We start from the raw sequence: 117,542 nt of genomic DNA, 5'->3' as shown, positions 1-117,542 counted from the left end.
CCTGCACGGGACACGGAACCTCATACTCTGATACCGACGCATTTCGCACCCATCTTATGGTTGCTGCAAGTAGGATAGGGGATTTATGGATGTGAAGCACATTCGAAAGCAGCATGATAGGCAGCTCATTGGCTTTACTGCTCATGTAAAACAAAGGCCTATTGTTTTTTTGTGGGGGGAGGGGTAAAAAGAGAGAGATTGATTTTTGGTTTAAAGACTATGTGTTATGCAGGTATGTAAAATATGGGCTTATTCTCCAATTTGGCTGCCCACACAGATGATTATGTCACTGGCTGCCCATTGAAAAGGATCGTGGGTAATACAAAGCTCCCAGCAACAGACGCAGATTGTGCACTGGGACTTTCTACCTGACATGACACTTTTGAGGTTGTATATTGGCGGACAGTCAGAGGAAATTTTGTTGTGTAACTGTATCCCTGAATCATGGTATCAGTGATTCAAAGATGTGGTGTGTTACACATCCTACATGTGAAGTGCAAACTGCCAACTATTAGGGAGGTCTGGTCTTTAAAAAACCATGTAAAAATGGTTCTTTCTTTGTCTCAGAGATGGATTGTGAGAAACATTTAATTTTCTATATTTTATTGTTCATATTTAATAGCTTTTTGTGTATTTAAAGTGTTGAAATTACACAATTGTTGCAGTGAATTTGTTCCAGAAAATACACAAATCACATCAATTTTTTTTTTTCATTTGGCATATAAAACACACACACAGAACGCTTTCTTGGGGCTCTCTTCTCCATCCCGTGCCGCCTCCTGTGTGTGTGAGTGCTCAGAAAAAAGCCAGGCCTTTCAGGGTGAACCCTTGAATTGCAGAAGAGGGGACGGCGAGATGGAATGCCCAGACAGGAGGAGGCAGGGGGCGTAATTGTAGTTTAAATGTATATTTTGTCAGAGATGGAGGTAATAGGTTATGATATGCCCCTGGGGACCCCGGCGTGAGTGCCTGCAGATGTGGCAAAGAGGTAGACCCCTCCTCTCTGCCCCCAGCCTCCCAGGATCAGGGAAATAGGATCACAATGGGAGGTTTCAGTAAATGCCAGCCTGCAGTGCTGCGATTCATGTTTAAAGAGTAGCTCTCCTGTTAGCCAGTAACGAGCACACGCCGCCCGTTCGGCACATGCCCGACTCACGCACTGTGCCTCTATCCTTCACATTTGACTTTTTAAGGTGCCAGTTGTGGCTTCTTGCCATTTTCTCAGGCAGGCTTGAGATGTTGAAATGGCACACCTTCCCCCCTGTCCTGAGAATGGAAATCTTCTATCTCTGACTGTAAATAAATCTGTTATATTTACATGTAGCACATACACATCTGAATTGTTCAGTATGGGTTCTGTCCTCATATATTTGTGTATTTCCTGCGTCTGTATATCAAGGTCTGTCATTGTCCTTTGTGTGTGTGTGTGTGTCTGTCTGTTTTTGTGTGTGTGGTCATGTATATATATCACATTAATTATATTACCAAATATTCCCAGAATGTGATAAAAACCTTTAACTTTTTACCTTGTGGGGAAAATCAATAACCTTGACTTTGCAAAAATCTATGAATGCAATCAAAAAGTAAAAAATGGCAAAAGGCTTGTATTTTGTTTGGTTACTTATGGTTAAGGTTATGACTGAATAGGGGTTAAGATTGTCATTGTTCGGATTAGGGTTTTTCCCATAAAAATGAATGGACAGTCCCTACAGTACATAGCTATGAATGTGTGTGTGTGTGTTGTGTGTGTATGTGTGGGGGGGAGGAGGAGGGCAGCATGTGGCAAATACATCACTCTGAAGTCGGATATGTGTTTTTTAAAATGGAGGTTGAAGAGAAGGTTTGTTTCTCAATATGATTTTGTTGAGGAGCTCATTACCGCTCAGTCCGGGATTCTGATGGTGTTGCTCATCCACCTGCACAGACGAGCTCCCCTTAACGGGGCCGGCCAGCCACGTTGTTTGCCCTTCCCGCCGCCAAGGGCAAACGGGGGTGCACCATCCTCTAGGTTGTGTTACTTGTTCCACTTGTCTGACTGATGGATTCCAGTTTGCAAAATGGGTCTTTATTTAGCACGTCTAATTACCCATAGTGCACGTCTTTTGCCCACTATGATTGGCTCACAACGGGATCAGCTTTTCCCCATAATATTTTTTCTGGTCTTCCTCTCAGCCGGTGTCCACGGATGGCCGACGCCCAGCTGGGAGGTCTGCGCTCTAACAGCAGAATCAGATTAGCTGACTCCCCCGTGTGTCCGGCCCGCCCACCAGCGCGTGAAAACGCCGCCTGTCATCAATACAGAAGTGGTGGCATAGGCAGATCCATCAGTGAATCCAGTTGTGCTCCGAGAATTTCAGCGTTCTAGAGGAATGGGGCTGGCTTCTCTCGCTCACTCCTGTCTCTCTCTCTCCATACATTATTCCATTTCCTGGGAGAGGCGTTTCCGGCCTGTCGGCGTAATGTACCACACCGAGTTGATCACGTATGCTCTGGGACTCCGGTCCTCAACCATCGGACACTGCTGTGTGAGTTTAGCGCGTAATCATTTCTGCCATGCCATTGCAGAATGCAGGATGCCGCCTTACTGCTCGGCACACAAAGGCATGCAGACAGATTAATTTACCTGTAATGTCATTTCTGTTTAAGGCCTTTGGTCTTTGCCAACTCAATAGCGATGTGCTCTGCCCCCGATCTTTGTGCAGATTGCTCAAACATGCAGAACACCTTCACATCATGAAATTTCAAGTAATCCGATTAAACTTCTGTGCAGACCTAAGTAAAAAGATAGCAGGATAGGATAATAAAGACAAAATGACCACTGTCCAATCAGGCTCTCGGTGTGTGGTCACATGCGGCAGGTCTGGGCACAGCAGTGTGTGCTGGTAGGAACCTGCAGCAGCTCCAAAATGAGAGAGGAAGCAGCTCGGGGCTCGCTGGGAACAGGTCCAGCAGGAGCCAGCTGGGTTGTGACGGGATTGGGAGATTGCAGATGCCGAGTTAGCTTAGCTGACCGAGTCAGGGGACAACAGGCTTGTCTGGGCTTGAAGGGCTATGAAGCCTGAGTGTCGCACCTCTGAAAGGGCTGCCAGGAGCCCCAGAGAGAGCAGCTGCATGTGACTGAATCATACGCTGGTCACGTGCTTCAGGACAAGCTGAAGTTGTCCAGAATGAGCTGGACCAAGCTAAGCTTTTCAGCCAGACTAGAGGCAGCCAGAGCAGCGTGGCAAAGATGAAGATCATTTACTTGAAGTATAAGTCTACAACCTGATGCCTCTTTTATTTTTTTCAGCAATTCTCCTTTAGCTAAAAAGGCTGTCTTTTGGTTTTCTCTAAATCCGTCTCCTCTCTTGTCCCCAGAAAAAGTCCCTCTTCCTTCTTGCTCTGCTGATAGGACCGAGTTTTATATACTATAAAAAGTTTAATCAATTTTTCTTTCAGATAGATCTTGTGTAAAGCTGTGTGACATAGAATAATTGTTTGAGCCATTCTGTGTCTCCAAAGGTTGCCATGGTTCTGCCATAAAGGATCACAGAGAGGGTAATGGTGGCGTCCTGTCAGCAGCCTGGGAGGTCTTATGGCGGAGGCCCATATGGCTCAGGGCTCCCAGAAAGACTTAAGCACGCGCTGGGAGCCTGATCGAGCAGCAGAGACGCCTCTCTCAAGGTGAAAAGTGTGACTTTACCTAGAGCGTGTCCCCTAGGGAAGGGAAGGGAAGAGAAGAGAAGAGAAGAGAAGAGAAGAGAAGAGGCAGGCAAGGGTGTACATCTAACATGGAAGTGACAGCGAGAGTTAGAATACGAACCCAGTGACTTTCACCCATCTCCAATTACACTGTAGGAAGGGAAGAAACAATGGATTCCACCTTTTTCAGGCAAGAGGTCTGTCAGCCATTGCTGAAATACTGAAACCAACAAATCCACCAATCAGGAACTAAAATGCAGACCAGCCTTCATCCATTAATTTTTTTAAATACAATGACTTCCTTCCACAAGTGTACATAACATTGTATCCTATTTTTGTGTTCATTTTTAGTTATAACACAGCTGCGTTGCATTTATTCTTTTCTTTATACGGCATATACACATTAGAGATCATTTTTTCCATTGTTTAATAGTTAGAATGAAACAGTTCTCATAATAAAGTGCATTGTAATTGCATGAAAAGATCTGTCGGCTATTTATTTATACGTGCAGGATATTTCACAGAGAAGGACAACAATTCATTTCTTCCAGCAATCAATGTTTAAGTGCTGAAAAATATGCGATTCCAATTTACGTTCAGCTCAGAGCAGATAGCAGAGCTGCCGGGGGTGTTGGTTATATTTTTAGCTTTCATAGCAGCTGCGGAGGCGCGCCCGTCCAGTCTGGTGCATCTGGCGTGTGTGAGCATTAGGGGGTGGGGGGGGGCAGCACATGTTCTCGTCATTGGGTTAATGTGAGGTATATCGCCAAGGCAGGTGACCACCATAAATTACGCCGCCATATTATCCCGGTCATTTAAAACAGCGGGACATTTGACCAAACATTTCTGTGAGAGTCCTTTGCCAAGCTCAACAAGTGAAGCTTTCATTCACAGCCCCAAGGCCCGATAGGCACGTCTCTCCGCCCCTGCTCGCTCCCTGACCATTTCGTATTTCTTTATGCTCTTAGAAGCAATAGTAGCTTTGACTGTGTGGTGCCTGCTTTGTCCATATTTAAACGAATTACTCGGAAAGGGGATTCCGAGAGGAATACTCAAGTGAAAAATCCTTGCATGCAGACCCAACGATTTTTGTAAAAGTTTGTTTTCGAGGGCTCATAATTATGGTTATTCAACGAACCACTCTAATCTTGCTAATTTCTGTTTCAAAATACACGCGTATAAAATGATCGATCGATTTATGGGTTGATCTGGATATTACTGTTCATTTTGAAAGACATCAAACTCAGAGATTTCAGATTTAAAATGACTGAGAGATCCCACGGAGGCTGAGCTTACGAGGTAATTAATCTAGTTGCCCGGTGCCAGTCTTCACTCCAGGGTGATACCAGTGAGGGTCTCCACTCATGCATGGTGCGCCAGCGAAGCGCTGCGGGGACTCGGCCTGCGTCCCAGCGGCGTGCCAAGCCTCCCTCGGTGTGTCCTAACCTGCGACTAACGCAGCAGCTGGCGGCAACCATTTGTAACCCGGTGATAAATAAATCTTATTTACGATCCCCAATTTGCTCTTGAGAAATAAACAGTCTGGTGGAATCGACGTCCCAAGTGACTCACTTTAGATGTTTGATGATGAGACATTAAAGCATAAAATAGAGGCAACATTTTCAAAGTAGCACTTTAAATGCTTTTTATATTGATGGTTATGTGCTTGAATTATGTTCAATTGCACTATTGCAAGTGTTATTGTTGTGGAAACAATAACAAAATAAAGTTGGGGAGATAGTTTGAAACAAATTTGCAGTTTTTTGGGTTTTTTTTTACCTCAGCAGACGTGCCTTTAGTGTTAAAAGCCTTTAAATAATTATGTGATGCACTTTCCACATAATAAAAAATACACACAGATATTCCAACATTACTGTATCGGGAAACTCAGAATCTGTAATGAAACCAATCAAATATTTTTTTTCTCACAGTAATCATATTATCATCATCCATTTTCATCCATGACACACTGACAACACAGAAAGAGAGATTATTCACTTCAGCTGAAAAGCTTTGGACATGATTTTTATATGGTGTAAGACGCTGATTTTCTAAGTGTATTCACTGTTCTGCCAAAGTGCAACACTGCCACCTATCGCTTTCTACAAGAACGGCTGGTTTCATCTTGCTCTGCTTTGCTGCACTCAATGATTATTACAGCCGGAAAATTTCGCCACAGCTGAAAGAACCATTTAGTTTATATGGAATTATCACCTCCAAAGTAAATGCTTAAAATGCTTAAGTACTGAGTGATCTATTGGGATGTAAGAAATGTCCAGTTACTCAACCACTCACAAGGATCTTTCCCGCATAAGCACTAAAGAACAGAAGAAACTGACTTAATCCAAAATATGAGCATGCCCCTCTTTCTGATGGCGCTGTCTTTTATTCAGGTATGATCGTTTTTACGATCGTTTATCGCTCCTGCCCCAGCGATGGAAAATGTTGGCGGATTGGCCTGGAAGCGGCATTGCAATCGGAAGGTTCGCTTTGCTTTGCCGTGCATGCTTGTGCAATCCTGCAGGCGGGTAACGTGTTTGACAGTGGCTCTTAGGGAGAGGAGGAGATTTGAAAGTAAATCGCCAGCTTTCATCGCTTGGTCTTCAGTGATCGGGAAGGCATCCAGCGGTGATTGCGGTTTTGCCGTGGAGAAGGAATGTCGTTGTGTAAATATCTTATAAGGACCGTGTACATGCACGCATGAGTCCCAGGTATCGCTGATAACTTTTCATCACCTGTATTAGCCAGCAAAATACTGACGTCGGATTGTTATGTCAATTTGTTAATATCATCTTTGCCATTAGCGATACCTGGATAATTTTAAGCCCAGACATTCCTCTTTTAAATCAGGTCTTATTTTTGAATATAGTTTACTTCCAAATTTATAAATGTCAGGTTAAAAGAAAATCTCAAAATGAGAAAATCATAGTCACTGTGAATTGACCATAATATTGCAGTTGATTAAATTGTTTGTATATAATAATATTTATTATTTATAATATAATATTTATAACTTATTTTGGGGGCAGAAATAGACATATTTTCTGATGCATAAATTTTAAATTGTGTGTGTGTGGTTTATGTTTATATTACATTGTGGGGACCAAATACCACCCAGGATGTGATTAAAAACCTGTCATTTTGATATAGTGGGGACCATTTTTCAAAGATCTGTCAATGCAATCAAAAAGTAAAAGTGCCAAAAGTCTTGAATTTATTTTGGTTACTTATGGTTAAGGTTAGGGCTGGGCAGGGGTTAAGGTCGTGTTGGGATGAGAGTTTTTCCTACAGAAACGGATGGAGTGTGTGTGTGTGTGTGTGTGTGTGTTTTGGGGGCTGGGTTGTTACTGTGAAAACCTGTTCTAATATGGGCTGGCACGGGAGGGATATGGGATTTTAATAAATGAAAATTCCCAGGGAATCTCCTCAAAGTAAATTGGCTTTTCGTTAATTAGTGGACAAGCTAGGCACTCACCCCACTGCCTCACTGAAACCGTTCTAGCTTCTGTTTAAGAAATAGGAAAACATTCAAATTAAAACACTCATAATAAATGAAAAGAGACCCCCCACCCCACCCTACCCCTACTTGAAGTGCGATTCACTGTCACAAGGCTGTTCCTCTAACACACCGTGACAGCCAGAGATGAAATATAAATTTCTTTATCAAATACCTACAGGTGGAAGAGATGACCTTCGATCAAAGAGACTTCTAATGTTTTGACAGGACATTTGCATGGAAAGACCACAGTGACCATTGTTCTCCGAGAGCCTATTAAGATCTCCTATAAAGACCCATACCAGGAGGTGAAGATGCTTTTAGGAAACCTAATTGTTATGGAGGGGCATGACAAAGGAAGCGAGGATCCACATAGCGGGTCCAACAAACCAGGGCTTTATTAACAATACACAAAAGGGAGAAACAGAAAACAAAGGGACCGTGAGGGGTGAAAACTAAACCAAGGGAGGAACAACACCAGGAACAATAATACCAAGAGTAAGAAGGAACATAAGGAACTACCCAGGAACAGAAGAAGGACACGTGAGAACCATAATTAAATCAGCCAGTCGTTACAGGAATGAGGCAACGAGGAACAGGTGGGATACTTTACAATTACCAGACACTGGAGACTAGAAATGAACAAATAGTGATGGCTATCAAGACCAGGAGAAATCAAGGAGCACAAGTAAATCAGATCATAGGCAAGGCATGGGCAGGATAACCAGGAACAAGACATACATTAACCATACAGACACCAGGGGATAAAATAGAACCAAAATATAACGAAGGTGAGGCAGGCTTCAGACCAGCCTCAAACTCACAACAGAAGGGTTGTCAGCCTTGGAGGCCACACACTCAAGCCATCAAGCTACATGGCGTCCCAGGGAGCAGGGAAACATCAGGGGAACACCAAACAGGATGTCCAGCGGACTCTGCTGGCCAAACGGGGAAAAGACATACGAGACAGAGCCAGGCAGGTGTCGACCCTGACACTAATAGCCACTCTCTGTCCCCCCCCTCCCCAATTTGTTTGAGCCCCCGCTATGGGTCTAAAAAAGAAATATCCTTGGTCCTCCTTCGGTTATGAATAAACCCTGCACTGTCCCAGCAGTTATTACGGGAATATAAAATGAACAAAGGATACTGTAATTTCCTTGCATTTTTGTAATATTTCTACTTCATGGAATTCTTCATAAGAGTGTAGAGATTAAGTCTCAATTTTAAATAAATATTTATATGCCACTGGTTGATTGACTGATATTTGTGATGGACAAAATGACGCTTCATTCTGTATTTTTTTTATCCCACTAGATGGGTGCTTTAGGACATACTTTGTGTCCTTTTTTTTGAACAGAGAGCTCCATCTAGTGGTTTCAATAAATGCAGCAGATGGTTCATGAGGCGTCATTTTGCTCATCACTAGCTCATGTATTTATTATAGAGCAGAGACAGATCAGTTGAAAAGTAAGCGATGTGTCTAACTAACCGAACCATTCTGCTTATTCTCAATTTCTTGCCTCACAGAATAATTAGCCGTTTATATCAGCATGCCATCATACACATTTATATGCTGTTTACTGAGGCGAGGGGAGTATAGCTGGAAAATAAGTGCATGTATGATCTCAGATATGTAATCCAGGTTTAGAATCTGTTGCTTATTTTTATTTACCCACTAAGTGTCACATGTGAAGAAGTCATATTCAGTCAATGGAAGCTGAGAGACAAATCGGGCATTTTGAAAAAAAATTACTGTCATTATGTAGTCCCACAAGTGACACAGATCAGTGTCCCCCCCTCTCAAAATTCTGCATTCTGACTGCGATGTTACAAGATTACATTGTGAATGTTCTTTTGTGCCACTGTTAGGCAGTATGTTGAGGGGAGTGTGCATAATGTTTTCAGTTGCGAAACACTGTGATTTCTGTACAGTATGTACAGTATCCCTTTTACTCTCCAGTTCATAGGAATCTCCTTCATCCAAAGATTTATAGACAAGAACCTGATCGTTCAGAAAAAAGCTTGTGATTGATTTAAATCGATGACTTTCGGTTATCAGGCATCTTTTTTACGAAAGATGTTTTTGTTTGCATTTCTCGTTCTACATGAGAACTTTAGAAAAACAGAAGCTGTCACCAGTATGAATGAAATCATGCAGCCTCTACATGTAATGACATTGTTTTTCACCCCTTGTTATTTCTCACTGAAGCACTCCCAGACACACCTCACCCGTGACCATTCTTGTGTCGTTGGTTCTGCTTTGTTATCATTGGGACCTAAAGGTGGACGGTGGTGGGAGTCTCTCCTCTCTTCCAAGCGTCATGCAGGTCTCAGGGCAGAAAGGAAGACGTCCACCTCCCCTGCTCACCACAGACGCTCCAACAGCCATTGGGTGTGGCACTGGGATAACCGCGGCGACCAGCTCAGCTGGATGTGACCAGGAGCTGAGTCAAAGTCTCACCACCCATGATTAATACCTTGGTTATGGTAGTTTTGAAGGTACACACCCCAACGCCATAGCTCAGTAAGGCGCGGGAGACAGCAAAGCACCTTCCCACGCTGCCCTGCCAAGACACAGGCCCATTTTGTGGTTGCAGAGAATTTTCTAGAACTGCGCAGTGTCACCCCTGCATCAGTCATACTTTGACTAATAGCTGTGCTATTTGTGCTCTGTATAAAAAACACAATTGCACAGTAAAAATCCTTGGCCATTCTTGGAATTTAACAATAATCTGTTGGATACTAAATAATATTAATTTCAGCCAACTATTTTTATTTTTATTTTTTTTACATCTGCCCTGTTCTATTTATGTCCAACAAAACAAAATGTGAACTCCGGACAACAGGTAGGGGGCGCCAAACAGTGCTGTATGTCATCATTCCTAAAACAAATCCATATATTACTCCAGAAAGAATTTTCATTCATTAATAATAGTTATAGTTTCAGAGGCAGTAAAGACACACAGGACCCTCTGCATGAGCCTATGTGTGTAATTATCCTAATTAAATATAAGCTCAACTTCTCCTTCTGCTTATGTAAGAAATGCAACACTGACGTATTGCAAAGATCCATCGGTAGTTACTGTGATTATTATTATAATTCTTTATTACTTTTTATTACTTTAATATTACTTTAGTTATTACTTTATGAGGGCTATTTTAATGCCCGATTTTCAGGGAAATTAACAGCAATGAATAGTATCTTACAGAAGATTAGCCAGTAATTGGGCCGATTTACCAGAAGACTGGCTTCGAATGAGAACTAGCAAACGTACAGCTTCGAGAAATTGAGTTTGACAGGCCTGTGCTAAAAGGACAGCGCATGTATCTGTGCGAGTGTCCGTGCTGTGCCTGTACGCGACACGCCAGTCAGGATACTCCACTTTCCCATTTTCTCACTGGACATATTATTGTCATCACAAGTCAGCTCCGCTTTGTCATAACTTTTGAACAAAACTTAAAAAAAAGCGAAGAATATATATTTATGAATCCATCTTTCATCCACAGTGGGGGGTGGGGGGGGGGAGTGCTGTATCCTCTTCCCAGAAACCCGGAGCGCACACACAAACTGGAGAGGCCAGAGGAAAATCATGCAAAGACAGAGAGCAGACAGGGGACCTCCTGGGCTGTGGGATTCCTGTCCTCCTGTGTGTCTGTGGCCTTTTCATGTGCCCCAGGATCTCCCCTGCAAGTCCAAAAGCATTATGGTTTAAGTCTATGGGGCTCTAGCCTCCCACCCTGTCCAGGCTGCCACCTACCTTGTGTCTTAGGCTCCAAAGTAACACTTGTACTAGATGATTAAGTATGGGAAACGGATGCAGTGAAAGTCGTCTTAGGATGACCGGACAGTATGAACACTCCAAATCTCCATTTGTATAGTTTGCTATCAAAGACAAGGCCCTTAAAACCATTTTTAAAGGTTGTTGAAGTGTCCAGTAAACTAACTGCTTGATGTGGTTTCCCTAATATCAGCCACAATTTGTGTCGCTAATCACCTTTTTGAAGAAAGCTTGAGTAACATGCAATTAAAATTCCTAAACTCACCTTGTAGCTCCTCAGATTCGAGCAGAGAACCTGACATGGCAGAACTGAATATGTCCCGCAACATATTATACGCTAAGTGAATAAGTGTCCATTAAAGCACAGTCCCACATACAGTAAACAGTCAATGAAGTATAATGTCAATCTGACAGGCTAATGTGAAGCGTTCTTGTTAAAGTGCAGCAGATCCATAGAAAGCCATATAGCACTGTGCTGTCTGAGAGCTTTGTATTTATTGGCAAGGGACCGAATGACATTTCATTAAACCCATTAGTGGTTTGGGGTGAAATGTCAGCTGGAAAACATATGAAGTCTTCTTCTGTAATGCTACGGTGCTATTATTATGCAAAACCTGCAACACAGAGGGGAGCCATTGAGTGTCTGTCACCAGACCACATGCATATTTCCAGGACAGCACCAAGACCCGGCAGTCTGCATGCGAATGGTACCAAGACCCGACAGTATGCATGCGGACGACGCCAAGACCCGGCAGTCTGCATGCGAACGGTACCAAGACCCGACAGTCTGCATGCGGACGACGCCAAGACCCGGCAGTCTGCATGCAAACGGTACCAAGACCCGACAGTCTGCATGCGGACGACGCCAAGACCCGGCAGTCTGCATGCGAACGGTACCAAGACCCGACAGTCTGCATGCGAACGGTACCAAGACCCGACAGTCTGCATGCGAACGGTACCAAGACCCGACAGTCTGCATGTGGACGACGCCAAGACCCGACAGTCTGCATGCGGACGGTACCAAGACCCGACAGTCTGCATGCGGACGACGCCAAGACCCGGAAGTCTGCATGCGGACGGCGCCAAGACCCGGCAGTCTGCATGCGGACGACGCCAAGACCCGGCAGTCTGCATGCAAACGGTACCAAGACCCGACAGTCTGCATGCGAACGGTACCAAGACCCGACAGTCTGCATGCGAACGGTACCAAGACCCGACAGTCTGCATGCGGACGGTACCAAGACCCGACAGTCTGCATGCGGACGACGCCAAGACCCGGAAGTCTGCATGCGGACGGCGCCAAGACCCGGCAGTCTGCATGCGGACGACGCCAAGACCCGGCAGTCTGCATGCGGACGACGCCAAGACCCGGCAGTCTGCATGCGGACGACGCCAAGACCCAGCAGTCTGCATGCGGACGACGCCAAGATCCGGCAGTCTGCATGCCGACGACGCCAAGACCCGGCAGTCTGCATGCGGACGACGCCAAGACCCGGCAGTCTGCATGCGGACGACGCCAAGATCCGGCAGTCTGCTTGTAGATGGCACTTGCTTTTCATAATCAAGCTCATTCCACTGAGTGGTTTGCTGTTCTTGACCAAAGGTCTCAGCATTGATCAATATCTTTACTCGCAGTAATAATCTCTTCATTAGAGTAATTAATTACACGTCCCAGGCTAGTTTGCAGAGCCACTGTCCAGGTGAAGGCAGGCAGGGTGACCCTGATTAATCACCTTGCTTATCCACTGATTGCAGATACCGCCCCGTTAGCAATAATCCACACCCCAGACAAATGGCTCCTTCATGGTTTAAGGGAAAATGACATGCCAGTGTTCCCATACTGCTGACACATGTATCCATCTTCCATGTCCGCTTGTCCAAGAACAGGGTCACGGCGAGTTTGGATGAACGGAATCCTAGCAAGGAACATGCAGAGAAACTCCTTCGACAGGACACTAGTCCATTGGGGGCCACAAACACACTATGGGAAATGTAGAGAGAGCAATTCACATAACTGCATGTTTGGACTGCAGGAGGGAACTGGAGAACCCAGAGGCAACTGGAACAACACTTAGGGAAAAAGTGTCAATTGCACATAGACACACAGAGCCAGGCAAGGGAATCGATCACACTTAGTCTTTACCACTAAGACAGTCCCTGGAGCTACTGGGGTTAAGGGCCTTGTGCAAGAACCTCAACCACGGGACTTGAACTGGTGACTTTCCAAAAAGGAACCCTCAGCCCCCAGATTAAAAGTCTGATGCCCTACAAACTGAGCTATCCCAGCTCTCAAAACAAGACTGAGAATCTGACATTCACATTTTATATAACCCTGAATGACTGGCAACAGAGATACCATGGTTTCAAGGAAGATGTCCGCTAAAATCTGACAACGCGTCTAGCAACTAAGGAACTCCTTTGTGTAAATGCAGCAGACCTGTGACGGGAAACATCTGCTTAGTTTTACACACACAGCCACACCTTCTGACCTAGATACACCATCTCCTGCACGAGGGCACATGGGCAGTTAGCACAGTGGGTTTGACTTTTCATTATCCCACAATCCTTAGCTGCATTTCCAGCCAGAGAATCCGCAATCGCCAGGTTGGCGTAAGGACCCGAATCAGCCCAAGCAGCAGTCACCAGTACAGTAAACGTTCCCTCACTGACCCCACCTGGCCCGTGTTCAAGACTGACTTCACCAGCAAGAAATGGGTTGCTGACATCAGAGCGTGGGCCCGACGGAACACTTGCATGATGGCTGCCACTCTGGGGGGGAGGGGGTTACGCACATCTGGAAGTATGCGGACTATGTGTGACGTGTTCTGGGGGGGGCACAATATAGAGGTGGCAGGATGCCACTGGGCTCCTGCTCCAGGGTGTCAGGCCTCTGAGAGAGCAGAGTAAACCCGCATCCTCACCACATTCCTACAAATGACAGATAGCAGCAGGTGACAGTGCGGCCAGGCAGCAGATTACCATGGTTACCAGGAACTGATAAACAAAAAAATATAGATGTAGATATACAGTAAGGTTTAAGAATACAGGTAGCAAATACTGATTTAGGAGAAGCTGATTAAATAGCTGGACGGCACAAAAGGTATACATGTGTCTAGTTCACGTGTGGAAACGTATCTATCTATTGTGCATGATTGCAAACAGAAAGCAGGCAGCAGAGGGAACACCAGACGGGATGCCAGGCCATCGCAGGACATGTATTCATACCCTGTGGAGAATTTAGAGAGAGCAGTTCAGCGAACCACATGTTTCTGGACTGTGGGAAGGAACCACAGACCGCAGAGGAGCCACGTAAATTTGGAGAGAACACACGCAGGCCTGCACACACAGGGGCTGGAGTTAAACTCGTAACGCCAAAGGCACAAGCATGCTGCTCCATTTAATAGGTTTTCATTTTAATGTTCTAAGGCTGTAATTTAAAAAAAAATAAATATGAATTGCTACTTTATGGGACGAATGTAACCAGCAAAAGAAGCAAACCTACGTGAATGTCAGGTTTAACAAACAAAGCGATGTCAATCTTATCTGTATCTTCTCTTTTTCTAAAAACATAAAAGGCAAAGTGCTACATGAAAAGGCTTAAATGACACGATTTCTGGTCAAGCAGGTCGGGTTTTTTTGTTAAGCCTCAATATTGTTCAGGCTGCAATGCTCTCATTACAGCGCGTGTTGATAACTTGTTTAAAGATTACAAAGCTCGCGCTGAGTGAAATCAAAGTAAAATTATCGTCACCAAATATGGGTTTTCAGCACTTCCCATCGCCGACAAGTGATGAGGAATTAAAGAGTAATTTTGTGTAATCTAAAGAGTAACGGCGTTATCTCGTCGAATGGTACGATCTCTTTCGAAACGAAGCGGCGTGAACACGTTAAGCACATCCCACACTTTCCGGTCGTGGCCCGCCCAGCAGGTCGCTGTTTCACGCCTGGGTTGCCGACAACTCAGCTGAGAAACAAGAAGTAATAAAGAAGGGAGCAGGAGCGGGAGAGGGCGCGGGGGGGTTCTTTCTCCATGCAGTTGCAAAGCAATCCCGCCTTCAGGCTGTTTATCATGGACCGTGCAGGCAGACGCTTGTTAACGCGTGCAGGAAATTAAATGTATTTAAACAGAATATTAGCTATTCTGTAAATTGTAAAGCCGCAAAAATTGAAATTAGATTTGAATTTTCTTTTATTATTCAATTTATTTAACATTTGGCATTTATATAACCGCATTACAACCTACATACCGGGATAATTGTTGGAATAGTCTAATGAAAATGCTGTTTCACCCAAGAATAGTAAGTTTCGATACAGATAAGTGTTCCGTTTCACATTTCATGGAAAAAGTACAATAAGAAGAAGAATGAGAATAATTAATCTCCGCGAATTTGTAGTGAATAAACTGCTGGGAGCTGGGCGGCACTAGGGGGCGTGCTCCCTCCGTTCACGTTTGCCAGTTCATTTTTAAATGACTAATTTCACATTTTACTGATAATTGCAGATGTTGACCTATTTAAAAACCGAACCAGCCCACAGACATAATAATAATAATAATAAAAAATAAACAAGCAACTACATTATAAAAAATATATATCTAGTACTGTGTGTTTCGATATCTTAAATATGGTGATGTACTTCATTTTCTTTTACTATTTCATTTTTTTGAGAAAAGAAATAAAGATATATTTAAACGGAAGAGCACAGGCTGCCCCTTTAAAATGGCACAACTGTCACTTATGACCTTTTAAACACAAACGGCTGTACTATCTTCCATTGCAATTTTCGTCGCTTAGTGCCTTGTTGAAATGCAAGCAGCATATTTCAGACGTTAAGCCTTCATAACTCAGGAATATCAATAACATTTCAGCATGAAGAGCCTCTTCATAAACCCGCATCACACACATGCAGGGGTGGCTCCTTTCAAAAAATTACCGTAATCACTCTACATTTTCAAGCTCCGTACATCATTTCAATTTTCACTTCTAAATTACACCATACTTGGCGATTGACCTCAAAACAAAGAATACGGCACAAGCACCGCACTGGCCATAACCCTTAAATCCTCCTGCCGGGATTATGTGAACTCGGAGACGACTGGGAAACCAGTGCTGAGTCCCCATGTGGGAGCCGCTAGTGTCTTACTGCATCTGTCAGCGCTGCCTCGTATCACCCTCGCCTGTTTCCCTTATAAAAAAGAGATTCACTCTGCAGATTATCGGTTTTTCAATAAAGTACTTACTGTTAACCAGTAATTGGAAAAAGTGGTTGATTTGTCTCACTATGGATTGCAGCCAGTAAGACAGAGTGGTGGTTTGGATGGATACAGCAACGATTCTCTTTTTTAGACACTATCTGTACTTGTTCAACACGGACCGGATTTGTACTGCCGGCCTGCTTGGTCGTTCTGGGTGTTCAGCCTCTTGCCATTAATATGTTGGCTTTTAGGGGATTCCCGGAGATTCCCAAATAAGTCTTCCTGTTCTCATGTTTACGCTATGTATGCCCACTAATCCAACCAATTTGTATCTGCCTTCTACACCACATTTGAATTTTATGCAGTAGGCCTAATGCGAAAGGAAATAGCTTCAGGGATTTACTTTTAAATGCCACCATGGAGATTTCTGTGCGTAATTACGATGAATTCCCCAAAAGGCTAGCCTGGCAAAATTCATAACAGCACGTTATGAATTATGGCTGACAACTGTAGTAAAACCCGCTATTTGTCATCGATATGTCAATGGATAAATAACCTGCAGACATTCACGTAATTCATACTATGTTTCGTAATAAGAATTACTACTCACGATCAGCGACAACTAAAAAAAACTGCCCGCTTCTAACCTCTGCAGTTATACTCTACTCCCATATCATAGTATACAAGTTAAATATGTTGTCTTTATAATTTTACAAATATTTTATTTGTAGTTGTTTCTACATTTAAGAAAGCACATTGTTTATATAAACTGCCATAAGATGCGTTTTTATTTGTTACACTTCACTGTTTCCTGACAAATTTGTATTTAATTCGCCAATTTCATGTTTTTAAGTAAAACATCTGGAAATGAGACCTCAAAGTAATGGTTTCAGCACACAGGCTCGTCTCTGCTCCGCTTTATGGTCTGAAAAGCTGAAAAATAGTACTAGGATTGCAGGATCCTCACTAGAGGTTTATGAAAGGAGGAGCAACGCCTTTCCTGCATGGGGAGTCCACGCAGTTTCAAATAATTAGGGTCCGGGCAACAGGGGGTAAAAGTCCCCCTAAAATGAATTTGTGTAAAATGTTTGTATAAAAATGAAACACAATTGTGATTAAAAAAATCCTTGCTGCTAAACAGTGATGCCTTAAATATAGCATAGAAATAATAATGCAAATCACAATCCTGGGGTTCATTCTCTATGGTTGTGAAAAATGCGTTCATGGTGTCGATAATGTGAGCAGACGACAGGCCGTTTGCTATAAAGCCACGTAAACAGATGGCAGCCAAATGCAGTGTATTGCCGCTGCCACTTGTGGGCCCCCATCACTCTCCGTATGCTTTACATCAGGCGATTTTCTTTCCAGCTGAAGCTGAACTGTTTTCCTTCTTCTCGCTGAGTAGAGGTTCGATCTCAAAGCTGAATTCAGGTAAAGGCATGTAAATAAACTACGATTCATTACAGAGATTCATTTAATTATTTCTTGGAGAAAATGCCGTCTTGCGGAAGAGTGGACATTGCTTGTCATTCATTTTTTGAAATATGCATGGCTGCTTGTACTTAAAAAGGAGCTACTCCGTGTGTGTGCATGCACATATGCGCATATGTGTTTGGTTAAACGGTGTCATGTTGCCGGGGCTATGTGCTGACGCAGCGCGCAAGGCTGCGGCTCCCACCTGCTGCGCAGTCACACTTTACCAGCTGCACGTCAGTGACGATTGCGGGGGCGCCTGGCCTCGCGCACACGGCTGTCCAAGCACGCGCCATAGTATGTGCCATTTCTCTCCATTGCCGAGTATTTTAACAGCTGAAGACAAACGGTGGATGTCTGGGAGCACGTGATGTGCAAGCAAACTCCCGTGCACGTTTTAAATGGTGAACGTGTTGGTTGTTTAAAGTTGTTCTGCGGCGTATATGATCTGGCTGTGCAGATACAAGATGCGATCACTCGCATGCACGCAGTCATTCAAATGCCAAAACAAAATTTACCCTTTCTGACTTTTTCCGCATTTATTGTATCTTAAATGCAAAAAAAAAAAAACAGGATTATATGTGAAGGGTTACAAGTAAAGTGAAGAAAGCTCAGATTTTTAATTCTTAGATTCAGTATTTAGTAAAGAACACTCAACGCCCAAAGTGAAAAAGCCATGTCACTCCCTTACAATAACTTTGATGCCTCCACTAGTATTTGATCAGTTTCTCACAGTACTAGGGTGGAACATCAGGCCAGCCGTACTAACTCACTCCTCCTGTCCCAGACATTTGCAGGATTACAAGCATGAGATGCTCATTTGGGTGCTTCCCTCAGCACCTGGCAGGGACTAAGCCTGGATCCCGACAAGCTTCCCATTCCTCCCTGTGAGGATGTTGACTCACTGGTATGTATCGCTGTCTACCTGCAGGACCCCGGGTGCTTTATCTTTGACCTAAAGCACGGATGGCCCGACTTTCACCTTTATAATCCTCCCATGTAGAGCAGAATCCACGGTTCCTTCCCTAATGGCAGGAAGCCCAGATTCTGATCGAGAGAATTACCATGGCACTGCCACTGTGCCTGACTGCCACTTCGAGGTCTTCACGGTAAAACAAAGAGCTTCTCGCCAGAAAATCCAGACTCAACTGCACACAGAAATTTGTCCTATGCCTCTTGAGGATCACCGAGGTAACAAAGCTGGAGAGGAGCACTTATCTTCTGACTTGTTCCTACTCCTGCTCTGCCTAGTGTTTTTTCTGACATCTCTGGTCGTGGAGTCCACTCAGAGCGAGAGCGACCTGCAGATCCCCGCATGTTGGTTTGGGGGCTCTCTCCGACTTCCTGGACAATTTTGTGTATTGCTCTTCCAGAGATGCTGCCAAAGATTTAGCTCCTGGGAAGAGAATCCGCTGTTACAAAATTTCTCCACTTGGACAATATGGCTCCAACTGTGATTTGATGGAGCCCTAGAGCTCAAGAAATGGCTTTGTATCCCTTCCCAGAGGGCTTCGGGAATTCTGTTTGATCGTGGTCTGATGTGTCTGTAGATCTTAGCTGCTGAGAATGTGCCAAAGGTGAACAGCAAACCTTTTCCCATTTACACAGAGCAAAGCTAAATCAGACCTGATTATTTACTGAAGCATTCACACAGCTGAGCTCAATTATCTTCTTATTTGGCTTGAGGGCAGTAAACTTTACCTCAGGATCCCACGCTGGAAAACCCTGAACCTCAAATGCATCAACAAAGATCCATGCTATTTTCTGCTATTTTTTCATGTTACAAAATAAATAAACAAAACAATGTTACAAATCCGATTTAAGTGAATATGATTCCAGAAGAAAAGAGGAAAAGAAAATTGGAAAAGAGATCCCAAAACTGTATCATTTATTTTTCCTAGACACCTATGCGATTAACGTGAAACTAAAACAAGATTATGTCTTATTTCTCCAGTCTCTTATTGTTTTTTCAGAGCAAAAATACATGAAATCTCAGAGTATTCTCATCCCAGGCAGGTTTGGTATCTGTGAATGATCAGAAAGTAATATGACTTCTGCTCATAAATGTTTGTACTATATCATTTTAAATATTTCAATTACTGATTCAGACACAAGTCAAGTACAAATGAAGCATTGATTCAGGTACGGTGTCAGCTATGATATGAACTGCTGCAGCTAGATTTAGCAATAAAATTTATCCTTTTGTAGTTTGTCAGTTTTCTCTTGGTCCTCGAATTCAAGGCCACGAGGTGCTTGGACCGCGTGTCTCATGCCGTGTCACGTACGGACATGCGGGGTGGCACAGCGGTGCCGTGCTTTGCGTGATCGCCTGCAGTTGTAGGGTTTTCACTGGTTTTCCTCCTTAGTAGAATTGAAAATGAACATTTCGTTATTTGTAAAAGTGTCATTTTTGAAGCTCACATTTGCTCCATATTAGTTCCAGTATGAACTTGACTAAGAGTCAAGTTTGGCAAAATATCTCAGATATGACTCCTGCCCTCTGACTCACCTAAGCCTACATTATTTTTCCTAGCGAAGTTTAAGAGAACCATATAAGACAAAATAGAAACTAAAACAAGGATGAAATGAGATTCACAATTTTGTCTCCCCAAGCTTTCAGCAGTACATTTTTTTCTCTGGGCACTTTCATGGAGATTGCGTGTTCGTCTTCTGCTTCAGCAGATTCAGCCTATGTTCCAAAAATATATTGCTGCCTCAGTTGTTTTGTCTAAATTTTCCTTAGCATATGAGTGTGTCCTGCAATGATTTAGTGTCCCATCATGCCCCGTGCTTCCTGTGTCCTAGAATGGTTTAGTGTCCCATCATGCCCTGTGCTTCCTGTGTCCTGCAATGGTTTAGTGTCCCATCATTCCCTGTGTTTCCTGTGTCCTGCGAAGAATTAGCATCCCATCATTCCCTGTGCTTCCTGTGTCCTGCAAGGATTAGCGTCCCATCATGCCCTGTGCTTCCTGTGTCCTGCAAGGATTAGCGTCCCATCATTCCCTGTGTTTCCTGTGTCCTGCGAAGAATTAGCATCCCATCATTCCCTGTGTTTCCTGTGTCCTGCGAAGGATTAGCGTCCCATCATTCCCTGTGTTTCCTGTGTCCTGCGAAGGATTAGCGTCCCATCATTCCCTGTGTTTCCTGTGTCCTGCGAAGGATTAGCGTCCCATCATTCCCTGTGTTTCCTGTGTCCTGCGAAGGATTAGCGTCCCATCATTCCCTGTGCTTCCTGTGTCCTGCGAAGGATTAGCGTCACATCATTCCCTGTGTTTCCTGTGTCCTGCGAAGAATTAGCGTCCCATCATTCCCTGTGTTTCCTGTGTCCTGCGAAGGATTAGCGTCCCATCATTCCCTGTGTTTCCTGTGTCCTGCGAAGGATTAGCGTCCCATCATTCCCTGTGTTTCCTGTGTCCTGCGAAGGATTAGCATCCCATCATTCCCTGTGTTTCCTGTGTCCTGCGAAGGATTAGCGTCCCATCATTCCCTGTGTTTCCTGTGTCCTGCGAAGGATTAGCGTCACATCATTCCCTGTGTTTCCTGTGTCCTGCGAAGGATTAGCATCCCATCATTCCCTGTCTTTCCTGTGTCCTGCGAAGGATTAGCATCTCATCATTCCCTGTGTTTCCTGTGTCCTGCGAAGGATTAGCATCCCATCATTCCCTGTCTTTCCTGTGTCCTGCGAAGGATTAGCATCTCATCATTCCCTGTGTTTCCTGTGTCCTGCGAAGGATTAGCATCCCATCATTCCCTGTATTTCCTGTGTCCTGCGAAGGATTAGCATCTCATCATTCCCTGTGTTTCTTGTGTCCTGCGAAGGATTAGCATCCCATCATTCCCTGTGCTTCCTGTGTCTTGCGAAGGATTAGCATCCCATCATTTCCTGTGTTTCCTTGGTTATGCTCTTGGTTCTCCATGACCCAAAACTGCACAAGCCATTTATATGGAGGCTCTTTTGTCTAACATTTACACTAACAGAACAAAATCACAATAAATAGTTAAAGTGATAGTTGATCTAAATTTTACTAGCATTTTACCACATTAGATTTTGTATTTTAAATCTACTGTTCTACAACTTTATTTCTCTGAACACTCAGATTATAACAACATTTTTAATATTTATTTTTTAAATGTGGATATTCACCTACAGTGTCTATAATTTTTAAATTTGAAGATTATAAGATTTCTTGAACTGAAAGGGCACATATTCAGAAAAAAATAGTTAAAAAAATAATGTAGGAAATCCAACTATACTATTTTTGTCTCCATTAGTTTCCAAAAAATTCTCAGGATTTGCTACTTTTTTTTTTTTTTAGAAAATCACATTTTCAACAGATATATGTTTTTATGTTTTTGGGGTGGAAAAATGGGGAAGAGGCAAGAAAGCCATCTTGCTGGTGTCTGAGATGGACAAGCGTCCATTATCTTTGTACAAGTTCCTTCTTCCTCTCAGTTTGTAGGCCCATAATCGGACCTTTGTGTCGTTTGTTAGCTCTTCGCCATCTGCAGTTTCCCAGACTGAGTCTGGCAATAAACAGATGGACCCGCGTGGTCCCACACAAACAGAGTCCGCGGGATGTGTCACGATTCAACACCGGCCCACTCAAGCCCCATTCACAGCTGCTCACAATGGCAAGGAGATCAGTGGGTCACTCTCCAGGGCGTCCCTGCAGAACGCCTGATTCCCAATGAAAAAACTGTAATGCGAAATATACAATAATGTTTTTGTAGCCAGCCTATTTGAAGTCACTCGGCAAGAACGCATCATTTTTTATGGAGAGAGAGCAGCAATGGCCTTTTGTTGAGTGCGGCTCCTTTGTTCGAATCGCTCAAGTGTGTTTGGGAGAGACATTGCTCTGTAGGCAACAATATTGCTACGGCAACCAAAATCCTTAATTGTCCATTTGTGCCTGGGTAGTACAGCTGCACCGTGCCCCGTGAAAGCGAGGCGTTGTGGTAGCTAAACAATGACGGTCAAAGAGGTGGGATCTTTTCTTTTTTTTCCTTCAGCTTTTCTTTGAAATTCCAAGAGGCCAGCAGTTTCATTGCCTTCCAAATATCCTCTTTTTAGGGAAGTTTTGGTAAGGACTTAAGTCTCCAGAAAAGCAATTTTCTTAATTAAAAGACACATTTATAAATGGTTCAAAATGACATCAGACTGAATGGACCTTCAAGGCTTTAAGTTTAAATGGACCAATAGATGAGTAACATGGGTTCAGGCGCTCTCTCTGATTGGTCCAATACATATCTCCTCAGTAATCCAATCAGAAGCAAGGCTGCAGCTTCAATTCAACTCAAATCACTTTTGTTTTATCCCCAAAGGGCAATTAAAAAGGCACATGGAGTAGCATAGCAACAATTCACGCATAACAATAAATATAGAATAAAAGGACAAACACACATAAAAGACTTGTCTTTCAGTATCAATTAGTGTGCAAATCTAAGAGTACAACATTTAAATTTTAGGGCGTACTCACACTTGGCCCGGTTGCCTTGTACCGTGCTCGAGCACTATTACCAACAACCCCCCCCCACTGGTCTGTGCTCCTATTGCACTTAACGATCCAGGCCTGAGCACACTGTTGTCACCACAACGTGACTTTTTGTGTTAAAGAAAACAGAAAGAAAAGATTTATCAATTATCCCAGTGATGTTTTAGTTAATCGTGCTGCACGTACAAGAATACAGTTCAGCATTTTACCAGATATGTCAGAGCTCTCTGTGCCTACCTACCAGTTGTGCCTCTCTATACTCTCGTTAGCCCAACTTTCCAGCAAATACTGCAACTCTGCGTTTAAATGAGGGCTTTAGATAACAACTGTAAAAAATCTGTCTGGATGCTGGCGTTTCTAAACTATAAGCCTAAAATATGAATGAGAGGTGTATTGTGAAACAGGAAACAAATATATATATTTGTCATATACTTATGGTTATTAAATTCTGCCACACCACCTTATGTACAATTAAAAGATTTAAAAGATGTTCTGGCTGCTGATCTGTTCCTTTCTTCACCGCCATTTCAGTGCTTATTGTTTCCCTGATTTCCCAAAACATCCTTTTGTGGCATGCTCACTAACCAAATTTACCAAACATAACGATATGCCGAATTTGTACTGATTGCTAAACTTTGGGCATCACAGTAGACCTCATTAATATTTCAGTCATATAGTACCAAAAAGCTGGTGTCTGGACACATTTTTTTATGTATGCAAGGAGCGATCACACAGATCAGATAAACTGACTTTGGGGGTAAAATGTGCTTAGGGATGGTACAGCCCGCCTAGGGTGAGAACACTCTTAGTTAAGGATAAAACAGAGGTCTGGTCATGGCCTCACATCTTCTGGTGGTTTTCTTAGATGGTGAAGAAGAGTGGGTGACAGCAGGAATACGGTGGCAGAAGTACAGTGGCAGGAAGACAGGCAGGAGTATGGTGGCAGGAGAATGGTAGTAGGATTAGTCGCAGGAGTATGGTAGCAGGAGTACGGTGGCAGGAGTATGGTAGCAGGAATACGGTGGCAGGAGTATGGCAGCAGGAATATGGTAGCAGGAGTATGGTGGCAGGAGAATGGTAGCAGGAGTATGGTGGCAGGAGTATGGTAGCAGGAATACGGTGGCTTGGAGTATAGCAGCAGGAATATGGGGCGGCAGGAGTATGGCAGCAGGAATATGGTGGCAGAAGTATGGTGACAGGAGAATGGTAGCAGGAGTTTGGTGGCAGGAAAATGGTAGTAGGAGTATGGTGGCAAGAGTATGGCAGCAGGAATACGGTGGCAGGGGTATGGCAGCAGGAATACAGTGGCAGGAGTATGGCAGCAGGAATATGATGGCAGGAGTATGGCAGCAGCAGTATGGTGGCAGGGATTTAGCAGCAGAGGAACAGCAGCAGGACTACCATGAGATCTGGATTCCCATGGAGTCACTCTCTAATCGATAGTCATGTGTCAGTGCGGTTTGGAAACAGCATCAGCCACGGATATGGTCCCAGCAGGTGTTCTGGAGTAGAACCTGGTGCCAGCACCACCAACTGCCAGGATGGGCCAAACCAGGCCTAATGAATGGCGCCTTGCAGCTACAGACGACTAAACTGCAAAGAAAGTTACACAGTGCTAAACTACACAGAAGCAAAGAACCAAGGAGCAAAGCAGGACCAGTGCATCCCGGGGCCTGTCAGAATTGTGCATCTGTCAGGGTCTCTTCCACAGGCTTTTCCAAGTTTAGTCATATTGATATAACTGCTACTATTCTCTGGTCTGTCCTGTCCTTTTACAAACAAACCCAGTGGCATGCTGGCAACACAACTCTCACCATGTATTGGCAGGCCCTCACTCCTACAGTGCTTTTAAACCCACTACTCACCTAGGCAGGAAGGCTCGCCATTCCAAGGCACAGGATTCCTGCGGGATCTTCCGGATAACCAGCGGGCTGCAGCTTCCAGGATTTCCAGCTGTGCTGTGGATTTTCACGGCCGGCAAACTGAATCAGTTGCTTCCCAAACTGAGAGGTCGAATCACTGAGTGAATCCCGTTGATCAGTTAGGAGTTTCAGTACCGGTATTCAGTGTGAAATTTCACTTCGAGCTGCAAGCTGTGAAGCGCAGTTGTTGGCGAGTTTCAGCTGGATGTTTACTGTCTGTTGCTGTTTCTGCTTGCTCAGCAGCCCGGAGACGTTTATCTAGCTCTGTATTCTGTTCTGCTATGTGTGAAAGTATAAAAGTATTGCTAGCAAAACATTCTAACATGAAGCTGTAGTTAGATAATTTAATGGTTAACATACCTAATTTAAATTTAAAGCATTATTTTATTAAACACAGACAAATAAGTTTGTTTTGTGAATGATGGTCATTCCTGTTTGGGTTGGTAATTGGGTTTTGAATAATATGGGGATTGCTGATGTTAAAGAAAAAGTTACTAGTTACTTACTATTTGATTTACAATGTTTGGGTGTAATGCATAAAGATTATATTGGGACTAAACCAGGCCAATAAGCAAGGCCTAACAGTACTTTACCTGCACCGGACAGCACACGCGGTCACATGAGCAAAAAGCACTGTCCTTCTTTCTGGCATCTTCTCTTGAAGATGTCACATCCTGGTACTTTCGCTGACAGCCAATCACAACAGAGGGCGGGGTTTCCAAAGGCAGGCTGGCAGGTGAGGCGGAACGGAAGTGTTTCTCCCAGGATACAAGGTTATAACACATGTAAAAGTAAGTGCATAGTGACTTTACCTTTTTACACCATGCAGGAGAGCACTGTACAGCGCAGCTGCAAGAATACATTAGTGCCGTGCATTTTCTCTATTTTCCCAATGAGGTGCACCTTTAGCCGCTGACTGACGGGGGCACCAGCTGATGGGGGTGCCGGCTGATGGGGGCCTTTGTCACACCTGAAGTGAAGGCCCCAGGTCCGCGGCTTCTGGCGCCCCCTGCTGGGTGACACGCTCCCCGCGCTTCTTCATAGACTGAAAGGGGACACAGGGTCTCAGGCGGTCCGCCTTATCAGATAGGGCATCCACTTCAATTTGCAATTTTAATGAAAATTAGACACCTGCGCTGTAAATGATCAGCACTCTGTGGATTTGGGGTCACGGGAAGGGATGGTGGGAGGCTGGGGGGGGCAAATGGGAAATTGAGAGAGGAGCTAGGAAAAAAGTGTAAGGCCTTATCTGAGGAATCTGAGGTGGGGGTGTGTCCTGTTACTCAGCCCACAGATTGCATTTTCAGACAGGCTACAAGGGGGCCTGAAAGAAACGCTTTCATTGCCCATGTGGAGGCTGCTCCCCCCCCTCCCCCCACGTGGTGAAAGGATCAGGGAGTGATATCTGCTGTTTGGCCAGGTCTGATCACTCCTGGGAGGGGGGGCTCCACCAGCACCAGGTGACCCTGGGATGCACCCCAGCCTCCCTGCATTGCGTGAAAGGGGGGCAGGGCCCCGTCAGATCTGCTCCGCTGCCCAGCCTCCTGCCACTTCGAGGCTCCTGTGGAGTGATGCAGGCTGGGCTGTGGGGGTGCAGGCTTATCCGTCACGGCTCAGTGTTCTCGTTGTATCAGAGGGCACCATCGGAGCACGTCCGCATCCCCCGGGCTGAACGTGAGGGGGTGCAGAGCGCTGGGAACATGAGGAGTATCAGCGCTACACCGACACGAGAGAGCCGAGATACCATCACCGGGATACACAGCGTGGGACAGAGATGGCCACTCTCGTTACACTCTCAAGCCCAAATGTGGCCGCCTCTTTGTGATTGGCCGGACAATACCTCCCCAAGCCCAATCGGGTCCCTGCTCTCTGCAGACGGCCATTGGAACAAAGGTGTCTGGGCACAGGTGTCAGAAGATGCCTCTCAAGATTGGACGGTTGAGGCCATTGAAAGCATTCTATAAGTAGCGTAGCTTTCAGCCTGCGTCCCATTCACTGTGGGGGGGCAGTAGGCTCTCAGTAGGCCGTCCCTTCCCCGGATCACAGACTTTGCATCTGGCTTTCAGAAGAGTGTACCAGTGTTTTCATTTACTCACCGTTTACGTGTTAGCTTTTAGCATATTAGCATCATACACCAAGCAGGGCTGTTTCGGTTTGCAGGTCTTCGTTCGGTGTTTTGTAAGCTGTGCTGTGTTGATCGCTTCCTCCCTTCAGCAGCCCCTCTCCCCTTCATCTGACTGGGCCTTCACAGTACCTCTCATTGTGGTCCCTCTGGGACACAGAGGAATGTGTTTCACATATGGTGCTATTAAAACTCTGCACCTGTTTGCCTCCCACGCTCCGAGCTGGGGTGTCAGAAGATGGGGGGGGGGCAACAGCCACAACCTGGCTGGAGGTGCTGTCACCCGTCCAGTGACCCATGGTGTGTGACACCGAGCTGCACGCCCCCCAGAGGCATGCCATTCATTTCTTGCCGGCTCACAGCTGTTCTACTCACATTATAAACCTTTATGACAAAATCCATGATGTTTCCTCCAGGGTGGACCGAAACAGGCTGGAGCCCAAACTCTTGGAAGCTGAATATGGACTGCCGGACACGGAGCAGGCAGTACGCCGGCGAAACCGCGAGGTCCCGGCCACTTCCATGCCAGTGCAATGACAGGTGTTCGCGTGGCGGTGGCCTGGTGGGTCCAGGAGAACGTGGCCGACATCTGTGAAAGCCTTTGCGGCTGCCGTGGAGACCGCAAACGAAGAACTCTGCGGTTATGATTAGGTGAGCTTGAGTTCCGGTGAGACCACCCTGGCACGGGGTCCGGCCCCGATGGTCACAGATGTATCAAATGTGGAATTCTGAGCCGAGCAGAGCGGTGGGGAATGCGCCGGGTCAGGGGGAGCGCAATGAGAATCGCAGGTGTCTCTGTGACTTCCCGTCCCCTGGAGTCACCCCTCCCCCCCTTGTGAGTTAGAATGTCCCCCCCCCCCAAAATGGGCTCCCCCTTCCAGCACATCTAAATCCCACTGCAAATGGTCACAGCTGGTACAGACACTGAAGGGGAAATGGAGCAGGGGGCGGGAAGGAGGCAGACAGGAGAGGCCGTCCGCGGCATGCCTGTGTTACGGTGGGCCCGGCCACCAGGCCGTCCGCGGCGTGCCTGTGTTACGGTGGGCCCGGCCACCAGGCCGTCCGCGGCGTGCCTGTGTTACGGTGGGCCCGGCCACCAGGCCGTCCGCGGCGTGCCTGTGTTACGAAGGGCCCGGCCACCAGGCCGTCCGCGGCGTGCCTGTGTTACGGTGGGCCCGGCCACCAGGCCGTCCGCGGCGTGCCTGTGTTACGGTGGGCCCGGCCACCAGGCCGTCCGCGGCGTGCCTGTGTTACTTCTGGGCTGTTGACCTTGCACTGGATGATCAGGCCTTGACTGTCCAACTTGATTATTTAAACCAATTTAGTTTTTCCTGACTGAAAAATATGACATTTAAATGACATTACATTAAATTTGATTATGGTAAATATTGAAACATATCAGTGTTATTTAACTTCAGACCAACACACAGCTTTTCAGAACAGCACCGCCAAGAGAAAGGAAGTGTTACAGGGAGGATTCTGGCCAGCTGGTGCTGAGCAGGTCCTCCTGGGGTCCTGCACCATCCCAGATCTCCGTTCAAATGGCAATGTGTCACCACCTTACACAGAGTGATTAAAGTGGGGACGGGGGGGGGGGGGGGGGTAATTGGGCCACTCTTAATTGTGAAATAAGTGTTTCTCCTTCAGCTGGTAGGAACTTGAGACCCGGGGGTTAGCTGGCTCCACGAGCCGCTCTATATCAGGCCGGAATGCTGATCCAGGGTGACGAAGCTTGGCTGGCTTCGGGGGGGGACACCTTTGCCCCATCCTCCCCACCCCCCGGAAAAGTGTAAGACATTGAGAGCAACAGGGATGGAGATGGGGTGTGACAGTGTTTTTAATCATAGCAATTTTGATTTGCTAGTTTCATCGCACCCACTTGTCACCGGATGACTGCCCAGCCTAAGGTACTGGTGAGCCTGGGGTCTCTCCTAGGGAGCACTGGGCATAAGGGAGGGGCCATGCTGGACAGGATTCATCCTCTCTGCATTTTGAAATTCCTTGTAAGGGCCCTGACCCAGTCCTCACTCCTCGTCTGAGAGTTTCCTTCGCAGATGACAGATGCAGACCTGTGCTGCGGAGTGGAGGACTGTGTGTTTCTCTACTCAGCTCTTTTCAGCCAATCAGAGGTAGCGTGCTTACTCCCTTTTGAGAGTACATTTGCACCTGGAAAAGCCATTGGCAAATGCTGAAACGCTGGAGGAGTCTCGTCAACATACTGGGTGGGGGGGGGGGCACAATGCAGGGGCCTGGGGATCTCCTCCCAGGTTCGACATCCCTGCCCGGTTGCTCCTGCAAACGTGCAGAAGAAAACAAGAGAGTCCCAGGCGCCTCTTACCTGCACACTAAGAATAGGGCTTTCCCCAAAGTGCCAGTGTGTCTGCACGGGGGGGGGGAATGAGAGACATTCCATTACCTACCAACGTCACACACCATAAATGAAGTTACCTAAGGAGGTAAGGGAAAACCTGACTGCATTGCAATCCAAATCATCAGCGAAGAAGGTTTCGTCTTTCATTCATTCATTCATGACAACACTCTAAGTTTTGCTTCTTCCAAAACACATGTATCCTCTGAACTATTTTCATAAATCTGATCTGCCAGCAACTACTGTGGGAAAAAAACTCCTGTCTCTGGTCTTCAAAAGCATCTGTTTCACTCATGGAAATTAAAGCGAGTGGAAACACAAACAAACAGGAAGGCATTGTTTTTTTTGTACCCGTCTGCCGTGCCCGTCGGCATGGAGGAGAGTCAAAATCAACAGGAAGAAAGGTGTAGACGGTACAAAAATCCACTGGAGGGGTGGGGGTGGCGTCTGTCTTGGGCTTTAGGAAGTATCAAATGCGACACCTTCATGTGAGAAGGTTACTGAGGCCCAGCTGCAGCCTGCTGTCAGGGATCAGCAAGTGGTAGCAGTTCTGTGACAATCCCAGGCCCAAGTGACGTCCTGAACATACTGATCAGTGGGTCCCGACCCCACGAGCATCTAAGCACCAAGAGACGCACCCGAACAAAACTGTCCTCGTCTCTTTGAAGTGAACATTTCTTAAAGGAACAGTAACGTGAATTATGGGCTTAATTTTAATCCTTGGTTCATGTTCGTGTTCCAAAGAACTCAATCAAATTTGCTGGCTAAATTCTGTAAAAATCATACTTGTTCCATTTACATTACTGAATATGGGTGCTACTGGAAATGGCAGTAGGGGTGCTGGCTTGACGAGGCTTCCAGAGGGCCCCTTTCACATCCCCTGGGACCCTTACGGCCTGATTGATGCTCCAGTGAGATCTGATCGCAGATAAACTGCTTATTCCACCTGGAGCAAACAGGATGATTGATGACTTGTTTTTAATTATTCATTGGGTTCTGGGTGTCTGAAGGTCAGGGCCTGATCTGCTTACACAAGCCACGGCGGTGGGGAAAGGTGGCATTGGCCTGAAATATTTATTTTCTCTGTGTACTTCAAATACGTTCTGAAAACACACCGGCTAAACAGTTAAAAAGGTTCTTTTCTGGATGAATGTGAGAATGCTGGCTGGATCATCAGCTGAGGATCTTGATGTCCATCAGTGCCAGCAAACATTCAGCCACCCTTGAAAATGAAATACTAAAAGCTTGTACAAGTCTGTGGACGCGTAGTGCTCAAGATCCAGCACGTGCATCAGGAAATCTATTTAGCCCACTTTAGAAAGCAGAACAAGTATTAAATTTAAAATTCTGTCATCAAAGGTCTGTTTAAAAGCATCATGTCTTGATTCTCTTGGTAAGTATTCTGTAATAATCTTGTCTGTAGGTGTTGATTGCTTTTTGTTGGCTTTCTTAGGTATGCAAATAAATATAATCAGATACATGAGCTAAAGGAATCTGGCACCATCATGAATTTCTTGGCTTCGTATTCACATGCTCTTCAGATCCATCCAGGTGTTGTTTGTGTCTGTTTCGTCTTTGGCAAAGGGTTTTGTAGGCCTGGGGCAGCTGCCTGTTCCTTAATCCCTTCAACTCATTTTTTAGCATTTAGTTTCAGTACATCTGTGCAATTTATCTAAATTTGACCATGTTCTTAAATTCTAATGATCCATGGCACCCAATTGTTTTGATACTTGGCAGGACATTACGGGAAGGAGGAGAGGAAATCGGGCAGTACACTCTCTGCCCATACCTCTTATCTGATTGCATTAACCACCGGCGCTTTGCTGGCTGCCCGTTAGCCTTTAGCTATCGAGAAATAAAGACGTCTGTTATCTCTGGGGTTCACGCTGGGCTCACCAACATTGGTCCAAAAATGAAAGTGCAATCCGGCACGGGCGGCTCGACTCTGCACCCCTTGGGGTCAACGAGGGAGGAATCGCCCGTGGGGAGTTTTTTCCAGTTCATGCTGGTTTAACAGAACGGAAACAGCTGTCCTGCATGTGTACAGCAGGGCCGCAGTCGGGTGAAGGAACGTGCTATGAAAGAACCAGAAGCAGCTTTCACTGCTCAGCTCGTCCACGGACAACATGTGGCTCTCGGACTAACGCACTGCCATTGTAGATGAGCCCTTTGACGGCGCAGCGGCGGTCTGTGTACAGAGATGCATTTGCATTTATATCGATCCTTTCGGCAGCCGCGATCCGCCAAACCACATGGCAGATCAGTGCGCGGTATAATATGCCCTATGTGCTCGATTGAATCATCGTCAACACAAACGCAAGGCTTTACTAAAGCTCTTGTATACATGACTCTTTGTAGGCATTTTGGGGTATAAAAACCTGTAAAAAAAAATAAACAGAATGCTTCTGTTTAACTAGGAGAATGTGAGTTTGAAGAGGTGTGTTTTCAGGCGGGAGTGTTGGGGAAAGATTGTCTCATTAATGGGAGACTAAGGCTCTGAGAACCGAACACTCCTGATGGCAGTAGAGGGGAACCAGAGTAGGTGAAACAGGAGGATCTAGGGAATTATTAAGTGCAGCAGGTAGACAGCAGTATGGGGTGAAGGTGGATTCTCTGGAACTTCAGAATTAGGTCTTGGACAATAGGTACTAATAAAGGTGGATGTTGTCATCGGGGGTGATCCCATTTTCCATTGTGTTTCTTGTTAATATCTGCATGACGGGGAGTGGAGTGTGACGGTGAGTCTTTGATGGGGTGACATGTAAGCCAGGGTGAGTCACTGAGGGTGGGGATGCTGCCAAGAGAGCAACCGATGCCCACATTCACTAAGCTGCTGGATTCTCCGGAATGTTCCGTGTGCTTTTTTCACAGCACCGTGACTGGTCATTAATAACTCTTCCTGTAACTACTTTTCTGAGTGTTTTTATGGGTTCACAGTACTGGGTTTGTGTTTGCCCACCCTTGCTGGACATTCCAGTAGCTGTAAGTGGCAGTTTTGGGCTCTGACTCCTCCACAAACCTCTTTTAATCTGTCACATTCGGGACAGAAAGTCTCAGGTGTGTCAGCTTGTTCTATTGTGCCCCAGATGTAGAAGCCCAGAGGTCACATGTTTCACATGTGAGTCCCATCACTCACTTGGTAAATAGGTGCAAGAATATGTGCAGTGACCTTCTGTTAATCCACTGGAGGTAGACTTGTTAGCATTACTAAAACTCGCCGAGAGCGAAAACCAAACACAGCTCATGGTTATTTGGTTTTCCGTAAGTTCTGCTACGTGGCCCGGGTGAGTGCAGACACCGTGTACAATCCCACCCTGGGGTAGGATGTGCTCATAATCGTTCGGCTCTGGAAGGCAACCATGTGAACAAAATTCTGACATGAGCTCGGCTTTGCTTTTCTGGAAGCTGCAGTGTATGATCCGGGGCCGTTTTGATTTATCGTCGTGTTTTTAATTCAGAGAGTATACAGAGTTCATTCACTTGCTGAAGCTTTTATGATTAATATTACTTTATTACAGCCAAGGCAACGTGTACATTAACCAGGGGAAGGACAGGAAAACACTCGGTTTCAATCGACTTGAGCATTAATACCGTGACATTTGAGGACAGCCTCAACTTGACTCCTGCTTCACGGTCTTCCATCGCTATAATTCAATGATTCCCATGCAGAATCTGTTTCAGATCAACCCACAGCACATAATAGACAAATTAGCTGTCCTGCTGAAGAAAATCACTGCTCATCCCAAATGAATTTGCTGGGCCATGTGGGCCATGTGACCTTGTCAGCTGTTTCTCTTCCGTATCCTGCTTGGCTGTATAAGAAAGAAGTTATTTTAAATATGGCAGCGATTGTCCTGCAAACTCTCGGCAGTGCTCCACGCCGGGATTCCGCCTTGCCCCCCGCCTTGCCCCCCGCCCCTGTCTGATGGCTGCTTGTCCCTAACCCCCTTGCATTGACGGGGCCCCTCCAGTGGTCCCACAGAGCTATCAGCTCTCGGAGGAGCAGCTGTTGAGGTGTTCTGAGCCGCAGTGAAACGCCCAGCCCCAGTATCTTCCCGGTAATGGTATCAGGGAACCCGATCCGCCCTCTGGCCTAACCTTCAGCAGTCGGGAGATCGTCCGACCATCCGAGGTGTGACTCTGACCCAAATCCGGTTCCAGCATGGGATCCTGCTTCACCACCTCTGTCCTTCACTACGTAGCCCCATCACCATCTTCAGTGACCTTCTACAAGGCCTTGTAGGCAAGCGGTTGAGAACTTGCCCCCTGCGGCCTGGTTCAGGAATTTAACGTGGGGGGGGGGGGCTTCACCTGCCAGGGAGATTTTATGATCCGCCGGCTGCTTCTGTCTACTCCATCCTGCTCACTGATACATGCCAGCCATGCTGTCCTTCATGCCCTGAGCTCCCTCTCGGATGGGCTCACGTTTTCCTTAATCTTGGGCCTGACATAAGATTGCAACCAAGGCGTCACATATGTGAGCCAGTTCTGCCCTCCCCCTGTATCCTTAGTCCACACCAGGGTTACTATCGTCAAGGAAAAATAAAACTAAATATTTCCTAAACTGACATAAAAGAAGATACAAAAATAAAACTAAACTCTACGACTAAACAAAATGATAAATATTGCTTCCAAGATTCACTGAAATGAACATCCGCTACTGTGTTTTGGTGATATTCAGCTATAGTAATGATTTGCTCGTGGTTTATCACTGTTGATAAGATCTGGAAGTTGTTTTGCCCATTTTGATGACATCAGTATATAACAGGCACAGTGATTCACGTGATTCTCTAAAGATCAGATGCAAAATCAGGCACAGACTGGCCATTGGGAAGTTCGGGAAATGTAATGAGGGCCATTCAGCGGCAAAATATACCGAGGGTGACTCCTCCTCCCCCCAAGTTAGAGCTCGGCCACTCGGCAGCAAGTTCCCAGCCTAAAATAGGTCTAAAACTTTCAGTCCATCGCTAGAAATTTGTAAATCTAAAATATATAAAACCTAAATTTAGATATACCTTAAAAATAAAAACTAATAAAACCACACTGAAAACTAACTAAAACTAAACTGGATTAAAAATTACAATAAAAACTGGCCCATATGTCGACACTAGACTCTTCTGCACAGGAAAAGCATGCATATTGTTCATTTAGCCTGAAGCTGCACAGTGGATCCTGATCATGTTTGCCTGGTCACCTGCTGCCACGCTAACGAGGTAGATCCTGCATGAAGATGATGGGCCGTAATGCGTCCTGTCTGACCTTGCATGCAGGTCAATGTGGGCGAAGATCAGCACAGCTCTGGTTAAGCGTGATTCAAAATGCAATATTCGGGGTAAATCTGGAAAGAAAAAAATCTGTGGAAAAATAAACGTGTTTTTCGGTTGCATTCAACATCCAGTGGTTCTCGTATTCGGAGCATTTAATTGAAACATGTTGGATTCTTTAGGGAATGCGAGAACATTCCTCCATCTGTCAGCACTCAGCTGTCCAAATAGTAAATAGGAGGAGTTTGCTCTACATTTCAAAACAACATTTCATTACAGAAAATGTCATTTATGAGAATTGCAGCATTAAAAAGTTAAGCACACATAATTTTGGTTAATTTGCAAAATTAGGAACTCCCTCAGCCAGCAGTCGTGAAAATTGTTGGGGGGGGAGGGGGGGGGGGGCTTTGGATGGACATAAAGAAAGGGGTGGTGCAGATTTTTGAAAAATGCACTTGATGATGGAGCAATGAAAGAGGGAAGGGCGGTCTGTCATTCTAGAGCTGGGGGACTGAGTCACAGGTGTTAAACTGCTCAGTCTTTTCTGCCTGGAGGGACAAGCTTTTGAATGAAGAAAACACACTAAAAGATATAGGCACTCTTTTGCAATTTGGCTGAAAGGGAAGGTCAGAGGTCACCCACAACCCTGATGGTAGCGATTTGTTTTTTATGGAGGGGGAGCTTCTCAAAACAGATCAGATGGGGGGGAGGGGGGAGGTGAGAATGTGTGACCAGAAGCACACGTGTTGTGACATAACTGTGCTTCCTTTTTAAGCATCCTGTTTATTTTTGTTGAACCTCAAAGTTTTTTTCTTTTATTGCAGACAGCGTTTACCAAAGTCACACCTGCACCGGAGAAAGCCCAGGGCTGGGGGGGTCAAAGCTGCTGGGGGGTGGGGGGTGGTTTAAAGCCACATTAGTCAACAGCCAAAGTCATAAACACCTACGCTCCATTACCTGTGCGGCACACAGAACAGTGACATTCCAGCTGTGGTGGAAAAAGTGCGGCAGGCCGAAGGGGGAAGCGCTGCCCCTCCCCGCCTGGCCACACCCCTTTGTGACCCCACCCCCCATCCCTGCCCCACCCACATGCCATCACTTTCTTCGGTTTCCCTTGGTTACTGTAGCAACAATCTTCACCAAATGTGCCTTATGCCATTTTCATGAAAAATATCACGCGCTTTTATGATTTAGCGACACAAGGAGAGCAGCCAGCAGTCGCGCCATTTGCCGCAAGTCTGACTCCAGTCAGCTAGCACAAACACGATCCAAAATGCATCCCAAAAAACATCAGAGGTTAGATGCATCTCGAAATCAAATGGCCACCTATGTCTTCAGAGAATGTGTGGTTTGAAGACCATTCGAAATTAAGGAAACTGTCCAGCGATTAATTACATTTTTTTTCTCTGGATTTTCTCATTAAGGTCATACGAGTGCTCTTTACACATTCTGTGTGCAGGCTCACCTTGTACTTACTGCCTCCTTCCAACGACGTGGAGGCGTGTAGTACAGGAAGGGCCAACCTTTCTCGCAGCCTCGTGTGTCCCATGCATTTCATGCATGTGAAAAGAAAACATTTAAGCAACACACAGACAAAGTGTTGGCACTGTGGCTTAATTAATGTGCCTGTCTAGTAAACAGGAGATCTTGGGTTTGAATCCCGGCTTTGCTGTTGGTCAGCTGTAAGAGTTTTGAAGGAATGCTAGCCTTCTCATTTAGGAGATCGTGTATGTCAGTGTTTGAATTCAGGGGCTCCATTCAAAAACCAAATATATCACATTAGCGCGACAAGGCTGTCCCATTTCGAAGGCACCATCAAACGTAGCCCAGAAAAATGTCTTTCTTTCACAGAGATCCGAAGATTCACTGCGTAAACCTTCAAAGGACGCGGCTTGCAAAGCCTACAAAGACCACTTCCTTTGAAGGATGCAGCCCCCAAATTCGGACTGTGAGTGTACAGCTTTGCGGGTTTGGACTCCCGTCTCCAATCCCAGGCTCAGCAGAGTGACTTCAGCTTTGCACCACTGAGCAAAGGCCCTTAACCCCAATTGCTGTCAATTGCATATTACTTTGGATAAAAGCATTCACTAAGTAAATGTAAATAATATGTATAATGAGTAAATGAAAAAGGGGCTTATAATTAACCCCAAAATCGGTAAACCAGCATTTTTATGGTGGGATAGAAAGATTCACCAATCAGACAGCGGTGCTTATTTCTTGTCTCTGTCTAATAAGACATCAATGTGTAATAGTGAGAGGCAATGGATGGTCTCCCTTCTTCATACATTTCCTACCCCATCCAGACACACATTGCATACTGGGAATCTCCTGAATGTTCTCTTCTGCCCACCCTCCTTAGTGACCCGATTTGATCCCAGGCGTTTGTGCCCATAAAAGCAGAGCTGCTCCTGTGTTCTGGCCCTTTCGAGACCTGCGTCCAGGCCCATTAGGGACCTGCGTCCTGGTCATTTCGGGACATGTGTCCTGGCCATTTCGGGACATGTGTCCTGGCCATTTCGGGACATGTGTCCTGGCCATTTCGGGACCTGTGTCCTGGCCATTTCGGGACATGTGTCCTGGCCATTTCTGGACATGTGTCCAGGCCATTTCGGGACATGTGTCCAGGCCATTTCGGGACCTGTGTCCTGGCCCTTTCGGGACATGTGTCCTGGCCCTTTCGGGACCTGTGTCCTGGCCATTTCGGGACCTGTGTCCTGGCCATTTCGGGACATGTGTCCAGGCCATTTCGGGACATGTGTCCAGGCCATTTCGGGACCTGTGTCCTGGCCATTTCGGGACCTGTGTCCAGGCCATTTCGGGACCTGTGTCCAGGCCATTTCGGGACCTGTGTCCAGGCCATTTCGGGACCTGTGTCCTGGCCATTTCGGGACATGTGTCCTGGCCATTTCGGGACCTGTGTCCTGGCCATTTTGGGACCTGTGCCTTGGCCATTTCGGGACATGTGTCCTGGCCATTTCGGGACCGGTGTCCTGGCCCTTTGGGGATCCTGTGTCCTGGCCATTTCGGGACCTGTGTCCTGACCATTTCGGGACATGTGTCCTGGCCATTTCGGGACATGTGTCCTGGCCATTTCGGGACCTGTGTCCTGACCATTTCGGGACATGTGTCCTGGCCATTTCGGGACCTGTGTCCTGGCCCTTTCGGGACATGTGTCCTGGCCATTTCGGGACATGTGTCCTGGCCCTTTGGGGATCCTGTGTCCTGGCCATTTCGGGACCTGTGTCCTGACCATTTCGGGACATGTGTCCTGGCCATTTCGGGACCTGTGTCCTGGCCCTTTCGGGACATGTGTCCTGGCCATTTCGGGACCTGTGTCCTGGCCATTTTGGGACCTGTGCCTTGGCCATTTCGGGACATGTGTCCTGGCCATTTCGGGACCTGTGTCCTGGCCCTTTGGGGATCCTGTGTCCTGGCCATTTCGGGACCTGTGTCCTGGCCATTTCGGGACATGTGTCCTGGCCCTTTGGGGATCCTGTGTCCTGGCCATTTCGGGACCCGTGTCCTGGCCCTTTCGGGACATGTGTCCTGGCCATTTCGGGACCTGTGTCCTGGCCATTTTGGGACCTGTGCCTTGGCCATTTCGGGACCTGTGTCCTGGCCCTTTGGGGATCCTGTGTCCTGGCCATTTCGGGACATGTGTCCTGGCCCTTTCGGGACCTGTGTCCTGGCCATTTCGGGACATGTGTCCTGGCCCTTTGGGGATCCTGTGTCCTGGCCATTTCGGGACCTGTGTCCTGGCCATTTCGGGACATGTGTCCTGGCCCTTTCGGGACCTGTGTCCTGGCCATTTCGGGACATGTGTCCTGGCCCTTTGGGGATCCTGTGTCCTGGCCATTTCGGGACATGTGTCCTGGCCCTTTCGGGACCTGTGTCCTGGCCCTTTGGGGACATGTGTCCTGGCCCTTTCGGGACATGTGCCTTGGCCATTTCGGGACATGTGTCCTGGCCCTTTGGGGATCCTGTGTCCTGGCCATTTCGGGACCTGTGTCCTGGCCATTTCGGGACCTGTGTCCTGGCCCTTTCGGGACCTGTGTCCTGGCCATTTCGGGACATGTGTCCTGGCCCTTTGGGGATCCTGTGTCCTGGCCATTTCGGGACCTGTGTCCTGGCCATTTCGGGACATGTGTCCAGGCCATTTCGGGACATGTGTCCTGGCCCTTTCGGGACATGTGTCCTGGCCCTTTCGGGACCTGTGTCCTGACCATTTCGGGACCTGTGTCCTGGCCATTTCGGGACCTGTGTCCTGGCCATTTCGGGACCTGTGTCCAGGCCATTTCGGGACCTGTGTCCTGGCCCTTTCGGGACCTGTGTCCTGGCCATTTCGGGACATGTGTCCTGGCCATTTCGGGACCTGTGTCCTGGCCATTTTGGGACCTGTGCCTTGGCCATTTCGGGACATGTGTCCTGGCCATTTCGGGACCTGTGTCCTGGCCCTTTGGGGATCCTGTGTCCTGGCCATTTCGGGACCTGTGTCCTGGCCATTTCGGGACATGTGTCCTGGCCATTTCGGGACCTGTGTCCTGACCATTTCGGGACATGTGTCCTGGCCATTTCGGGACCTGTGTCCTGGCCCTTTCGGGACATGTGTCCTGGCCATTTCGGGACATGTGTCCTGGCCCTTTGGGGATCCTGTGTCCTGGCCATTTCGGGACCTGTGTCCTGACCATTTCGGGACATGTGTCCTGGCCATTTCGGGACCTGTGTCCTGGCCCTTTCGGGACATGTGTCCTGGCCATTTCGGGACCTGTGTCCTGGCCATTTTGGGACCTGTGCCTTGGCCATTTCGGGACATGTGTCCTGGCCATTTCGGGACCTGTGTCCTGGCCCTTTGGGGATCCTGTGTCCTGGCCATTTCGGGACCTGTGTCCTGGCCATTTCGGGACATGTGTCCTGGCCCTTTGGGGATCCTGTGTCCTGGCCATTTCGGGACCCGTGTCCTGGCCCTTTCGGGACATGTGTCCTGGCCATTTCGGGACCTGTGTCCTGACCATTTCGGGACATGTGTCCTGGCCATTTCGGGACCTGTGTCCTGGCCCTTTCGGGACATGTGTCCTGGCCATTTCGGGACATGTGTCCTGGCCCTTTGGGGATCCTGTGTCCTGGCCATTTCGGGACCTGTGTCCTGACCATTTCGGGACATGTGTCCTGGCCATTTCGGGACCTGTGTCCTGGCCCTTTCGGGACATGTGTCCTGGCCATTTTGGGACCTGTGCCTTGGCCATTTCGGGACCTGTGTCCTGGCCCTTTGGGGATCCTGTGTCCTGGCCATTTCGGGACATGTGTCCTGGCCCTTTCGGGACCTGTGTCCTGGCCATTTCGGGACATGTGTCCTGGCCCTTTGGGGATCCTGTGTCCTGGCCATTTCGGGACCTGTGTCCTGGCCATTTCGGGACATGTGTCCTGGCCCTTTCGGGACCTGTGTCCTGGCCATTTCGGGACATGTGTCCTGGCCCTTTGGGGATCCTGTGTCCTGGCCATTTCGGGACATGTGTCCTGGCCCTTTCGGGACCTGTGTCCTGGCCCTTTGGGGACATGTGTCCTGGCCCTTTCGGGACATGTGCCTTGGCCATTTCGGGACATGTGTCCTGGCCCTTTGGGGATCCTGTGTCCTGGCCATTTCGGGACCTGTGTCCTGGCCATTTCGGGACCTGTGTCCTGGCCCTTTCGGGACCTGTGTCCTGGCCATTTCGGGACATGTGTCCTGGCCCTTTGGGGATCCTGTGTCCTGGCCATTTCGGGACCTGTGTCCTGGCCATTTCGGGACATGTGTCCAGGCCATTTCGGGACATGTGTCCTGGCCCTTTCGGGACATGTGTCCTGGCCCTTTCGGGACCTGTGTCCTGACCATTTCGGGACCTGTGTCCTGGCCATTTCGGGACCTGTGTCCTGGCCATTTCGGGACCTGTGTCCAGGCCATTTCGGGACCTGTGTCCTGGCCCTTTCGGGACCTGTGTCCTGGCCATTTCGGGACATGTGTCCTGGCCATTTCGGGACCTGTGTCCTGGCCATTTTGGGACCTGTGCCTTGGCCATTTCGGGACATGTGTCCTGGCCATTTCGGGACCTGTGTCCTGGCCCTTTGGGGATCCTGTGTCCTGGCCATTTCGGGACCTGTGTCCTGACCATTTCGGGACATGTGTCCTGGCCATTTCGGGACATGTGTCCTGGCCATTTCGGGACCTGTGTCCTGACCATTTCGGGACATGTGTCCTGGCCATTTCGGGACCTGTGTCCTGGCCCTTTCGGGACATGTGTCCTGGCCATTTCGGGACATGTGTCCTGGCCCTTTGGGGATCCTGTGTCCTGGCCATTTCGGGACCTGTGTCCTGACCATTTCGGGACATGTGTCCTGGCCATTTCGGGACCTGTGTCCTGGCCCTTTCGGGACATGTGTCCTGGCCATTTCGGGACCTGTGTCCTGGCCATTTCGGGACCTGTGTCCTGGCCATTTTGGGACCTGTGCCTTGGCCATTTCGGGACATGTGTCCTGGCCATTTCGGGACCTGTGTCCTGGCCCTTTGGGGATCCTGTGTCCTGGCCATTTCGGGACCTGTGTCCTGGCCATTTCGGGACATGTGTCCTGGCCCTTTGGGGATCCTGTGTCCTGGCCATTTCGGGACCCGTGTCCTGGCCCTTTCGGGACATGTGTCCTGGCCATTTCGGGACCTGTGTCCTGACCATTTCGGGACATGTGTCCTGGCCATTTCGGGACCTGTGTCCTGGCCCTTTCGGGACATGTGTCCTGGCCATTTCGGGACATGTGTCCTGGCCCTTTGGGGATCCTGTGTCCTGGCCATTTCGGGACCTGTGTCCTGACCATTTCGGGACATGTGTCCTGGCCATTTCGGGACCTGTGTCCTGGCCCTTTCGGGACATGTGTCCTGGCCATTTTGGGACCTGTGCCTTGGCCATTTCGGGACCTGTGTCCTGGCCCTTTGGGGATCCTGTGTCCTGGCCATTTCGGGACATGTGTCCTGGCCCTTTCGGGACCTGTGTCCTGGCCATTTCGGGACATGTGTCCTGGCCCTTTGGGGATCCTGTGTCCTGGCCATTTCGGGACCTGTGTCCTGGCCATTTCGGGACATGTGTCCTGGCCCTTTCGGGACCTGTGTCCTGGCCATTTCGGGACATGTGTCCTGGCCCTTTGGGGATCCTGTGTCCTGGCCATTTCGGGACATGTGTCCTGGCCCTTTCGGGACCTGTGTCCTGGCCCTTTGGGGACATGTGTCCTGGCCCTTTCGGGACATGTGCCTTGGCCATTTCGGGACATGTGTCCTGGCCCTTTGGGGATCCTGTGTCCTGGCCATTTCGGGACCTGTGTCCTGGCCATTTCGGGACCTGTGTCCTGGCCCTTTCGGGACCTGTGTCCTGGCCATTTCGGGACATGTGTCCTGGCCCTTTGGGGATCCTGTGTCCTGGCCATTTCGGGACCTGTGTCCTGGCCCTTTCGGGACATGTGCCTTGGCCATTTCGGGACATGTGTCCTGGCCCTTTCGGGATCCTGTGTCCTGGCCCTTTGGGGATCCTGTGTCCTGGCCATTTCGGGACATGTGTCCTTCCCAGATGCAAAGTCCTTATTGTTTTGTTTTCTTCCAACTGTGAAGAATAATATAGTAACAACCGTAATTATAGGGGCAACCTGGCTTCACAAAACCAACGATTCATCTGTCTAGTTTTTGACCTGAGTCATGGCTGTAGTACAGCCTTTCCGAGTCCATCCCATAACCCAGCCAGCGGGATGCAACGGGGATGCAGCAAAACGCCCGACCAGTAACCAACACTCGCTCTTATCCACTGTCTGCCTCTGCAAAGCCCAGTGACTTCATGCCTTCTTCTTGCCTTCTGGCAGATGAATAAAAGGTTCCCTTGAACTCCAGAACGTATACAAGTTTCAAGTTTCTCCGCATCAAGGTGGCAGGGAGTCAGAAAGTGTCCCACATTGCTGGGGAATTTGTGAGTCGGTGGTTCTGGGAAGCCTGGACTGTGCCTAACATTTAGCCCCCATCTTCGAGTTTCAGCCTGTGAAGGACTTTGTGGTGCGGGGGCTACAGAACAAGGCAAGCATCTGTTTTTTTGCACCAGTGGATGTTAACTCTATCTGCAGGCAGCCCTGGGGGGGGGGCAGGTGGCCCCCTGAGGAAGCAAAGACATATTCAGAGGAAAGAGTTAAGAGCTAAAAGGCGGAGAGATGAGTGGCCCCCGATTCCCTCTCTAACAGCTGGCAGAATCGTCACTAATCCACACAATTAGCCTGGCATTTCCTGTCGGTTCTGCTCTGACGGGAGACATCTGCCGGCCAAACGGGCATCGTCCAGCCGGTCGAAGCAGAGTGTGGGTCCCTCGATGCTGCCCACGCTGGGGCAGATGTCTCCCGCATCTCTGCGGACACGTGCAGGCTGCAGCCGTTCCGACCTCGTCTGAAATGCTCTGAGCGCGGCGGCGAGATCAAAGATACAAGCTGGGGAACTGGCGAGCAGACCTGACACCAGATGCGCGCATCCTTCTGGAGAACGCACAGCCTTTCCTAGAATCGCCATAGAACAGTGGTTCCCATGTGTGCCTGCGCGCCCCATGACCATCTCTGCAGTTTATGGCACAGCTTCCCGCCATGCGGAAACGAGGCTGCATGCGAGGCGCATGTGAAATGCATTTGAGCTGCAAGTGAGCGGCATGGCTTCCTGTCTCTGTCCGGACCAAGCAGACCTTTATTCGTTTACCTTTCCCACTCTCCCTCTAAATACAAGGAGAAGTCTGGCTTATATCAAACTCTGACATCTCATCTGACCAACCAGCTACAGCCCGAGCAGGATGGTGGACATAAACAGTTTAGGTGCACAGACAGGCTCACACTCCACCTCCAACGCTTCAGTGGTATGAAGGAGCTGTACAAGACGCACTGTGACTGAGTAAATATCATTATATCAGTATTTTTCAACGCATTCTGCAGGGATCCCCAAGCATTCCACATTTTGGCTCCAGTCAATCAAGAATACCAAATACCTGGAAGAGCTTAGACTGGGAGCTGTGAGGATGCAGAATTGTGGACTGGTCAGGAAACCCAAGGGCCGGTGTTGAGAAACACTGCAGTAAATCGATGAAACTCAATCGAATTTATTCATTGAAACAATGAAAATAAATCTAGAGGAGTGAAACTCAGGCACTGATCAAAAGCGTGCATGTGAGAAAGTTGCAGGCATGACAGGTATATTCCAGTTCTGGTCTGAGGTGGGCACTCCGGAGAGGGTGTGGCTGGCAGATGTCCTCCCGCCCTCTGGCATCCTGGAGCTTGCAGGAGTGCGGCACATCTGTTGAATGAAGTGCAGGGGGGGGGGGGGGGGTAGTTGGGCAACCTGCATTACTACCCCAGGGACTGCCTGAAAATCACTGCGAGGTCTGAAATATTCATTAACGTGCACGAGTGAACCTCTGCATATGATTTAAGCTGCTCTTTGTTTGCTGAGCAAATACTCCTCTTGCAGAGATTAGGCGTATACTGATCGGCTTACGGTTTCATCATTTATGAAATGATTTCAGCTTGAAGGCAGGACACCCTGGCTCTCCCAGCATCTCCTGCGGCTGCACCCCCTTCCTTACCAGTACAAGCATTCAGACATGCCCGTGCTTTCATGAGAAGAACGCTGCGAGTGTTTCAAAGTTCTGCAAACTTATTTATTTATTTCAAATTTGTGCAGATCCATGACCAAATGGAATATTTGGTACTGCGGTGAAGCGTGTAAAGATTTCCAAAACTGTGGGAGCTTTTTTGATCCTAGCAGTGTACCTGACGAGTTTCCAAGAACCGGTCATACAGAGCATACTAAAGTCTACATGCCATGCACCCATGTCTGTGGGCAGATGGTCGGCAGGGCAGGCCAGCAGGAAGTGCGGCCGTTTATCTCTACTCTCAGCACATCAAATAATGTGGGGATTATCGCCATTCCTTCAGGTTCAACAGCAAATAAGGCTGTGCCTTATCTAAAATATTCTGATGGTCAACACAACGTTAACAATTCCCAGAACACAACACAAAGCAGATCTGCTTTTACTCCAGTCATGACTGCAACTTTTGTTTAAAAACCTTCACATTGTCAGAGCAGAATTATGACGGGAGACCTGGCCAGAGGTACCCCATGTCCCCAAAGTACGTTAGAAGATTCCAGTAACTGAGACCAAACAGGACAGTGGCCTCTGATTGATATCACCTTGTCTACAGAGCCTCTGAAACGCAACAAAGCGTGAAGAGTAAAACTAAAAAAGGCAGAACAATCAGGAAAATCAGCTGGGCCCTCCCATAAACAAATGCTTGGTCTATCCCACTCGGGGTCCTGTCCCACTCGGGTTCTATCCCACTTGTATTCTATCCCACTTGGGTTCTGTCCCACCCGGGTTCTAGCCCACTTGAGTTCTATCCTGGTTGGATCCTGTCCCGCTTGAGTTCTATCTCATGTGGGTTCTATCGCACTCATGTCCTATCCCAGTTGGATTCTGTCCCGCTCGGGTTCTGTCCCGTTTGGGTTCCATCACACTCAGGTCCTATCCCAGTTGGATTCTGTCCCGCTCGGGTTCTGTCCCGTTTGGGTTCTATCACACTCAGGTCCTACCCCAGATGGATTCTATCCCACTCGGGTTCTGTCCCGCTCGGGTTCTATCACACTCAGGTTCTATCCCAGTTGGATTCTGTCCCGCTCGGGTTCTATCACACTCAGGTTCTATCCCAGTTGGATTCTGTCCCGCTCGGGTTCTATCTCACTCAGGTTCTATCCCAGTTTGATTCTGTCCCGCTCGGTTTCTGTCCCGTTTGGGTTCTATCACACTCAGGTCCTACCCCAGATGGATTCTATCCCACTCGGGTTCTGTCCCGTTCGGGTTCTATCCAACTTGGGTTCTATCTTGCTCCTTTCTTGCTCGTGATGGCAGTAGGGTGGTGGAAATATCTGCCTGTTGTCCTTAAGCAGGCCGCAGATTATAGTGACAGAATCTTTTAATAGTTTTTTATGCATGAAATAACACCAAATTAGTAAGTATTTTCATTGGATTCTCAATGTCCTGGAGACTGAGTACCTTTACATCTTCATGTGGTTGTGGGTTAGAGCCTTTAGTCACTGTGCACAGGCTGGCAGGTTCGTGCTGCACTGTAGCCTTGGATGATTTCAATATTCGTCACACATTTGTTTGCTAACACAGCAATGGCTGAATTAGGCCACGTTTTACCCATGGGGGACAGCGATTCATCTAGGATAACAAGGTTATCATTATATATATAAATCTTTAAAGCTTGCATCGATCCTGTTATGACAGAGTACTAAGGGTGACACTGAGAATTTCAAGAATAAAGTCATAATATTACAATAAAAAAGTCACAACAAGAATAAAATTGCAATTTTCTGAGAAAAAAATTGTTTTTTTAAGAATAAGGTTGTAATTTTATGTGTTATTTTAGAGGAGAGCTTCTCCTAGCACAGAAGTTACCAGAGTAGGGGGGTCGTGAGGTGATTTGCAGAATATGTCGATTAACATAATGTGAGAAATATCCCATTTCTACTATTACTGCAACTAGATTATCTGCCCCCCTACTGGTTGGTCAAAGATGCCACATACTCAAAGGCTAGCAGTCTTTGACATGGGGAGCCCTGAACATTTATTTGATGTGGAATGAGCTCAGAAAGCAGCAGAATACTGATAGGTTTCTACCGTTTAACTTTTGAATTTTTCTCGAAAGTTTCATTTAAATTTAGTCTCAAAATGCTTTATAATTTATTTTCCTTTTAGGTCTCCCTAATGCTCTTCCGTAAGTTGTCCCGCTTTGTGCATTTACATTGATATCTACAGCAGGTCCTCTGTCGTGACGTTGGTGTCACATTACAAACGATAACATCTTACCTTTTCATACATGCCGGTGTGCTGTGAAACAGAAACTACTTGTGGCGATTTGCCACCAGGATGCCCAAATGCTCAGCCTTACATACTGGTTGGTAAACACCAGCCTACTAGCCAAGAGAAACCCTGCACAACTAAATGAAAAAGCAAAGGAAACCTCGGTCAATAAATTCCATGCAGGTGCTGGGAATATTGGGTGGTGAACCTGTGAGTCACAGATTCTGCTGCTGACTGACAGTGTACAGATGCTCTCTCTGTATTTGCATCCTATGTTTACCATATTGTTATTATTACGATGGAGTTTTCATGTTCTCAGGCAGATTTCCTCTGCATCCGCTCATCTCCAGCACCCGTCCGAGGGCACAAAGGCCCGCCCGCCTGTTTTTTTACGCCCCTCCTCTCGCGGTATGTGGTCTGACCTGTAACCTTCACCACTGAAACTCTGACGTGGCAGGGAACTGTTTCTGCCTGGAAGAGCACGCCGTATCGCTCCGGCATGAGCCCTAGCACTTCGAGCGCTTTTTGTGCGTTCACACATCTCCCAGAATCCATCCAACCCTTTGCCATAACTGCTTCTCCAGCCCAGTAAACCTAGAGCCTATTCTGAGAGGCGCAGGGTACGAGACAGTCCACATCCTGGGTGGAACCTCCCCAAATTCAGAATGGAAATACAGTATGATGCCATTAACAAGGATGCGCACGAAAATCTGGATGGAAATGAATAAAAGGCCGTGATCTTGCTCTCTGTAACCTCCTACCAGCTCTGGGTGTTTCTCCTCCACAGATCATACTGCAACATTTAATGGAAAAAAAAACAAACAGTACACTTCTTAATAGGAAGAATTTGAGGCTTTTTCCCCCCAACATAAAAAATGAATTTTGGCACCAGGATTTCCATAAGAAGGTTCATTAGCAAACACATTCTTATGTACATTAGCACTCATTTGCTGTAATAGAACGTTTGCAGAATTAACAGGTGTAATTTGATTGAGATTACCCTATTGTGACTTGCTTCAGCCACTAGCTACTATTTGCTTCCATGTCTTTGTTACTTATCTTTAATATTTATTAATCCCGTTTTATTATGTATTTTTATATTTGTATAGTTTAAAATTTTATCATTATTTATTTGTATTGTTCCGAATCTTTCTTTTCTTCCAAATCCGTGCATTTTTTAGTCATTATTACTTAGCAAACATCCAATCAGCAGACAGGTATATAAATGACATGGGATAATATGCGAAAGATTCCAATGTGGAGTGAGTGAATCATTAAAGGACACAGCAGTGGATGTGAGCATTCGGCGTAAATCTGGCCTCACCGATTCCCCGGCCCACTGCCACTAGGACCCAGGCTCACAAAGCTCCGAAAGGTGGCAATCATTATGCTATTACCTGGGGAAAGGTCCTAAGTGCAGGTGGTAATAGGCTTCACAGCTGCATCAATGGCCTGCTGAAATCACGGCAATTTCAGGGCGGACCAGAGGACCAACCAATGTGGGGGGGGGGGGGTTGTTAATTATGGCCGACCATGTGTGGACTTGGGGGTCATTTGGTGCCCGGAGAAGAAATTTCAGGAGAGTAAAAATCAATCCATTATAGAAATGACTAACATCCTCCTTTTCGGCATTTTAATGCCAAGGATTACATTATTAGGGAGGATAATAGCTGAATTATGCAGAGCGGCCTGACTTATATTAAATTATGAAGGATAACTGCTCCCAAAAGGCCTTTGAGCTGCACTCTGTGGCGCTGTGTGATTAGCGTGTAGCCGCGCCGCAGGGCAGGCAGAGCCAACGGCCTTTGCATGGAGGTGGTCGTCCAAGTCTGCGCCCTCTCTTGGCCGAGCTGGGACTGGCTCCCGAATACGGGCTCATTTCAGAATGCTAATTTCTATTATCAATGATCAAATAAAGCTCTACTCGAGGGGAGGGGCTCCCCCAAACCCCCAACTCGCCTTTCAGTCTATTCAGGAGTACTCTCCTTTGATCAGGGCGGGGGGCATTCAGCTGAGGAAAAGGAACCCACAGCCGTTGCGCCCAGCTAAAACTGCTTGTGGCCGGGCGGACTGGGGGGGGGGGGGGGAGGTAACTCTCGAAGTGTGAGACCCAGAGTCCTCGCTGGGATTCTCCCTGCTCTCCTTCCACGATGCCTTCCTCAGACCCATCGCATATGCAGGGTCTGTAAAGAGTCGCCCCCTTCCTGTACCCCATCGTCAAAGGTGACTTTCGCAGGTAATATGACATATTATTTAGCGCTATAGTAACTTCCCCCTAATTTTTAAAGATGTTCCCAGCTGTAGGATGTGCCCATGTGCTGCCATGTTTGCCGTCTTGCACACTGTAGAAACTTTTTTCAGGAACCAAGAACTTTTGTTGCGTTCACACCGCAGGAACTTGGCCTGATTATAGTTCCTCGGAAGCAGTTCTGGAACTCTTTTTTTAGTACCTACTCCAGACTGACTTTGTTCAAACACAAAATACGGGAGACGTGATCAATCAATCAGGAAGCCATCGTTGTAAGCAGAAGTACCACCACTAACCAGGAAGTAAGGCGGAAGGGCATGAAAAAGATATAATTAGCAGAACAAAAATTAATCAGATGGAATTAATTTTGTATTTAAGTTACATTTTCATGAATACTTTTTTTTTTGCTTGCGACTCCATATTTCTGCACTGGAATTTTGACTGATAACCAATATACTTTTGTCTGATATCGCTGGTGCTGGCAGTGAAACTTGCAGCATTTATTAGCAGGATGACGTTACATTGTTACGGATCACATAAATAAAACATAAATAAAAGATTGTGTCTGGTTTTGATTACGATTAATCCAGTAACTAACAATATGATTATCCATCGTTAATACTTTCGTATTAAATTATGTGTGAAGTCTGACTCCCATGATTGTTTAGCATAAAGCTCTCGGTTCCTGTTGTGTGGTGTGAAAGCGGCACGTAAAAGTGGGCAGGAGCTACCAAAGTCCTCAAATCAACAGGAGTCGATAATACCCCATAATAATGGTCAAGGGAAGAATGTGCATGGTAAAACACTGCAGATATAAAAGCAAAACATCTCAGCAACTTACTGCAGCTGGTATCATGTCAACAGATTAAGAAAAGGGTGACACAGACCAGCATGGTGCTTCACTGGATTCAGTTAGTGTGGGGAACTTCCTGTAGTTTCACTGGTGACCTGTTCAGGGGGTGCATAGCACACGCTCACACTTCTCTCTGCACTTTTAATCGCACACAGAGTCACAGAGTGAAGGCAGAGTATTTGTCTTTTTGTTCGTAACGACAAAGCCCGAGTGTTCGGAGATAAACTGAGTTATGCACCTGGGGCAGCAGGCAGTCGGCCTCTTTTGAATGCCTGTTCAGACTGACGGAGCTGCCTTGCTCTGAATCAGTTTGTGGGAAGCTGACTCATTAACACCTTACAGGGTTTTCAAAACACCCTCTGTTTATTTAGTCCCAACTTGTTAGCTTGTGGCTGTGCACCTATCAGTTCTTTATAAGAGACTTGAATTCCCCTGAAAAGGTTAGATTAAATGCCAAAACTGTACAAAATATGTATGCTAAACCCCATTATGATTATCTTCCGCTTAAATGTGCTATATTACTTCAGCTCAGACTATAATCTAAGTAAGTCAACTTGATCTTTCGATAAACTTCGGAAACGATCATTGAAATTTGTCATCAAGTGTTTTTCTCAAACGCCACAGAGCAGTGATACGTTTCATTTATCAAGCTCTGCTAAAAGGCTGGTCTGTGATAAGGGCTCTGATATGCCGTCACGGGACACGACAAAGTGGTCCGGCCAGCGCTGACCCACAGAGGAAGGTGAATAGCTTGGCAGGGTGGCATTCGCGCTAAAATAAATAAAACAGACAAAAGCTGCCGTACAAAGGAGCCACCTTTAAAAGGACACGGCTTCCAGAATTCCCGACTGTTTCAGAAGGTTCTGGACTGCTGCTTTTGCTACAACATGGCTGAGGGCCGAGTTCTAATAAAACACCCATAACCAAGCAAATAAAGTGTCACACATCTCCATCAAATGCACACAACTGCACTGCCCTCCCTGACGCACCATAAACCCCCCACCCCCTGATGTACGGAGTGAGTGAAAAGGTACAAATGAGCAAAACGCTTTCTGAAAGAAAATGGAAACTGGCTGCTGACAGAGGGCTCTGCTAACAATGCATACCTTCAGCGGCAGTGACGCTGCTGTGAGTATGGATAATAGGCCCTGGACGAGGGGCGGCCCTCGTGCTCGACTGACAGCTCACAGGTGTCTTTCAGCACGTTCAGGCCGCTGCCACAGTTAGGCCCCGAAGAAATGAAAGGAACTTGGCAGGGAGGGTGTTCGCACTGCTAAACAAACAGCGGTGGAAAATGTAAATGTCGGTGTGCACACTGAAGGAAGTTCAGCGCCATTGTGTGTGGACACCTGGGAAAGTTGAGAACCCTGAAACGCTTTCTTAGTAATCCCACAGTCAACTATCCTTCCATGTACCATATAACACATTGGGAAAATATGTGCAGGTTTTCTTTAGAGTGAAATTAGAATGCGATTAATTGTGTCTGGGACAATGTACAATCTATCTTTTATCTATCCAACCACCAAAATCCTACATTCCAGCAATTTCCTTTGGGATTAATAAAGTATCTCCCTCCATCTCATTTTACCTCCCTCTCTCTCTCTCTTTCTTTCTCTCTCTCTCAGTCTGTCTCTATCTCTATCTGTCCATCCATCCATCCATCCATCCAAGAAGTAAAAGTTGCTTCCAATGCAGGCCTCCTGCCTCTGAAGAGGCCTACGTTTTTCACAAAGCGTACGGACGCGCTGTGTTGGCAGGCTCAGGGCAGCCTTTCTGAGCGACCCTGCTTCCTATTAGGAAGGTATTTCCATGCTCCTCACTGGCACACCCGTTAGCCATCGAGCGGCATCGTGACGCGGCTGGCCCTATTTCACGCCTCTCAGCTTTATTGTTGATGAATTGCTCTACCAGATGGCTTGTTATCTTTGAAGATCCTTGAGGACAAGCATGATAAATTGCCTGAGCCTCACCCTGCATAATCCACAAAAGTATGAGTCTTCCACCCCCCCGACCAAGTCAACATCTCAATACCTTGTACCTTCTTCCCAAGGCCCTGTTGACCTTTCATCTCCATCCAGACAAGCTCAGGAGGTTTGGTGAGTGCAGAGAATCGGCTTGGGGATGGCTGACTTGCCGATCTGCTATGCCTGTTACCCCGGCTCCATGAAACACTTAAAAGCAAAAGCTTGATCACTCAAAGGCCTGAACACCACAGCTGGTATAGAATAGAGCACAGGCTGAAGCTGAAGGGTGATGTATGTCCCAAAGGTATTCTGGCCCCTTGACCTGAATATTTGGTGGACACGCCTATGGCAGCAATTATCGCAGTTTCTACATAGGTCTGCAGCCACTTTGTACAACAGCTTGATGCAATTTCTGCTCATTCTTCCTGGAAGATTAACTGCCTCAAACTTTTCAACCACACATGGTCACAGAGAATAGTGCTATTTGTCCTGACCATAAACTACCACACCACTGTAGAAAGTTTATAAACGAAATATCTCAAGATCTGTCTACAGTTCATGCCAGCAGCAGTGGGAGCCTAGAACATACAAGTTACATTTAATTAATAATTAGTTACATTTAAAAGACATGTTTTATATAAGTGTATCCTGACTGTTGTAATACTTTATATATTTCAAACATTCACGTTTTATATTTTGCAGATTGTTTTGTAGTGTTGCGTCCTTTGATTCATTTTACTATGCATAAATTTATAAAAGGTTAACTGATTATATTCGGAATTAAGTTTGTTTCGATTTGTTTCTACCAGGCCTTAACAAAACTACACAGACAGCAACTGCATTTTGAAATTAGGAGAATATTTTACATGGCGGTGGCTTAGACAGCCATTCGAAGCAATTTTCCGTAAAAAGGTCACGCGACCAACACGCCTACAGAAATGTGTCTGGAATAACCGCCGTGCATCTGCTGTCCTCCAGTCATGATGTGATGCCGTAGCTATTGCCGTTGAATGCTAAAGGGACAAAGAGAGATGACGCTTCAACACCCTCCGGATATACAGGTGCGACCCTGACGGCAAGGAAAGCCTTTTGCCAACTTTCCACGTTCGCAAGGCTTTGCGCAACTCCGCATCAATAACTGTAGCCTGCGTGGCAGGAGCCCCGCCAGAAGGATTCCTTATTATCATCCAAAATATACGAGGAATACGTTATTCATTTACTATTTTATTACACTCTTACTAACATCCTAATTCATTAACCCAATATAACCAAATACAATTATATCATCTAGGAATGCGTATCACATCGGGGAGTCATTAAAAATGAATCGCGTACTAATTAACCCATTTTAATAATGGCAGTTTCCACGTCACATAATGCTCTGTTGTTGACATTAATGGGCTGCAGTTTAAGACACAGAGAGTAAAAAAAAAACTCTGAAGTGCGTGCATATTAAAGTATTGTATTGCATCTCTATTGTTTTTGTTACTATATTAAATCCTGCAGTTTTAGCGTCGTGCAGAAGGCATATTAATACTCTTTATTATGTTGACTGGTGGCCCTTTAAGAATCCTTGAGAGTGAAAGGAGGCGACGAGGTTTCACACCAGGAGTGGGAAACGTGGGCGGTGCCAGTGCGACATGACTGACAGCTTCTCCTCGGCAATCGGACCACACGGCGCCAGAAGAATGTCCATCGACCAATGATATCGGAGGACGCAAGTCACTCAAAGTGGAGAGCCAATTGCAATCCACGGTGGGCGATGCTCAGCTCCGCAATGTTTCCAGCGTGGGGATCCGGAGCAATCGCTCTGGGGGAAAAAACTAAAGGGGAAAAGAAGGAAAAGTGCCGTGGTGACTGAGCTACGGCAGATTCAGCTATAATAACCGGATCGCTGAGATATGCTAGTCACAGCCTGCATCTGATAAGTAGCCCAAGACCTTTCAGAAGTGTTTGCGATAAAGTTGTGCTTGTATCGCTTAGTAGGCGTTTCATTTGAATGTTTTGCAGCATTAAAGTGCAGGAATAATCAGCGCTTTTACCTTGAAGATCCAGCCTCCGCAGAAACTTGAAATTAAAAATACATTTAAAAAGTGGAGGAGTGGATATTTCTACGCCCTTTGCGTCCTGGTGACAGCGGTCAGGTCGCCTGCATGGACAGTTGTAGATCGTGTCTATACTTACGGTTAGGGCGAGGGCTATTTATCTAGTTACTTTGTAGCACGTCGTTGGAAAGAAGTGTTAAAAAGTTACACTCGATAGCGTTTTAATGGGAATATCTTAGAATCCGATTGCGGGGGGTAATTCCTCCCCAAGACTGGGAGCCCAGGCTCGCAGACAGATCCCCTTTTCAGCCTTTTAAGGGCAACTGCCTGCAACTGAGTTCTGGCGTCCGGACAGCTACTTGTGTTGCTTCGTTAATCGTGATTCACCTTTGATTCAGTCCGGCGGGGTGGGGGTCGCAAACTCTGCCAGGGGGGGAGGAAGTTTAAAAAGTAACTTTTACCGGCATGGGAGCCGCCTGCAACGCTTGATCGCAACCGGCCGCCTCACCATGCAGATGTCCCGGGGCCAGCTTGAAGCGCACCGACCATAAGTGGTACTGTGGTTAGCCGGACACCCCCGCTACCCATCCATCAGTGGATACAAGGAGCAATCAGTGGCCGCGCTAATAAAACTGGATACAAAATGGCGGCGTGGCCGGGACACATGGGATCGGCGTCTTGGTGTGTTTTGTACCTGCTCTCGTCGCTGGGGCTGCTGGCCGGATCCGGCTCCGCTTTGCTCTGTCCCACGAACTGCACATGCGAAGCGGACTCGGTGGACTGCGGCGGCCTGGGGCTGACGGACACGCCGCCGGAGCTGCCGGCCCAGACGGTCTCCCTGTGAGTGCGGACCGTCTGCGCTCTCCGTGTTTCCCAGCGGGGCAAGGGCTCTGGGTACCATGGTGCCGAAGTTTTTATATGTTTTATGGGTTTTTAATGGATGAATCCACCTTGTCTTGGTCCCAGGTTAATTTAAAACTGTGCGCTAAAATCGAGACATGATATACCTTTACAGACGTTTCACTATAAACCATGGTGGAGTTTAACTAAATCAATTTGTCTAACAGTACATCATAGGTTTCTATCCGTCACGGTTTCCGCCCGACATTATAAGGACGCGTATAATTGAATGTTGTTGGCAAATTAAATGTTTAATGCCGGTTTCTGCGGATGATGAAGGATTAATAATTTAAGATCAATCATTATGGTACCATATATTTTAGTTGTTTTATAAATCGATTTCGTTGTAGCTGCACACTGTACACTTGTGGCTTTTGTAACTTTTTGATTTATCCCGAAACTGTCAATTTTGCTAGATTCCGTGTGTCAGAAATATTACAAAACATATTACTGTTTCTAACCTGTGGGTTTGTCAATGTATTAATCTGTTGGACTAGTTTACGGATTATCTGCTGACTTGTCATCCTGCTGAAGGTAAACCCGTTTAAAGGAGGGGAATCAGGAAATTTCCAAATGTCAGTGTAACTGCGTTTAAAATATTATCAAATTACAGCCTGCTTTTGAATTTATATCTCTTTCCTCCAGGGAAGTTGACAGTGGAAGCCGCTTTTTGACATAAACTGATTTTTAAATTAAAATCTAAATGCTTATGTTAAATACGTATTCCTGGCCTGACAACCCCTGACATGACATGATTTTCCTGGAATAAGTTCCTCTTTCACTTTTCTGTCCCTTTAAAACCAAGACACTGGAATGTTTCGATGTTTGATGTTACTCCTTAGCGGCAGACATTCATCTAAAATGCCCCCCAAATCAGGAATAAGGCCTCTGTCCCGTTAGTTATAAGGCAAAAATGAGTAACCAGGTACCGATACGGATCCGTCTCCGTATCTTTGTCCTTGGCAATATTAATTTGTGACTTTGCTGCTCGAAGCCTAAATTGAATTTAATAGGCCTGAAACTTACAGTAAGCTGCTGGCAATGAAACTTCTGACCTTTTTTGTCTTTTTAACGGCCACGTCTGTATCTGCGGTCCTTTCGACGTTCGTTTTTTTTCTGGGCTAATTGCATAAGATAATATTAAGTAAATATGAAGTTTTAAGTGTTTTGCTAATTAGCATCGCTCCGTATGACCCGCAGACGCGCCCTTTCACCACTTTCCTGCCTGCATGGACGTTCTGGTGTTCCCGGGATTTAACGGGGAAAGGAGCGTGTGTGTGGGGGGGTTCCTTATTATAAATGATAGCGTTTTTCAGCAGTCGCCAGTTGGCTTTGGGGGAATGGACTCTGCTGGTTCGTATTGGTTCGGCGAACGGAGCGCCGGACCGGCTGCTTATTTTAGGGTCGCTGGAACAGCAGCCGTGGCCCCGCCGGTCTCCCTTCACCGCCGGCGGCCTTTGACATTTTGCCAGGCGAGTTATTGAAGGGCATAAAGTGTCCCTGTTATGTTTAGCACTGGTGGCTTCAGCACTGAGTCAAACCGTGTGACTGAGGGGATATTTATGCTCCGTGTCAAAGAAAACACGCTGACATTTTCCCTCGCATCCTGCCAATGCGAGCATAGGACCGAATGGTATTTATTAAGCACCGATAATGTAAACCAGTTATTGGGGTTTGCGGTCCTGCCCTTAATCATCGCCGATGAATGTCGAGAGGAACCGTAACTGTTGGTTTCGTTGTAAATTTGCACGAATATTTGGTTTAGGGTTGATATGCCCCCGGTGGTGGTTGTGGGGGGGGTGATGATGTTGGGAGCGCATCTGCGCTGAATCAGCCAGCGGAGGAATGACGCTTTTGCGTCGTTGCGAAGGCGGCTCAAACGCCATGCACTTGTCAAAATACTTTCCAGGCTTTGTCCCCCCACCCTGGTTATTAACGGCTCCCCTGTGACAGTACAGCTTCTGGGGTATTGTAGGAAATGAGGGGGTGGCATATTTCACGCAATCAGTGTGTTTAGAACCTGGAATAGGAAATGCCAGTGTAACGGATTGGAGAACAATAATGGCATTTTTTTTACCAGTTTTTTAATCAGCTGTAAATGCATTAAAGTTTTTTGTTTTTATTTGTAATCAACCGACTTGTCCTGAAGAGATTGCTCATTTTAAATGTGGTGAACAGAGCAGAACTGTAATATGCAATCCTTATTACTGGATTTGTTTTGTTTTTTATAGTCTATATGGCATTTGTTCACACGCAGGGTCATAAATCTGCTGGCTAGTGAGTCATCCATCTACTCTGTTTTCACTCTTACACTGTCTTGGTGCAGAAAGGCGCCCCATGTACTGTAAAGGACAGGAAGCCATTACAATGCAGGTAGCTGTTAGTTTTTTATTTATTAAAACCAAAATGCCCCACTTTGGTTGACCTCATTTTATGGAGAGGCCCTTGAGTATTTTTAACAAGTAGGTTAACAGTCCCCATGAATTTGTAATCATGCTGCTTGGGGTGTCTCCTGATAGATGTGTTACTATTAAAGTACTTTCTGGAATGCAGTAGGTGAGATGTGCCCCCCCTGCCCCCAGTATGTGATGTACTGCAAAAGCTTATTTGCATAGCTGTTTGTCTGCTTTTTTCGTCAGAAATAAACCACGCGCAGGCAGGTTTGCAATGACAGCCTATGACTTGGAATAAGGAAGTGAGCTGAATCCCGTCTGGATCGGACATTTCCTGAACGTTTTCCTGAATGAGCTGACTCATTTTTATGTCAGTTCTCTTCTTGTTCGGACTGGGACTGAGTGTTTTGGGTCTCTGTCTGCATGGGGAGGCACTGCCATTGAGTGGCTGTGGCTGAGCCGACTAGAAGGATTAATTAAGGTAACCCTTTACGAAGCTGACTGAAGTGATTCAAATCAGGATTTCTGGTCAGTCCCAGCAGAGAGTCACCAAGCAGAGCTGCTTCCACTTTCATGCATGTAGGTGTAAAGGTGTCAGACAGGCATTTCAGTGATGGTTCGTGTTTTCCACTCTTACCGGTTAATATTAATCATTGCTGATCAGGACGCGATGAAGGTGGTTTTCAGTTGCATATCAGGAGGTCCTCAAGCAAAGTTTTAAGACTTAAGTCTTGAATATAGCCGATTGATGTAAAAAATGGTGGATGACAAATTATGGTTTAGGGCTGCAGAACAGATGAGTATTGGGATATGTTACAGGTCGTGAGTCCTGCAGTCAGCCCAGACAATACTGATTTATAGGCTGATGCATAGCTGACGGCTTGGGAGCCAGAAATCGACATTCCTGAGAAATCTAGTAATTGAAAACAAAAGTGTGTGTGTCTCTCTCTCTCTCTCGAGCTCAAAGCCCCTGCCTTTGTTTCATCGGGTGTCTCTGAGGTAGCCCAAATAGATGAATCATTCGTGATTTCTGTACATCTGGTAAGAGTTGAAATCTGGAAAAGCCATTTAAAGCTCATGGGGGTGGGAGCACGGTGTGCCCGGAGCGGGGAGGCCCAGCCATAGCTGGCTGGCGGACACACGGCCAGGAGCGGGTGCAGTAGGGGACCCGTCGGGAGCGGGTGCAGTAGGGGACCCGTCGGGAGCGGGTGCAGTAGGGGACCCGTCGGGAGCGGGTGCAGTAGGGGACTGTCACTGTAGAAGATGCAGCTCTCAGTGGTCAAACCCATACTTTTGTGTTTCAGCTAATTAGACTCATAGTTTCCTTTGATAAATCCATCCATTGTCCAAACCACTTACCCTACTGGGTCGCGGGGGGTCCGGAGCCTATCCCGGAAGCAACGTGCACGAGGTCCAGGGAACAACCCAGTAGGGGGGGCAATTCTACTCCTACGGGCAATTTAGCAAGTCCAATTAGCATCAGCATGTCTTTGGACTGTGGGGGGAAACCGGAGTAACAGGAGGAAACCCCACGACGACATGGGGAGAACATGCAAACACATGTAACCCAAGTGGAGACTCGAACCTGGGACCCAGAGGTGTGAGGCAACAGTGCTAACCACTGCACCACCATGCCGGCCCCCAGTGCTAACCACTGCACCATCATGCCGCCCCTTCCTTTGATACACTTAATTATTATTTAGTGTGTTTATCTGCAGTTGAAAAGTGTATTTACTAGAAGCCAGAACTAGTTAACTGCCTTTTGAAGGTACATTCATCACAAAGAATATTGTGTTCTTGGTGTTTTAAATGAGGCTTTTTTTGGTAAAGCCAGTTTGTGGGTTTGTCACTGATTAAACAAAGTCTTTTATTTTATTAACTGCGTGAGAGGACCTAGCAGCCATCTGGATGGGAGCGGAGCGTCTGCTGTTTTTTGGTGTTCTTCTCCGGTGGGGGGGCTCCCGGCCAGTATAGTGGCCCCTGTGTTTTGCACCTTGCCCCAGGCGAGCCCAGACCCTTTGCCCCCCACCTCCCATGTACTCGGACTGCACATTTCTGTAATAAACCGGCTCTGAGGGTCAAAGGCACATATGCTTTCAACATGTTACTCTGCAGTTTCTGGATTTGGTCAAATGTATCTTTTAATTATGTATGTGTGCATGCATAATGCAAACGCATGATTTCATATGCATGCTCAACTTCCCGCCTGAATGAGCCGCATATATTAATGCTTGTTGCATGTCTGCGCACAGCTGAATCGCGAGTCCGCCATGACGCGAGCTGCATTTTACTGGTTTTCTCATATCGACTTTACACGTGACTGTTAAGCGCCCTTTGTTATTACTATGAAAGGTAATGTTTAGTACTGCAGAAATTGAATATAAACACACAGAACTATTTGCAAATGAAGTGATAGGGTGTCCAGTTAGGTGATTTGGTGTTATAATGTGTTTTAAAGTGTTAGGGATCTTCTAATAAGATTAAATGGATCAAAGACTAATTATGATTTTCCCCATAAGAAATAATCAGTTGCTTCCTGATATCTGAGCCTGTGGTATTTGAACGGTTTCTAGGAACTAGTTACAGTCGGGTAAGCTGGTAGTGTATTGAGTTTTTAATTCTTGTGTAGCCTGGTTACATTTGACGCGTTTGGATCGTTTCGCCTGTGAGAAGCGTGTTCCTGTGGTCACGTGTCCTGTCCCGTCACGTCGCCATTCGGTAAATGTCACTTTATGATGGGAAGAACCGAAGACCGGGGGAGGGGCCTCCCAGGCTGGGATGGCGTGCTGCTTTACTGCCTTGCCTGCTCCCCGCAGAGGGTTATTCTTTGACTAGCTGATTACTGTTTAAACTGGGGGTGTGTACGGGTATAAAAGAAGCCGCAGTGTTCCACGGCTGTCGTAAGGACGTGCCGCTGACATCATTTCACACTCTCAAAGACTGAAGTTCACGCATCGCTTATCAGCGATATCAGATAACCTTTACCTCTGGAGGCCTCAACCCGCACCCTACGTGTGAGTTTGTAGCGTTGTGATGTAAGACAACATCTCCTTAATGAAAGGTGAAAGGGAATGGATGGAACCTCCCCCTCCCTGTCTGAGTGACATGGTGTTGATGGCAGCCTTTGTGGCCATTTATTTGTATGAACTTGAAAGTGAAAACATTTTTCTGGAAATTCCTGATGGTAGCCTGAACATGGACGGTGCTTTTTTTCTTTCTTTAACATATTGACCTGAAAAGGAATCAAGTTGTAACCTGTCTTGGGTCGTGTGACAATGGCAAATTTATAAGCCTGGGTGTCCTGTAAAAGTAAGGGCCAAACACAATGCAGTGACTGGGCTGTTACTCCGAGTCTGTTCTGCCTGCTCACATCGCGTGTCCTGCCCCGGGGGATGTACGCAGATGCTTCCATGCAGAGCCTCTCTCTCTCTCTCGAGATATAACTTTCTCTAGAAAAACAGGACTAGCTTGCTTTAAGAGCACAGATCCGTCACTCGCTTGTTGTTCGTTTTCGTTCGGCCAGAATTACAGCAGCTGTCGGGTCCTGTGTTGAACCATGTCCAGTGTTTTGAGTGCGGATTAAGGAAGAATTTTCTTGTTTTATTTGTCATTTTATAAGGAATGTGTGCCGCACTGCGCCCTGGAGGTGCAGGTGGATGCTGAGGGCGGCTGTCTCTGGCATGTATTCGGCACAATGGGTTCACCCATCCAGAGAGGGCCAGAGTAATTGCTCTGGGCAGGTTTACAGTAGGGAGGTGTGAACAGCTCATTTGTCTGTCTGAGAAGTGGGGGTAGGGGGCAGGCATAGTGGCAGATTGGGGTCATGCTGGGCGTGGGGGATGGGGCATCCGAGAGATCCCGTTCTCGGGGACCCCAAAGCTGAAGGACAAGGGCTGAGGGCTGGACCTGGCGCAATAAGCGGTATTCAGCGGGATCCTATCCCCAACAGAAAACACATGAGCCCTTTTTTTCATTTGTGGCGCGTTGTGGTAATTTGTTACAGTCACCCCTCGGCTTCTATGGAATACGGTGGGATTAGTTTCGGCCCAAAACGGCCCAGCCTTCAGAAATGGAGTCTTTAAGGCTTCTTAAGCCTTGAAAATAAAATAACACTGAAGTAATGAAACAAATTTCAGGTAGCTTTTGACTTTCACAGAGCCGTACTTCAGAGGCAAATCTGCAAGGCCTGGTGGCTGCAGACAGACATTTGAACCATGAAAGAGTTGTCAGTTATGAAGATGTGTGCAAGTACAAGACTGAGAACCCGACTCTCATTGTAGGGGCTGGATACTTTGCAATCATACTTTGTTTTGACAGTATATTTCTTACGCTTTTTGCCTGCCTTTCCTCTGAGAGGCTCTTTTCTATCCCAGCTGGTTTCCAGGCTTGTGGTGCAATGAGAAAAGCTGCTATTTAAGGGTTTCTGTTACCGTTTCCTTGTTTCGGAGTAAAGGGCCGTGCGCTGACCCAGCCTCCGCTCGCTTGACCCGGTCCCAACTGGGCATTTTCACTGGGTTGTCTTAAAGTATTATGACAGCCTCCTTCAGCACATGTTCTGCCTGCCAGTCAGTGGCCAGAAAGCCAATATTAATGTGAAACTGGGACTTCTGTTCAAATAGGAAGGCGAGAATCAGAGAGGAGGAGGCAAAAATGCTTACTTTCCCAGTGAATCATGGGCTTTTTTGAAGGGCTACAATTTTAATCGAAGTCTTTGTAGTGGTCTGGTAGTGTCGCGACCTGATTAGCAAACTGCTTGACCTCATGCTAAGGCAGTTAACTCGCTGATTATATGTTTGTGATTACACGTTTGTGATTTACATGCTGTTATCTTGCATCATGCCTCCCTGATTCAGATAAGCAGTTAAAAGACGGATGCATATCTTGCATGTATTGTGCTCAGATTAGGAAAATGTCTTTTCCTTCAACTGTAGCTCAGATGAGTGAACGAGTTAGACGACTGACTCTTTGTTGGGTTGAGTCGGGTCCTGGTAGTTTGTTTCTGCTCTTAGCATTGAACTGGTTTGAGAATTTGCACATGCCCCTCCAGGAATTCGGAAGGACCACTTTTGGACGATATTTCTATGCTGTTTTTTCACCTCTTAAAATACTTATCATGTCCGGGAACCTATTCTATTAAAGCTGCATACTGAGTGATGATTGGAAGACCCCATTTGAGGAGCTCCCGTTGTTTATCGTGCTGCATTTTTAAACACGGGTGTTTAGATTCTGTGACATAGTCCAGGGTTTGCCGGGTTGTGATTGTGGCTACGGCAAATGGCAGCCTCTGCCTTCTACGGTCCCTCGGCTGTTACGCAAAGCAGCATTTTTGGACTAATTGTCAGCCGAGTGACCCAAGATGCCTTCAGTTTTTGTTTGGCTTGTGTGTTTTGTTGTGATTGGGCTGCCGGGACACTTGATTTTAATCCAGAGTTCACTGCCCCACGTCACTCTCCTTCCTTCCTCCTCTCCCTCGCTCCTTCGGCTTTGCCAGATCCTGTGAGTTTCTGGGCATGACGTCCTTCGTTATAGTCAGCGGCGGACTTCGGCAGCACGCTAGAGGGAGGTGAGCTGCGTTATCAGCTTGCGTTCGTGATGTAGGTGTCAATTGCAGCAAAGTTCCCGATAAGGCTTTGAAAACCAAGCCGAATGGAAGGGAAAGGAAGGGAAAAAAGAGAGTTGTGTAAACAACACTGGCGCTGGGCCGTCACGGCCGGCGACGGCTCCAGGTGTGGCGAGGGGAGGGGCTTTCCTTCATGCCCCGATAAAGGCCAGAGGTTTGTGTGTTCTGACAGCCCGTGGTTCGCGCTTCTGGCACGATGGCGGCATTGGCTGGCACACTGGGCATGGCCTTTTCCGCCATCCCTGCTGCGTGTCTGCCAACTCCTGCTGAGGCCAGCGAGAGCAAGGCCTGCAGTTCCTCAGAGGTGCTCGCCATCACTACAAATGTTTTTTTAAGCAGAACGTAGTGCAGATATGTCCCTTGACAAGTAGACTGTTTGGCTGGCAGACCGTAACTGTGCTGTAGGGGAGCTGCTGTGTCACCTCCTCTCCGATGTCCCTGGCTGGTCCTTGTCTCAATCATAGGAAGGAAACTTCTTCAGATTAGATTCTTATTTAAAAGAAAGTGCAAGTTGGGGGTTGGGCTCAGTGAATCTGTGCTGGAGGTGTCATGACCAAAGAAACTTGTCAGATGAAAGGCCACCCTGCACTTTGTGTTTACCCAGTAACCCTGGATAGCAGGTCATGGGTTACTTGTGGGATTGTCTAATTCTGTAGGTCTTGAAAAATGCACAAAGCGAAGCTAGCAGCCTCACTTACGCGTTTCATATGGAACTGGTCTTTTGGGGGCCCTTGGTGGCTCTCATTGGTTACAGAAATCACAGCAGAGCAGTGTGGTTATTTTATGTTCTGTTGTGGTCTCTGTGAAACCGCCCCCCTCCCCAACCTCCGGGCCACTTCCTTCTGTGCAGTGAGGTAGTGATGGTTGAAGAGGATAGAAGCTGTAAGGGGGAGTTTAGAGATCAGGTGTGCCTACAGTAGATCGGTGACGCTCAGCTGGACGTGAGGATGCCGTCTCAAGCCACTTGATGTGCCCAAAACAGCCCTGAATGCACCTGTGTGTTCAGGTTTTGGCTCGTTTTCAGGTGAACTCTCTGGAATCGAAGGTGCCACATGTAGAATGAAACTGCAGGTCATTCTGTGGCGTGTCTTTAAGTGGAACTGTCCCTGTTCAGGTTATGTGATGGGCTTTCTCCATAGCAGGGTCCCAGGGGATGCCTGGTGAACAGGTGCATGAACCAGCCAGTGCTCACTAAGGGGAAAGAGGCAGGACCACACTACCGTTGCCCATAAAAGGGTGAATATGACCTGAGGTAGCAGATAAACATGGGTATCTGGAGTCTAGCTGGGTGGCAGCAGTGATGTGTTTCAGCAGTTAGAAGCCAATATTTTCTTTGTTCTTGGCTAAGCTGGTATTTTGGTTAAAATGATTGTTGTACCTCATTCTGAGTGGCAGAAGCTGTGAGTTCAGGTTGTTGCAGGGTGATGAAATGGACTGGCTCCTGTCTTAACATGAGGAATGCATCGTTCTGACTCAAAGTAGCATGATACAATGTGTCAAATAATGCATATCATGGAAAATTGTCCATTTTCATTCTGCCCTGGATCCAATCTGGACGTGCAATGCAAATGTCATTACGAGAGGGCTGAGTGTGAAATTGGGGAACTTTTTGTGAGATGAGGCCCCTCTGGGTTCACCTGAAGCGAGCTGATGGTCCCTGTATCACAGCCCCTGACTTGCGGCTCCATATCATAGGCCCTGTAGCCCTGCCCAGGCCTCCGTTCCCACTGTAACACAATCTCCAGACAAATTGCACTTTTAATTCCAGTTACAGTATGGATACAGACTCGGCTATTAAATGCACCACTGGGCTGAATTGCTGATGGCTTTTCATAAAGACAAACGCCTCTTGGCTCCGTTGGAAATTGATACGTGCTGCTGCAGTGCCGCTATTGATCGAAGTCCCCCCCCACCACCAGGCCAGATGGGGATATTGGGCGGTTGTGGTCCCATGTGTGAGCCGGCCTGCCTACTTCACTGTGAGCATTTGTGCTGAAGTGTACAGCCCCCTCGCACCAGGGACGGGGGTGGGGGGGTTAGCTTGCCTTAGACGGGGGCTCCGGAACCCTAGGCTGGCAGATTCATGGAGGAAAAGGAAAGCCGTCAGCTCTCCAATTATTCCCTCTCCTCATCCAACAGAAACCTGAGCCACAACAAGCTGAGGACAATCGATGCCGCAGCCCTCTCCCTGCTCTCTGGCCTGCGTGAGCTGTAAGTATCCAGAACATCTCTCCCTCACTCTCCCCCCCCAGCTGGTGGTTTGGTTGCCCCGCCTACCTGCCCATCTTCATTACCGAATCGATCAACAATAGGCAACTAATCCATTGACGCTCCTCTTCATGGACTTCCTTATTGGTTTTTTTAAAAGTGATCCTAAATGACTGGGGTTTGGGGGCAAACATCTGCTCAAATGGTGTCCCTCGGAGGAGTGTTCTGCCCTTTTTAAAAAGAGCAGCAGGGTCCAAGTGAAGTCGTCCTAACAGCTTTCCTTGCAGGATGACTGGTTTTTGAAAGCATATTTGCACTCATACTGGCGGCTGTTTGAATTTGCCCTCTCGCTCTCCCTCCCTCCTGCTTCATTATATTGTCTCTTAAATGGGGCGAGCGGGTGGCTCACTGTTCGTTCATGCATTTGTCACTTTGAAATGAAACCAATTGGGAGGTAAAGAAGCACTTTTCTATTTTAAGCTCCCCTCATCGCCATTTGACACCAGTCAGAAACCAGTGTTGTAAATATTTTATACCGAGATCAGGTCCATCTGGGGCTGGGAGCGCTGGCTCTCACACCGAACCCAGCGCGCTTCTCATGCCTGCACTGCCGCGTCCTGCCTCGCCTTGCATGCGTGTCCCTTGGCCCTCATTTTTCCTCATTGTCTTCCACAGGCACCTGGACCACAATGAATTGACTTCGATCCCATCGCTAGGAGCTGTGTCCAAAAATATTGTGTCCCTTTTCCTGTAAGTACAGCTGAGCCTGGGTCAGCGTTGGTGCTGATGGATTGCTGTGCGTGTGGCTTTTTCTTTGGGGAATATCAAACGTGACCCTCCCCCCTCCCCCTACTTTTACATGTAATCACAGCAGGTGTTGAACCTTTATCCTGATGTTTTGTGAATTCTCTTATTGGTTATTTCTTGAGTATACAAGGTATGCTCAGGTATACAAATAGTGGTGAGTGGGCTGGTTTTAGTAAATGTAGATGCTACTGTTGTGTGAACAGGACTTATGGTACAGCCAAGCGTTAGTAGAATTGGGTTCTGTATGAAGATGAGCCCATATGCAAAAGGTATCACAGTTATGTGTGCCGGGAATAACCGGAAAGGATTACCATGGTGATGGGCTGGCCCCCCCATCCTGGGTTGTTCCCTGCCTCGTGCCCATAACTTCCGGGATAGGCTCCGGACCCCCCGCGACCCAGAAGGATAAGCAGTTTGGAAGATGGATGGATGGATGGATGGATTACCCTGGTAGGAAAACTGTGAAAAGAGCCGCTCTTCCTATAATTCCAGGTGTCATTTTTAAATCCTGCTCTGCTGCTTCCGGTTTTTTATTATATACCTACGGTTGGTTTGTTGGCCAGGACCCTGTTGGAACACCTGTGGTCTCATGTCTCCTGAAGGCCTGACTCACCCACAGCCTTGCTAAGTGTTTCCCAGGCCCCCCAGGGGGAATGTGCATACCTCATCTATGCCTCAGTCTTTCCCAGCCAGAGGCTTCCAGGGGAATTCTGGCATCTTAGTCAACGGGAGCTGAGCCACAGGGTTAGGGTCCTGTCACGGTGACGGCCTGTGGGCCTGGTCACATGTCATGGTCACATGTCAGGGGTTGGAGCAGCGCTTTGAACCTGGGGTTTGACATGTATAGCAATGATGAATCTGAAAGACTGATGGACTGTGTGTGCCATAAATAAGCATGAAGTATGTGTCTGTGTGTATACCATGAATGTGAAGGATGGTTTATGCTGTGTATGCGTATAGCGTAAATAAGGTAAAGGTGAATATGAAGAATGGTATAGGTTGAAAGTGTATCCCATGAACAAGGTGAATATGAAGGATGGTATAGGCTGTGTGTGTATACCGTAAATAAGGCGAAAGTGAACATGAAGCATGGTATGGGCTATGTGTTTATACCGTAAATAAGGTGAATATGAAGGATGGTATAGGCTGTGTGTGTGTGTGTGTGTGTGTGTGTGTGTGTGTGTATACCGTAAATAAGGCAAAAGTGAACATGAAGCATGGTATGGGCTGTGTGTATATACTAAAAATAAGGTGAATATGAAGGATGGTATAAGCTGTCTATACTCTAAATAAGGCAAAAGTGAATATGAAACATGGTACAGGCTGTGTGTGTATACCGAAAATAAGGCAGTTTGACATTATATACTGAATATACTAAATAACAGATAGTATCCATAATAATTTGCAGTATTATATATTCCTGTATGTGTTTGGGTGTACTTGCTACATCGGTGCTCAGTACAGGATGGAATTGCTTTCAAACATGGGCTCACGCGTGAGAAAACTGGTATAAATAAGCTGGCCCAAATATCACTTCCCGACACTGGTCCGGGTGTCCTGACACGGGCTGCTTTTTTCGGACTGGTTGGATGCCTGTTGCTACGGAGCGTGGAGGTCCCGCCTCGTGGCAGGAAGGTGCAGCTTCCCTGAAAAGACCACAGCTGGCCCTGTCAGTCAGGGTGCTGGTGGAGGGTTTGCTGGGTCAGGGTGACATCAGGAGCAGACACGGGGCAGGCTCGTGGAATCTGTCCTGCTGGTGTTGCCTCACTGGCTGGTATGCAGCAGGACGGCAGGCCCCTGTGATTAGGGCAGCTGGAACTCTGCAGCTGGACAGTGGCCCTGCCTTGGTCTGGCCTGGCCTCACCTGCCTGGTCCCACTGGCAGCAGAAGCTGCTCTCCGACTGAGCCATTAGCATCGTGCACGGTGCAGGGGCAGCCGGTCAGGTGGGCCCGCCTGTGAACCAGCCCCCCATTTGGGCCTGCTTGTTACTCGGGGACACTCCTGTGGAAGTAACATGAGCAGGAGTGCCCCCCCCCCCATTCCCCAGTTCATCTGCAGGTCTTCTGATTTAGTCGTTGTGTAGTTTTCCAGGAAGATAATCACACTGTCAATCAACTTGTCTGTTCAACTGGTCACTGCATGGGAGGTGGGGGTTCAGAAGATGAATAAATTCCAGGGTGGGGGGAGGCTTTCTGCTTCTCTACAACACAGGGTTCCTCTGCATTTTGTCACCTGCAGCTTTCATACATCTTCATCCATTAGCAGAGTGAGGGTTTGGCTAATGCAGATTCACCTCCCCTTAACGGGTTGTGCTGTGGTTTAACCGAGATCTTTAAAGTTAATTGCAGTAGCGGGTGAACTTGAACTGGTTAAAGGAATCTGCTTTGGATCCGTGTATCAGATCCATTCGGGTAGTTGTGAGCGGACCCTGTTGCCCACACTGACGGGATGAAGCACTGTGACATGGTGTAGTTTCCCAGGCTTGGCCGCAGCTGTTGTCCCCCAGCCTGGCTCTGCAGTTCAGTGTGACGTCAGGACCCTGACTGTGTGCGGGAACAAACATTCTGTAAGGCTCAAGTTCCCGCAACCCCTGACGTCTCTGGTCGGGTTCGTCTCCTTTTAAAATAAATCCACAAATAAACTGTTGACTCAGGTGGGCCTGGGCTGACACCCCGGAATGCGCATCCAAAAACGGCGAGAGAGATTAGCTCCGGGGGTCATGGGAGGCTGAGTCTAATGCTAGGCTATAGGCTAATGCTAATCAATCCCTCACCATCCCCGCAACGTGATCAATACCCTTTTTTTTTTTTTTTTTTTTACCTTATGTGGACCAATATAAAGGAGAACATTTCTAAAAAATCTGTGACTGCAATCAAAAAAACTATAAAAATGCAAAAACATTTGTATTTTATTTGGTTACTTATGGTTAGGGTTAGGGCTGGGTAGGGGTTAAGGTTGTCAGACTTAGCATTAGCATTTTTTCCCATAGAAATGAATGAGCGGTCCCCACAAAGATATGGTTATAGGTCTGTCTGTGTGTGTGTGCGTGTTCAGTTGTGTATTGTAGAAGCATTTATTTGGGCCTGGCCTGGCAGAGAAGTGACCCAGGAGTTACAGGTCATTTGCATGGGTGGGGGGGGGGGATTATGGAGGCTGGGTCATGCTGCGCTGATGGTATCATCAGAAAGGGTACTAGCTTTTCATCTCGGTCTATGTGACATTGACCTTTGGAACCTTTTGGGATGGAGCTACTCACGCCAGCATGCGCCTTGCACAGAGGGGAATTCCACGGAGGGGAAGAGATCAGCTCCTTCCCATCGCGTCCTCAGTGGTGCATCATCAGTAACACCAAAATAACCGGCAGATGTGGGGATCACGGCCCTGTGTGAGCAGGAAGCGTAAATACCGGCGCGATATTTTTACTTTCCTCGCTTCCCATGGTCATGAGGACAGTTGGGCCTGGAATTAGAATCGAGTTCCGGGTTCGAGAACAAAGCCATCGACACAACTCTGGAAAATGGGATGTGTCTGGAAAACTGGACTCGATCTGGAGGTCTCCCATCCAGTCCTGAGGACCCCATCTGTTACACTCTGACTCCGGCATGGTTTCCGCCATGGAAAACTGCAGCAAAGACATTCTTTACACCATGTGCCAGGAGGGCAGTGGCAGGAGATTGAGAGCCACGTCTGACAGCGTGAAGTAGGTTAGCGTCCATGTTGACATGCCATGCTTGGTGTTTGCTTTCGGTGATGCTAGCCTGACTGATACGCAACTGAACAGAATGGATTCGTAATGCAAGTATATGCTAATTATGCAATCATTTGATGGTAACATAAGATGGGTATTCCAGCGATGATAATGGCGATGAGGCAGGCAGACCAAATGGCGTTGCTTGTCGCGAGTTATTGGCTGTTTCTCTACTTGCACCACTCTCGATCTACGATAATACTAATCTTGGTGGGTTTGTCTGTTTGTACAACTTCAGACCAGGAATCGCAATTTGGCCATATCTGACACTACCCAGGACTGAGGGTTCTGCGCTCCCATAATCGGCACAGGGCCGTGACAGACCACCTGTCTGCCTTTACTCAGTACTGGCTCTTGTTCCATCCTCTCCAAGGAATCACAACAAAATCCAGAGCATCGACGGTCCCAGCCTGCAGAACCTCACTGCCTTGGAGACACTGGACCTGAACAACAACAAGGTTTCCGAGGTCCGCGCCCGCTGCTTCCCGGCCGGCCTGCGGATCAGAGACCTGTAAGTGGCCTCTCCTCGACCCTCTGGCTCCCCACATGGACACCAAAGCCTCCAGCTTGCTGTCTGTAGCTGCCATGAATATCTGAACCCTGCAAACATGGCTGTACACATCTTTCGATTTCGACGATGAGGAAGGTTGACTCTCTAGGCTTTCTACCTCTTTCTGGTCCCCCCCGCCAAGACTGACACTGTCTTCTGCTTAGGTACCTGGGCAGCAACAGGATCAGCTATGTGGAGCCTGGTGCCTTCAGCAGCCTGTCGGGCAGTTTGCAGGTGCTGAGACTGAACAGGAACAGGATCACGCAGCTTCCTGTCAAGGCCTTCCAGCTGCCCCAACTCATGCATCTGTAAGTGTCACATTCCCCCCCCCCCCCCCCCCCCCACCTCGGGTGACTGTGGTCAGGCGGGGCTCCGTGGGGGGAGCCCAGACCCAACAGGGGCCTCACCTTTGTAAACATCGGGGATACGGGGCGGCAGGGATGTTTCCCAGGAGGCTGTTTTTGGAGCCCCCCCACACCCCCAAGGCCCCCTGGCACGTGTGGCCCTCAGCCTGTGCAGAAACACACATGGTTCCTGTCAGCCATCCTGAGTGCGAATGGTCTGATCCGCTCAGCCCTGATGTCTGTTTATAACTTTGCTTATAAGGTCGTCCTTAACCAGCGGACCCGTATACAGACCTGCTTATATGTACTCGGGCCATTCAGGCCCCTGGTATCACGTGTCGTCCCGTCACCCGGAACACAAGCTCCTGATCCCCAGCCTGACAGGCCACCGAGAGAAGGGGGGGTGCGTGTGACGTGTGTGTGATGGCGTGTGTGATGGGTGGGGCGCCCACTGCTCTGTGTCCCTGTCTTGCTTAACACGCGTCTCTCTGATCAGGGACCTGAACCGGAACCGGCTGCGCCTGATCGAGGGCCTCACCTTCCAGGGGCTGGATGGCTTGGAGGTGCTCAGGTTGCAGAGGAACGTCATCGGCAAGCTGACGGATGGTGCCTTCTGGGGTCTGGCCCGAATCAGAGTGCTGTGAGTGATTGCCCGATTCCCGATTGCCCCATTCCACTGCTGCCTGAATCAGCGGCACTCCTGGGCTGTGAACGGACTGTGATGGTGTAAGGCATGGCGATTCCAGGTCCTAACTGTGAGCATGTGACCCCCAGTGACTTGCAAAACAACAGCCTGACGGAGGTGAACAGTGGCTCTCTGTACGGACTCACCGCCCTCCTCCACCTCTTCCTCGACCACAATTTCATCTCGCATATCAACCCTGATGGCTGGAAGTTCTGCTCTGGCCTCCGTGAGCTGTAAGTCAGGTGTCTTTTTGTTAACCACCACTCCAACCGCACCCCCCCACGTCAGCAGCATAGAACTGTGATTGGTTGTGGCTAGATGCTGGGGGCCAGACAGCCAGACAGTGGTTTTTGGCTGTCAGCGGTGGGGGCTCTCACATCTGCTGCTGGGTGGGGGGTGCACTCCTCTTAAACGGGTGGGAGGCGGGACTGTCAGGAGTGTGCAGTGCCCTGGGGACAGTGCGGGGGCGGCTTCTCTGCAAAGCGCATGTGGTGCTGCACATCTGGGCTGTATTTAACATGGCAGTGAGTGTGTGGGGGTTGGGGGGGGGGGGGGGAGCACCTGTGACATGCTAGCCCCTTCCCCCACACCGACAGGACCCCTCCCTTAGCGAAGCCCTCATTATTACATTCTCGGTAAGATGATCTAGTAGCTGATTGGCAGAAGCGTGTTGCCTTTGGCTGCCCAAGCACACTGAGCTGGGGGGGACCATCGCTGAGAAGGGGGGGCATGGCCAAGGGCCATCGCTGTGGAGGGGGGGCATGGCCGGGGGCCACTCTTTGAATAGCCCCCCAGAATATGACCCTGGGCTTTATTAGGCTGAGCTTCAGAGGTGACTTACGGCGCACGCAGGCTGGGCCAGTGGTATGTGGGGAGGGACCCCGGACTGCCCCAAAGTGCCCCCCTGGGTCCTAATGCCTGCCCCTGTCTTGCAGGAGTCTGTCCCACAACAACCTGACACGGCTGGACGAGGGCAGCCTGGCCGTGCTGGGAGAGCTGCAAACCCTGCGACTGGGGCACAACTCCATCAGCCACATCACCGAGGGCGCCTTTCGCGGGCTCCGTGCCCTGCGACTGTTGTGAGTCCCCGGCTCGCTCACCCGCCCACACCAGCAAGGAGTCGCTGTGAAATGCACGCTGCAAATGATCAATGCGGGAACTGGGAAGATGTCCTGGAAAGAGTGTCCTTCCTTTTTAGTCATTATCACCCAATTCCCGAGCTCCTAGACCCCCCCCCCCCCCGCCCCCCATTGTGTCGAGGCGAGGAGTCAGTCCTCACGCCTTTTTGGCTGCAGATCCAGCAAGAGAAAAGAATGAGGCCTTTGCTTGTGCTGTGAAGGTTTTCTTACAGCAGGGCGACACGCTGAGCCTTATATGGACTCAGAGGGGGCGGGACATATGGGGTGGGAGGGGCCAGCATCTGAGAGGCCTCTCTGTTTAACCTTCTCCCCGACCTTTTTCCCAGTGCTCCTGGCTTTGTCCCTTGCCCTCTTGTCCTGGCCATCTCTCCCTCCGAGGGGCTCTGGCAAGGGTGGGCGGGGGGGGGCACTGGCTGGCTGGCTCCAGAACCTGCTGAAAAGGGAGCCCGGCAAGTTTTAATCGGGCCCCGCCGTTGGCTGGACCCGCGGGATCCTGTGGTTGGGCGCTAAACTGCCGAAATGGCAAGGCATTCAGCTAGGGGAGGGGACTGATTAACGGGCCAGCAGCTATTCACGCCCAGCCGGCCGGCAGGAATAGGAAATTGGCAGGATCAGGCCTTCTGCCCAGAAATGGGGCAGGGATACAGAGACCACGCCCCCTAGGGCTGCCCCGTAGAAGGTTCCAAAAAGACAGTGAGCCGCTGCATGCTTTGAGCCATGATGCTCGGATGGATGTCCGGTACCAAGCGAAGCCTCTCTGAGCTTAAGCGCACTGCTAACATGCTAAGCTGACAGACCCCAAGCTCATTCAAACCCTCCTTCCTCTGTGCAGAAAACTCTTGCTTTGTCCTGGTCCCAGGCTGTTCAAACGCTCCCTTAATTCAGCAGGGCTGGTGCCTTTGATTGTTTAAGGTTCAGAGTCTCTGTCACTCTGCTGTGGCCACATTGGCTTCCAGCATGCGAATGAAAAGGCGAAAGCCTGGCTCGCCCTGTTTGGACCACGGTGAGTGCCCGGGTGTTGGTGTGCGGTGTGAGTTCCTGCCTTCTCTTGTGTCTGATAAATCAGCGTACTTAATGCACTGTGCTGGGAGGCCTCCTGTCAGAAGCTCGGGTTCGGGGACGAGGGAGGGGCCATCTCTGCCCCGACCGATCTCCGTCTCGAAGTTTCCAGGAATGGATCCAAAGCCAGCAGGCGGCTGCTGAATTGTTCCTCTCTTCTCTGCCGACAGGGAGCTGGATCACAATGACATCTCAGGCACAATAGAGGACACCAATGGGGCCTTCTCCGGCCTGGATAGCCTGACCAAGCTGTGAGTGTCCCGCCGTTCCCCGCTCTTCACGCCATTCTGCCCGCTGCCGGCCTGCCATTGTTCCTGCCCTCTGTCTCCCGGGGAGACTTTGGGACGCTATTCAAAAACATCTCGCTGAGTGCAGAGGGGGCTCTCACTTGTGGGATGCCCTTGCTTGGACAGGCTGAAAAGGCTTTCAGAGCTCCACCTTTGTTTCCATTGAGCTGTTCTCCATCCTAGGCAGGCGGTGTGCAGGCGGGCTGGCCATGAGGCACGGCCATGAGGCACAGCCATGAAGGAAGTCTTGCTGTTATGAAAGGGCATATTTAAAATACAGGCAATTCAATAGTCTGCAGTCCTCATGTTGGTGCATGGTATGGTTGGTATGGTGATTGTAACCTTGATAACAATGCATACGCCCTTGTTTTTACCATGTGTGGCCTGCCTTTGCTGTACTAGTGGGGGGTACTGGAGGTTAAAGGGAGGTGGAGGTGGGCCTGCTGGGGCTTTGGGTGAGGAGATCGATGGCCCACTGATAACAGCCTGGCTCTCCCAGTTTCTTGGTTGTGCCTACAGGTGACGAGTGACTGATCCGCTTATTACCTTGTCATATATCGCTCCCCCCCCCCCCCGTGTAGCATGTGAGCTCACATACCTTCAGCTTCACCAAAGATATCTGAGCAGATCTGATGGGGAGGCACATGCAATTGGGGGCTGAGATCGAGAAGGGGACGCTCTTTCAGAGTGCTAACTCTGCCCCAGTGGTTGGGTTAGTGGTCGGCTGCTCTTTCCTGTGGCACAAGCGTCCTCACTGACTGCTGGTGCTTACGGCTGGTACCAGCCCTTCTCGGCTGGTCGTTCACCTCAATGAGAAGCATATACATCTGTGGGGGCATTGATGACGTTACAGATTAGTCCCTTGACCCCAGTGCACAGTGGGGAGATGTTATGCTGGAGGTGGGGTCAACCCAGTCAGGATGAATGGAGGCGTTTGTGGAGGGGGGGGGTGGGCTTGGCCCCTGATCCTCCCGGAGAGACATGGGTGGTTTTTGGGAGCCCGACCCGACCCCCCCCGAACACAGCCCTGAATCAGGGGCCTGTTTCCTAGCCTAGTGAGGGTCCCCATTGAATGGTAGGGATTAGACCCCAAGAAGGCTTGTTCCCTGCTTGAAGCCAGACTTGACAAGGCCACTTTCCTTAAGTTAGAAGCTGTGCCGGCCCATGTGACCCGCCGGACATGGCTCCTCCCTGTCGTCGCTGTTAAATTCTAATAAAGATAAAAGTGGGCTTTGCAGCTGGCACGGGCCCTCGGCTGCCTAATCTCCACACAGTTCGCATTTCCAATACCTCAGACCCCTCTTATCAGATTCAGACCAACTAATTGTGCTTTTTTCTCTGCTCATGCCCCCGCCCCCCCCATCTTCCTGCGCTCTCCCAATTTTGCCGGGACCCCAAATGTTTGGAAACCACAGGACTCTGTTTGGAAACAAGATCAAGTCGGTGGCTAAGAAGGCTCTGGCGGGCCTGGAGGCCCTGGAGCACCTGTGAGTATCCCAGAATGTATCCCAGAATGCCGCACTGCTCGCGGCTGCTCCAGGGGGCTGCTAGTCATTTAATAGTGTCTTTGTAAGATGAGAAGGCGGCCAGTTTCTTGGACCAGCTGCTTTCCTCGCTCTTGACACCCCCCCCCCCCCCCCCCCCAGGTGCAGGTTATTGACCACATGGTCACTTTTTTCATAGAGGAACTGGACAGCATATTAGGTGTTTTGCAGACCCTGCCTGCGTTTTTTGACACATCTGAATACGTTACGTAGAGATTAATGGTGAAGTTTTTGTAAGTCTAATGGCTCAAAGTGAGAGGACTGTGTGTTTTGGTGTCTCCACAGCAACCTGGGCAGGAATGCCATCCGCTCCATCCAACCGGAAGCGTTCGGCAAGATGAAAAGCCTCCGGGATTTGTGAGTCTTCTGCATAGTTTCCCTGGGCTGTGTGCGTGACCGCGGAGGTGATATAGACCGTTGTAGAGCATGCCCACAGATGACTGGTCAGAAAGGGCCAGACTGGGGGCAGTCAGTGCTCTGGTAGGTGGGGGGGGGGGGGGTTATCCTGCCAGCGGATGGTACTGGCTTCCTCGACAGTGCAAGCCGCTGCATCTTGAACAGTTTAATATATCGCTTCATAATAACTTAAGCTGTTTGTGGGGGGAGATAATTCCGTGTCAAGTTATTCATACCGTCTGACTTCCTGTGGCGGGGGTGATAACCTCATAGGTTTACAGTTACTGGGGGGGCAGGGCTGGGGGGGAGGCGTAGTCATTCTGCTGGGGGTGGGGCTGAGGGGGGCACCCCAGCTTGCGGGCCCCAGCCAGTTTTCCCAGCTCAGTTCCCAGCTGTCTGTGTTGGGCACGTCTGATTCCTTCTTTGGCTCACGTTGGTTCCTCCTTAAGAGGTTCCTCATGACTTTACTCTGCTTGCCACCCCCACCCGCAGGCAGATCCAGAGCGACAGCTTCCTGTGCGACTGTCAGCTGCGCTGGTTCCCTGAGTACCTGGCAGCAAGGGGCCTGCAGGCCGGGGTGGAGGCTGACTGTGCCCATCCGGAGTCCCTGAAGGGCAAGAGCATCTTCGAAGCACAGGCAGACAGCTTTGTGTGTGGTGAGTGCAGGGTCGGTGCCCTCTGTCTTGGCGGGCGGTCTCCAACGAGTCCGGGTTGTACGGCTAACGAAAACTAACCCCCCACCCCCACCCCCCAGTGGACCTACCCAAGCCGCAGATCACGGTGCAGCCAGAGACCACGGTGGCAGTGCTGGGCAAAGACGTGCGGCTGACCTGCACGGCGGCCAGCAGCAGCAGCTCACCCATGACCTTCGCTTGGCGCAAGGACCAGGAGTTCCTGCGCGAGGCCGACGTGGAGAACTTCGCGCATGTGCGGGCCCGCGACGGAGCCGTGATGGAGTACACCACCATCCTGCACCTGCGGACCGTCTCACTGGCACACGAGGGCCGGTACCAGTGCATCATCACCAACCACTTCGGCTCCTCCTACTCCAACAAGGCCCGGCTCACTGTCAACGGTGTGTACTCTTCGAGAATGGGAAACATGTCCGGGACCGGGACATGTCCACACTGGCTGTGTGGACTTATAAAAGGGTCCCAGACCCGCAGTAAGAGTCTGTCTGCCTGCCTGCCTGCCTGCCTGCCTGCCTGCCTGCCTGTCTGTCTGCCTGCCTGCCTGCCTGCCTGCCTGCCTGCCTGCCTGCCTGCCTGCCTGCCTGTCTGTCTGTCTGTCTGTCTGTCTGTCTGTCTGTCTGTCTGTCTGTCTGTCTGTCTGTCTGTCTGTCTGTCTGCCTGTCTGTCTGCCTGTCTGCCTGTCTGCCTGTGTGTGTGTGTCTGTGTGTGTGTCTGTGTGTATGTCAGTCAGTGTGGTTTACACTTAACTTCCACATAACTTGCATTTTTCCCAAAGAAGTATCTTTTAAGCTTGTGATTTATTGAGCTGTGTGAGGAGCGTGGTTAAGCCTTTCCGGACCGCGGACTGGCCCCGGCTGGCAGCTCTGCCTGCCCTGCGGCCGGCTTTGGCCAGATTGCTCCCGTTTTGAAAAAGCTCTTTATTTGGTTGGAATTTGGAACAAATTGATTTGCCGGTGGAGCCTTTGCTGACATTCCCGGCAAATGTCTGCCCGGCACGTGGGGGTGTGGGTGGATGGGTGGGGGCATTGTGATTCCGGGTCCGGAGTGGCGTATTCCAGAATTGGGTGGAGTGTGCGAGTTTGACGGTGTGTTGCTGGGTGCAGTGCTGCCGTCCTTCGTGAAGATGCCGCGGGACATCACCATCCGAATGGGAGCCACGGCGCGGCTGGAGTGCGCGGCGCGGGGCCACCCGGCCCCTGTCATCGCCTGGCAAAAGGACGGCGGCACTGACTTCCCGGCGGCGCGCGAGCGGCGCATGCACGTCATGCCCGACGACGACGTCTTCTTCATCACCGGCGTGAAGGCGGAGGACATGGGCGTGTACAGCTGCACGGCACAGAACACAGCAGGCACGGCCTCCGCCAACGCCACGCTCACCGTGCTGGGTAAGCGCCCCCCCCGCCGCGCTGCTGAGGGGATGGTCAAAACTCCCTGGGATGGGGGCTTCGCAGGGGGGTGACTGCTGTGGGTCTCGGGTCCCTGCATACGGTCCATGCTTCGCACTGAGCTCAGTCCTGGTTCAGCCCCCCTATAAACCCCCCATCACGCCTTTTGACCTTTGCCCTGGAGGGCGTTAATTTGATGTCTTATAGGGATTTTATTATTTATTTCAATTGTTTGTTTGGTCCCAGGCTTGCAGAATTCATTCTGGGTGTAGATCCTACATCCAGTTTTTGCTTGTTCTTTTCGCACTACAGTGGTCTGGCGCTAAACCTTATCGCAGGGTTTTGACACAATCTGTACTCAACCTGTTGCTAGGTCCCTCTCCCCATTAACATCTGTCTAGAGTTAACTGAGGGGGGGTGCTGTTGAGTGGCCAGAGGGGGGTATGTTCTGAGCCCCTCCTGCGTGTTTGTGTGCAGAGACCCCTCACCTAGCTCAGGAGCTGGAGGACCGCAGTGCTGCGGTTGGGGAGACAGTGGCACTGCAGTGCAAGGCGCTTGGCAGCCCTCCTCCGAAAGTCACCTGGCTGAAGGGGGAGGAGCTTCTGCGTGTCACCGACCGGCACCATTTCACGCCCGGCAACCAACTGCTGGTGATCCGCGGTGTGGTGCCAGAGGACGCCGGCCGCTACACCTGCGTCATGTCCAACGCGCTGGGCACCGAGCGTGCCCACAGCCAGCTCACAGTGCGCCACTCAGCCGCCTGTGGTACCCACGCCAGCCGTCCCGACAGCGCTGTCGCCGTGGGCATCATCGTGATCGCCGTGGTGACCAGCATCGTCGTTACCTCGCTCGTGTGGGTCTGCATCATCTACCAGACGCGGAAGAAGAGCGAGGAGTGCAGCGTGACCAACACAGGTGAGGGCCGGGGCTGGGCCAGCGTGCTGTCATGCACGATGCAATCATCATGCAATCACAATACTCAGAGTCCACCATACTCATAGCAGGGCATGTGGTCTAAATAGCTTATAATATTCATGAAGTCGCAATACTTATAGACCACTATACTCATAGCAGGGATATTGATCAACATAGCACATAATGCTTAGTCACAATACTCAGAATCCACTCATAGCTAAGTTATATATAATGTAATCACGTTTAAGCAGAATGAAGGACTGACTAGACTTTGACTCACCTACTGGTAAGTGTGTGTGTGTGTGTGGGGGGGGGGGGTGCGTGCATGTACACGGTTTTACACTCAGGTGTCCTGCTTGGTAACATAACCAGTCCTGCTGTAGAATAGCACTGTCGTCAGACAGTAACGTGAGGTGTAAGAGTCGTATTTGACTTGACAGTATTTCTGATGCGGCTGTAGCCACCCGCTTGCATACCTGCTCCTGATTGGGGGCATATTGAGTGCAGACTGCCTGCGATTGGTACAGACGGAGGCTCTTAGTATTGAGCTGGGACACGATACTGTCCTACTGAAGCACAAACCAATGCTGGAATGGTGAGGCAGCTCTGGATGTCGGTCATCTGACGGTCTCTGGTCCTCCTCCTCACACAGATGAGACCATCGTGCCCCCTGACGTCCCCAGCTACTTGTCCTCGCAGGGCACCCTGTCCGACCGACAGGATGTCTGCATCCGTGTGGAGCCTGGAAGCGGGCCCCAGCCCAACGGGCACCTTGATGGCCCTGGTGAGGAACCCTAACCGCACCCCCGATTCCTCAAAGCCTGCTTTAGAACTACGGAAACTGGTTATTTGAATCTTTTACTCAACTGCCAGAGTGTTACTTTGTCATCAAGCCTCTTGAATGGAACTCTTCCTGTCTGTAGCTCGCGATCTGCTTCGTTTGGGGGGGGGGGGGGCGGGCGGCGGCAGTGTTTCTTCCCGCTGACAACGGCCGTTTCATTTCCCTTCAACTTCCTCAGCTTTCACTAGCCCCATCGTCTGCCCAGAGTTCCTAGAAAATGTCAACAGTTACTCCCAAGACCCGACCTACGTGCCTCAAGGCCAGCGAGCCGTGGATATGGGATATCTGCAGGACCACCACGGCACAGGGTACAGGCAGTCCAGGCGGGGGGAGGCCGGGGCCCCCAGTTAGGCCAGCACTGTAACGGCGAACCGGGAGTCAACAGGGAAGTTCACGCTTCGGTGTTTCCTAGCAACCACGACAGAGTGACATCAATCGGCCAAAACTGTGACAGAAAAGGTTTGTGTTACGAGAACCATTTCCTGGCTGCTAAGGTGTCTAGTTTACCCCTGACAGCCTTGAACCCTACTGCTGTAGTCCTTCAGCTTGACATCTTATTTCCTGTCTTCCAGGCCATCCTGTGAATGGGGGTAACAACATCACTGCCCCTCACCACGGTCTGCACCACACCTATTGACGAGTCCTTTCATAAACCGGTCAAGCTAGGGCCAGATGCCCCAAGTTCGCCAGATCCCGGGGGGCGAGTCTGACCTGAGACAGGCCCTGATATCCAACGGACACCCGGTGCAGTCGTGCGATTCCCCCAACGGCGAGAGCGCCCCTCTGAGACGTGCCATGGACTGAGCGCGTGGAAACGGGGGCACCTTGTTTTTCCCCTCCTTTTGCACTGAGAACTGCTACCTCGACTTCGAAGTGCCCCCTAGTGGCCTGGCGAGGGCGCGGCTGAAGCTTGAGGCCCGAGCTTGTGTGGGTGGTGTCCCGCCTGAGCGTTCCTGCTGTACATACTTACCGAGATCTTCCCATGGGAGGCGCCGTTTCTAGATGGAGATGACCTGCATTTGAAGCATGTGAATGTGGCCGGTGGTGTACAGTGGGAGGCGGAGCGGACTAGTTGTGCCTGTACATAAGATTTTTCATATATGTAACTTTTACAGAGAGTATTTGAGTCTATTCAGTGCATGTGAAAGAACGGAGTGGTGATAGTTTTTTTTTTTTTAAACTGCTCTTTTTTTGGTTTATCGAGTGTCTCAACTGTGGTGCCTTATTGCATGAACAAAAACCGTGAAGCCCCCCCCCCCCCCCCCCCCCCCCCACCGCGTGGCTGTTGACACCCCAGCGCCCTCATCCGGCTCTTATTTGCACTTGATAGCACTCAGCTTGGCCTCATGTCCCAGCTGCCATTCTCAGCTTTGTGTATGAAGGAAGGACTCAGCTGATACTTATTTCCAGAAAGCGTGGTGAGGTGGGATCGTCCACTAGTGACGCTGCGTGTCTCAAGCACTTTTGTACTAAGGATAAAGAACTAAAGACATAAAAAAAAAGCAAAGGTTTAAATAATGCAAGCGTACTGTACTGGGAGTGTCTATTTCAGACCGTGCTGGTGTGGGGAATAACCTGCTTCTTTGATGCCATGACGTAATATGGAGGATCTTTTACCTCTGGGTGGGCGGACTTTGCCGGAAGCTGCTTGGGTGGGCGTCGGCTACCTGTGGCCGGGCTCCCGGACGGTCCATATGGGACATGCTAGGCGTGTGTGGAGCCCCCTGCAGGGCAAGAGAAACACTTCTCCAGAACCCTAAAGGAAACAGACTGATGAAGTGCCATTCCGGAACTTGCCGGAAGCAGGTGCTAGTGCCACTTTTTGTGTTGGAGGGGGGAGGGGGGCTATTCGTGAGGCGCATTCCCTTCAATGGTAGGGGAGTGCAGACGTGCCCGCCTGAGCCGCTAAAAGCCCCCCGCCCCACCTACCCAGCCTGGATACCAGCATGAACTTGGGAAGGTCCTCTTCAAGTGAAGGGATCAGGTGACCATCTGGTTCTCTATCGGTACAAATCTATTTATTTATGTGAACTTTGAAAGCTGTTGTACCGTGAAAATGCTCAAAAGATACTGTGTCCATTAAAGTCACATTTATTACTCTAGATTCCAGCTGCTCATTTGGACAGAGAACATCTCAATGGGGAGAATCTGATATCACCAACTTTTTATTTTGACAAACTCTAAATGTTACAGAAATAATCAAAAAGCTGTTACTTCATTCACATATTGTCTATGCGAAACACGTCAGTGCTGACCCCAAGTATTTGTTACCAGACTGCTAATGATCTGTGTACTAACCAGCCAACATCTGCATACTAACTAGTCGCTTCAGTCACATTCCTGGTTTATCATACTTGAACAGTCTGCGATTTCCTATGACCGGGGGGTAGACGGAGACCCCCCCTCCCTTCAGGTGAGATGTTGACCCTCATACCACTAGAGCTGCTGATTGGACAGATGATCCATACTGTGGAAGAACAAAAGTGCTGATGAAGCTGATGGGCATTCAGTCTGCTTTAGCCGTGGATTTACACGAGCCAGGCCAGCAAAGGCAGCATGTCTGTATTAGACGTGGGCCTGAATGATTCAGACAGCAGTTCTGTACTCGAATAATACTGCAGTTATGGCTTCAGTCTGGAAAGCAGACTAAACTCCAGTGATTTTACAACCAGGACAGTTAAACTCAATCTGCAGCCAGCTGTGAACCAAGAATGCAGGTCTTTGGGTAACGTGATCTCCGTCGCTCCTTGGCGATCACCACGCGTCTTGCGTCAGCACTTTGGGGTTCGTCGCTGTTTCATGGGGGGGGTTCCTGCTTAAAGCAGCATGCTGCGAACCTTATCGTATGCCCCCAGGAATATGAACCCCCCCCATGCTGATGAAGGCCATTCGGGGGAGGCTGCCGGCGAACAGGCTGGGGGAGAGGCGGGGAAGGTGCAGAAGATAGGGTTACTCTTATCTGCAGGCGCTAATGGTGGAGAGCTGAGGCGGCAGCCGTGTGGTGGGGGCCCTTCGGAGACGGGAAGGCTGGCGGGAAGCAGCGCTGGACAGAGCCACCGATCCCGAGTGGCTTCCAGCTGGGCGCAAAGGCAAAGCAAGCGAACACGAAGGTATGCATAAACCATCGTGTCAGAAAAACGAGCGGGGAAAAGCGCCGTCTGCCTTCGTACGTGGAAAACAATGTACTTGGAAAGCTGTCACAACACTTTCCCGTAAGCGTTTGGGTTTCTATTCTGAGCGTTTCAGTGAGGGGGTCAGCTCGTGGGTCCAGCGGAACATGGCCCGGGGGCTGTTGATGGGGGGGGGGGGCTGGTGCAGCCGGCTGACCGTGTGCTCCGCTGCCCGAGCCAAATTCCACGCAGATGTTTTCCATATTAATCCCGGTGCGCAGGACCGGCAGGCATGACGGAGAGCCAGATGACAGGCGCACACCCCCGCAAGTGAACCTGGCCCCCTTTGCAGGAGTGCTGTGAGCTTGCCAGCCCCCATGGTTCATGTCACCACACTTCACAGGCCCCGCCTCCCTGGGTCAGGTGGCTTTTTTTATCTTTTTTTTTTAAACCACTCTCCATATAGAACAGGGTCATGAAGGGCCTGACCACTAATGCATCAATTTTGTCAACTGTGGCTCTTTACAAGGTGCCAAGCACGCCGGGGATGGCTGCGGCATGAGGCTGCACCACAGACACTGCCTGCATGGTGCTGTGTGGTCCCAGCAAGGCCACGCCCCCCTCACACAACCAAAAGCCCAAGGTGCACCTGTCTGCAGACAGCCACCCTCCCCCCACCCACCCTTCTGACTCATGGTAACATCACTACCACTGTGGGGGCCGGGCCTTATGGAAGGGGTGGAGCTTACGGAGTGGCCTGCTGCAAGTACATCTAAGCGAGGGGCTAGTGCCATGTGACTGTTGGTGGGGCTTTGACAGGAGCCCATTGCAGTTTGGGGGCACATGGGGAGGGGGGGTGGACAGATGGAAGTACTTGATGAATTCAGTGGGCCGTAATTGGGCCTAATACCACAATTACAGCTTTGAAGCAGAGGGAAATTTCCACAAGTGGCTGGGCTGGGGCATGAGCCATAGCCCTGCCTTCTGTGACTCCCCCCTCACCATCAGCTGAGAAAGGAGGATAAACAGAGGCTTTCCAAGCAAATGCTGACACTGGAAGAACCCAGAGGCTCTATGGCTGCCTGGTCTGAATCTCATTATCAAGCAGCAGCCAGACTCACAGGCATTAAAGCTGCGAGAAGAGCAGTGCTCAAGTAATCATCAAGTACCCCCCCCCCCCACCAAAACAACATTCCTGCCCAACAGTGTGTCAGCAAACAATGTGATACATCATACAGTGATGTCAGCAAACCATGTGACACATCAAGTGCGACATCAGACGGACTGGACGTCTGAGTCTCGCCAGTTCACGTGGGAGTTTCTATAAGCACACAATGCTGTCGAAATGCGCCTGCCGGTCAGGAGGACCTGAATGTGGGGGTGGGGGGTTGGCGTGCAGTAAGTACAAGCAGCTGCTTGCATGCTGCCTTCCTGCCAGCTGATCCGGGTCTCCTGGAGAGCGACCAGACCGGGTCATGGCGTGGCTAATGGTGCTGCGGCTGATTGGACGCTCCTCTCACACTCACCCAAGGAGCCCCTGTCTCTTCCAGACCTCGTACAAGACCAGAGGGATGTTTCCACTCGCTGTGCTCGTTCCAGCCTGTGTGGGCCGGGGGGGAGGGATCAGGGGAGGGGGGTTATGGATGGGCCCTCCCTCGCTGGACGTCGGCATCCCCACATTGGTCTTACCTTGGCCAGCATTATTCTGGTCTTTGCTACATCGAGTGGCGTTGTGACGAATGCAGCCACCCCACCTGGAGCAACACGGCGACACACACAGGCGTCATGGGAAGGAAAACGGCAGAATGACAAGGCTGCACGTGGCTTAAAGCTCAGTCGTGAAGATTGTAAAATGGTGCAAAGGATCCATCTCATCTCCCAAGCAAACATGATATTAAAACCTCATGCTTTTTTTGGTTCACTCCTGCAGCTCAGCCCGCCTTCCCAAGAACCATCCCAGCTGTGTCACGGAAAGGGGGGCAGGGGGTTGCTCAAACAGTCCAGGCCCCTCTCCCGAACCAGAGTTGGTGTGTTCTGGTCCAGACAAGCTGGAACGACAGATCTGTGTTCAGTCCAAGTTGGACACGGGGTCTGAGGCGGGGACCAAGGACCTGTTCCTGAGTCGGGAAAATGGGGGCCAAGCAGCCCCCACCTCCTGACACCCTGGGCGTGACGTGTCACCTACCTCCACCCCTTGGTAACAGCGTCCAATGAACACTGATATGCAGGATGAAGAAAAACACGCAAAAGAAAAAATAATCAAAGCGCAGCCACACTCAGATGTGGCAGATCGCATTTCGGGGCTTCCTGGTTCACCTGGTTCTTGTGTGCTGTCAATGTATGAGGTAGGATAAATGAGCACCGCCCACAAATGAGGGGGGCGGTGCTCCAGGCTGCTATGGAGGCCACATGTGGCATCAAATAGCATTCCGTTCGCCCTGCGGCTTTCGGTTCAGAGCGGGCAGACGAGGGCCGCTGCGTGTGTGCAGGTGTGTTTGCCGAGGACGGCAGGTTGGCTACACACCCCTGAGCTGTAACACTCCACCTCTGATGTTTCACTGGCATGTAAACGGGCCTCTGTCTTTACAGTCCAAGATCCAGAGCAGCGAGGAGTGTAAAGAGCTAGCTGTCGATATTCGCAGAGCTGTTAAATGAGGTTTGTAAAAATCAATCAGTACATCTACATGCACTGCTGTTGATTATCCCGTGCAGGCAGTTATAGCACGACTACACCATTTAATCGGACTACTGTCCCTGTCCCAGTATTTATGCATGGGAGGGGAATGGATTTATTGACTGAAGTATGTCAACAATTGGGGGCGATATGGCTCCTTTCCGCTTGCTAGTAATGGGTGCTTCCTGGTTGACCTTTTACATCATAGACATAAAAAAACAAAACTATTAACAATGGATGCGTTAACAAATGAAGTGTTAATTGTATCCATCCATAAAACACAAGCGCTAATTGTGACCTGGTCAGAAGTACAGATTCAACAAGATCAGGACAGCATAGACACTCAAGTACGGTATTGGAAATATTACGATGTGATTTGTTGTAATAAATATTGGGGTATTTATGAAACAAAAAAGGAGTTCAACGTAAATTTCTCACAAACTCGTATAGGAGAGATTTAAACAGCAAGGATGAAGATGTTTACGATCGTCTCGGAGAGCACATGCAGCGCTCATGCAGGAGCAGCGGAGGTAAACTTTAAAGTGATTTTAAACACATAATAGATAATCTTGAAAAGAAAAAGAATACAAATTGCAAAGCTAAGTAAGCTTTTCCCTGTAGAGAGAAAGTTAAGTAGCGCTTGCTGATTACAGCACCTGGCCGCTCACACCCACCACCCAACGAAACACCTCAGGGATGAGAAGCCGTGCAGCGTGCGACACCTCAGCACCACATTAGTCCGAACAGAACAGTGTGAGCTTTTTCCAGTGGCTGAAGTGCCAATCCTTTTTCCCTATGCCAAAATAAAAATGTTCTAGCGAGACAAACTCCCTGCACTATACTATTTATACCAAATTGAGGTAAGAAAAAGCCTGATCTTAATCTAGATGACAAGCAATTCAAGGATTGGATGTTGGTATTGATATTGTACATCGTCCAGTTCTATTACATTTCAAATTCAGTACAAAATACCCTGTTTTGCATTGTGATGTCATTTGGCGTCGGGTACCGGTTTTCACACCAGTGGAAAACCAACACCTTGAAGTTCCGTAGTTTTGGTACCAAAAGTACAGTACCTGGTGCAGTGGAAAAGCAGTGAATTTGGCAGGTTTACAGTGCTGTACATCCTCTGCTGTGCTCCAAGCTTCTTCTGTTACTTCCAGGTTAATAAATTAATTAATTTTCTTAGTGTGCATGTAAACGTACTGAATGACTACACGCGAGGTAAAGGCCTCCGCCTTGAACATTGTGTCCACTGTCTTTCTCGGTTTCCAGGTCCACCATGCAGACGGCCCGCGGGGGCCAGTATCCGCTCCCCCCCGCCCCCACTGCTGGCCCTCTCGTCTGGGCTGTCACGCAGACCCAAAGTTATGACCGCTGTGCTGAAGCAGCCCCAAGCCCCAGAGCATTGTGGGTCAGACAGCTGCGAGGCCCCTGTCCCACAGACCGCCCAGTGAAAGCACCCAGGATGAATAAAAACTTGCGCAGTTGGTTTATAGAGGAGTGCCTCTCCTTGTCTGGGCCGGGCCCTTTGTTACAAGAAAACCTGTGGAAACTGAAGGGACCTGTGAGGAATTCTACAGGAATGTAGCTCCTGTAAACTGCAGACTCCTGGCCTTTCTCTTCACCCCCCGCCCCCATTCCCAGAGTAGCATATAATCCCCCGCACCTGCAAACGCTCCGCATACTGCAGCTTGCCAAGAATACAGCGTGTGACCCTGCCTCCGTGACCAAAGGCTCTGTGGGGGGAGAGAGAAGGGGGGGGGGGTTATTAGGCTCACGTAAAGGCATTGGAGGCCCCCCTGGGCAGGTCTGAGATGGGAACAGGGCGACGCGGCTATTTTTGAATCTGAACTGAACTTTTCCATTTTTTTTTTATTTCCCCTGGAAGCTTTTTGTGGGGGGTTAGGGATGCCAGCTCGCGGGGAAACTTCTAGAATGTTCACTTAAAGGACCATTTGTTTTGGGGGGAATTCAGCCAGTCCATTCAGCATACACTGGGAGGAGCAGTGGGAGTTTGACTCGAAAGGGCCACATATTTATGCACCTCAGCAAGGGGAGCCGATTACACGAGTGCAGCAGGCCGGCACACAGGGCCGATTTCAGCTGAGGCCTGTCCCCGGGGTGCGGCCCGCCTGCAATATCACTAACACTAACGCACAGCTTCAAAATCAATTTAGAAACGTTTACTTCATCTCTCAAAGGCGAGTGTGAGCACGCTAGTCTTGGACCTGGCATGGACTGAGCGCCCAGGGCCGCAGGAGTCATGTGCGGTGGTAATGGGCAGGAAGCCAGCCTCACAAGGGACAGTGTGTGCCCACACACACCTGCTGGGGGCAGGGGCTCCAAAATCCCCTCCCACCAACAATACTTTCAAAAACGCTGAACAAACATCGATCCCCCAGAGTGGCTGGCAGATTTCGGGAATAAACACTCAATTAGCAGTCAGAGCCCCTCACCCCTGCCCAGCTCAACTGACAAGTCAGGGGCCTCTACTCTGACGCTCACTTCAACACCCACCCTTTACAAGAGAATCGAGCTTGAGAGAGCGTGGGGGGTGCTCTCTGTACTGGGCGCGGGAACCAGAAGAGGCCGGCTCACAAAACAGCCTTTGAAAGAGGCTTCTTCCAGATGGCCACTGTGAAGGACACTTCTGGCCTCGGTGAGAAAGCGATCTGTGTCTGCCACAGCTGCGAGACCCATTGTCCCCCCCCCCCAGCGATGGGGGGGGGGGCAGGGGGGCCTGGCCTCCCGGCCTCCTGTCTAATGGGATTTTCTGCTCTCGGCGGAGAGACATGATGTCATTCTCACACACGCTGCATTAAATTCACTTTTATGTAGCGAGAGTGAACAATGGGGATGGGAGTGGGAGTGGGAGTGGGGGTGGGGCAGATGTCAGCATTAGTCATGGCGGTGGTGGTGGCCATTAAGAGCGAGAATCTACAATTCCGTTATCAGACTAGATGTCGTGACGCAGACGGGCATGGGCAGTAAACCTCGGGGGAGGGGGGAGGGTGCTGCCGTCTTTCACCGCAGGTCTGTCATAAACACAGACCACAGAGGCTTCACGTACCTTGAGGTACTCCCACAGAGGGAACTGCACCAGGGAGAAGGGGATCTGCAAAAGAAGGGGACATCGTCATTCATTCAGCCTGGCCTCTTCTGTATCCCTACATTTGACATGTACCTTCATACACGCCACGTAGGACAAACAGGGTGGAGAATGCCGGCTTTCTTGCTTGCCCTTCGGTTGGGCATAGTGTCACTGACAAACAAGGTCAAAGGCGGGGTCAAACCTAAACAGGATCATTCCCAAATATGGCTACCCAGCCCTCCCCTCCCCCAATCCCCCAGAGCCAATACCCAATGACTAATTGATGAGAAGAGGCCTGTGGTTCGGGTCCAGGGACAAGGGCAACATGACAGACACCTGCCACTGGAAACACACTGTTCTCAGACAGGAAGTGACACGGAGCGGAAATCGATGTCGTTCCCGTTCGGGTAGCCTGAATGCCGGTGGCCCAGCTGCAGTTTGGCAAGACAAAGGCCCTTTTCTTACCATCCACAAAACAGAAAAGGTCACTGGAGGCCAGCACGAACCCCCCCCCCTCCTTCCCAGCTAGTGTGAGCACCCAACACCCTGCAATGTTCCCCCGTCACCTGGCAGAGGACCAGAACTGAGGCCCTGGGGAGGCTGGGCGTCCCAGGTAACGACGGCCTCTGCACAGGGCTGACTCACAGTGACGCACAGCAGAGGTCAAGTCTGACCTTTTTTCCTCTTTCAGTTTTCAAGATCTCCTCATGACATCAGCATGGGGGTGACCAAACTGGAATTGCACCTTGTGAGCATCCATACAAACGTGGCCTGGCACAGTCACACCGACGGGCCGCGGCCTGGCACAGTCACACCAAGCCTGACTCTTTCAGAACAGGGGGAACAAGTAGAGCCTGAAAATGGCAGCTTATCACGAGTGTTACATCAACAGTCTGAAAATGTCCAACTTCTCTGAGTTGTTGTGAAAGAGGTCCTGGCAGTCCTTATGGGGTCGGCACTGATTTATGATCGAGATGACGGTGCTGGCGGAGACAGATGGAATTTATGCTGTTGTACGTGTCAGACACTTGCTCCTTCAGAGCCGGAGGCTGCCTCCACTCTGCAGGCCGTGACAGGGCAAGAACAGGCAGAGAGGAGCCCAGGAGGAACGAGGTGTTGTGGCTGGACGGGGACCTGAGGAGAGGACGCCCAGTGCAGGGCTCTACACGGACTCCACACGGACACGAACTACATGCATCCTACTTTAGAGGGGAGGGGGGCAGTCACACAGATCCAGGCTGACAGTCTGACTTATGCACCCCAACAGGTACATTGATTGCTAGTAAAAATAACAGGTTTGAGCCGCCCGGAAAAAGGCCAAGGAGAGAATGGGCTTGGCAAGGACTCCCCCGGACCAGGTAAAGCGCACGCTAGTACAGGAGGGCTCCCTGGAACTCTGTGCTGCTGGGGCACGGAATCACCCGGCGACTGCCCACTGCTCCCTGGGGTAAAGCCAAAGGCTGCGTCCCCAACCGTCCGCTGGCTTACAGACAAGCCACCTGTGTTTGGATCTAAGCTGGTCCCTGACCCATTTCTGTTGGTGGCATTGGTGCTCATTCAGTGCCGGCACTAAAACAGTCCCCATGCTTGACCTTATCTGTGATCTTCCAGGACAGAGAGAAGGGGGGGGGGTGTATAGCTTGTCTAAACCTAATTAACAATCCCAATTTCTCATATTGCCCCATCCCTGAGAGGACAGTTTATCTAAGTACTAAAAAATGAATTAAGCTATTATGCAGAGCGCTGGGAGGGAGAGGCGACTGCAAGCCACAGCGCATTGTTCAAATGTTTATACTACTCTATGACATAATCAGACAAACCACTGTGATTAGTTAGGGTTACACTCACACGGGGGGCCGGGGGGGTTAGGCTACACATTAGGACAGCATTTCAGTCCCATGACATGCTTCTAGCCAGAACAGACCATTAACAATTACAGGCATCATCAGGAAAGATCCAGACTGTCACTGCGCAATTTACATACTTCCCTTGAAAGTGCACCATTCATACAGTGGTCTCCAATCAGAATTTATTATTTTTTTCTTCTTTATTGCTTTGACTAATCTTCATTGTGACTCTGCAGTGGGGGGCAACAACTGGTAAGAATATTTAGCTATTGTTTACGTAGCTGGTTAAAAAAACCACACACTCATACATCCATCAGTGACTCTGAAGCTAAGACCACAAACGGGGGCTGTGGAAAAACATCCCCCCTCCTCCTGGCTACGTAAGAGACGTGCATTTCAGATGACTGCTGCGATACCCATCCAACATTCCCGAGAGGAGGTCACATGACCGACCACGTCAGGCCTGGGAAGTATTATATCATTCTTTATCATTTGGAAATAACCTCAGCAGAGAAAGATGTGGCCCCCTGGTGGAGAGACAGAGATGAGGGGCCCCTGCCTGGAAGTGAGAGCGATAGGGCCCCCCGCCTGAGAAAGAGAGATGGGGCCCCCGGTGGGGACTTAGAGATCCATCAGGCTAACAGATGTCAAAATAAAAGTTAAACTGAGCCTCATTGCGGGGATGCAATGTCAAATATTATCCTAACAGGCATGTGCACATTACACGTGCAGGGAGAGAGAGAGAGGGAAGGAGAGCGGGAGAGGACATGGCAGGAGAGCACCGAATCCCCCAGCAATAGGATCGCATCACAAGAAATGTGAAAGACCTAGGCCCCTGCAAGTAACTGTCCCGTTGGTGCCTTTTGGGTCCACATCACTGCCGAGTGGGAAACGCTCAGTATGGGGCAGTGGGCATCACACTTTACCTTGAAATGGTGGGCCACACACTCTGTGAACAGGCTCATCACCTGTACCTCTGAACAAGTGAAATGGTAGTTTCACACTGACAAATGCAGTTTAAAGAAAGACAGGGGGGGTTGTTCAACAGGAAGCAGATGTCTGATCAGAGGACCCGACTGAATTCTGCAGAACACGGGACAACAAAAAACTGTCAGAAGACACAATGTGTCCAGGAAGGAGGGGGGGGGGTTGACCCTAATCCCCCATTTATTACCTTCTAATGCCATCAGATAACATGCCAGAGAAGGCTCACAGAGGGAACTGCAGTGAGGAGGGGGCTCATGGAGGAACAGCAGTGAGAAGATGCCTCTAGGGGGAAAGCAGAGTCACGGGAGACAGGCGCTGAGGAGGTGGCTCACGGGGGGGAAGGGGCGAGGCGGAGGCTCACGGGGGGAAGGCGGTGAGGGGGCGGCTCACAGGGGGAAGGCGGAGAGGCGGATGCTCACTGGGGTAAGGCGGCGAGGGGGCGGCTCACGGGGGGAAGGCGGAGAGGCGGATGCTCACTGGGGTAAGGCGGCGAGGGGGCGGCTCACTGGGGGAAGGCGGCGAGGGGGAGGCTCACGGGGGGAAGGCGGCGAGGCGGATGCTCACTGGGGTAAGGCGGCGAGGGGGCGGCTCACTGGGGTAAGGCGGCGAGGGGGCGGCTCACTGGGGTAAGGCGGCGAGGGGGCGGCTCACAGGAGGAAGGCGGAGAGGCGGATGCTCACTGGGGTAAGGCGGCGAGGGGGCGGCTCACTGGGGGAAGGCGGCGAGGGGGAGGCTCACGGGGGGAAGGCGGCGAGGCGGCGGCTCACGGGGGGAAGGCGGCGAGGCGGCGGCTCACGGGGGGAAGGCGGCGAGGGGGCGGCTCACGGGGGGAAGGCGGCGAGGCGGCGGCTCACGGGGGGAAGGCGGCGAGGGGGCGGCTCACGGGGGGAAGGCGGCGAGGCGGCGGCTCACGGGGGGAAGGCGGCGAGGCGGCGGCTCACGGGGGGAAGGCGGCGAGGCGGCGGCTCACGGGGGGAAGGCGGCGAGGGGGCGGCTCACGGGGGGAAGGCGGCGAGGCGGCGGCTCACGGGGGGAAGGCGGCGAGGCGGAGGCTCACGGGGGGAAGGCGGCGAGGGGGCGGCTCACGGGGGAAGGCGGCGAGGCGGAGGCTCACGGGGGGAAGGCGGAGAGGCGGATGCTCACTGGGGTAAGGCGGCGAGGCGGCGGCTCACGGGGGGAAGGCGGCGAGGGGGCGGCTCACGGGGGGAAGGCGGCGAGGCGGCGGCTCACGGGGGGAAGGCGGCGAGGCGGCGGCTCACGGGGGGAAGGCGGCGAGGCGGCGGCTCACGGGGGGAAGGCGGCGAGGGGGCGGCTCACGGGGGGAAGGCGGCGAGGCGGCGGCTCACGGGGGGAAGGCGGCGAGGCGGAGGCTCACGGGGGGAAGGCGGCGAGGGGGCGGCTCACGGGGGAAGGCGGCGAGGCGGAGGCTCACGGGGGGAAGGCGGCGAGGCGGCGGCTCACGGGGGGAAGGCGGCGAGGCGGAGGCTCACGGGGGGAAGGCGGCGAGGCGGCGGCTCACGGGGGGAAGGCGGCGAGGGGGCGGCTCACGGGGGGAAGGCGGCGAGGGGGCGGCTCACGGGGGGAAGGCGGCGAGGGGGCGGCTCACTGGGGGAAGGCGGCGAGGGGGCGGCTCACGGGGGGAAGGCGGCGAGGGGGCGGCTCACGGGGGGAAGGCGGCGAGGCGGAGGCTCACGGGGGGAAGGTGGCGAGGCGTAGGCTTACTGAGGGAGGCAATGAGGCGGCGGCGGCTCACGGGGTGAAGGCGGCGAGGCGGAGGCTCACAGGGGGAGGCAATGAGGCGGCGGCGGCTCACGGGGTGAAGGCGGCCACTGAGGCCCATGAGCATTGGCGGGGACCAGCAGAATTTCAGACAAATTAGGACCTGTTCTGGGGAATTTGGCTCTGGCACCGATCCGAGGCTGCGGTTTGTATGATCTGCGTGACACCATTTGTGTCCCATGTGTGGATGGGCTGAAGCTGAACGCTGTGTTACGTGTGAATACTTCCCACTAGGGAGAGATCCCCCTCACCCACCCTGACTCACAAAAAAAAAAGAAAATATTTGCACATAAGCCCCAAGATACATTAAACACAGGGATGTCAGAAACAAACAGCCCCAACGCACGGACATCAAACCCTGGGCCGCAGCCCCGACGTGCAGACATCAAACCCTGGACATGTTGCTTTCTTCAGCCACATTTTTATGCCTTTATTTTTAAATGACATCAGTGTGGGTGTTTTATTACTTAATTAATTACGGGCCTGTGTAACAGATGCCCCAGGGACAGCCCAGCTAGACGATGACAGCTTTTTGGAGATGTACAACAGGTCGCAGTGCCGATCCACAATCAGAGCAGCGGAAGGGTGTCAGGGTCCTATGAGTGTGGTCATCCCCCTGAAAATAGGCACACCGACACCAGCATGTGTCTACAACTGTACCTCAGAGACCATCGGGACAATTTTACACAATTTAAACCATGTTTATGGTTTAAAGTCAGTAATCCTGGTGAAAAAAACAACAATGGCAACAACAATAAAGTGTAGCGGAGCAGCCCAAAAACAGGCTGCGGAGGCAGTCGGGGGAGTAGCTCATAAGGGAGCAGGCTGCGGAGGCAGTCAGGAGAGTGGCTAATGGGGAGCAGGCTGCGGAGGCAGATGGGGAAGTGGCTCATAAGGGAGCAGGCTGCAGAGGCAGTCGGGGGAGTGGCTCATAAGGGAGCAGGCTGCAGAGGCAGTCGGGAGAGTGGCTAATGGGGAGCAGGCTGCGGAGGCAGTCGGGGGAGTGGCTCATAAGGGAGCAGGCTGTGGAGGCAGTCGGGAGAGTGGCTAATGGGGAGCAGGCTGCAGAGGCAGTCGGGGGAGTGGCTCATAAGGGAGCAGGCTGCGGAGTCAGTCGGGGGAGTGGCTCATAAGGGAGCAGGCTGCGGAGTCAGTCGGGGGAGTGGCTCATAAGGGAGCAGGCTGCAGAGTCAGTTGGGGGAGTGGCTAATGGGGAGCAGGCTGCAGAGGCAGTCGGGGGAGTGGCTCATAAGGGAGCAGGCTGCGGAGGCAGTCGGGGGAGTGGCTCATAAGGGAGCAGGCTGCGGAGGCAGATGGGGAAGTGGCTAATGGGGAGCAGGCTGTAGAGGCAGTCGGGGGAGTGGCTAATGGGGAGCAGGCTGCAGAGGCAGTCGGGGGAGTGGCTCATAAGGGAGCAGGCTGCGGAGGCAGTCGGGGGAGTGGCTAATGGGGAGCAGGCTGCGGAGGCAGTCGGGGGAGTGGCTCATAAGGGAGCAGGCTGCGGAGGCGGTCGGGAGAGTGGCTAATGGGGAGCAGGCTGCGGAGGCAGATGGGGAAGTGGCTCATAAGGGAGCAGGCTGTGGAGGCAGTCGGGAGAGTGGCTAATGGGGAGCAGGCTGTGGAGGCAGTCGGGAGAGTGGCTAATGGGGAGCAGGCTGCGGAGGCAGTCGGGGGAGTGGCTAATGGGGAGCAGGCTGCGGAGGCAGTCGGGGGAGTGGCTAATGGGGAGCAGGCTGCGGAGGCAGTCGGGAGAGTGGCTAATGGGGAGCAGGCTGCGGAGGCAGTCGGGGGACTGGCTCATAAGGGAGCAGGCTGCGGAGGCAGTCGGGGGAGTGGCTCATAAGGGAGCAGGCTGCGGAGGCAGATGGGGAAGTGGCTAATGGGGAGCAGGCTGTAGAGGCAGTCGGGGGAGTGGCTAATGGGGAGCAGGCTGCAGAGGCAGTCGGGGGAGTGGCTCATAAGGGAGCAGGCTGCGGAGGCAGTCGGGGGAGTGGCTCATAAGGGAGCAGGCTGCGGAGGCAGTCGGGGGAGTGGCTCATAAGGGATCAGGCTGCGGAGGCAAATGGGGAAGTGGCTAATGGGGAGCAGGCTGTAGAAGCAGTCGGGGGAGTGGCTAATGGGGAGCAGGCTGCGGAGGCAGTCGGGAGAGTGGCTAATGGGGAGCAGGCTGCGGAGGCAGATGGGGAAGTGGCTCATAAGGAAGCAGGCTGTGGAGGCAGTCGGGAGAGTGGCTAATGGGGAGCAGGCTGTGGAGGCAGTCGAGAGAGTGGCTAATGGGGAGCAGGCTGCAGAGGCAGTCGGGGAAGTGGCTCATAAGGAAGCAGGCTGTGGAGGCAGTCGGGAGAGTGGCTAATGGGGAGCAGGCTGTGGAGGCAGTCGAGAGAGTGGCTAATGGGGAGCAGGCTGTAGAGGCAGTCGGGGGAGTGGCTAATGGGGAGCAGGCTGCGGAGGCAGCCGGGGGGAGTGGCTAATGAGGAGCAGGTTGCGGAGGCAGTCGGGGGAGTGGCTCATAAGGGAGCAGGCTGCGGAGTCAGTCGGGGGAGTGGCTCATAAGGGAGCAGGCTGCGGAGTCAGTCGGGGGAGTGGCTCATAAGGGAGCAGGCTGCGGAGTCAGTCGGGGGAGTGGCTCATAAGGGAGCAGGCTGCAGAGGCAGTTGGGGGTGTGGCTAATGGGGAGCAGGCTGCAGAGGCAGTCGGGGGAGTGGCTCATAAGGGAGCAGGCTGCGGAGTCAGTCGGGGGAGTGGCTCATAAGGGAGCAGGCTGCGGAGGCAGTCGGGGGAGTGGCTCATAAGGGATCAGGCTGCGGAGGCAGATGGGGAAGTGGCTAATGGGGAGCAGGCTGTAGAGGCAGTCGGGGGAGTGGCTAATGGGGAGCAGGCTGCAGAGGCAGTCGGGGGAGTGGCTCATAAGGGAGCAGGCTGCGGAGGCAGTCGGGGGAGTGGCTCATAAGGGAGCAGGCTGCAGAGGCAGTCGGGGGAGTGGCTAATGGGGAGCAGGCTGTAGAGGCAGTCGGGGGAGTGGCTAATGGGGAGCAGGCTGCGGAGGCAGCCGGGGGGAGTGGCTAATGAGGAGCAGGCTGCGGAGGCAGTCGGGGGAGTGGCTCATAAGGGAGCATGCTGTAGGGGTAGCAGCTAACGGGGGCGGTACACATGTCTAATTAGAGGTTAACCTCAGTGTGATTTAGTGTCGTGTGCACTTTCATAAGGCTTCCCCAAACATCCCTTTTATAACGACGGAGTCACTAAAATCCAGTTTGATGCTCTCAAATAAAAGTCACGCGTGCAGGGCAGAGCTCGTGCAGCAAGGACACAGGCAGACAGGCAGGGATTGTGTGACCCACGACGATGCGGGACTGAGGAGTAACAAGGTCCTGACATAATGAGTGACCCAGCATTACAGGTGCTCTCAGTCATCCAGCACACGGCGCAGCCCTGTCATGCCAGGTAGAATGTAATCGTTATTTCATACGGTTCAGGCATAAAAACACATAAAACTTTTACATTTACACATTTCACAGCCAATCACAATGCTCAACATTTTAACAGATATTAAATTCGTGCCAGTATGGTAGTTAACTTGCAGGTCCTACAAAACGCTACATTGAATTTTTATGCACTTCTATTTATTTCTATTTAGTTTAATTTTAGCCCCAACTGGACGTCACTGGAAATTCCCGTTAGGGAACATCTGGCCTGACTCCTCCACACGGACAGCACACTGCCTGTGAGCTTCAACCTTCACTAGTAGATGATGACTTATAATAATAGTAGTACACTAGCAGTGATGAGCAGCAGGAAAGTCACACATCAGCCGGTTGTGTACGGTTGTGTTCGGTTGTGTGCACGAGGCAGGGAACAACCCAGGATGGGGGGCCAGCCCATCGCAGGGCACACTCACACACCATGCACTCCTATGGGCAATTTAGTAAGTCAGCTTGTTCTTGGATCGTGGGAGGAAACCCCACGACGACATGGGGAGAACAGGCAAACTCCACACACATGTGACCCAGGCGGAGACTCGAACCCGGGTCCCAGAGGTGTGAGGCAACAGTGCTAACCACTGCACCACCATGCCGGCCCCCAGTGCTAACCACTGCACCACCATGCCGCCCCGTTATCTCTATATGTTACAATAATAAAGTATCTTTTTTTTTCCTTAGAATTTCTTACGCTTGTATGGTCTTTACTGAAGCTTCGATAGAAGGATCCAAATGTTTATCTAATATGCTTCTCCGTTTATGGGTCAACGCATGTTCTGACCATCCATGCTCTCTGCCTTCCCACACATCCGGGTGGTGCCCTGGGTGGGCACCATCTGTGCTGGAGTCCAGGTTCATCCCCATCGAGGGGTGACATCGCGAATGGGACATACGAATTATGTCATCGTGAGTGCAGCCTTCAGTGCCACCCGACACAGCCTAACATGGATAACGGACTCACTGATGTCTTCATTCTTAATCCCAGCATATACCTCCCTTTTAGCAAGCATGTCCACTCCTTTCTGTTTTCGGTAATGTTAGCGTGCCCAGGGGGGATGAGCAGCCAGTTGACCTTGGTCCTCCGGAGGTTTTTTTTCTCCCTACTTGGGAGTTTTTGGTTCCTCTCCTAAGTTGTCTTCTAGCTTTATTCAATTTCTTTCCTTCCTTTTTTCCCCCCTATTCTGTATCTCCCTTTACCTCTGTTTCATGTATCACAGCACAACCCTGTAAAGCGCTTTGGGACAACTGTGTAAAAATAAATTAAGTTGAATCTTATTTTACTTGTACAGTGACAAAGACATCTTATTTTACTGATCATAAAAATAAACAACATGATGGCTGCCCCAGATGGGACGGCACGCCTCCAATCCCCCTAGAGGGCACGCCTCCGATCCCCCTAGAGGGCACGCCTCCGATCCCCCTAGAGGGCACGCCTCCGATCCCCCTAGAGGGCACGCCTCCGATCCCCTAGAGGGCACGCCTCCGATCCCCTACAGGGCACGCCTCCGATCCCCCAGAGGGCACGCCTCCGATCCCCCAGAGGGCACGCCTCCGATCCCCCTAGAGGGCACGCCTCCGATCCCCCAGAGGGCACGCCTCCGATCCCCCAGAGGGCACGCCTCCGATCCCCCTAGAGGGCACGCCTCCGATCCCCCTAGAGGGCACGCCTCCGATCCCCCTAGAGGGCACGCCTCCGATCCCCCTAGAGGGCACGCCTCCGATCCCCCTAGAGGGCAACCCCCCCCCGACTGTACTATCCCACATCTCCCCTGATCACGCCAACCTAGATAGCCCATTACAGTCGGCAAAAGAGAGCCCCAACCAGTCACAAGATGGCTTTTTAGGACAAGGTTCCAGCTGAAATATAGCCATAATGGGTCCAATTATATGCAGTGGTGTGCCTGTGCCACTCAAAGGTGAGTCTGCAAGGACGCCGTATTGATAACATCAGCACCATCTCAGTGCAGCACTGCAGGCAGGAGGCACATGGACACACTTTACGATTTTGCTGACAGATCATACAGCCAAACAGCACAAAGAAGCAGCCTTTCTATTGGGCCTATCGATTTTAATGAATACACAGAACAAATTGTGTACATCACTGTCATTTATCACTCAGTTTGTTTTTCCTATGAAAAGATACTAAGGAAATTGATGTAGGAAGTGAGTCCAATAGAAACAAATTGATTGCAGAGCCTTCAATCGATGGTGAGGATGTTAGGATACTGTCACCCGAGGCCCGCGTGGGGGTGTCCTGTGCGAGTCTGCGCTGTAACACTCGGAGATGTCACACGGCATTTGTGGGCCTGCATGGGGGTGTCCTGTGCGAGTCTGCGCTCTAACACTCGGGAGGTGTCACACGGCGTTTCTGGGCCTGCATGGGGGTGTCCTGTGTGAGTCTGTGCTCTAACACTCGGGAGGTGTCACACGGCGTTTCTGGGCCTGCATGGGGGTGTCCTGTGTGAGTCTGTGCTCTAACACTCGGGAGGTGTCACACGGCGTTTCTGGGCCTGCATGGGGGTGTCCTGTGTGAGTCTGCGCTCTAACACTCGGGAGGTGTCACACGGCATTTGTGGGCCTGCATGGGGGTGTCCTGTGTGAGTCTGTGCTCTAACACTCGGGAGGTGTCACACGGCATTTGTGGGCCTGCATGGGGGTGTCCTGTGTGAGTCTGTGCTCTAACACTCGGGAGGTGTCACACGGCATTTGTGGGCCCGCGTGGGGGTGTCCTGTGTGAGTCTGCGCTGTAACACTCGGGAGGTGTCACACGGCATTTGTGGACCCGCGTGGGGGTGTCCTGTGTGAGTCTGCGCTCTAACACTCGGGAGGTGTCACACGGCATTTGTGGGCCTGCATGGGGGTGTCCTGTGTGAGTCTGCGCTCTAACACTCGGGAGGTGTCACACGGCATTTGTGGGCCCGCTTGGGGGTGTCCTGTGCGAGTCTGCGCTCTAACACTCGGGAGGTGTCACACGGCATTTGTGGACCCGCGTGGGGGTGTCCTGTGTGAGTCTGCACTCTATTGCTCCAGACACATATATTTAAAAAAACAAATAACACAAGCCTTCAATATTCCACGGTGCTTGCTGCGTATTTGGCAGCCCATTAGTTGTGCGTGTGCAAGGAGTCAGTCTCCTGCAGAAAATCTATAAATCATGTATATTTGTGGTTGTCAGTCCAACATCTAACAGGTTTGTATTAGGGAGGGGCTGCCGCAGGGCATCACGGGACTGCTACTGGAGAACTGTCAAGGCGGCAGCATACTCTTCCCAGGGTGCAGGGCGTGGCAGGTGGCAGAGCAGTCGCACTGGGGGCCATCATGGTGAGATGCACTCAAGTGGGACAACAGAGTCTTATTAGCCTCTGGATTAGCGGCTCTAATAGCGTCATCTTGATGAAAACCATGTTTAAACCGTTTTGTTTTCATTACTGGAATTTCCCCATCTGAAAACAATGCTGCATTATTTCCATAGTGAGATAACCATGAGAACTTTTGGCAAACATTGTTTGAGGTTGTGTCTGCTGCTATTAGTCTGTGCCATGACTAAAGGAAATGCATGCAAAGTCGTTAGAATTTTAAGGACACTCTGCCCTCTAGTGGCAGCAATAGTAGTACATCTTGGTAAATGCATACAAATTTGGGTTGTAATGGAAGTTGGTGTTCTGTTCACCCACAGAGCAGCAAAGTGAATTGCAATTATTTGGCTTGTAAACTTCACACACATTCTTTCTGAATATCTCACTTTTAAATTGTAGTTTGCAAATTTAAGTCAGTGTAAAACATCTATATGCATTAATGAAATGATACGCAGTAATTCTTTGGTTTTGCATGTGCCCTCTAAAGTTGAGAGTGAAGTCCGCGGTCCAGGCACAGCATGCGTAAGGGTGTGCATATGCGTGTGCACATGTGTTTGCGCGCACACTGCATGCCCTAACACGTGGGTGCGTGTGTGTGTGCACTACATGCCCTTACATATGTGTGTCTGTGTGTGTGTGTGTGCACAGCGCATGCCCTGACACGTGGACGCGTGTGTGCACGCACTGCATGCCCTCAAATTTGTATTTGTGTGTGTGAGTGCACTGCATGACATCGTGTGTCTGTGTGTGTGTGTGCGCACTACATGCCCTCATATTTGTGTCTGTGTGTGAGTGCACTGCATGCCATTGTGTGTCTGTGTGTGCGCGCACTGCATGCCATTGTGTGTCTGTGTGTGCGCGCACTGCATGCCCTCATATGTGTGTAGGTGCATGTGTGTGTGTGTGTGTGTGTGTGTGTGTGTGTGTGTGTGTGTGTGTGTGCTTTTTATGGGTTCCTCACAGACAAAGGAGAGTGGAGTTCCCTTCCTGGGCCATGAACACACACCTTCTCAGCTCTGTAGTCTGGACCTCCATCGAGTTTAAACATCTCTGCTCTGAGGCCTGCAAACTGGCCCACCGCCACAAAACAGTGGGTCGCATGAAACCTTTCCTCTCATTCTCCCACCACCCGCCCTGTGAGTGATGGTCACGCGTCTCATCACACAGGCCTATTTTCCTGGGTCTGTCCTCCCCAAAGCTGGGCCGTCTCATCAGAAATCACTGCTGAAGGATCTTTAATGAATGTACATAACAGAAAGGACCCCAATTAAAGGGCAGTACACAGCAGTGGCATTTAGGGTAAACAAAGTTATTTCGACAGGGTCGCATCCTGGCATCAGATAGCGTCCAGAAAATGAATTACCTTCCTGACACATGTCAAAACCAATAGCAAAGAGGATGCGGAGAGCCCCCCGCTCCGCTCCCCGCACTGTTAGTATGCGGGGAGGCTGCTCGCACACTTCCAAATGTATTCATTTATTCCGAACCCCTTGGAGAAATCAGAAGGGCCTGTTGTCCTCTTCCCTCCCGCTGTCCAGATGGGATTTGCGTGAATAACATCTGTTTAGTGAGGCGGAAAATAAGTACAGGATGGCACGACGGTGAGAGACTATACCACGAAAAGCCGGGGGTCACCTTCCAGTCCCGTGTCCCCCCCAGGTCTAATGCCCCCCACCAGCCTGGCCCGCCGTGGCTTTAAGTGGAAACGGACGAAATCCGAAAGTGGATTTCTGATGCCCCGGGCGGAATTCATGAGGCTCCATGTGACATAGCAGGATCCTTGGGGGGGAGGGGGGGGGGCAATTAATCAGAGCATGAGGCTAAGTGCACCTGCACAGAGGGACAGTTTCCAGGAATTGCCCTGGATTTCGGCGCAAGTGTGCCCTGCTGGAGCGGAGGATGGCTGACAGCCGGAGTGAGATATCACCGCAGCGATGAGTCTCACAAGGCTGACAAAGGGAGGGGGGGCAGACACAGAGGTGAGTGGGAAGTGGGGACCTACCTCTCTGAGCACGGTGCTCCCGTAGCCTCGGTACAAGCCCCAGAAGCCCTGGGGTGGGGGGGAGAGGAAGGTCAAAGGTGAACAAGCTTCTGTTGCAGTCAGGCGTCCTGCTTGTCAGGTGGGGCCGGACGAATGGCTTCTTAATGTGCCTGGGGCCATGCTGGGATGTGCCGCCCACCCCCCCCCCCGAGTCAGGATAAGAGGTAGTCGGAGGAGACTATGGTACCTCCTGGCGTAGAGTTTGTAGCAGCACCTGAAGCGTGCCGGAGGATGGGCCCGCCTGTGCTCGCTGCTTCACCACCTCTGTGGGCACACGGATCAAGCAGGCCACCTGCAGGATGACAGCGGAAGTGTCAGGGCGAGAGCAGAGAGTGAGAGCAGAGGGCGAGAGCAGAGAGTGAAAGCAGAGGGCGAGAGTAGAGAGTGAGAGCAGAGGGCGAGAGCAGAGAGTGAGAGCAGAGGGCGAGAGCAGAGAGTGAGAGCAGAGAGCGAAAGCAGAGAGGGAAAGCAGAGGGCGAGAGCAGAGAGTGAGAGCAGAGGGCGAGAGCAGAGAGTGAGAGCAGAGGGCGAGAGCAGAGAGTGAGAGCAGAGGGCGAAAGCAGAGAGTGAGAGCAGAGGGTGAGAGCAGAGAGTGAAAGCAGAGGGCGAGAGCAGAGAGTGAGAGCAGAGAGTGAAAGCAGAGGGCGAGAGTAGAGAGTGAGAGCAGAGGGCGAGAGCAGAGGGCGAGAGTAGAGAGTGAGAGCAGAGGGCGAGAGCAGAGAGTGAGAGCAGAGGGTGAGAGCAGAGAGTGAAAGCAGAGGGCGAGAGAAGAGAGTGAGAGCAGAGGGCGAGAGCAGAGGGTGAGAGCAGAGAGTGAAAGCAGAGGGCGAGAGCAGAGAGTGAGAGCAGAGAGTGAGGGCGAGAGGAGAGAGTGAGAGCAGAGAGTGAGAGCAGAGAGTGAGGGCGAGAGCAGAGAGTGAGAGCAGAGAGTGAGAGCAGAGGGCGAGAACAGAGAGTGAGAGCAGAGAGTGAGAGCAGAGAGTGAGAGCAGAGGGCGAGAGCAGAGAGCGAGAGCAGAGAGCGAGAGCAGAGGGCGAGAGCAGAGAGCGAGAGCAGAGAGTGAGAGCAGAGAGTGAGAGCAGAGGGCGAGAGTAGATAGTGAGAGCAGAGAGTGAGAGCAAGAGACGAGAGTGATAGACAACAGCAGAGAGACTAGAGCGATAGATGAAAGCGAGAGACGAGAGAATGATAGACGAGAGCAAGAGACAAGAGCAGAGAGCGATAGACGAGAGCAAGAGACGAGACGAGAGCGACAGACGAGAGCGGGAGATGAGAGCAGGAGACGAGAGCAGAGAGCGATAGACGAGAGCGATAGACGAGAGCGAGAGATGAGAGCGAGAGATGAGAGCGATAGACGAGAGCAGAGAGACGAGAGCAGAGAGACGAGAGCCGAGAGACGAGAACAAAGAGCGAGAGATGAGAGCAGAGAGCCACTTGCCCAGCATCTCAGTCTGCCTCTAAGCAAGAGGTTCAGTTTAATATTGTTTCCAGGAAGTGAAATCCCAGTTTCATCATAACAAAACCTCAGTGCGGTTTAAGTGAGATTTTAATGCAGATCCAGCTATTAGAGCAGCTTATCCAGAGGCTGATTTATTTAATAAGCCTTTACCATGTCACTGGAGTACATGCCATCGTAATGCCCCTCCAGCGTCATCATACTGCCACCTTACACAGGACAGGAAGTTAGGTAGAAAATGTAAATTCACATCCGCAGGGAAGTCGGAAATGTGAGAGATGTACTTTCTGGTGCCATGGGAGGCCGGCCTTGATCCAGTGCTTCACTATGTGAGTCTTAGACCCCCCCCTCCATCTCCCGAGTTTGAATTACTCCCCCTTTTATTTTCCTGCTGCGCAGTAATGTTGGCAGACTGGTGAGACGTCGATTGGTACAGGATCTGAGTTTGGGCCGGATGCGGGGCAGGGTATCCCACGCAGGTGCAGTGGGGGCTAACATTAGCAGCTTTAGCACGCGACACACAGGAGCCGCCTCCACACACCAGACATTCTGACTCTCATTTGTGCTACAAAGATGAATGACCTTCATGTTGCATTCATTTCGCATTTCTTTCTACTTCTCCCCATTTTATTATGCCCCAATCATTCAGTGCATCACATCAGCACCCAGGAGATACCAGTCTGAGCCTGGGAATAAGACTGCCAGGTGAACATCTCCTGTCCCTAATCTGGGCTGGCACAGGGTCCCGGTCGCCCAGCAGAAAGGAGCACTTCGTTCGGTCACCCGGTACTGATCCAGAGAGACTTCCTGTGCTGCTCTAAAATAAGCCCCACTCCTGTTTCTGGGCCTGAATCAGCACTGTGGTGAGACCCGGCACTCAGACCTGGTGTCCTGCTCCCCGACAGCGTGGCATCCTGACAGACCCGCACCTAAGTAATCCATGTTTCTATCTGCAAGTGTGTGCGCATGTGAGTCCAAGCAGGTAACTAATTACCCACCACACACAGATGACAATATGGCCATTAATCACACCACCTAACGGAAGAGGTAAAGGTTACTGTGACTGCCCATCTGTGCCTCACACCCCCAACATCCTGCCAACACCTCCCCTCCAAATAAAAAAAAATAGAATGTCAAAAACAGCCACATTCTACAGCAACACACCAACAAACATGCATTGTCCAATGCTGAAGCTTGACATTAATATTGACGGCATCTCACACCTGGGAAAAGCCTTGTGTTCTCGAGGGTGGCAGAATGGAAGCACAGAAGTGAGAAGCGTCTTCTGCTGGCCCATCCATCTGTCAACAGCCCCCCATCGAGGACAGAGCTATAGCAGGCGAACCCCCCCATCCCACCCAACACAGTGTCCCATGTGTATCACCCCACCCCGCCAACGCAGTGTCCCGTGTGTACCACCCCGCCAACGCAGTGTCCCGTGTGTACCACCCCGCCAACGCAGTGTCCCGTGTGTACTACTCCGCCCCTCCCCACCAACGCAGTGTCCCATATGTACCATCCCACCAACACAGTGTCCCATGTGTATCACCCCACCCCGCCAACGCAGTGTCCCGTGTGTACCACCCCGCCAACGCAGTGTCCCGTGTGTACCACCCCGCCAACGCAGTGTCCCGTGTGTACCACCCCGCCAACGCAGTGTCCCGTGTGTACTACTCCGCCCCTCCCCACCAACGCAGTGTCCCATATGTACCATCCCACCAACACAGTGTCCCATGTGTATCACCCCACCCCGCCAACGCAGTGTCCCGTGTGTACCACCCCGCCAACGCAGTGTCCCGTGTGTACCACCCCGCCAACGCAGTGTCCCGTGTGTACTACTCCGCCCCTCCCCACCAACGCAGTGTCCCATATGTACCATCCCACCAACGCAGTGTCCCGTGTGTACCACTCCGCCCCTCCCCACCAACACAGTGTCCCTGTGTACCACCTCGCCCCACAAATGCAATGTCCCGTATGTACCACCCCGTGCCGCCAACGCAGTGTCCCACGTGTATCACCCCGCCCCGCCAACGCAGTGTCCCACGTGTATCACCTCGCCCCGCCAACGCAGTGTCCCACGTGTATCACCTCGCCCCACCAACGCAGTGTCCCGTGTGTACCACACTGCATGGCACACAGCCTGAGAAATTTCACGCACCAGTAGGACCGCCAATCACATGACTGGGAAGGACGACTAAAGCTGCCTGAGCTTGGGTCATTTAACGCCATTTAACACTGACACGCAAAACATCTGTATGACTTTATAAGGTACAAACTGTAAGAGCCCCTAACATGAGGCATCAGTCCTCAGCTAAATAGTATAATCAGATATTTACAGAGAACAATGCAAAAATTAAAGAGATCCTCTTAAAGAGAGATGGTCTCAAGCATCACAACAATGGGTGTTCCTCTGGAAAGCCTGTAGCCCAGAAAAACAAGAGACAGAAAGTTTGGAAGGAATGTCCAGCTACCAGGAGTTGGCACTGGCTTGCCATCACTTCATAATAAGAGTAATACTCTTGCATGTGATCAACACTGCCCTAACTGCAATTACACAAGTCACAGAACACAATGCTTATGATCATCCTTACTGTATGCACAAAAGGTAAAGGTTGTCTTGACCAAAGCTTTTAAATGTTAAAGAGAGCAGCACCGTCTAACTTGCACAAACATTGTGTCCATCTCTTATGATCACAGCTTGGAGTTTCCACAGGGAAGAAGCCGAACAGAAGCACATGGTGCCCTTCAGTCCGCGGTAGGAAAGCGTGGGCCAAGACTGCCACCTGGTGGTCTGCTTTTCGTCGCATTGCCATCCTCCCAACATCAAACGCCATCCCGTTTTTTAAATCATTAACTCCCTGTAGGCGTAGTTAACACTTACAACACAATCGCGGTACACTGGGAATGTCCCATTTTCCCTCAAGTAATCCTCCAAAGAGCTGGAGTTACAGTCTGAAAAGTGAAAATTGGATGCGGGCCTGAATAGCTGATTTAATTCGGACTGAGGTCAGAGCTCTGGTGAGCTACAATAACCCATAAAAAATAAACGCGGCCGTAAAAATAAACTACCGACATAATCTTATGGGATTTACGACTGGCGAGAGAGACACTGGATGGGAAGAAGGTATTACAGCGTCAGACCGAGAAGGGTAACTTCTGTTGTAGCCTTGAAGAATGTACCGACCCTAAGTACCGCTTGTAGATACGTCCCTGAATGTATGAATGAGGAAATGCTGATGGGGCTGAAGGCACTTTGGAGAGGAGAGCTAACTCTAACCCTCACAGCCCGGCCTCCGGTCACACCTTGAATACACTGGCACTGTCTTTTGCTTTCCTGCCACCATCCGTCTTCATTTACGGCCAATTTGGAAGCGTGGCGTTAATTAGGGTTTGCTTTAGATGCGAGTGTGAGCCCATTTCCAGCCTCATATCCATAGATCCTAACGACATTGCTTTCGTTTCCGGCCCGGAGCCCCCCGACCCCACGCCCAGTAAGGACACGGAGAGGCTGAGAAATCAGGGCTAAAGCAGAGCACTGCTTCTCCGAGCACTGCTTCTCCGAGCACTGCTTCTCCGAGCACTGCTTCTCCGAGCACTGCCCTACTCTCCGGCTACCTGTAACTGCCACCTCCACCTGCCAGGTCACAGCCCGTCTGAGAAGTCCTCGTAGAGGGCACACGCCTCGCCCCAAATCGCTGCATCACCCCAGACCACACCCACACAGAAGTCACTATGCCCATTGGCATTGTTCCTTAAAAAGGACATTGCTGCCTTAGATGGTATTCAACGTAGGGCTACAAGAATGACTCCTGGTTTTAGAGGAATGTCTTATGAGGAAAGTTTAACTGAGCTGAATCTGTTCAGCCTCGAGCAAAGGAGACTAGGGGGGAGGGGGGGGGGGGGCGGAGGGACATGATGCAGGTATATAAGATTCTAGCAGGTCTATTTGCTGATCAACCAAGTAGTTACTTCAAAATTAGTTAAAATTCAAGCACTCATGGTCATAAGTGGAATGGCCTCCTCTCTTTTGTAAACTTCTTATGTTCTTATTCCGTCGGGTAAACCAGAAAGTCACAATATCCTTCAGATAATACACCCTCAGCCTGAAATAAGAGCTAATTATTTATCACCCAGAACAGAGCCTTGGTTTGGATGCAGGTCCTTATTTTAGGATATATAATCCTGTACAGCCCCATCCCTGGCTTTTTAACCCAGAGTTAAACGTTAACAAATGCAGTAATTCAGCTCTGTAAAAACGCTTATAGCGAGCATGATCTCCAGCATGTCTGATCCCGCGGTTGCTCCTGACAACCGCAGCTCCACCCGCAGCTCCATTCAGGGCAGCCTCGCATAAGGGTGTTCTTGTCAGGATGACGAAAACTTCCTAAATTGTACCATTTGTGCAGAAGCTGGCCGTTCTGGACAAACAGCAATGGGCACGCTCCCAGAACGGGGAGTGGGGCACATGTCGTCAGATCTGGGGGGGGGGCAGTCCTCGTTAGAGTCTCGCAATAAATCACAGTCAGCGTCACCTTGTGGGTGAGGCGCGGATTATTTGCCGCGCCAACTTAAGTGTCTGCCAGTTGCCCTCCCTTGTCATGTCACTGTATTTTCCAGTAAACCCTGAGAGAGACGCCGTTTGGAAATGCAAGAAAACTGTCCCTTCAGCTTGACAAATGAGCTTTCAGAGCAAACGTCAGGCGGACGGCAATGAAGATAAATCTGAGATAATGGCTGAATAGCAGCCTTGGTGTGGCTGACGGCCACGATCAGCACGTTACCGGCGTCGCATTTGCAACACAATGGGCCTCACAGCGGACTCATCTGAAATGGGCGACACGCGGCGATAAAGAGATATTTCAGTGTGTCGCAGGGCCCAAGGAGACAACAGGAGAAAGGGGCGGGTGAGCAGCCGACCAATGACAGAAACCCACGGGCGGAGTCTGTAACCGGTGGTTCTCGAACCCAGAGCAGCAACCAGCACTTCATTAACAGGACTGCATGTGATCACAATAAGGAGACCCCCCTCCCATTTAATTTCCAAATCTAGCGAGGAACAAATGCAAATCTGCAAATGCAATGTAACACAAATCATCAAAGGGATGTCTGTATGTATACAGACAACGGCAAAATGAAAACAGAGCCAGGAAATAACTCTGTGTGGAGAATTTGTCGAGCCCCGAAAAGGTCATTCATCTTCACAGCGTCGCGGGCCTGGTGGGGGCTCAGTACGGCTCTCTGTGGCGAGAGCACCCCCTGTGATATCCAGAGGAAGGCGGCGTACCAGAACACACCCGGACCTGGCCAGCCCAGCCTGAGACCTGGCCCTGAGCGCAGAGCAGGAGACCCGATTAACTTTACCACCATAGTCTCTCCCCAAGCGGGACGTCACAAACAGCTTCAACGGCAAAACAAGGGACAGAAGGAGAGGAATCCCATTACAGACTGATGGAAAAGAGCTGATTTGTATTCGCCGCCGGGTGGGAGGCAGGCAGAGATGGATTGTGGGTCCTGTCTCTGCGTCTAATCTCCTCCCTGCCAGTTGGCAGGGACGAACACCCACCTTGCGCTCAGACTCAATTTCCCGTCAATTTGAAGACGGGGCGGGGGAAAGGGCGTGCTTTCTGGAAGCCGAGCTGAGCGATTTCATGACCCTCCAAAACCATCAAACCAAGCGGCGTTGCAGAAAGGTCAGTTGCCCGTATGGCGAGAAGAATGGCTGCCGTCCAAGGAGGAGGACACAGCAGCCAGACTCAAACTCTGCAAGGCACGTGAGGTCTCGGGGTACAGCGTGGCTTTCCGGCACAAAAGTCACAGGGATTACCGGCATACTTCAGATCGCAACGTCTAAACCTTATGGACGACAGACTTACAGGTCTGCAGAAAAAAACAGGCAGGAGATTAAACTTGGAGAGAAGCAGAATGGCCAGTATTTAAAACTGGGCAAGAAGTGAAAGTTAGCGATGGCTGGTTTCGGTCTGCAAGGCTGCATCCTGCATTCAGCCTCCTGGTCTCAGGCTGCCCTGGGGGTGGGGCAGCTGGAAGCAGGGTGGCTTTTAGCACTAAACTGGGGCTCCAAGCATTTTGAGCAGCGGAACACGCAGCCAGAGACACGGCCGGGCTCCACCCCCAGACCCAAGGTGGCGTGTCCCCCTTTTGAAGTTTGAAGATCCTACGGCAAGCTGAGGAGGGGACATGGCCTCCCCCTGATTAACATTTCAGAGGTGATGGGGCCTTTTGTAAATGGCAAGGCATGAGCAGTGAGTGTAGCCTTTTTGAGACTATGGTACGCAGTCAGGGGGGCGACCAGATAACAAGAGGATGAAAATTCAATGAAATTCAACAAAATCGTTGTGCATTTTGCTGGAAGTGCATCAGATATTCATTAGCTGACAGCAGCTCTGTGAAAAAAATCAAACCTTGGATAAAAGCCTGCGGACAGCACAGAAATGATACACATCTAAAGATACTGGGCCAGCATACTTTAAACGTGCATGTTTTAGGTAACATCTAGAGAGGAAACGCAGACAGCTGGATGCAATAGGGCTTTACCAGGAGGGGAAAGTGAGCCGTTCTGCGCTGCGTTAAAGCCAAATCCTCAGGCTAAATGGAGAGAGTCTGGGGCCTTGCTGAGGAAACAGCTAAGTCAATAGGCAGTAATGAGATCTTATTCACCCAGCTGGTGGGGGTATTTTCAGATGGCGAGGTCTCCCACTCACCCAGCTAGACTCAGAATCCCGAGTGAAACCCGCTGAGCCTTTTGCTTATTTATCTGTGAAATCTTGGGCAATTATGTAAACAGATGTATCGTTTGTATAAGGGGGGGGGGGGGGGCAGAGAGAGACAGAGAGAGGGAGGGACGGCGGGACGTACGATTTCTCCCAAGGATGCAGCTAGCATGTGTGTGGGGGGCAGAGAGAGACAGAGAGAGGGAGGGACGGCAGGACGTACGATTTCTCCCAAGGATGCAGCTAGCATGTGTGTGGGGGCTGCCGCATGTGGGGCCCCACGTGCCCCAAGCAGGGATTTGGTGGCTTCGTAGGTGACGAAGAACGCAGAGGCTGAAAACCAAGCAGAACCAAACCACTCAGGACCAATTAGCAAAAGCGAAGGCATTAATAACTCTGTCGGGGGCTTAAAACGGGCCGAGGAATCCATCAAATTCAGGGCGCCCCGCCTGCGGGCCCGGGCCAGGACACCGGACCACAGATTCACAGCCACTATGAGCTATGATAATCTGCTTTGTTATAACAGAATTACAGAAGTTTAACAGAACATAATAATAATTTCATTGAATCTAGGACAGGGCATGGCATACTGCCTTAGGGTCTATCCATAATGCGATACCTCTCTCCGACTGCAAGCTTTCCTCACCTGTACATCGCCTAGCTGAATAAAGGCTAACGTTTGCGTGGGTGCGAGGACTCACCATTGGGGAAAGATCCAATGGCAGCCGAGGGCACCCCAGCGTAGATGCCACGCAAACCCCCCGACCTGGCAAAGCCTTGCTGGCTCTGAAGACGGGTCTTGATGGTGTCCAGCGGGAAGAGGGTGAGGTCTACGCTCATGCCAGCGATGCCCCCAGCCTGCCAGGCAAAAGAAACAGCAATGAGTGAGACTGTGGGCATGTTCTCACCACACACACACACACACACACACACACACACACACACACACACACACACACACACACACACACACAAAATCAACCCCCACTTATCCAAAACAGAAACAACTGCTCTCTGATCTCCCTTCCCACCACCCAAGTCAAAGAACAGCATACAGCCCTAAGGCAGGTTCAGTATTACCCAGTGTTATTTATGTGGTATTGTACAGCAGATTGTTAATCTATGAGAACAGACAAAAATTTGGGAGTACAGTCAGTTCCGTTTTTTAAGCACTCAAGCTTAACCACCACTCATTATAATGATGCATTATGTACAATCTCGCATATAATCTAATGGAATGGAAAGGTTACGCATGACGGACAAAACTGATAAGAAACTAGATTTTTATTTTCGTATTTTGGATTTCCTTTGATGATTTACCTTATTTCACATTACAATCCATTCTGTAATTAAGTCTAAGTGGCTTGGCCACTTTAGTATATGTAATGGGTTTATCTACGTTGTGTGAATTTTCTATCGAACACTCTGAAGCCACGTCCTGACAGCAAATTAACAAATTCAAAAGAAACAGATTTTGTCATTGCACACATTAAACAAAAATAACCCAGTTTCATACATGTATATTCGCCGAATCAGCATATACATGTGCCGCTGCGTGTAAAAGGCACAACTGCCCAGTTTACACCATAACCGCCCCTTTCCCACGCCAACGAACTGCAAACTCCTCTAACCTCCACGCGAGACGCACTCCGGCCTTTGTGGCCCTTACATTTGCGATCACGCGCCGTCATGCGGCAGCAGCGAAGGCAAAAACCCGTAATGTTCCTAAGAGCGGCTGTTCCCTCCTGAAATCATAAACTGCCAAGTTTTCAAACGCAATATCTGATAAATAAAACGTAGTTGGATAAATAAACGTAGTTTATTGGTGATTTCATGTTCGTCAAAGTTTACGTTATTTAACAACTATATAAAATAATGCTATTTTTCTACAAATCAACTCAGGTCTAACAAAAAAAAAGCACGTTAAGGGCGGCCAGCTCTCACTCATCCGGCGTGACACTCATACCTTCAGACTCACGCCAGCAACCTTACGGAAAGGATCGTGTTCCATTGTAAACCTAAATCATCAAAAGCGTCGGGGTATTTTGCAAATCCTACAGACTACTGACGAGGTCATAAAACTCTTACATATATGTAAATGCGTGTGCATGTGTTTGCAGACTTGTCTCAAATTGAAAATTGCGCTCCAGACAATTGACAAAGTTGGCAGTCCTGTGTTTTACTTGAAATCACCGTTTTCGGCTGAAGCCGAGAAATCTGCGCACTGCAGAGACCTGGACTCATTAATGAACAAATACGAGATCAGTATTTAACGTGTTATTCGTGACTTGTTCCTTAAGTAGTTGACAAAGGTTTACGGAATTAACACATATACTATAGTAACAAACACATATAGTAATGCCTGAGAAATCATGCGTCACAGTTCATTAATGATTAATTAACATGCAATCAGTATGTGGCTGAGACTTAGTTTGTGGTATGTTAATATACCAATAATAGTATTAAACTATTATTTGTGCCCCGTCAAGTAAAGTGTTACCCACATATTTATATGAACACTATCCTAGCCACTATGCTAGTAACAATTAGAATGTTCCATGGGATAGAGTAACCCATTAACCTACAACACGGTGTCCCCTCGAGAAGTGGCATGATTTTCAAAGTGTAATCTCAGTAAAAGGTGAAATTACTTGAAATATATTAACGTCACTTTTTTTATTGAACAATTTCTGCTTTTTTTTTCAAATTAACCATATTGTGTCACTAAAAACCCCCTCTGGCTATCTAACTCGTGATTTGATGTAGAGCTTTAAAAATGCAGACCACTGCAAATGCAGAAGACCACTGTCAGTAAGTGATGGTTTATAAACATTTATGCAAAGTTACATAAATACATACACATGGGATGCAATGCTGATACATACATTCACACAAATAAACAACTAACGAAAGGAAAATTACCACGAGCGAAGCAGTAAATTCTCTTCTTTCCATGGTATTAACGGGTATTAACACTTTGATTCGCATTCAACCTCCCATTATCCATGCCTTTTGCCTGTCTCTGGCTGCCTACCGAAGGCAAACCGTGTGCTTCAAGGACGCCGCCATGTTATCGGCACGGCCACTTCCGCATGACGCGAGGTCACATGTTCCAAGACGTCCAATCGAGTGAAAGATCATTCATACAGCGCGACCCGCTGCTCAGTGGTACACATGGATGTGCGTAGTGTCTGATCACCGCGTAAGGAGGGCGTATACACTAATAGAATAATGCATTCGTATAAATGTAGATTAATTTTAAATTGTCAATTAAGAACTCGACACAGCAGCATTTTTTATGTGTGCTTAGGGAGGTGGAATGTTTTCATCGACCTTGCCTCCGCGTGTTGATGTTTTATATTGGAAAGGAGCACACTGTTTGACGCTCCAGGTCAAGTTTTATCTTGATGACCTCCACGAGGAATTACCCCGGGAGAGGGTGGCTTCTGTCCTTTTGTAGAACCCCGTTTCCAAAATAGTTAGCACGCTATGTAATATGTCAATAAATCAGAATGCAATGATTTGCAAATTATTTAAACCCATATTTACTTGAAAATAGAACAAAATCCTCCCAGGGAGGATTCTATAGTGGACGTCACTGCATGGGCTCATAACAACCACTCTCTGTGAACACAGTTCGTCACTACATCCACAAACACAGAAGGAAACTAACATACAAAGAAGAGACCATGTCTAAACATGACCCAGAAACACTGCTGACTTCTCTGGGACTGAGCTCATTTAAGATGGACTCAGGCAAAATGGAAAACTGTCCTGTGGTTTGACGAATCATAATTTCAGATTCTTTTTGGAAATCATGGGTGCTGCATCCTCGGGGCTAAAGAGGAGAGGGACCATCCAGCTTGTTATCAGCGGACAGTTCAAAAGCCAGCATCTGTGATGGTATCGGAGTGCATTAGTGCCTATGGCTTGGGTAGCTGGCACATCTGGGAAGGTATCATTAATGCTGAATCATATATACAGGTTTGGGGCAACATGTGCTGCCATCCAGACAAGGTCTCCTCCAGGGAAGGCCTTGTGTATTTTATCAGGATAATGCCAGAGTTCGTCTGCATCACTGGCCTGCCTGCAATCCCACCTGTCACCCACTGAAAACATTTGGTGCATCGTGAAACCAAAAATATGACAAAGGAGACCCAAAACTGTTGAGTAGATAAAATCCTGTAACTTCAGACAAGATGGGACAACATTTCACTTTGAATACTTCAGCAAATGGCCTCTTCTGTTCCCAAATGTTTGAGAGAGAGAGAGGTAAGGAGCATGCGCTGATTACAGCATGTTGCCGCACGCACCATCCGACAAACCACCTCAGGGATGAGACGCCGAGTGCAGCCGTGCAGCAGGTGATACCTCAGCACCACACTAGTCCGAATGGAATGGAACAGTTTGGAGGTTTTTTCCGGTGACTGGAGTGCCATTTGTCAGAACTGTTTACAGAGTGTTGTTAAAAGAATAGGTGATGTGACACAGTGGTAAACACGCCCCAGTCCCAACTTTTTTTAAATGTGATGCTGACATCAGATTCAAATTGAGCATACGTTTGTCATAAAACAATAACATTTCTCAGTTTCAACATTTCATATGTTGTCTTTGTTCCATTTTCTATTATGTACTGGTTTAAATGATTAGTAAATCATTTCATTTTGTTGTTATTTATATTTTACACAGCATCCCACCTGTTTTGGAAATGGGGTATATGTGATGTGCAGGAAGCAGGGATGTGTCTGGTTTCAGGTTATGCTTTGTTCAGTATCGAGGCTATCCAGTCCTTTGAGTCACGTTGGGGAAACATACTGTATGGTTTATGCACAAATGCCATGCATCCCTCCATCAAAGTCCAACATGCAGAAATAAAATCTCAGTTCTCATTAAATGTTGGTAAAATTGTTATATCTGTTGGTGTTCTGTCACCTGAATAACTACGAAATGACTTCTTGGTTAGTCACTGAGCAGTGGAGTGTTTTCTTTGAAGATTCAAACGAAGGCATCTTCAGTCTCACAAAGCACAACTACGATTCTAACATTTCTTATGTCCCATCTTCAAGCATTCTGTGAAATACTAGCAAATAGTTCATATAAATCAAGCAATCAATTCAACACGACACGTTGCGCTGCATCTGATTTCTAGCAGCATAAGTGTACTCACGTCTTTGACTGTACTGCAATGCAAATGCCTATTATTTTGCCGAGGTATACATGACAAAATTCTGGATATTAATAATTGTAGGTACATTTGAGACATTACGGTTTTAATTAAGCTGACCCTCCCGAAGGCCATAATGCTAATAGGATAGCTGTTCATTCACTATGAACACGGTCTTTCCTGGGTCAGTCAATTTGCACTGGATGGATTTCATTTTATGGCCAGGATTGTGTCACTGTGGAACAGCAGTATTTGAATTCAAACTAATCAATGAATGGAGTGTGTGATCTATCATTCTGTCAGACCCTGTTCTTCCTGTGTCATTTTTTTATTTGCTGGTCTCAGACACGTGAATTCCGTCAGATTTTACACTACCTGCTTTTATTTTAAACTGAGAAAATCATTCTCTGCATGCAGTTCATTTTATGTTACTGTGTGCGGTTTGTTAGGATGGAGTTGATTACATTCCCTATTAATCAAATGTTTGTTTGTTTTTTTAATGCAAATTTACACCCATTACAGCTGAAGGATTACACAGCTCGCATCCATAATAAAACTCGACTTTTTCCTTTTCCTTGATGTTTTTTTAACCCAGTGGAAAACAAAAACTGGTGTTTTTTTCACTGCTGCAAAAAGCTTGATTAACTCACACGTGGGATGGATTTATCAGAAATTCACCAAAACTACTTCAGTATACTTTTCTGTACTATCGGTTCTAAATGACTGCACATTAATCTTTTTCTAAAATGCATCTATTTTGTGAAAATAAATTCACAGCCGCCGAACTTGTGGTTTGGAAAATAGATGAGTCGGTGAAATTATAATTACAGCTACAAGGAAAGTCTGAGTGTTTTTGTAATATCATATATAACCTTTACTTTCTGCCAACTTTGCATCACTGAAAGTTAGCTAAATGCATCATGTGCATAGGCCTGTCACGATAACAAATTTTGATGGACGATCAATTGTCCCAGGAATTATTGCGATAAATACTAATATTGTTGTTGTGAGACCATTTTCAACTGATGTAATGATAATGGCATATTAATGCATGTACACCCTTTCAACGATCAATACACTTTAATTTCTAAAGAACAGTTAACACTGGGACTAGAAGACATTTTTAATATAAAATAAACAAACAAAACAACCAAAAACAATAAATAATATGGACTCTATCTCTGTTATCAAAAATGCACTTGAATAAAAACTAAACACAACCAAAAACAATAAATAAAATGGATTGTGAATCTCTGTAAACAAAATCACCCTTAAAATATTAAACATTAGGCTCAGACAGGGAAAACAGGCGAAACTGCCAGTTAGGACCTTTGTAAACAAAAAGTGCGAACTAACAACAAAACACTCCATATGAATAAATGCAGGTGCCGCAACAGGCCATATGCAAATCCGTAGCTACTTTAGACCGGCAGATTCCAAGCAAGAAATACAAACATGTTGACATTAGAGTGAACACGTCTGCCTGGGCGAAATTGATAATAATAATCGGATGATCATCATAACCGATTTTTTTTTCTTCATGTCTCAGTCTAACTCCAGCCACAAAGTTCAACGAATAAGACTCCCCTTCTTATCCGTGGATGTAAGATAAGGCAAACATCTTAAAGCCCTTCTCTAATTTACTCGTTGGTACTCTGGAGAAGGATTTACAAAAGCGATGCACGTCGTTGATCATAAGTTTGGGCAAGTCCTGTAAATAGCATGTATAAACCAATGTCATTTGAAATGAGCGAGCTGCATTTCCATGAACGCGGAAGCTGACGTGCGAAGAGCGCACTGACACGAGAGTACGCGCCTCATTACTAGTGATGTGTCTTTCGCGAACTAGACGGCTCTTTGAGCCGACTCCTTTTTTTAGTGAACGACGGGAGCCGGTTCCTGTTCAAGGGCCGTTTTATTAATGTTTATAGAATTGTCCGGGTTTTTGAGCTGCCTAAACATTAAGGACGACAGTGGACGGAACACGCTGTCTTCCGAAAAAGCCCGCCCACGAGACGGCGTCTTATTTTTCACAAACTCAAATCAGGTCACACTAATCAGCATCAGGTTAAACGAAGAGAGGGGCAGGCTTTTTAAAAAGAGCCGTTTAGGAGCCGAAAGAGCCGACTCTAATTGGTGAGCTGAGCCAAATGAGCCGGTATGATAAAAAGAGCCGATATTCCCATTTGGTAGAGAGAGACACGAGGAAAACAAGCAAACATGCAAATGAAAATTATCCTGGCCGGAAAAATTATCGACCTAATTTTAATCATCGTACAATTAATGGATTTATCGTTTGTCGCGACAGGCCTACATGTGCAATGTAAAATATCCCCAGTTTTGTTCCATTCCTTCACTGGTCTAACTGGGTGGACAGTGATTTAATTGTGACAGTCACTTTGAGCAGTGCTGTCACCAGTGGGCTCTTGAGTGAGGGCCTGGCTAACTCTGCTCTCTCAACTAACACACAATAGCTTTGGCTAGAAGTGTCTTCACAGCAGCCATGCTGAGGAGCTGT

At 49.5% G+C, this 117,542-nt stretch overlaps 2 protein-coding genes across 4 annotated transcripts; one reads left to right on the top strand and one right to left on the bottom strand.

Annotated features, from left to right (window-relative positions):
• The first annotated feature begins 53,561 nt into the window (after nt 1–53,561).
• On the top strand, nt 53,562–81,411 carry lrig1 (leucine-rich repeats and immunoglobulin-like domains 1). The gene is made up of 18 exons (XM_049023022.1): nt 53,562–54,635; nt 64,848–64,919; nt 65,592–65,666; nt 69,846–69,983; nt 70,187–70,330; nt 70,863–71,006; nt 71,141–71,284; nt 71,987–72,130; nt 73,420–73,500; nt 74,952–75,023; nt 75,366–75,437; nt 75,969–76,132; nt 76,231–76,551; nt 77,272–77,553; nt 78,031–78,468; nt 79,121–79,252; nt 79,488–79,768; nt 79,882–81,411. Exons 1-17 carry the CDS (start codon nt 54,439–54,441, stop codon nt 79,658–79,660), a joined length of 2,793 nt encoding a protein of 930 aa, XP_048878979.1. The 5' UTR covers nt 53,562–54,438; the 3' UTR covers nt 79,661–79,768; nt 79,882–81,411.
• A 45-nt stretch (nt 81,412–81,456) lies between these two features.
• slc25a26 (solute carrier family 25 member 26) lies at nt 81,457–112,949 on the bottom strand. 3 transcript variants are annotated; one of them, XM_049023031.1, is made up of 10 exons: nt 112,783–112,949; nt 110,562–110,718; nt 110,084–110,193; nt 101,864–101,968; nt 101,638–101,685; nt 88,167–88,211; nt 86,763–86,832; nt 84,109–84,173; nt 83,946–84,019; nt 81,457–82,223 (listed from the first exon to the last, which is right to left on the bottom strand). In XM_049023031.1, the coding sequence occupies exons 1-10, from the start codon at nt 112,846–112,848 to the stop codon at nt 82,148–82,150; spliced, it is 816 nt and encodes a 271-aa protein (XP_048878988.1). In that variant the 5' UTR covers nt 112,849–112,949; the 3' UTR covers nt 81,457–82,147. The 3 variants fall into 3 exon arrangements, with proteins under 3 accessions (XP_048878988.1, XP_048878989.1, XP_048878987.1); XM_049023032.1 differs by having other exon boundaries at nt 81,457–81,776; XM_049023030.1 differs by lacking the exon at nt 81,457–82,223 and adding an exon at nt 82,230–82,386.
• Nucleotides 112,950–117,542: the final 4,593 nt, after the last annotated feature.

Source organism: Brienomyrus brachyistius, chromosome 8 (assembly GCF_023856365.1).
Source record: "Brienomyrus brachyistius isolate T26 chromosome 8, BBRACH_0.4, whole genome shotgun sequence".
Classification (NCBI taxonomy): Eukaryota; Metazoa; Chordata; class Actinopteri; order Osteoglossiformes; family Mormyridae; genus Brienomyrus; species Brienomyrus brachyistius.
This window is presented reverse-complemented; position numbering and strand designations above follow the sequence as displayed.

What these genes read in the sequence shown, in the direction of transcription:
- lrig1 (XM_049023022.1), top strand. Translation starts at nt 54,439, where the DNA reads ATGGCGGCGTGGCCGGGACACATGGGATCGGCGTCTTGGTGTGTTTTG. An exon ending in GGCCTGCGGATCAGAGACCT is followed by an intron (nt 69,984 to 70,186) that starts GTAAGTGGCCTC and finishes TCTTCTGCTTAG; the next exon opens with GTACCTGGGCAGCAACAGGA. An exon ending in TGCTCTGGCCTCCGTGAGCT is followed by an intron (nt 71,285 to 71,986) that starts GTAAGTCAGGTG and finishes CCTGTCTTGCAG; the next exon opens with GAGTCTGTCCCACAACAACC.
- slc25a26 (XM_049023030.1), bottom strand. Translation starts at nt 112,848, where the DNA reads ATGCGAATCAAAGTGTTAATACCCGTTAATACCATGGAAAGAAGAGAA. An exon ending in TACAAACTCTACGCCAGGAG is followed by an intron (nt 101,686 to 101,863) that starts GTACCATAGTCT and finishes CCCCCACCCCAG; the next exon opens with GGCTTCTGGGGCTTGTACCG. An exon ending in CTCTGTGGGAGTACCTCAAG is followed by an intron (nt 86,833 to 88,166) that starts GTACGTGAAGCC and finishes CTCCCCCCACAG; the next exon opens with AGCCTTTGGTCACGGAGGCA.